Source organism: Chiloscyllium punctatum, chromosome 13 (genome assembly GCF_047496795.1).
Source record: "Chiloscyllium punctatum isolate Juve2018m chromosome 13, sChiPun1.3, whole genome shotgun sequence".
NCBI lineage: Eukaryota > Metazoa > Chordata > Chondrichthyes > Orectolobiformes > Hemiscylliidae > Chiloscyllium > Chiloscyllium punctatum.
In genome coordinates, this window is record NC_092751.1 from 27,727,360 (window position 1) to 27,842,900 (window position 115,541).

Below are 115,541 nucleotides of genomic sequence, written 5' to 3' on the forward strand. Positions count from 1 at the left end.
TTTATTGTCCTCAATCCATCAATCTAGATTTTATATTTCAGTCTTCAGTTTACCGATCTTAATGTGCGTCTAATCAACACTAGAGCAAAGTGTGTTTAAAATATTGAGTCAATTTTTTTGTTCAGAATACAACATTTATTAGGAATTCATTATCCTTATAATAATTGCTGAATAAGTTATTTGGCTTTCTAACGTGTATCATCAGATCCATATATTATTTTAATCCATATTTTAATTTAATCCATTGCAACAATGTTATTGTTTTCAGGTCAACTATCCCACAATGGAATCAATCATTTTGCATCCAACACGCTTCGAAAACTGACTTTTGCTCATTTGAATAATCACAGTAATCTCAGCCTTATGAATTCCGAGAACTGTAACTACTTTTCTCTGCAATACTTCCTTTTCATGTCTGCGCATTGCACAGTCATGCAGCAAAATTAGATTTCTCCTTCTAAGTGTACTGATAGATTTTAGAAAATCTAAGTGTTGCTAATATCTAAGTATTGTGCAATTCAGTAGGGGGTATAAATGTGTAATAATGGCTCAGTACATGAAGTAATGTGAAGATATTGCAATGTACAAACTCACAATGATTGTGAATATCAATTTTTATCTTAACCATGGAACCAGTTGAATTGATTTAATTATATTTCACTTCGATGCTCACGTTCATTGTACTTCTAATCACAATAAGAGCGAAATATTTCATGTGACAAAATTATTTAAAATTCATGTCACTTTTTTATGGACACAAAATACAATTAACACCCGTTTGTTCTTTCCTTGACCAATCACAGTGAAGTTTGAATTGTAGAATGCTAGACTGACACAGCACAGAAACAGACCATTCAGCCCAACTTAGCATTCCGGCCAGTTTTCCTAAACTAAACTAGTCCCATTTCCCTGTGTTTGCCCCATACCCGTTTGGAAGTTTTCTATCCAATAAACTGTCCAAAAGTCTTTTCGATGTTGTAATTGTACCAGCCACTGCCCTTCCTCTCACAACTCATCCCAAAAAGTGAAACACACTGTGTGGAAAAGTTTCCCCTCAGACCCCTTTTAAATCTTTCCCCCTCACCTTAAATATTATTTACACCGCAGAATCTTTAGAACTGCAAAATTATTAAAAGTTGAGAGGTATTTAGAAGCAGCGTAATAACATTCATACTTCAATCAGTGATGTGAAGCAAAGAAATTCAAGATGTTGTGATCATTATAATGAACAACAGTTACAAGTTGAGACAATGTTGGCTGAAAAGCAATTCAATCGACACTTAGATATTTTTCAATCAACTCTGAGGTGTTTTTACACATCGCTGTTGAAGGTGGGAATTGAATCCATGCCCCCTGGTCTACTAGTACAGATATTACCGGAGTCCTCCATAATATTCCCCTGCAGGAAGGGCAGGAGTATAATCACATACTTACTGTGTTTATTCACAGGGAAAACTACTCAGATATTTATTGTTCGAATTGGACAAGGATTGCATTAGACAGTTCCATAGTGTAGTGTACCGATATAAGGAATTAGTCATTTCTAATAATGAAGGAACGAAGTAACAATGATCTTAAATAAGCATAGATCTCATGATAATCAAGTAAGTCAATATGTTTGAAGCAGTTATTCATCTGCATAAATAAAAATTAACCTGCTTTGTAATGCACATGAATTGGAAATAAAGCATTAGTCATTCAATATGACTACTCAGCGAAAGACAACTTCCCTCATTTTCAAAAAATTGTGATTTCTAAGAATTCAAGATCTATTGTAAAAGCATAGAACAAACATTTGTCAATTCTGGTTTATTTACACAAGAATCTCGTAAAATTTAAATAATGTTTAACATGAAAAATACTGAGTTCTTATTGTAATAATCAGAAATAAAGAAATGTTAGAATTGAAGTGAAATACAATCGATACAAGAATGTAAACAAAACTGTGGATGGTGAAAATCACAAACAAAATCAGTAATTGCTGGAAAATAACTCAGCAGGTCTGGCAGCATCTGTGGAAAGAAGTAAGTGTTAATACTTTTGGGCCAGTTACCTTTCCTCAGACTGCATTTTTGCTCACAACCAATTCAATCCAGCTAAGCTTCCACACTTAAAATTATTCTTGCTGAGCTTAAGAGATTGTAGAGTGCAATATTGTTTGTACCAGTTGATGTACTGAGACATAGTTCCTCATCTACAGCTGGAGATATTGGATTTCAACAATGATTACCGATTAGATATTGTCAATAATTAGTTTTAAAATGGCTGATAACAAATTTATAAATGATGAGAAAACCCTTATTGCAATGTAATTCTGCAATATGTTGAGGAAAAGAAAGAAGTATTTATGTGAAAAATAATTCACCATCTCTTAATTGATAAGACTGATTAATGATCCTTCCATTAATATGAGAATTCAAATGAAAGAGAATGAGATAATTAGAATGATTGTTGGATGAGAAAACTTTGGTTGATTGCAGGTGTGTTGACCTGAAAAGAATGTTAATATTTCATTATGATACTGGCACTAAGAAATAATGGATTCAACAAAAGTGTTAATCTCATGATGGTGTGTGAATTGAAATAACAATTAAATAATAATTAATGTTAGAACTCAACACTTAAAATGATTCAATGTATTCAAAGCAGTTTGTCCTTGATATCCATAAAGATCAGTATACTGAGAATTAAAACATCGGGTTAATTTAAAACCAAAAATCACACCTTTGAAGATTATTCATCAGAATTGTTCTGTCATTGAAATAACCTCATTTCTTCAAGAATTCTGCATTTCCCTCATTTTATGCCTTTTTTCCACAGGTATCAGTACTGGAACCCTTCTGTTTGCGATACAAATATATAGAAGTGAAATGGATTAAAATCTAATTGGGGGAGTTAGTAAGTTTGCAGATGATATAGCGTTCAGTGTAGTTGAGGACAATGTTGAGCAGGAAAAAGATAAATTGCAGATATGGGCAGATAAATTAGAGGTGAAGTTTAATCCATACAAGTGTGAAGTGTTTCACTTTGGAAGCTCAAATGTTAAGGAAAAGCAGATAGTTAATGGCAGGACCCTAATAGCTTTATTATTCAAAGGGATCTTGGCGTTCAAGACCATGGTTCCCTGAAAGTGACCATGCAAGTAATTAGGTGGTTAGGAAGGCAAATGGCATGCTTGCCTTTATTGGTCAGGGAACTGGTTACAAGAGTCAGGAAGACATATTGTAACTTTATAAGACTTTGGTTAAGGCATACTTGAAGTATTGTATTCACTTCTGTTCGCCACATTACAGGAAGGGTATGGAGGCTTTGGAGAGGGTACAGAGGGCATTTACCAGGATGCTGCCTGGATTCGGAGAGGCGAGAAAAACTCAGATTCCTTTTTGTGGAATGGCGGAAACTGAGGGAATACTTGATGGATAGCTGTACAATCATGAGATACATCAATAGGGTTGACGGTCAGCGAGTTTTTCCCAGAGTTGAAACATCAAAAACTATGTGGCATGCGTTTAAGGTTAGGGGGAATGTTCAAGGGGCATGTAAGGGGCAATTTGTTTTTACACAGGTAGTGGTAGCTGTCTGGAATGAACTTCCAGGGTTGGTGCTGAAAGCGGATACATTAAGGCTCTTTAATGTTCATTTCGATAATTTGGAAGGATATGGACCAAGAGTAGGCAGAAGGGATGAGTTTCTTTTGCATTACGTTCAACACAACGTTATGGGCCAAATGACCAATTCCTGTGCTGCACAGATCTTTGAGAGAAAACTAACGTCGAACTCATACGACATTTAATCTTATTAATATTGAGGCACTGGTGTCAGAAATAGGAAGGAAATAAGTAGAGAACGAACTTGACTACAATCTAAAAATATAGTCAGTTAAATTTACAGAGTTTTTATGATATTCGTTCTGAATTATCAGATTAATAACTTTGATGGAGATGTTTCGAAAATGTTTGCAGTTACTGATGTGCTGACCCAAAATTACCCTTGTTAAATTGAAGACTGGACCAGAAACCTTTTAGAAAACTTGAAAATATTCAGTAAGGTGAGATGCACATCATAATTTAATCAATTATTTCTTACTGCCAATACTACAATAACAAAATCTTTCAGGTCTACATCAAAAAGCATTGATTTCCAGCCAATGCTCATTATAAATATCTGAATGCTACTCGTTTCAACAATCAAAGTAATAACAGCCTCATTGATTAAGAGATATCTAAGACATTTCAGTAATAATTACTGTTTAGTTCGACAAATTGCTCGTTGAAACAGCAATGTGAGATTTCTCATTAATATTCAGTTCACTGACAGCATATTAATAATTTAGTTATTTATAATATCTAATAATTGATCCAGTAATTAATTCCAGTAAGGGGTATAACAGTGGAATTATGGCTCCGTACATTAACTGATGGAAAGATATTGTTGTGTTCACTCTCCCAATTATTGTGAATATCGATGTGTATTTTGATTTGATTTGATTTGTTTATATTTTTCGTCAACGTGAAGACTTATTGTATTTCTGATCACAGTAATAGTTAAAAATTTTAAAACTAAAAAATCAAATTTGTGACTTTTTTGTCAACAAGAAAGAAGAATTTACATACGTATGTTCTTTTCTTTATCAGAGTAAATTTTGAATTGTTGGAAGTCATACATGTGTGTAAGGAAGGGGAGCTGCCTGCTGCAGAATAGTCACATTGAATGTTTTTTTTCGCAATTACATCCTGCTGCTAAGCATTCTAGCTATCTTTTCATTATAAGAAAAACTACTTTAAACACATTCCACAGTCATATTTTTCATGAATTAGCAATATGTGTATTTATCGTTCTTTCAATTGCCATGATTTTAATTTCTAAGTAAGAGCATATGTGCTTAGTACCATCATTATTGGGAATTACTATTTCATTCTCAGTCCATTACACACAGAAACAGTCTAATTAATTCCCAGCCAAATTATCGGAATGAATATTGATTAGTTTTCATATGAGTAATCACAATTGATTATAATCCCACCCTTCCTTGTTAGGAACATAACGAAAGATACTTGTGCAGCTCAAGTAGTTTCTCTCCTATGAGACGAGGACGTGTGGCTTCAGTTCCCTTCTCCAACAGAGATACGCCAGAGCAGCTTAGAATGGTGATTAGAAAATATCTAAGCAGAGTTTGAATTGATTTTCAATCCAGTTTTAGATCTGCTTCTGTCTGTTGTTCATTCCAATAATCTCTTAATCTGCAATTTATTATCTTCAGATCATTAATAACATTGTGCATTATATTATATTATATCTAAATTTTAGATTTGAGGACACTGCAGTTTTTTAATTTTTAAAGGATGTAAGTAATGAAATTCATTTTATTTAATCAAAATACATTCGGGTATTATTCATATGGTGGGCAACAGGATTTTACTTCCAGTCAGCTCATGGATGCTCATATTTTGTTTATTCTGTGAACTTCATGCTGCAGAAGAGTTTCAATAAACATTTAACACATCATTATTGTGCATTTCAACACCTCCCGTACACCAATCCTTATTCTCTAGTCCGAGCAGATGAAGAGATGAAGATCGCCTGATGAAGAGGCAGCACCTTGAAAGTTAGGGATTCCCAATAAACCTGTTGGACTGTAACATAGTGTCATGTGATTTTTAACTTTGCTCACCCCAGTCCAACTCCAGCATCTCTAAATCAATGTTTCAAAAAGGAATTCCCATAATTTTTAAAAAGAAAATATGACTTTAATTAAGAACTTTAAAACGCGATTGTTAAACCCTTCCGATATTAGTAAAATATCTCAATGTAAGTGAAATCAATGCTCACACGATAGGGCACATACAGCCATACAAATGTCTTCCTGGTCATCTATAGACAATAGACAATAGACAATAGACAATAGATGCAGGAGTAGGCCATTCTGCCCTTCGAGCCTGCACCGCCATTCAATATGATCATGGCTGATCATTCCTAATCAGTATCCTGTTCCAGCCTTATCTCCATACCCCTTGACTCCACTATCTTTAAGTGCTCTATCTAATTCTTTCTTAAATGAATCCAGAGACTGGGCCTCCACTGCCCTCTGGCCTCTAATTACTGCTCAGGAGAAAAACCGGAGTAAGTCTCTTATCGTTCCTGAGAACAAGAGTCACAATAAACATTTGGTGGCCAGTTCCATCCAATAAATGCATTTGATTTCTTACATTTTGGTTCAGTAATTGCACACAAATTATTTAGCTAAAACCAATAACCATGCTTTATTGCAAATGACTGAGGATGGTAACATCAACATACGTAGCAGCTGGTCAATCAGGGTTCCAGTTAAAGTATCGCAAAATAAAATAATTTTATTTCGGCTTAGTACAACTGTAGGTGAAAACCTGTTGATTTTGCGCATTAAAAACCTTTATCTGCTTATGCAGAGAAAATACTGAAATGTGGAACTGTAAATTTAATTTATTTTGAGTTTCTTTCCCGAAAATAATCATGTGAATTGCTTCTCAATTTCTTCCTAGTTCTGATACAAATGTCAAAATATTTACAATATTAACTCTTTATGAATAATTAAAGAGTTTTCTCTGCAAGAATGACATGAAGATGTTCAAGGTCCTCTAATTACTGTTGAGCAGAATACTCTTCATAAGGGTCTTATTGTCTTAAACAGATGCTTATTATGACCTTGATTTTATTTCTGACTGGGGTTTTGGTGACTGATGTGTTTTCAAACCATGTGCAATGCATAAGGATTTCTTTCAATTTGTGACAAGAAAAAAATGCTTTGAACATGTTGATTTCTAATTATTTTTTACTCCCGAGTTATTTATCGATATACAATAATCACAGAATTATGGAAACTCCCTGTATCTTATGTTCACTGCAATATGCACTTTCCCGATCTACTTATTTACTTCCTACGTCTGACATGAAAGACTAAACATTGGTCATGAACAAAAAGTTGTAAATTAAAGCTACATCTCAATAAGCAAACCAATGGATGGAAACATGTAATTCTTGTAATCCTGCATTTTTGAACCAAAAGCAATTCTGCTGAATAATCACTGAATGGCTCATTTTTGTGAATCCATAAAGCTAGCTACCATATTCTTTTTCTCAGTTTACCGATCTTAATGAATATCCAATCATCATCACAACAAAGTGCTTTTAAAATATTGAATCTTTTTTTTAGATTATAACGTAATTTTCCAGTCACTGCCATGACAATAATTGCACAATTATTGGAGTTATTCTTTGTAACACATATAGTGCGATTCGCATTTTAATTGCATCAATTGTTTCTTAGTACGAACACTACAATGCATAAATCAATTTATTTTTCAGGTGAACGATCCCATAATGGAACCAATGACTTCCCATTCGATGTCTCATTGTAAATATCTGATACTTGCTCATTTGAATGTTCACGGTAATCTCAGCTGAAGCGTTCAGAGAAATGCAATTATTTTCATCAGAATAATTCCTGGTTGTTTCTCCACATTGCGCAGTGAAATAATTAACTGAGATTTCTCAGTTTTCTTAAATGAAATGATATAATTTTGACAATTCAATTGCTGCTATTATCTAATCGTTGCTCAATATAGTTCACGGTATGACTACGAAATTATGGCTCATAAATTAAATAATGTAAAGATTTTGCAATGGGCATTGTGGATACCAATTTTTATTTTAACCGTGGAAACAGTTGAATTGATTTAATTATGTTTAACTCCAATGTTAACATTTACTGTATTTATAAACACAATACAAGTTAATCACTTTTCATGGAACAAAATCATTTAAAATTTTTGTAACTGTTTGAAGTACAACAGAAGGAACTAACATCTCTTTATTGTTTCATGAAATAGTCACAGGACATTTTGAACTTTGGGAAGTTGAACATTTCTGGAAAGAAGGGAAGTTGTCTTCAGATGAGCAACCGCATTGAGTGACCAATTAATTTATTTTCCTAATCATTTATGTTGCAATTGCATATTAATTTTCTTTTAATTCTGTGACAAACTGCATTGAACATATGGAACTTTTGGATTGATTGAGTTTCGTTCATCAGTGTACACTGATCAAATGATTAGTTTTTGTCTTATAATGAATAATCACGAGATTCATATTTAATTAAAGTCTTTATTGGTTTGTTACATCATTACTGTAAATTACTAATTCGCTTTGTCAGTTCATTACACACAGGAAATACGCAATTAATTCCCATTCAAATAATTACAAGAAACATCTGATTAATTTTCATTTGAGTTGCCGCCGTAAGCATGTGACTATACATCTCCCCTTCCGGGATGGTAACATTATGACGGGTCCTTGTGGAGCTCTGACAGTGTCTCTACGTCAAGATCAGGAGGAATGATTTCAATTTCCACATTCAGCGGAGATGTGTCAGCGCAGCTCGGAAATTTCATTAGAACATATCTGACTGTAGATTGAACTGCTTTTCAAAACAACATGAGATATTCTTCAATCTGTTCTTCATTTCAATCAACACCATATTTCCTATTTATTTTCTTCAGTTCACTAATAAAATGATGCATCTAATTCTGCTGGTTCTACATTCCTTGGAAAAATAGTTGACGATGTTGCAACCTTAAAGATGGAAGAGTCTAAGACATGGTAATCATGATTTGTTTTACTGTTTAAAGGAACCTAGTTCAAACATTTCAAGCACATAAATCTTTATTCTCCGGTAGTATAAAGAGGAAAATATTAACAGTCGAAATTCCTCTTCAGCAAAATACCAAATGCAACTTCATGTTATTCATTGGACAGCTGATCACCTACATTTGTAACTAAATATTGCAATTCATCTAAATACCGGTATGTGCTTTGATCAAATTTATTTTCTAATTATTACTTATTCATGAATTGTCAGAAATTTATTTTTATTTTCCATTCACCTATTCATATTGAATGTAAGATTGATATGCTGTGAAACTATTGGCGTGTTTTCATTTGAACATTTAATTTCTCTCTCTCTCTCTCTCTCTCTCACACACACACACACACACACTTATCTCACTTCATGCATGATGGCTTCAATGTACCTTGCTAAACTTAAAAGATTTTGTTGACTTTAAGTAGTATCTTTAGCACTCATATCAATTTAATCCAAAATCATAGAATCATAGATTCATAGAATCTATGACTCTATGATTCTATGACAGTGTTGAAACAGGCCATTTGGCCCAACAGTCCACACTGACCATCCAAAGAGTAACCCAAACAGACACTCCCTTACTCTATTACTCGACATTTCCCCTGACTAATGCACCTAACCTCGGTAAAAAACAATGACTGCAGATCCTGGAAACCAGAGTTTAGATTAGAGCGGTGCTGGAAAAGCCCAGCAATTCAGGCAGCATCTGAGGAGCAGGAAAATAAATGTTTCGGGCAAAAAGCCCTTCATCAGGGAAACAGGCTGTATTCCTAATGAAGGGCTTTTGCCCGAAATGTCGATTTCACTGCTCCTTGGATGCTGCTTGAACTGCTGTGCTTTTCCAGCACCACTCTAACAAGATCTAATGCACCTAACCTGAAACATCCATGAACATTACTGGCAATTTAGCATGACCAACTCACCTTAGCTGCACACTGTATAATATCACAATGTTATTGAAAGCAATGCTCACACAAAGCACGACACATGAAGCCACACAATGGTCTTCATTACCATCTAATTACTGTTCAGGAAATAGTCTGAGTAATTGTCTTATTGTTCCTGAGATTAATCACCACAGTAAGCATCTTGTCATTATTCCAGCCAATAAATACAATGGGTGTCCTTTGAAATTTCTGTTCAGTAATTATCCATGATACTTGTTGCTCAAAGCAGTGTTTATTCCTCATTACGAGTGGCCAATGATTCTAACAGCCATTGGTCTTGATCTTATTTTTACTGAGTGCAATAACCACAGTAAACATTCTTGCCAATAAATACAAGAGCTATCACCTTATTTTTCAATTCAGTAATTACACATGATACTTGTTGCTGAAAGTGGTGTTTATTCTTTATGAAAATTGGCCGAGGACACTGACAGCAAGACATGTTGATAGACTTGATTTGTTCATGTTTTCAAACAGGTTTTCAGGCCATGTATTTCAAAAAGAAGTAATTTGACTTCATTCAAATTTGAATGTAAATATTTTCAGATATTTTCCATTCAAAATGTTTATTTGCTTATTCAGATAACATTTGAATCTTGCCTCTGCAAATTGTGCTTTCCATTCATGGAAGTACTCATTAATTGGTCCTCGTTTCATCTTAGATCTGATGGAAATTTGAAATACTGATTACAGTGAAAATTGTGTGAATTATACATGAGAAAATCTAAAAGAAAATCACGAAAGGCGCGATAGAGTTCTTGAACAGCCTGTATATTTGAATAAAGAAAATATTCCTTCCAAAAAACAAAGTTAAAAATCGCACAACACCAGGCTATAGTCCAACATGTTTATTTGGAAGCACTGGCTTTCGGAGCGCTGCTCCTTCAAACAGCTGATGAACGCTGGTTCTTCTGAAAGCTAGTTCTTCAAAATAAACATATTGGTTAATAAACTGCTGGTGTTTGATTTTTAACTTTGTACAGCCCAGTCCAACACTGGCGCCTCCAAATCATTCCAAAAATAAAACCCTTAAGTCTGTGGTTGAACAATTCAACAATCCTGCAACTCGATGATAATTCTCAGTTTATCTATCTTAATAAAAATCGAATCAATGTCAGTGTAAATTCCCGGAAAACAACAAATCGTTTTGTTTGTTAAAACACAAACTTTAATTGAAAATTCATTGTTATCACAATATATGAATTATATTTTAACTCTCCAGTGATGTGAAGTGATCCTTGGACAGAAATTGGACGTTGTAAATTCACCTACAGGCAGAGAAATCGGGACAAATACAAAATCAATCAACCTCAATCAAACAGCAGTTAAAATCAATCAGCTCCAGAGTGAATCAGATTTTCTTACACCTTGGCTTCCAACCAGTGCCTGAGCATTTCATTATACACCTCGCTTGGAAATGTCAATAATGAAGGGTTTTCACACCAACACATTGGATTCTTTGAATCCAGCTCATGACCACATGTGGATGTTTGTCAAAAAATTATTAATCATTTTACAAATCATGGAAAATATCTCAAAGCTCTTGAAATAAATTACTCACTGCACGTAAAGCCACACGATGGGATTCAAGGCCACCTAATTACTATTCAGTGCAAAATCTTTTGTCAGTATTGTATTGTTCTCAAGATGAATAACCACAACAAACATCACGCTTTCACACCATCCCAAATATATGCAAGAGATTCCTTCTTATCATATACACACATCATTCCCACACCATTAAATAGACTTCACTTACGACTAAGGATGCTGATAGTAACATGTTTTGAGAGAAAAGAATTCCTAAATATAGGCGAGTTTTCTGATAGGTTCCCCCAATCATCGTGCTAAAAATGTAAATGCGGCTCAATACATTGCAACAGATCCCCATTAAACCTTTTTATGTATTCACTCAGAGACAATGTTTAAAAATTTCCTCTATAAATGTTGTTGACTGTTTTTTGCTATGATACCCATGTTCCTTGTCGATTTATTTTCTTTGTAATGTCGACACAAATGTCTGAATATTGATGACATGAAAAGTTGCATAGATTATATATTGTATTTCTACAGAAGAAAAGCTGAGACAGCAATTACAGATTGCAGTTATATCTGAGAATATTGAATGATCAATAATCAATGCATATCGAAAATATTTTCCAAAACATCATGCCAGCATTCTAACTCTCAGTTCACTGATACTAATTATTATGTAATCGATATCACAGCAAACCCGTTTGGGAATATTGAATCACTTAATGTGTCAGTGTTCTAAAATAGATTACCAATTCATTGTTAGTCCAACAATCACACAGTAATTCAAGTTAGGTTTTGTAACAAATATCGTGAGATTCACATTTCAATTTAATCATTATTTTGTAGTGCCAATTTTACAAAGAAAAAATTATCTTTTATTCCAGGTCAACACAACCACAAACCAAGCAATGATTCCTCATCCAACACTGACAGGAAATATCTGATACCTTCTCATTTGAATGTTCACAGAAATCATTGGATTCATATTCGCCTTACAAATGAAGATACGTCTGATTGTTTTAGACTCCAATAATTAATGTTCAATTCTACATGTGACGGATTGTAATATGACATTTATAATCATTTTAAATTTACCGTGACTAGTTTTAACACTAAATGTTACTTATATCTAATATGTAATCATTGATCAAATCCAGTATAGTCGGCTTTAAGTGTGGAATTAAGTCTCAGTGACGTAAACCTATTGCATGGTACTGTTTCCTAATGGTAGCGAATGATAATTTTTATTTTAGTGCTGAAATCCTTGTAGATTTGCTGCCGTAGGGAAGCCCCGAGCAGCCTGCCTTGGAATTAAAACACAAAATGGTGGAGGGGAGATAAATGAGACGAACAATCTGTTTCAGTCTTAAGTTAAAAAAGAACATTTTGTACAATCCTACTCCAAGTCCATAAGTATGCCATTCCAGACAGTGATATACCAGATAGTGATAAGAGAATGCAGGCATACAGAAAAATGACTAACCCTGACTTTCATTAATGAAAGAATAATTTTCCCAGTGAATGAATAAACACCAGCTGCAGGATAGAGCCCAGCTAACTTCCACAGCGGCTATCAGGGAAATAGACAGGGTTTGATTGCCAGAAATAGTTACTTTTTTTGGAGAATAAATAGATAACTTTCAGTGTGGAAACAGGCCCTTCGGCCCAACAAGCCCACACCGCCCCGCTGAAGCACAACCCACCCATACCTCTGCATCTACCCCTTAGGTAACACTATGGGCAATTTAGTATGGCCAATTCACCTGGCCTGCACATCTTTGGAATGTGGGAGGAAACCAGAGCACCCGGAGGAGACCCACGCAGACACGGGGAGAATGTGCAAACTCCACACAGTCAGTCGCCTGAGGCGGGATATTGAACGCGGGTCTCTGGCGTTGTGATGCAGCAGTGCTAAATACTGTGCCACCATGCCGCCCACTAACATTGCTCAGAACATTTAAAAAGTTTCTAATTACATATTCTTGAGAATCGCAAATAAGGCAGAGTGAGAGGCCCAAAGGACTGCAACAATTAATTTTGTAATCTGAGGAAATAAAATGCACAGAGAGATCCCAAGGCCTGGAGATTATACCACCTGTAAAACACCATGAAGCAATAGGAAGCTCGGGCTATCCATAGCGATGTTCATCCAAGATTAGTTGTTCTACAGGATCGGGTGTCTGTATAATGAGGGAAGGACTGTAACTACATTGCATGTGGACATTGTAATACAGAAGGTGTGTAAAAATACTGTTTTTTACTGTACACGTTACAGTGTGTCATCGATCTCCCTTCCTAGATTTGCCTCGGGGGATGATCCCTGCATTAACTGATTGCAGCATGAGTAAACATCTTCCACTTGCCTGAGTTCGGCCTATCTCCTCAGTCTTCATTCCTTGTCAGGGGAAATCACTCCTACAGCTATGGTGACATTTTAATTCAATATGAACACTTATTATCTGTGGAACTATTCCTTGCAGAGCGATATCATTTTCATGTTATTTTTTTTTATTTTTTGTGTGCAAGAAAATAATGGAGGAATATCCATTTGTTATTTAGTTCAACTTAAGCTAAATTTTAAATTATTGAAAGGACTACACATGGGGGTGGCGGGGGGGAGGGGGGAAGAACGATTCTTCAGCAAAAATGTCACATTAAGTGACAATGTCCGTTTTTCAAATCATGTGACCTCCAAAATGATATTTATTTTAGTTTCATTTTGAGATAGTTTTATTTTCTTCCAACAGTAGGTGGCAATGATCAATAATCACAGAATTATTAGTTTTTTGCGAAAAAATGACTTCCTGTACCAAATGTCATTAACTCGATGTTTAGTTCATAATAATACTCACTTTCCTATCCTCATTATTTTTTTCCTAGTTCTGACATTTATCTAAACATTTATCACGATAAACGTTACATTAATAAAATAGACATGAACCGACCAAAAAAAAGTTGAACGATGTTCAATTGTTGCTGAGATTTTTTAATTATTAAAGCCAAGCTTTATATCTTAATTTTCAGTTTATTAATCTTAATGAATATACAATCGACATCAGAGCAAAGTGCATTCAAAATATTAAGTCAATTTATTTATCAGGATTTTAGAAACAATGATCAATTACAATAATTACGCAATACTTTAACTTCGGCTTTATAACAAGAACAATGTGCTTTTAATACCTTCCATATTTCTTAGTGTGAGTGCTACAATAGTAAAACCTGTTTGATCAGGTCAATATACCCACAAAAGACCAATTATTGCCATTGCAACATCATTTGTAAATATCTGACTTTTGCTCAGTTGAAAGATCACAGTCTTCTCAGCCATTGGAATTCAGAGAACACCAGTTATTTTACACTGCAATATTTCTCTTCGTTTCTTAACATTACTCAGTGGAATAGTAAGAGGAGATACCTCATTATTCTTAAATTCATTAATAAAATATTTCAAATCGATTTGTTGCCAAAACCTAATAATTGTTCAATTCGGTAAGGGGTGGACATGTGGAACTATATTTCCATACAATAACTAATGCAAGGACATTGCAACGTATAATCACTCAATAATTCTGAATATTGCTTTTCAGTTTAAACTTGGAAACACTTTTGAATTGATTTGATTGGAAATCACTTTAATGTTAACATTTATTGTGTTTTTAATCAGAAGAAAAATTGAATATTTTTCATGTGCAAAATAATTCAAATCCCCATGAATTTTTTGAAGCATACAAAAAAGGGTTGGCATCTATCTTATTTCATTAAACAATCACAGGAAATAGTGACTTCTTAGAAATCGTACATTTTCAGAAAGAATGAAAGTTGTCTTCAGCTGAATAGGTACATTGACTGACCGATTCATCATTTTGTTCCAATTTACGTGTCGAACAAAAACATTTTAATCTGCATTTCAGAAAATGAGAAACTTCTGACCATATAGTATAATTAAATTCATTTTTTATATATAATGCACACTAATCACACCATCCTGTCAAGCTGTCGCTCCCCAAGTGATCATAAAAATCATGTTTAATTAAGACATTTGTTAACTCCCATCATTATTGTAAATTGCTACTGAATTTTAAGTAGATTACACACAGTGTCCAACCATTTAATTCCAATCCAATTATCACAATAAACATCTGATTAGTTTTCAGCCTGCCCAGCCTGGTTGGGAATGTTATGAAGGAATCTTGTGCAACTCTGGTCGTGTCTCTGTTACCAGACCAGAGGGTACAATTTCAATTCCCACCTTGCACAGAGCTGTGCCAGAGCAGCTCTGAATGTTGATAAGAAAATATCTAAGAATCGAATGAATTGCCTTTCAATTCAACATTAGATATGTTTTCATTTGTTGTTCATTCCAATGATCACAATATCTGCTATATATTTTCTTCAGTCCACGAATAACAGAATGTATCTAATTCCACTCAATCAATATTCTTTGCAAAATATTTGATAATGTTGCACTCACAAAGATGAAATATGCAAAGTACAGATATTCCTTGATTTTCTTTTGATCTGAAGAGCTGAGTTCAGACTGCATATAGAACTTGATGCTTCAAAGGTGTAAATACGAGAAAAAAATCAAGTTCTTCTTCAGTTAAATAAACAAATGCCACTTCCTACAATATATATCAATTTTTAGTTATTGATCTGTTTGAGTTGTCTTAAATTTGTTTTTAGTTTTCCACTCATCTATTTATATTGAATGTAAGATTGAAATGTTGTGAAAATATCCGAGTGCATCCATTTGAAATTGAATTTTGCATATTTCTCTCTAATCCAGTTTATTGCACGATGACTTAACTGTGTTTTGTTCAGCAAACCTAGTGAATACTAAAAATTGTCTAATCTTAAATTAGATCTTTCACACCCAGTTATCAGCCTGTTCCTAATTCATGTAAATATCTAAATTTATTGAAATCAATGTTCACACAAAACAGTGCACATAAAGCGACACAAAGATATTCATCATCAGCTGATTACTATTCAGTGGAATAACCTGAGTAAGTGTCTTATTGTTCCTGGGACAAATGACAACAGTAATCATTTATTTACTATTCTATGCAGTTAATGCAATTGATGTGTTATATTTCAGTTCAGTCGTTAATGTTGATTTATATTGTTTAAACCAATGATTCTACTTTATCACAGGTATTGAGGATACTACAATAACGTTGGGAAGCAAATTTTTGTCAATCTAACAATCTTTAAGCTCCTGTTTTGTTGTGTGTTTACAAGAGACAATTCAAATTATAACCATTTTATTACAAATTGAACAAATACTGCATTTTAAATTCGTGAAGTTCCTACATTTTTGAAAAAGGGTTAGTCTTCACTGTATATGTCATATTAAAAAAACTGCTATTTCAAATCATGCGTGCTACAAAATAATTATTGTTTTCATTTCATTGTAAGAAAAGAACTGCTTTGACCATGTTGATTTTTTTGGCACTTCTATTCCAACATTATTCATCACTGTCCAAAAATGACAATATTATTAAAATCGCATATACGCCACATGTCATTGACTACATTGTTCAGTTTCAAGCTCACTTTCATGACTTACGAATTCTCTTCCTAATTCTGACACAAATCTTTCAACATTGATCATAATATTGATCATATAAATTGATGTATCATATCTCTACAAGGAATCCGGTTTATGGAAATTCACAATTCTTGTATTACGTACATTTTTTACTTAAAAAAAGAAGAATTTTACTCAATAATCACTGAATGGCTCATTTTTCTTCAATCCATAAAGCTAGGTACAATGTTTTATGCCTCGGTTTACTGATCTTAATAAATATCCAATCAACATCCCAGCAAAGTGCTTTTGAAATATTGTATCATTTTAATTCTTCAAAATACAGCATTCATTATCAAGTCATTGCCATTACAGTAATGGCACAATTATTTATAAATAAGTCTTTTGAACAAGTATAATGAGATTCACATTTAGATTTAATCCATTATTTCTGAGTACTAATAGTACAGTATGAAAATGCCTTTATTTCTCAGGTCACCTACCCCACAAAGAAACCAATGACTTCCCATCCAACGTCATTGCAAATATCTGATGTTTGCTCATTTGAATGATCATGGTAATCTCAGTCTTAAAATTCAGGGAAATGTAATTACTTTTAACTGAATTAATTCCAGTTCATTTCCAGACATTGCTCAATCACTTGCAAAAAGAGATTATTCCTTATTCTTTAATGCATTGACAGACTTTGATAATTAAATTGTTGCTGATTTAGAATAAAAATAATAATTATTCAATCTAGTAGGTTGCGCAAATGTGGATTTACGGCACAGTACATGAACCACTGCAAAGATATTGCAGTGCACAATCTCTCAATCATTGTAAATATCAATTTTTATTTTGCCTGTTGAAACATCGTTGAATTCAATTAATTATATTTGACTTCAATGCTCACCTTTATTATGCTTGTAATCATAATAGAGCTTACGGATGTTTCATGCAACAAAATCAAAGGAAAATGAATTAGCATCTCTATTCTTTCATTCAACAATGGCAATAAATTTTGATTTTTTAAAATTTTGAACATTTTGGAAAGAAGGGATGTTGTCTTCAGTTGAATTCTTGCATTGACTCAACTAATTCACAGTGTCCGCTACTTATTCTGTTTGGGTTCCTATGAAAAGAAGTTAACTAGTTCTTCTGGTTGTAAATTCCTGGAAAATTTTTGACAATGTTGTGGTTTTAAAGGTGACAAGGCTTAGTGATCGTAAGTCATCAGTTATTTTGTGAGAAAGAGCTTGATTCAAACATTTCGAACACACACACACACACACACACATTGTTATGCTGCTGTGTAACAAGGGGACAACAAGTCGCTTTCTTCGGCATTAAGTAAATATATGCCACTTCCAATTATACATTAGTCAGCTCATTACCTACATTTGTCATTAAAAATTGCAATTCATCGAAACATTGTTATGACCTTTGATCAAATTAAACTTTTAATTATTGTTTATTCGTGAATTGCCGGGATTTTGTTTTTTTATTGATTTCCATACACCTATTCGTATTGAATGCAAGATTGACATGCTTTGACAATGCCGGAGAGTGTTCATTTGAAACTTGTTTTTTTCTTATCTTTCACTGATTTTACTTATTGCATAAGATTACATGGTACCTCAGTGGTTAGCAATGCTGCCTCACAGTGCCAGGGACATTGGTTTGATTCTCTCCTCGGGTGACTGTGGGGACTTTGCACGTTCTCCCCAAATCGATGTGACTTTGCTGTCGTGTCCTCCCACAATCCAAACATGTGCAGGTTACGTGAGCTGGCCATGCTAAATCGCACATGGTGTTCAGGGATATGTGTATTAGTCAGCAGTAAATGTGAAGAAATATGATCGGAAAGAATGTTTGGGTGGGTTACTCTTTGGAGTATCATTTTATTCAAACAAATGGCCTGTTATAGCATTGAGGTAGCAGGGGTGCTTTCGTGGCGTCGCGAGTATTACGGTGCAGGCCGAGATATAAGACATGTTGGAACGGAAACGGAGGAATCTAAAAACAGGCTAGAATGACATCGCATCCATTTGGATTTCTTTAAATCACTGACGAGCAGGAAAATGTAAACGGCGAGGGCGAGTGGGGAGGTGAGGAAGTTGCAGCTCTGGTGAAAGTCCAAAGGTCCCTCTGAGAGTGTAATTTCGTTCATTGCTGTGGCTGTTTGAATGAGCCACCAACCTGCGAACTGCTCCAAAACATGATTCATGACCTCTGGTGCCAATTCTCGCACGTTGAATAACGACAGACACCTTCCAATTGAGGTCTTTCAGAGACGACTTTGGGATACATTTGACGGACAGATTAGTTCAGGAATCCGTGGTGCGCTGTGACACCAGCGCATCGGCTTCTTCCCTGTCTTTGAACCGGGCCGCCTGCGCAAGGAATGCAAATGCGGTAATGCTTTTCGTGGAAGGATCAGAAGGGGGTAACTAAACTCTCAAACAGAATGGCATATGATCAGAACCAGGTAGGAGAAAAACTTTACAATGCTTTGCACTGTTAGTAAATGGAACTGCATTGCATTTCACGACGAGAGCAGATTTGTTTAAGCAAACTCGAAGGCAGGTTTGCAGATGGGAAAGCAAGCAAGTCAGCTCCGTTCTTGTCCATGTAAAAGGTTGCAGTTGACGAACAAAGCTGTTTCTGCCCAGTTTCGAACTGGGGACCTTTCGCGTGCGAGGCCAATGTGATGACCACTACACTACAGAAACAGGCCTCTGTCCTCCCGGCTGGGGCTCAGTGGCATTCAGCACTGAAACCTGAAGCCATTCTACCTTTCACCTTTCTGTTTCCATGAGCTCGTTGTTGAATGGGGACTTGTTTAAATTTGGCTATGTGCTGAGCATGGACGTGATACACCGAAGTATCTGTTTCCACGTGGTGTACCCCAATAACGTTGTGTTGCTCACACCTGCTTTAAAGAATTCCGTTTTTGCGGAGCTTACCGTCGCAGTCTGTGGCAAAATCATTTAGTCTGTTCGACTGCTCACGGGAAAGGTAGTATTGTGAAACACTGCAGAAACGAACGACATCCTTACTTTTGCTCCGACTGACCATACTCCGTGAAAGTTTCCCAGATTCTCAGTTGAGGATTTTTGCAGCTGGAAGTTACATCAGAAACCCTGTTAATTCGAAATGTATTGAGCGAATCGCAAAACAGAAAGCATTTAACACGGAACACAAACAAACCTGGAAAACCAAATGCATTTTCAGGCACAGCGAGCATGAATGCTAAATGTGAGACAGTCCGGGGGCATGAGCCATAAAGTAATCACACAACTAACAACGGGCAATTCCAAACTACTCTTTCAAACATACCGGAGCCTGAGTTCACAACCACTTCCCAGACAATGCTGCAAAGCGACAAAGAAAGAACATAATAAGAATGGGCCATAAATAGTGAATTTCACCAATCGCAGTCTCGATTAGATTACCTTTCCCTTCCGATGTCTCCAGGACGGAAATGAAGAAAGTGGGAGAAATTCAATAACATATGACATCGAAATGGATTGGAACGATTTTCTCATTGGCCAGAAAACCGAATGACGGTGAGTCGAGTCACCGTAGGACTCTGTTTCGCAACAGCGATGAAATAACAGTCTCCATTCGGTTCCAGTAAAAGCTCAACTTGCCTGGAACTGAAAGCAACAGTAGAGGCGAACACGATCACGACAGAACAGGCACTTTGGAAAATTCGGCACTTTCCCACACCGCAGTCAATTCCCCGGGAAGCAAAACCATTTTTCTTCTGTTTTAAACAGAAATGCAGCAGGGATCGAAACAGCATTTTAACAACCTGTTGCCGAAGGAGCTGTTCAGAAGAAATGGCAGCGGTGGGATTCGAACCCACGCCTCTGTCGAGACTGGAGCCTTAATCCAGCGCCTTAGACCGCTCGGCCACACTACCAACACGCCCACCTCGCCATTTTCTTGCACTTCTAATTGTGCTCCTGCATAACAACAGATGCAAACTCACGTGAAAAGGGTTCGATGATCCCTCACCGACTCGCACAGCAGCTCGGATGTGCCCGTCTACAATATCAATTTCTCAGTAGATAATGACAGCCCATCAATACAGCCAAAAATCACTGGTAAGCTGAGTCTATCTTCTCAGACTGGATTCAGCTACAAATGTGAGTGCGTGAGAATATATGATCGGTTATGATTGGGTCAAATTACCATCAGCTGCTGGACATTACTGCAATTCGGATTCTTGCTTTGCTAAATGATTTCACCCATTGCTCGAAACAGGACAACTTTCACGTTTACACGGAACATGAAACACACCGGACTACAGGGAAAATGCACAAAGCTGAGCAGGCCGTGTCCCAAATCATACCGTGCAGCATAGTTTCAGTCACTGTGTCTGTCTTGCAGAATAAGGTTCCCAAAGAAAGTTCCACCCTAAAACCGGAGGTCGCATTCCAATCCGAGAACGACAGATTGCATCGTGAGGAAGGTCTGACCTCGGGGCCGGTTCGAGATGCCACTTTCCTTGCCTTTTACCTTCACCGTTCAATTTGCTGCAGAGATGTTCACACCTGGACATGAGCCTCATGGATACCAACTGAGTCGGAAACCTGTGTGGGAATCGATGAGAAGCGTCTCAATAGAGTTTAACAAATTCCATGGTGCTTTTTAGAAATGCAGTTTCTTTTCACCTCAGTCTAAAAGGCAGTTTCTCAACATAGTAACAGAAGTCAAAAGGTAATTACCTCACTCCACCCCCACTCCGGAAGAGGTACTAACTGCCCTTGATTGCTTTTTGTTCACGATGTGAAGAGCTCTCACGCCTGATTCACCTTCACGTGTCTGGTTGCTGAGTGAATCACAAAGAAGGAGTTTCACCAGAGCTGCAACTGCCACACTTCCCCAGTCGCCCTCCCGTTTACATTTTCCTGCTCGTCAGTGATTTCAAGAAAACCAAATGGATGCGATGTCATTGTGTAGTCTCTCTGTCGATTCCTCCGTTTCAGTTCCAACGTGGCTTAGATCTCGGGGCGCACCTTAATACGAGCGACGCTATGAAAGCACAGGTCCAGAGGTTCCTCTGAGAGTGTAATTTCTTTCATTGCTGTTGCTGATTGAATGAGCCACCAACCTGCGAACTGCTCCAAAACATGATTCAGGATCTCTGGTGCCAATTCTCGCACGTTGAATAACGACAGACACCTTCCAAATGAGGTCTTTCAGAGACGACTTTGGGATACATTTGACAGACAGATTAGTTCAGGAATCCGTGGTGCATTGTGACACCAGCGCATCGGCTTCTTCCCTATCTTTGAACCGGGCTGCCTGCGCAAGGAATGCAAATGCGGTAATGCTTTTCGTGGAAGGATCAGAAGGGGGTAACTACACTCTCAAACAGAATGGCATATGATCAGAACCAGGTAGGAGAAAAACTTTACAATGCTTTGCACTGTTAGTAAATGGAACTGCATTGCATTTCCCGACGAGAGCAGATTTGTTTCAGCAAACTCGAAGGCAGGTTTGCAGATGGGAAAGCAAGCAAGTCAGCTCCGTTCTTGTCCATGTAAAAGACTGCAGTTGAAGAACAAAGCTGTTTCTGCCCAGTTTCGACCTGGGGAACTTTAGCGTGTGAGGCTAACGTGATGACCACTACACTACAGAAACTGGCCTCTGACGGCCCTGCTGGCGCTCAGTGGCATCCAGCACTGAAACCTGAAGCCATTCTCCCTGTCACCTTTCTGTTTCCATGAGCTCGTTGTTTAATGGGGACTTGTTTAAATTTGGCTATGTGCTGAGCATGGACGTGATACACCGAAGTATCTGTTTCCACGTGGTGTACCCCAATAACGTTGTGTTGCTCACACCTGCTTTAAAGAATTACGTTTTTGCGGAGCTTACCGTCGCAGTCTGTGGCAAAATCATTTCGTCTGTTCGACTGCTCACGGGAAAGGTAGTATTGTGAAACACTGCAGAAACGAACGACATCCTTACTTTTGCTCCGACTGACCATACTCCGTGAAAGTTTCCCAGATTCTCAGTTGAGGATTTTTGCAGCTGGAAGTTACCTCAGAAACCCTGTTAATTCGTAATGTATTGAGCGAATCGCAAAACAGAAAGCATTTAACACGGAACACAAACAAAACTGGAAAACCAAATGCATTTTCAGACACAGCGAGCACGTATGCTAAATGTGAGACAGTCCGGGGGCATGAGCCATAAAGTAATTCCAAACTAATCTTTCAAGCATACTGGAGCCTGAGTGCACCACCACTTCCCAGACAATGCTGCAAAGCGACAAAGAAAGAACATGACAAGAATGGGCCATAAAAAGTGAATTTCACCAATCGCAGTCTCGATTAGATTACCTTTCCCTTCCGATGTCTCCAGGACGGAAATGAAGAAAGTGGGAGAAATTCAAGAACATATGACATCGAAATAGATTGGAACGATTTTCTCATTGGCCAGAAAACCGAATGACGGCGAGTCGAGTCACCGTAGGACTCTGTTTCGCAACAGCGATGAAATAACAGTCTCCATTCGGTTCCAGTAAAAGCTCAACTTGCCTGGAACTGAAAGCAACAGTAGAGCTGCTGGCGATTTTCCCCGCGGGAGGCGAACACGATCACGACAGAACAGGCACTTTGGAAAATTCGGCACTTTCCCACACCGCAGTCAATCCCCCGGGAAGCAAAACCATTTTTCTTCTGTTTTAAACAGAAATGCAGCAGGGATCGAAACAGCATTTTAACACGCTGTTGCCGATGGAGCTGTTCAGAAGAAATGGCAGCGGTGGGATTCGAACCCACGCCTCTGTCGAGACTGGAGCCTTAATCCAGCGCCTTAGACCGCTCGGCCACACTACCAACACGCCCACCTCGCCATTTTCTTGCACTTCCAATTGTGCTCCTGCATAACAACAGATGCAAACTCACGTGAAAAGGGTTCTATGATCCCTCTCCGACTCGCACAGCAGCTCGGATGTGCCCGTCGACAATATCAATTTCTCAGCAGATAATGACAGCCCATCAATCCAGACAAAAATCACTGGTAAGCTGAGTCTATCGTCTCAGACTGGATTCAGCTACAAATGTATCTGTGAGTGCGTGAGAATATATGATCGGTTATGATTGGGTCAAATTACCATCAGCTGCTGGACATTACTGCAATTCGGATTCTTGCTTTGCTAAATGATTTCACCCATTGCTCGAAACAGGACAACTTTCACGTTTACACGGAACATGAAACACACCGGACTACAGGGAAAATGCACAAAGCTGAGCAGGCCGTGTCCCAAATCATACCGTGCAGCATAGTTTCAGTCACTGTGTCTGTCTTGCAGAATAAGGTTCCCAAAGAAAGTTCCACCTTAAAACCGGAGGTCGCATTCCAATCCGAGAACGACAGATTGCATCGTGAGGAAGGTCTGACCTCGGGGCCGGTTCGAGATGCCACTTTCTTTGCCTTTTACCTTCACCGTTCAATTTGCTGCAGAGATGTTCACACCTGGACATGAGCCTCATGGATACCAACTGAGTCGGAAACCTGTGTGGGAATCGATGAGAAGCGTCTCAATAGAGTTTAACAAATTCCATGGTGCTTTTTAGAAATGCAGTTTATTTTCACCTCAATCTAAAAGGCAGTTTCTCAACATAGTAACAGAAGTCAAAAGGTAATTACCTCACTCCACCCCCACTCCGGAAGAGGTGCTAACTGCCCTTGATTGCTTTTTGTTCACGATGTGAAGAGCTCTCACCCCTGATTCACCTTCACGTGTCTGGTTGCTGAGTGAATCACAAAGAAGGAGTTTCACCAGAGCTGCAACTGCCACACTTCCCCAGTCGCCCTCCCGTTTACATTTTCTTGCTCGTCAGTGATTTCAAGAAAACCAAATGGATGCGATGTCATTGTGTAGTCTCTCTGTCGATTCCTCCGTTTCAGTTCCAACGTGGCTTAGATCTCGGGGCGCACCTTAATACGAGCGACGCTATGAAAGCACAGGTCCAGAGGTTCCTCTGAGAGTGTAATTTCTTTCATTGCTGTTGCTGATTGAATGAGCCACCAACCTGCGAACTGCTCCAAAACATGATTCAGGATCTCTGGTGCCAATTCTCGCACGTTGAATAACGACAGACACCTTCCAAATGAGGTCTTTCAGAGACGACTTTGGGATACATTTGACAGACATATTAGTTCAGGAATCCGTGGTGCATTGTGACACCAGCGCATCGGCTTCTTCCCTATCTTTGAACCGGGCTGCCTGCGCAAGGAATGCAAATGCGGTAATGCTTTTCGTGTAAGGATCAGAAGGGGGTAACTACACTCTCAAACAGAATGGCATATGATCAGAACCAGGTAGGAGAAAAACTTTACAATGCTTTGCACTGTTAGTAAATGGAACTGCATTGCATTTCACGACGAGAGCAGATTTGTTCAAGCAAACTCGAAGGCAGGTTTGCAGATGGGAAAGCAAGCAAGTCAGCTCCGTTCTTGTCCATGTAAAAGACTGCAGTTGAAGAATAAAGCTGCTTCTGCCAAGTTTCGAACTGGGGACCTTTCGCGCGTGCGGCGAACGTGATGACCACTACACTACAGAAACTGGCCTCTGACGGCCCTGCTGGCGCTCAGTGGCATCCAGCACTGAAACCTGAAGCCATTCTCCCTGTCACCTTTCTGTTTCCATGAGCTCGTTGTTTAATGGGGACTTGTTTAAATTTGGCTATGTGCTGAGCATGGACGTGATACACCGAAGTATCTGTTTCCACGTGGTGTACCCCAATAACGTTGTGTTGCTCACACCTGCTTTAAAGAATTACGTTTTTGCGGAGCTTACCGTCGCAGTCTGTGGCAAAATCATTAGTCTGTTCGACTGCTCACGGGAAAGGTCGTATTGTGAAACACTGCAGAAACGAACGACATCCTTACTTTTGCTCCGACTGACCATACTCCGTGAAAGTTTCCCAGATTCTCAGTTGAGGATTTTTGCAGCTGGAAGTTACCTCAGAAACCCTGTTAATTCGTAATGTATTGAGCGAATCGCAAAACAGAAAGCATTTAACACGGAACACAAACAAAACTGGAAAACCAAATGCATTTTCAGACACAGCGAGCACGTATGCTAAATGTGAGACAGTCCGGGGGCATGAGCCATAAAGTAATTCCAAACTAATCTTTCAAGCATACTGGAGCCTGAGTGCACCACCACTTCCCAGACAATGCTGCAAAGCGACAAAGAAAGAACATGACAAGAATGGGCCATAAAAAGTGAATTTCACCAATCGCAGTCTCGATTAGATTACCTTTCCCTTCCGATGTCTCCAGGACGGAAATGAAGAAAGTGGGAGAAATTCAAGAACATATGACATCGAAATAGATTGGAACGATTTTCTCATTGGCCAGAAAACCGAATGACGGCGAGTCGAGTCACCGTAGGACTCTGTTTCGCAACAGCGATGAAATAACAGTCTCCATTCGGTTCCAGTAAAAGCTCAACTTGCCTGGAACTGAAAGCAACAGTAGAGCTGCTGGCGATTTTCCCCGCGGGAGGCGAACACGATCACGACAGAACAGGCACTTTGGAAAATTCGGCACTTTCCCACACCGCAGTCAATCCCCCGGGAAGCAAAACCATTTTTCTTCTGTTTTAAACAGAAATGCAGCAGGGATCGAAACAGCATTTTAACACGCTGTTGCCGATGGAGCTGTTCAGAAGAAATGGCAGCGGTGGGATTCGAACCCACGCCTCTGTCGAGACTGGAGCCTTAATCCAGCGCCTTAGACCGCTCGGCCACACTACCAACACGCCCACCTCGCCATTTTCTTGCACTTCCAATTGTGCTCCTGCATAACAACAGATGCAAACTCACGTGAAAAGGGTTCTATGATCCCTCTCCGACTCGCACAGCAGCTCGGATGTGCCCGTCGACAATATCAATTTCTCAGCAGATAATGACAGCCCATCAATCCAGACAAAAATCACTGGTAAGCTGAGTCTATCGTCTCAGACTGGATTCAGCTACAAATGTATCTGTGAGTGCGTGAGAATATATGATCGGTTATGATTGGGTCAAATTACCATCAGCTGCTGGACATTACTGCAATTCGGATTCTTGCTTTGCTAAATGATTTCACCCATTGCTCGAAACAGGACAACTTTCACGTTTACACGGAACATGAAACACACCGGACTACAGGGAAAATGCACAAAGCTGAGCAGGCCGTGTCCCAAATCATACCGTGCAGCATAGTTTCAGTCACTGTGTCTGTCTTGCAGAATAAGGTTCCCAAAGAAAGTTCCACCTTAAAACCGGAGGTCGCATTCCAATCCGAGAACGACAGATTGCATCGTGAGGAAGGTCTGACCTCGGGGCCGGTTCGAGATGCCACTTTCTTTGCCTTTTACCTTCACCGTTCAATTTGCTGCAGAGATGTTCACACCTGGACATGAGCCTCATGGATACCAACTGAGTCGGAAACCTGTGTGGGAATCGATGAGAAGCGTCTCAATAGAGTTTAACAAATTCCATGGTGCTTTTTAGAAATGCAGTTTCTTTTCACCTCAATCTAAAAGGCAGTTTCTCAACATAGTAACAGAAGTCAAAAGGTAATTACCTCACTCCACCCCCACTCCGGAAGAGGTGCTAACTGCCCTTGATTGCTTTTTGTTCACGATGTGAAGAGCTCTCACCCCTGATTCACCTTCACGTGTCTGGTTGCTGAGTGAATCACAAAGAAGGAGTTTCACCAGAGCTGCAACTGCCACACTTCCCCAGTCGCCCTCCCGTTTACATTTTCTTGCTCGTCAGTGATTTCAAGAAAACCAAATGGATGCGATGTCATTGTGTAGTCTCTCTGTCGATTCCTCCGTTTCAGTTCCAACGTGGCTTAGATCTCGGGGCGCACCTTAATACGAGCGACGCTATGAAAGCACAGGTCCAGAGGTTCCTCTGAGAGTGTAATTTCTTTCATTGCTGTTGCTGATTGAATGAGCCACCAACCTGCGAACTGCTCCAAAACATGATTCAGGATCTCTGGTGCCAATTCTCGCACGTTGAATAACGACAGACACCTTCCAAATGAGGTCTTTCAGAGACGACTTTGGGATACATTTGACAGACATATTAGTTCAGGAATCCGTGGTGCATTGTGACACCAGCGCATCGGCTTCTTCCCTATCTTTGAACCGGGCTGCCTGCGCAAGGAATGCAAATGCGGTAATGCTTTTCGTGTAAGGATCAGAAGGGGGTAACTACACTCTCAAACAGAATGGCATATGATCAGAACCAGGTAGGAGAAAAACTTTACAATGCTTTGCACTGTTAGTAAATGGAACTGCATTGCATTTCACGACGAGAGCAGATTTGTTCAAGCAAACTCGAAGGCAGGTTTGCAGATGGGAAAGCAAGCAAGTCAGCTCCGTTCTTGTCCATGTAAAAGACTGCAGTTGAAGAATAAAGCTGCTTCTGCCAAGTTTCGAACTGGGGACCTTTCGCGCGTGCGGCGAACGTGATGACCACTACACTACAGAAACTGGCCTCTGACGGCCCTGCTGGCGCTCAGTGGCATCCAGCACTGAAACCTGAAGCCATTCTCCCTGTCACCTTTCTGTTTCCATGAGCTCGTTGTTTAATGGGGACTTGTTTAAATTTGGCTATGTGCTGAGCATGGACGTGATACACCGAAGTATCTGTTTCCACGTGGTGTACCCCAATAACGTTGTGTTGCTCACACCTGCTTTAAAGAATTACGTTTTTGCGGAGCTTACCGTCGCAGTCTGTGGCAAAATCATTAGTCTGTTCGACTGCTCACGGGAAAGGTCGTATTGTGAAACACTGCAGAAACGAACGACATCCTTACTTTTGCTCCGACTGACCATACTCCGTGAAAGTTTCCCAGATTCTCAGTTGAGGATTTTTGCAGCTGGAAGTTACCTCAGAAACCCTGTTAATTCGTAATGTATTGAGCGAATCGCAAAACAGAAAGCATTTAACACGGAACACAAACAAAACTGGAAAACCAAATGCATTTTCAGACACAGCGAGCACGTATGCTAAATGTGAGACAGTCCGGGGGCATGAGCCATAAAGTAATTCCAAACTAATCTTTCAAGCATACTGGAGCCTGAGTGCACCACCACTTCCCAGACAATGCTGCAAAGCGACAAAGAAAGAACATGACAAGAATGGGCCATAAAAAGTGAATTTCACCAATCGCAGTCTCGATTAGATTACCTTTCCCTTCCGATGTCTCCAGGACGGAAATGAAGAAAGTGGGAGAAATTCAAGAACATATGACATCGAAATAGATTGGAACGATTTTCTCATTGGCCAGAAAACCGAATGACGGCGAGTCGAGTCACCGTAGGACTCTGTTTCGCAACAGCGATGAAATAACAGTCTCCATTCGGTTCCAGTAAAAGCTCAACTTGCCTGGAACTGAAAGCAACAGTAGAGCTGCTGGCGATTTTCCCCGCGGGAGGCGAACACGATCACGACAGAACAGGCACTTTGGAAAATTCGGCACTTTCCCACACCGCAGTCAATCCCCCGGGAAGCAAAACCATTTTTCTTCTGTTTTAAACAGAAATGCAGCAGGGATCGAAACAGCATTTTAACACGCTGTTGCCGATGGAGCTGTTCAGAAGAAATGGCAGCGGTGGGATTCGAACCCACGCCTCTGTCGAGACTGGAGCCTTAATCCAGCGCCTTAGACCGCTCGGCCACACTACCAACACGCCCACCTCGCCATTTTCTTGCACTTCCAATTGTGCTCCTGCATAACAACAGATGCAAACTCACGTGAAAAGGGTTCTATGATCCCTCTCCGACTCGCACAGCAGCTCGGATGTGCCCGTCGACAATATCAATTTCTCAGCAGATAATGACAGCCCATCAATCCAGACAAAAATCACTGGTAAGCTGAGTCTATCGTCTCAGACTGGATTCAGCTACAAATGTATCTGTGAGTGCGTGAGAATATATGATCGGTTATGATTGGGTCAAATTACCATCAGCTGCTGGACATTACTGCAATTCGGATTCTTGCTTTGCTAAATGATTTCACCCATTGCTCGAAACAGGACAACTTTCACGTTTACACGGAACATGAAACACACCGGACTACAGGGAAAATGCACAAAGCTGAGCAGGCCGTGTCCCAAATCATACCGTGCAGCATAGTTTCAGTCACTGTGTCTGTCTTGCAGAATAAGGTTCCCAAAGAAAGTTCCACCCTAAAACCGGAGGTCGCATTCCAATCCGAGAACGACAGATTGCATCGTGAGGAAGGTCTGACCTCGGGGCCGGTTCGAGATGCCACTTTCCTTGCCTTTTACCTTCACCGTTCAATTTGCTGCAGAGATGTTCACACCTGGACATGAGCCTCATGGATACCAACTGAGTCGGAAACCTGTGTGGGAATCGATGAGAAGCGTCTCAATAGAGTTTAACAAATTCCATGGTGCTTTTTAGAAATGCAGTTTCTTTTCACCTCAGTCTAAAAGGCAGTTTCTCAACATAGTAACAGAAGTCAAAAGGTAATTACCTCACTCCACCCCCACTCCGGAAGAGGTACTAACTGCCCTTGATTGCTTTTTGTTCACGATGTGAAGAGCTCTCACGCCTGATTCACCTTCACGTGTCTGGTTGCTGAGTGAATCACAAAGAAGGAGTTTCACCAGAGCTGCAACTGCCACACTTCCCCAGTCGCCCTCCCGTTTACATTTTCCTGCTCGTCAGTGATTTCAAGAAAACCAAATGGATGCGATGTCATTGTGTAGTCTCTCTGTCGATTCCTCCGTTTCAGTTCCAACGTGGCTTAGATCTCGGGGCGCACCTTAATACGAGCGACGCTATGAAAGCACAGGTCCAGAGGTTCCTCTGAGAGTGTAATTTCTTTCATTGCTGTTGCTGATTGAATGAGCCACCAACCTGCGAACTGCTCCAAAACATGATTCAGGATCTCTGGTGCCAATTCTCGCACGTTGAATAACGACAGACACCTTCCAAATGAGGTCTTTCAGAGACGACTTTGGGATACATTTGACAGACAGATTAGTTCAGGAATCCGTGGTGCATTGTGACACCAGCGCATCGGCTTCTTCCCTATCTTTGAACCGGGCTGCCTGCGCAAGGAATGCAAATGCGGTAATGCTTTTCGTGGAAGGATCAGAAGGGGGTAACTACACTCTCAAACAGAATGGCATATGATCAGAACCAGGTAGGAGAAAAACTTTACAATGCTTTGCACTGTTAGTAAATGGAACTGCATTGCATTTCCCGACGAGAGCAGATTTGTTTCAGCAAACTCGAAGGCAGGTTTGCAGATGGGAAAGCAAGCAAGTCAGCTCCGTTCTTGTCCATGTAAAAGACTGCAGTTGAAGAACAAAGCTGTTTCTGCCCAGTTTCGACCTGGGGAACTTTAGCGTGTGAGGCTAACGTGATGACCACTACACTACAGAAACTGGCCTCTGACGGCCCTGCTGGCGCTCAGTGGCATCCAGCACTGAAACCTGAAGCCATTCTCCCTGTCACCTTTCTGTTTCCATGAGCTCGTTGTTTAATGGGGACTTGTTTAAATTTGGCTATGTGCTGAGCATGGACGTGATACACCGAAGTATCTGTTTCCACGTGGTGTACCCCAATAACGTTGTGTTGCTCACACCTGCTTTAAAGAATTACGTTTTTGCGGAGCTTACCGTCGCAGTCTGTGGCAAAATCATTTCGTCTGTTCGACTGCTCACGGGAAAGGTAGTATTGTGAAACACTGCAGAAACGAACGACATCCTTACTTTTGCTCCGACTGACCATACTCCGTGAAAGTTTCCCAGATTCTCAGTTGAGGATTTTTGCAGCTGGAAGTTACCTCAGAAACCCTGTTAATTCGTAATGTATTGAGCGAATCGCAAAACAGAAAGCATTTAACACGGAACACAAACAAAACTGGAAAACCAAATGCATTTTCAGACACAGCGAGCACGTATGCTAAATGTGAGACAGTCCGGGGGCATGAGCCATAAAGTAATTCCAAACTAATCTTTCAAGCATACTGGAGCCTGAGTGCACCACCACTTCCCAGACAATGCTGCAAAGCGACAAAGAAAGAACATGACAAGAATGGGCCATAAAAAGTGAATTTCACCAATCGCAGTCTCGATTAGATTACCTTTCCCTTCCGATGTCTCCAGGACGGAAATGAAGAAAGTGGGAGAAATTCAAGAACATATGACATCGAAATAGATTGGAACGATTTTCTCATTGGCCAGAAAACCGAATGACGGCGAGTCGAGTCACCGTAGGACTCTGTTTCGCAACAGCGATGAAATAACAGTCTCCATTCGGTTCCAGTAAAAGCTCAACTTGCCTGGAACTGAAAGCAACAGTAGAGCTGCTGGCGATTTTCCCCGCGGGAGGCGAACACGATCACGACAGAACAGGCACTTTGGAAAATTCGGCACTTTCCCACACCGCAGTCAATCCCCCGGGAAGCAAAACCATTTTTCTTCTGTTTTAAACAGAAATGCAGCAGGGATCGAAACAGCATTTTAACACGCTGTTGCCGATGGAGCTGTTCAGAAGAAATGGCAGCGGTGGGATTCGAACCCACGCCTCTGTCGAGACTGGAGCCTTAATCCAGCGCCTTAGACCGCTCGGCCACACTACCAACACGCCCACCTCGCCATTTTCTTGCACTTCCAATTGTGCTCCTGCATAACAACAGATGCAAACTCACGTGAAAAGGGTTCTATGATCCCTCTCCGACTCGCACAGCAGCTCGGATGTGCCCGTCGACAATATCAATTTCTCAGCAGATAATGACAGCCCATCAATCCAGACAAAAATCACTGGTAAGCTGAGTCTATCGTCTCAGACTGGATTCAGCTACAAATGTATCTGTGAGTGCGTGAGAATATATGATCGGTTATGATTGGGTCAAATTACCATCAGCTGCTGGACATTACTGCAATTCGGATTCTTGCTTTGCTAAATGATTTCACCCATTGCTCGAAACAGGACAACTTTCACGTTTACACGGAACATGAAACACACCGGACTACAGGGAAAATGCACAAAGCTGAGCAGGCCGTGTCCCAAATCATACCGTGCAGCATAGTTTCAGTCACTGTGTCTGTCTTGCAGAATAAGGTTCCCAAAGAAAGTTCCACCTTAAAACCGGAGGTCGCATTCCAATCCGAGAACGACAGATTGCATCGTGAGGAAGGTCTGACCTCGGGGCCGGTTCGAGATGCCACTTTCTTTGCCTTTTACCTTCACCGTTCAATTTGCTGCAGAGATGTTCACACCTGGACATGAGCCTCATGGATACCAACTGAGTCGGAAACCTGTGTGGGAATCGATGAGAAGCGTCTCAATAGAGTTTAACAAATTCCATGGTGCTTTTTAGAAATGCAGTTTATTTTCACCTCAATCTAAAAGGCAGTTTCTCAACATAGTAACAGAAGTCAAAAGGTAATTACCTCACTCCACCCCCACTCCGGAAGAGGTGCTAACTGCCCTTGATTGCTTTTTGTTCACGATGTGAAGAGCTCTCACCCCTGATTCACCTTCACGTGTCTGGTTGCTGAGTGAATCACAAAGAAGGAGTTTCACCAGAGCTGCAACTGCCACACTTCCCCAGTCGCCCTCCCGTTTACATTTTCTTGCTCGTCAGTGATTTCAAGAAAACCAAATGGATGCGATGTCATTGTGTAGTCTCTCTGTCGATTCCTCCGTTTCAGTTCCAACGTGGCTTAGATCTCGGGGCGCACCTTAATACGAGCGACGCTATGAAAGCACAGGTCCAGAGGTTCCTCTGAGAGTGTAATTTCTTTCATTGCTGTTGCTGATTGAATGAGCCACCAACCTGCGAACTGCTCCAAAACATGATTCAGGATCTCTGGTGCCAATTCTCGCACGTTGAATAACGACAGACACCTTCCAAATGAGGTCTTTCAGAGACGACTTTGGGATACATTTGACAGACATATTAGTTCAGGAATCCGTGGTGCATTGTGACACCAGCGCATCGGCTTCTTCCCTATCTTTGAACCGGGCTGCCTGCGCAAGGAATGCAAATGCGGTAATGCTTTTCGTGTAAGGATCAGAAGGGGGTAACTACACTCTCAAACAGAATGGCATATGATCAGAACCAGGTAGGAGAAAAACTTTACAATGCTTTGCACTGTTAGTAAATGGAACTGCATTGCATTTCACGACGAGAGCAGATTTGTTCAAGCAAACTCGAAGGCAGGTTTGCAGATGGGAAAGCAAGCAAGTCAGCTCCGTTCTTGTCCATGTAAAAGACTGCAGTTGAAGAATAAAGCTGCTTCTGCCAAGTTTCGAACTGGGGACCTTTCGCGCGTGCGGCGAACGTGATGACCACTACACTACAGAAACTGGCCTCTGACGGCCCTGCTGGCGCTCAGTGGCATCCAGCACTGAAACCTGAAGCCATTCTCCCTGTCACCTTTCTGTTTCCATGAGCTCGTTGTTTAATGGGGACTTGTTTAAATTTGGCTATGTGCTGAGCATGGACGTGATACACCGAAGTATCTGTTTCCACGTGGTGTACCCCAATAACGTTGTGTTGCTCACACCTGCTTTAAAGAATTACGTTTTTGCGGAGCTTACCGTCGCAGTCTGTGGCAAAATCATTAGTCTGTTCGACTGCTCACGGGAAAGGTCGTATTGTGAAACACTGCAGAAACGAACGACATCCTTACTTTTGCTCCGACTGACCATACTCCGTGAAAGTTTCCCAGATTCTCAGTTGAGGATTTTTGCAGCTGGAAGTTACCTCAGAAACCCTGTTAATTCGTAATGTATTGAGCGAATCGCAAAACAGAAAGCATTTAACACGGAACACAAACAAAACTGGAAAACCAAATGCATTTTCAGACACAGCGAGCACGTATGCTAAATGTGAGACAGTCCGGGGGCATGAGCCATAAAGTAATTCCAAACTAATCTTTCAAGCATACTGGAGCCTGAGTGCACCACCACTTCCCAGACAATGCTGCAAAGCGACAAAGAAAGAACATGACAAGAATGGGCCATAAAAAGTGAATTTCACCAATCGCAGTCTCGATTAGATTACCTTTCCCTTCCGATGTCTCCAGGACGGAAATGAAGAAAGTGGGAGAAATTCAAGAACATATGACATCGAAATAGATTGGAACGATTTTCTCATTGGCCAGAAAACCGAATGACGGCGAGTCGAGTCACCGTAGGACTCTGTTTCGCAACAGCGATGAAATAACAGTCTCCATTCGGTTCCAGTAAAAGCTCAACTTGCCTGGAACTGAAAGCAACAGTAGAGCTGCTGGCGATTTTCCCCGCGGGAGGCGAACACGATCACGACAGAACAGGCACTTTGGAAAATTCGGCACTTTCCCACACCGCAGTCAATCCCCCGGGAAGCAAAACCATTTTTCTTCTGTTTTAAACAGAAATGCAGCAGGGATCGAAACAGCATTTTAACACGCTGTTGCCGATGGAGCTGTTCAGAAGAAATGGCAGCGGTGGGATTCGAACCCACGCCTCTGTCGAGACTGGAGCCTTAATCCAGCGCCTTAGACCGCTCGGCCACACTACCAACACGCCCACCTCGCCATTTTCTTGCACTTCCAATTGTGCTCCTGCATAACAACAGATGCAAACTCACGTGAAAAGGGTTCTATGATCCCTCTCCGACTCGCACAGCAGCTCGGATGTGCCCGTCGACAATATCAATTTCTCAGCAGATAATGACAGCCCATCAATCCAGACAAAAATCACTGGTAAGCTGAGTCTATCGTCTCAGACTGGATTCAGCTACAAATGTATCTGTGAGTGCGTGAGAATATATGATCGGTTATGATTGGGTCAAATTACCATCAGCTGCTGGACATTACTGCAATTCGGATTCTTGCTTTGCTAAATGATTTCACCCATTGCTCGAAACAGGACAACTTTCACGTTTACACGGAACATGAAACACACCGGACTACAGGGAAAATGCACAAAGCTGAGCAGGCCGTGTCCCAAATCATACCGTGCAGCATAGTTTCAGTCACTGTGTCTGTCTTGCAGAATAAGGTTCCCAAAGAAAGTTCCACCTTAAAACCGGAGGTCGCATTCCAATCCGAGAACGACAGATTGCATCGTGAGGAAGGTCTGACCTCGGGGCCGGTTCGAGATGCCACTTTCTTTGCCTTTTACCTTCACCGTTCAATTTGCTGCAGAGATGTTCACACCTGGACATGAGCCTCATGGATACCAACTGAGTCGGAAACCTGTGTGGGAATCGATGAGAAGCGTCTCAATAGAGTTTAACAAATTCCATGGTGCTTTTTAGAAATGCAGTTTCTTTTCACCTCAATCTAAAAGGCAGTTTCTCAACATAGTAACAGAAGTCAAAAGGTAATTACCTCACTCCACCCCCACTCCGGAAGAGGTGCTAACTGCCCTTGATTGCTTTTTGTTCACGATGTGAAGAGCTCTCACCCCTGATTCACCTTCACGTGTCTGGTTGCTGAGTGAATCACAAAGAAGGAGTTTCACCAGAGCTGCAACTGCCACACTTCCCCAGTCGCCCTCCCGTTTACATTTTCTTGCTCGTCAGTGATTTCAAGAAAACCAAATGGATGCGATGTCATTGTGTAGTCTCTCTGTCGATTCCTCCGTTTCAGTTCCAACGTGGCTTAGATCTCGGGGCGCACCTTAATACGAGCGACGCTATGAAAGCACAGGTCCAGAGGTTCCTCTGAGAGTGTAATTTCTTTCATTGCTGTTGCTGATTGAATGAGCCACCAACCTGCGAACTGCTCCAAAACATGATTCAGGATCTCTGGTGCCAATTCTCGCACGTTGAATAACGACAGACACCTTCCAAATGAGGTCTTTCAGAGACGACTTTGGGATACATTTGACAGACATATTAGTTCAGGAATCCGTGGTGCATTGTGACACCAGCGCATCGGCTTCTTCCCTATCTTTGAACCGGGCTGCCTGCGCAAGGAATGCAAATGCGGTAATGCTTTTCGTGTAAGGATCAGAAGGGGGTAACTACACTCTCAAACAGAATGGCATATGATCAGAACCAGGTAGGAGAAAAACTTTACAATGCTTTGCACTGTTAGTAAATGGAACTGCATTGCATTTCACGACGAGAGCAGATTTGTTCAAGCAAACTCGAAGGCAGGTTTGCAGATGGGAAAGCAAGCAAGTCAGCTCCGTTCTTGTCCATGTAAAAGACTGCAGTTGAAGAATAAAGCTGCTTCTGCCAAGTTTCGAACTGGGGACCTTTCGCGCGTGCGGCGAACGTGATGACCACTACACTACAGAAACTGGCCTCTGACGGCCCTGCTGGCGCTCAGTGGCATCCAGCACTGAAACCTGAAGCCATTCTCCCTGTCACCTTTCTGTTTCCATGAGCTCGTTGTTTAATGGGGACTTGTTTAAATTTGGCTATGTGCTGAGCATGGACGTGATACACCGAAGTATCTGTTTCCACGTGGTGTACCCCAATAACGTTGTGTTGCTCACACCTGCTTTAAAGAATTACGTTTTTGCGGAGCTTACCGTCGCAGTCTGTGGCAAAATCATTAGTCTGTTCGACTGCTCACGGGAAAGGTCGTATTGTGAAACACTGCAGAAACGAACGACATCCTTACTTTTGCTCCGACTGACCATACTCCGTGAAAGTTTCCCAGATTCTCAGTTGAGGATTTTTGCAGCTGGAAGTTACCTCAGAAACCCTGTTAATTCGTAATGTATTGAGCGAATCGCAAAACAGAAAGCATTTAACACGGAACACAAACAAAACTGGAAAACCAAATGCATTTTCAGACACAGCGAGCACGTATGCTAAATGTGAGACAGTCCGGGGGCATGAGCCATAAAGTAATTCCAAACTAATCTTTCAAGCATACTGGAGCCTGAGTGCACCACCACTTCCCAGACAATGCTGCAAAGCGACAAAGAAAGAACATGACAAGAATGGGCCATAAAAAGTGAATTTCACCAATCGCAGTCTCGATTAGATTACCTTTCCCTTCCGATGTCTCCAGGACGGAAATGAAGAAAGTGGGAGAAATTCAAGAACATATGACATCGAAATAGATTGGAACGATTTTCTCATTGGCCAGAAAACCGAATGACGGCGAGTCGAGTCACCGTAGGACTCTGTTTCGCAACAGCGATGAAATAACAGTCTCCATTCGGTTCCAGTAAAAGCTCAACTTGCCTGGAACTGAAAGCAACAGTAGAGCTGCTGGCGATTTTCCCCGCGGGAGGCGAACACGATCACGACAGAACAGGCACTTTGGAAAATTCGGCACTTTCCCACACCGCAGTCAATCCCCCGGGAAGCAAAACCATTTTTCTTCTGTTTTAAACAGAAATGCAGCAGGGATCGAAACAGCATTTTAACACGCTGTTGCCGATGGAGCTGTTCAGAAGAAATGGCAGCGGTGGGATTCGAACCCACGCCTCTGTCGAGGCTGGAGCCTTAATCCAGCGCCTTAGACCGCTCGGCCACACTACCAACACGCCCACCTCGCCATTTTCTTGCACTTCCAATTGTGCTCCTGCATAACAACAGATGCAAACTCACGTGAAAAGGGTTCTATGATCCCTCTCCGACTCGCACAGCAGCTCGGATGTGCCCGTCGACAATATCAATTTCTCAGCAGATAATGACAGCCCATCAATCCAGACAAAAATCACTGGTAAGCTGAGTCTATCGTCTCAGACTGGATTCAGCTACAAATGTATCTGTGAGTGCGTGAGAATATATGATCGGTTATGATTGGGTCAAATTACCATCAGCTGCTGGACATTACTGCAATTCGGATTCTTGCTTTGCTAAATGATTTCACCCATTGCTCGAAACAGGACAACTTTCACGTTTACACGGAACATGAAACACACCGGACTACAGGGAAAATGCACAAAGCTGAGCAGGCCGTGTCCCAAATCATACCGTGCAGCATAGTTTCAGTCACTGTGTCTGTCTTGCAGAATAAGGTTCCCAAAGAAAGTTCCACCTTAAAACCGGAGGTCGCATTCCAATCCGAGAACGACAGATTGCATCGTGAGGAAGGTCTGACCTCGGGGCCGGTTCGAGATGCCACTTTCTTTGCCTTTTACCTTCACCGTGAAATTTGCTGCAGAGATGTTCACACCTGGACATGAGCCTCATGGATACCAACTGAGTCGGAAACCTGTGTGGGAATCGATGAGAAGCGTCTCAATAGAGTTTAACAAATTCCATGGTGCTTTTTAGAAATGCAGTTTATTTTCACCTCAATCTAAAAGGCAGTTTCTCAACATAGTAACAGAAGTCAAAAGGTAATTACCTCACTCCACCCCCACTCCGGAAGAGGTGCTAACTGCCCTTGATTGCTTTTTGTTCACGATGTGAAGAGCTCTCACCCCTGATTCACCTTCACGTGTCTGGTTGCTGAGTGAATCACAAAGAAGGAGTTTCACCAGAGCTGCAACTGCCACACTTCCCCAGTCGCCCTCCCGTTTACATTTTCTTGCTCGTCAGTGATTTCAAGAAAACCAAATGGATGCGATGTCATTGTGTAGTCTCTCTGTCGATTCCTCCGTTTCAGTTCCAACGTGGCTTAGATCTCGGGGCGCACCTTAATACGAGCGACGCTATGAAAGCACAGGTCCAGAGGTTCCTCTGAGAGTGTAATTTCTTTCATTGCTGTTGCTGATTGAATGAGCCACCAACCTGCGAACTGCTCCAAAACATGATTCAGGATCTCTGGTGCCAATTCTCGCACGTTGAATAACGACAGACACCTTCCAAATGAGGTCTTTCAGAGACGACTTTGGGATACATTTGACAGACATATTAGTTCAGGAATCCGTGGTGCATTGTGACACCAGCGCATCGGCTTCTTCCCTATCTTTGAACCGGGCTGCCTGCGCAAGGAATGCAAATGCGGTAATGCTTTTCGTGTAAGGATCAGAAGGGGGTAACTACACTCTCAAACAGAATGGCATATGATCAGAACCAGGTAGGAGAAAAACTTTACAATGCTTTGCACTGTTAGTAAATGGAACTGCATTGCATTTCACGACGAGAGCAGATTTGTTCAAGCAAACTCGAAGGCAGGTTTGCAGATGGGAAAGCAAGCAAGTCAGCTCCGTTCTTGTCCATGTAAAAGACTGCAGTTGAAGAATAAAGCTGCTTCTGCCAAGTTTCGAACTGGGGACCTTTCGCGCGTGCGGCGAACGTGATGACCACTACACTACAGAAACTGGCCTCTGACGGCCCTGCTGGCGCTCAGTGGCATCCAGCACTGAAACCTGAAGCCATTCTCCCTGTCACCTTTCTGTTTCCATGAGCTCGTTGTTTAATGGGGACTTGTTTAAATTTGGCTATGTGCTGAGCATGGACGTGATACACCGAAGTATCTGTTTCCACGTGGTGTACCCCAATAACGTTGTGTTGCTCACACCTGCTTTAAAGAATTACGTTTTTGCGGAGCTTACCGTCGCAGTCTGTGGCAAAATCATTAGTCTGTTCGACTGCTCACGGGAAAGGTAGTATTGTGAAACACTGCAGAAACGAACGACATCCTTACTTTTGCTCCGACTGACCATACTCCGTGAAAGTTTCCCAGATTCTCAGTTGAGGATTTTTGCAGCTGGAAGTTACCTCAGAAACCCTGTTAATTCGTAATGTATTGAGCGAATCGCAAAACAGAAAGCATTTAACACGGAACACAAACAAAACTGGAAAACCAAATGCATTTTCAGACACAGCGAGCACGTATGCTAAATGTGAGACAGTCCGGGGGCATGAGCCATAAAGTAATTCCAAACTAATCTTTCAAGCATACTGGAGCCTGAGTGCACCACCACTTCCCAGACAATGCTGCAAAGCGACAAAGAAAGAACATGACAAGAATGGGCCATAAAAAGTGAATTTCACCAATCGCAGTCTCGATTAGATTACCTTTCCCTTCCGATGTCTCCAGGACGGAAATGAAGAAAGTGGGAGAAATTCAAGAACATATGACATCGAAATAGATTGGAACGATTTTCTCATTGGCCAGAAAACCGAATGACGGCGAGTCGAGTCACCGTAGGACTCTGTTTCGCAACAGCGATGAAATAACAGTCTCCATTCGGTTCCAGTAAAAGCTCAACTTGCCTGGAACTGAAAGCAACAGTAGAGCTGCTGGCGATTTTCCCCGCGGGAGGCGAACACGATCACGACAGAACAGGCACTTTGGAAAATTCGGCACTTTCCCACACCGCAGTCAATCCCCCGGGAAGCAAAACCATTTTTCTTCTGTTTTAAACAGAAATGCAGCAGGGATCGAAACAGCATTTTAACACGCTGTTGCCGATGGAGCTGTTCAGAAGAAATGGCAGCGGTGGGATTCGAACCCACGCCTCTGTCGAGACTGGAGCCTTAATCCAGCGCCTTAGACCGCTCGGCCACACTACCAACACGCCCACCTCGCCATTTTCTTGCACTTCCAATTGTGCTCCTGCATAACAACAGATGCAAACTCACGTGAAAAGGGTTCTATGATCCCTCTCCGACTCGCACAGCAGCTCGGATGTGCCCGTCGACAATATCAATTTCTCAGCAGATAATGACAGCCCATCAATCCAGACAAAAATCACTGGTAAGCTGAGTCTATCGTCTCAGACTGGATTCAGCTACAAATGTATCTGTGAGTGCGTGAGAATATATGATCGGTTATGATTGGGTCAAATTACCATCAGCTGCTGGACATTACTGCAATTCGGATTCTTGCTTTGCTAAATGATTTCACCCATTGCTCGAAACAGGACAACTTTCACGTTTACACGGAACATGAAACACACCGGACTACAGGGAAAATGCACAAAGCTGAGCAGGCCGTGTCCCAAATCATACCGTGCAGCATAGTTTCAGTCACTGTGTCTGTCTTGCAGAATAAGGTTCCCAAAGAAAGTTCCACCTTAAAACCGGAGGTCGCATTCCAATCCGAGAACGACAGATTGCATCGTGAGGAAGGTCTGACCTCGGGGCCGGTTCGAGATGCCACTTTCTTTGCCTTTTACCTTCACCGTGAAATTTGCTGCAGAGATGTTCACACCTGGACATGAGCCTCATGGATACCAACTGAGTCGGAAACCTGTGTGGGAATCGATGAGAAGCGTCTCAATAGAGTTTAACAAATTCCATGGTGCTTTTTAGAAATGCAGTTTCTTTTCACCTCAATCTAAAAGGCAGTTTCTCAACATAGTAACAGAAGTCAAAAGGTAATTACCTCACTCCACCCCCACTCCGGAAGAGGTGCTAACTGCCCTTGATTGCTTTTTGTTCACGATGTGAAGAGCTCTCACCCCTGATTCACCTTCACGTGTCTGGTTGCTGAGTGAATCACAAAGAAGGAGTTTCACCAGAGCTGCAACTGCCACACTTCCCCAGTCGCCCTCCCGTTTACATTTTCTTGCTCGTCAGTGATTTCAAGAAAACCAAATGGATGCGATGTCATTGTGTAGTCTCTCTGTCGATTCCTCCGTTTCAGTTCCAACGTGGCTTAGATCTCGGGGCGCACCTTAATACGAGCGACGCTATGAAAGCACAGGTCCAGAGGTTCCTCTGAGAGTGTAATTTCTTTCATTGCTGTTGCTGATTGAATGAGCCACCAACCTGCGAACTGCTCCAAAACATGATTCAGGATCTCTGGTGCCAATTCTCGCACGTTGAATAACGACAGACACCTTCCAAATGAGGTCTTTCAGAGACGACTTTGGGATACATTTGACAGACATATTAGTTCAGGAATCCGTGGTGCATTGTGACACCAGCGCATCGGCTTCTTCCCTATCTTTGAACCGGGCTGCCTGCGCAAGGAATGCAAATGCGGTAATGCTTTTCGTGTAAGGATCAGAAGGGGGTAACTACACTCTCAAACAGAATGGCATATGATCAGAACCAGGTAGGAGAAAAACTTTACAATGCTTTGCACTGTTAGTAAATGGAACTGCATTGCATTTCACGACGAGAGCAGATTTGTTCAAGCAAACTCGAAGGCAGGTTTGCAGATGGGAAAGCAAGCAAGTCAGCTCCGTTCTTGTCCATGTAAAAGACTGCAGTTGAAGAATAAAGCTGCTTCTGCCAAGTTTCGAACTGGGGACCTTTCGCGCGTGCGGCGAACGTGATGACCACTACACTACAGAAACTGGCCTCTGACGGCCCTGCTGGCGCTCAGTGGCATCCAGCACTGAAACCTGAAGCCATTCTCCCTGTCACCTTTCTGTTTCCATGAGCTCGTTGTTTAATGGGGACTTGTTTAAATTTGGCTATGTGCTGAGCATGGACGTGATACACCGAAGTATCTGTTTCCACGTGGTGTACCCCAATAACGTTGTGTTGCTCACACCTGCTTTAAAGAATTACGTTTTTGCGGAGCTTACCGTCGCAGTCTGTGGCAAAATCATTAGTCTGTTCGACTGCTCACGGGAAAGGTAGTATTGTGAAACACTGCAGAAACGAACGACATCCTTACTTTTGCTCCGACTGACCATACTCCGTGAAAGTTTCCCAGATTCTCAGTTGAGGATTTTTGCAGCTGGAAGTTACCTCAGAAACCCTGTTAATTCGTAATGTATTGAGCGAATCGCAAAACAGAAAGCATTTAACACGGAACACAAACAAAACTGGAAAACCAAATGCATTTTCAGACACAGCGAGCACGAATGCTAAATGTGAGCATGTCCGGGGGCATGAGCCATAAAGTAATCACCCAACTGACAACGGGGCAATTCCAAACTAATCTTTCAAGCATACTGGAGCCTGAGTGCACCACCACTTCCCAGACAATGCTGCAAAGCGACAAAGAAAGAACATGACAAGAATGGGCCATAAAAAGTGAATTTCACCAATCGCAGTCTCGATTAGATTACCTTTCCCTTCCGATGTCTCCAGGACGGAAATGAAGAAAGTGGGAGAAATTCAAGAACATATGACATCGAAATAGATTGGAACGATTTTCTCATTGGCCAGAAAACCGAATGACGGCGAGTCGAGTCACCGTAGGACTCTGTTTCGCAACAGCGATGAAATAACAGTCTCCATTCGGTTCCAGTAAAAGCTCAACTTGCCTGGAACTGAAAGCAACAGTAGAGGCGAACACGATCACGACAGAACAGGCACTTTGGAAAATTCGGCACTTTCCCACACCGCAGTCAATTCCCCGGGAAGCAAAACCATTTTTCTTCTGTTTTAAACAGAAATGCAGCAGGGATCGAAACAGCATTTTAACAACCTGTTGCCGAAGGAGCTGTTCAGAAGAAATGGCAGCGGTGGGATTCGAACCCACGCCTCTGTCGAGACTGGAGCCTTAATCCAGCGCCTTAGACCGCTCGGCCACACTACCAACACGCCCACCTCGCCATTTTCTTGCACTTCTAATTGTGCTCCTGCATAACAACAGATGCAAACTCACGTGAAAAGGGTTCGATGATCCCTCACCGACTCGCACAGCAGCTCGGATGTGCCCGTCTACAATATCAATTTCTCAGCAGATAATGACAGCCCATCAATACAGCCAAAAATCACTGGTAAGCTGAGTCTATCTTCTCAGACTGGATTCAGCTACAAATGTGAGTGCGTGAGAATATATGATCGGTTATGATTGGGTCAAATTACCATCAGCTGCTTGTCATTACTGCAATTCGGATTCTTGCTTTGCTAAATGATTTCACCCATTGCTCGAAACAGGACAACTTTCACGTTTACACGGAACATGAAACACACCGGACTACAGGGAAAATGCACAAAGCTGAGCAGGCCGTGTCCCAAATCATACCGTGCAGCATAGTTTCAGTCACTGTGTCTGTCTTGCAGAATAAGGTTCCCAAAGAAAGTTCCACCCTAAAACCGGAGGTCGCATTCCAATCCGAGAACGACAGATTGCATCGTGAGGAAGGTCTGACCTCGGGGCCGGTTCGAGATGCCACTTTCCTTGCCTTTTACCTTCACCGTTCAATTTGCTGCAGAGATGTTCACACCTGGACATGAGCCTCATGGATACCAACTGAGTCGGAAACCTGTGTGGGAATCGATGAGAAGCGTCTCAATAGAGTTTAACAAATTCCATGGTGCTTTTTAGAAATGCAGTTTCTTTTCACCTCAGTCTAAAAGGCAGTTTCTCAACATAGTAACAGAAGTCAAAAGGTAATTACCTCACTCCACCCCCACTCCGGAAGAGGTACTAACTGCCCTTGATTGCTTTTTGTTCACGATGTGAAGAGCTCTCACGCCTGATTCACCTTCACGTGTCTGGTTGCTGAGTGAATCACAAAGAAGGAGTTTCACCAGAGCTGCAACTGCCACACTTCCCCAGTCGCCCTCCCGTTTACATTTTCCTGCTCGTCAGTGATTTCAAGAAAACCAAATGGATGCGATGTCATTGTGTAGTCTCTCTGTCGATTCCTCCGTTTCAGTTCCAACGTGGCTTAGATCTCGGGGCGCACCTTAATACGAGCGACGCTATGAAAGCACAGGTCCAGAGGTTCCTCTGAGAGTGTAATTTCTTTCATTGCTGTTGCTGATTGAATGAGCCACCAACCTGCGAACTGCTCCAAAACATGATTCAGGATCTCTGGTGCCAATTCTCGCACGTTGAATAACGACAGACACCTTCCAAATGAGGTCTTTCAGAGACGACTTTGGGATACATTTGACAGACAGATTAGTTCAGGAATCCGTGGTGCATTGTGACACCAGCGCATCGGCTTCTTCCCTATCTTTGAACCGGGCTGCCTGCGCAAGGAATGCAAATGCGGTAATGCTTTTCGTGGAAGGATCAGAGGGGGTAACTACACTCTCAAACAGAATGGCATATGATCAGAACCAGGTAGGAGAAAAACTTTACAATGCTTTGCACTGTTAGTAAATGGAACTGCATTGCATTTCCCGACGAGAGCAGATTTGTTTCAGCAAACTCGAAGGCAGGTTTGCAGATGGGAAAGCAAGCAAGTCAGCTCCGTTCTTGTCCATGTAAAAGACTGCAGTTGAAGAACAAAGCTGTTTCTGCCAAGTTTCGACCTGGGGAACTTTCGCGTGTGAGGCTAACGTGATGACCACTACACTACAGAAACTGGCCTCTGACGGCCCTGCTGGCGCTCAGTGGCATCCAGCACTGAAACCTGAAGCCATTCTCCCTGTCACCTTTCTGTTTCCATGAGCTCGTTGTTTAATGGGGACTTGTTTAAATTTGGCTATGTGCTGAGCATGGACGTGATACACCGAAGTATCTGTTTCCACGTGGTGTACCCCAATAACGTTGTGTTGCTCACACCTGCTTTAAAGAATTACGTTTTTGCGGAGCTTACCGTCGCAGTCTGTGGCAAAATCATTTCGTCTGTTCGACTGCTCACGGGAAAGGTAGTATTGTGAAACACTGCAGAAACGAACGACATCCTTACTTTTGCTCCGACTGACCATACTCCGTGAAAGTTTCCCAGATTCTCAGTTGAGGATTTTTGCAGCTGGAAGTTACCTCAGAAACCCTGTTAATTCGTAATGTATTGAGCGAATCGCAAAACAGAAAGCATTTAACACGGAACACAAACAAAACTGGAAAACCAAATGCATTTTCAGACACAGCGAGCACGAATGCTAAATGTGAGACAGTCCGGGGGCATGAGCCATAAAGTAATCACCCAACTGACAACGGGGCAATTCCAAACTAATCTTTCAAGCATACTGGAGCCTGAGTGCACCACCACTTCCCAGACAATGCTGCAAAGCGACAAAGAAAGAACATGACAAGAATGGGCCATAAAAAGTGAATTTCACCAATCGCAGTCTCGATTAGATTACCTTTCCCTTCCGATGTCTCCAGGACGGAAATGAAGAAAGTGGGAGAAATTCAAGAACATATGACATCGAAATAGATTGGAACGATTTTCTCATTGGCCAGAAAACCGAATGACGGCGAGTCGAGTCACCGTAGGACTCTGTTTCGCAACAGCGATGAAATAACAGTCTCCATTCGGTTCCAGTAAAAGCTCAACTTGCCTGGAACTGAAAGCAACAGTAGAGCTGCTGGCGATTTTCCCCGCGGGAGGCGAACACGATCACGACAGAACAGGCACTTTGGAAAATTTGGCACTTTCCCACACCGCAGTCAATCCCCCGGGAAGCAAAACCATTTTTCTTCTGTTTTAAACAGAAATGCAGCAGTGATCGAAACAGCATTTTAACAAGCTGTTGCCGATGGAGCTGTTCAGAAGAAATGGCAGCGGTGGGATTCGAACCCACGCCCCGGTCGAGACCGGAGCCTTAATCCTGCGCCTTAGACCGCTCGGGCACACTACCAACACGCCCACCTCGCCATTTTCTTGCACTTCCAATTGTGCTCCTGCATAACAACAGATGCAAACTCACGTGAAAAGGGTTCTATGATCCCTCTCCGACTCGCACAGCAGCTCGGATGTGCCCGTCTACAATATCAATTTCTCAGCAGATAATGACAGCCCATCAATACAGACAAAAATCACTGGTAAGCTGAGTCTATCGTCTCAGACTGGATTCAGCTACAAATGTATCTGTGAGTGCGTGAGAATATATGATCGGTTATGATTGGGTCAAATTACCATCAGCTGCTGGACATTACTGCAATTCGGATTCTTGCTTTGCTAAATGATTTCACCCATTGCTCGAAACAGGACAACTTTCACGTTTACACGGAACATGAAACACACCGGACTACAGGGAAAATGCACAAAGCTGAGCAGGCCGTGTCCCAAATCATACCGTGCAGCATAGTTTCAGTCACTGTGTCTGTCTTGCAGAATAAGGTTCCCAAAGAAAGTTCCACCTTAAAACCGGAGGTCGCATTCCAATCCGAGAACGACAGATTGCATCGTGAGGAAGGTCTGACCTCGGGGCCGGTTCGAGATGCCACTTTCTTTGCCTTTTACCTTCACCGTGAAATTTGCTGCAGAGATGTTCACACCTGGACATGAGCCTCATGGATACCAACTGAGTCGGAAACCTGTGTGGGAATCGATGAGAAGCGTCTCAATAGAGTTTAACAAATTCCATGGTGCTTTTTAGAAATGCAGTTTCTTTTCACCTCAATCTAAAAGGCAGTTTCTCAACATAGTAACAGAAGTCAAAAGGTAATTACCTCACTCCACCCCCACTCCGGAAGAGGTGCTAACTGCCCTTGATTGCTTTTTGTTCACGATGTGAAGAGCTCTCACCCCTGATTCACCTTCACGTGTCTGGTTGCTGAGTGAATCACAAAGAAGGAGTTTCACCAGAGCTGCAACTGCCACACTTCCCCAGTCGCCCTCCCGTTTACATTTTCTTGCTCGTCAGTGATTTCAAGAAAACCAAATGGATGCGATGTCATTGTGTACTCTCTCTGTCGATTCCTCCGTTTCAGTTCCAACGTGGCTTAGATCTCGGGGCGCACCTCAATACGAGCGACGCTATGAAAGCACAGGTCCAGAGGTTCCTCTGAGAGTGTAATTTCTTTCATTGCTGTTGCTGATTGAATGAGCCACCAACCTGCGAACTGCTCCAAAACATGATTCAGGATCTCTGGTGCCAATTCTCGCACGTTGAATAACGACAGACACCTTCCAAATGAGGTCTTTCAGAGACGACTTTGGGATACATTTGACAGACATATTAGTTCAGGAATCCGTGGTGCATTGTGACACCAGCGCATCGGCTTCTTCCCTATCTTTGAACCGGGCTGCCTGCGCAATGAATGCAAATGCGGTAATGCTTTTCGTGTAAGGATCAGAAGGGGGTAACTACACTCTCAAACAGAATGGCATATGATCAGAACCAGGTAGGAGAAAAACTTTACAATGCTTTGCACTGTTAGTAAATGGAACTGCATTGCATTTCACGACGAGAGCAGATTTGTTCAAGCAAACTCGAAGGCAGGTTTGCAGATGGGAAAGCAAGCAAGTCAGCTCCGTTCTTGTCCATGTAAAAGACTGCAGTTGAAGAATAAAGCTGCTTCTGCCAAGTTTCGAACTGGGGACCTTTCGCGCATGCGGCGAACGTGATGACCACTACACTACAGAAACTGGCCTCTGACGGCCCTGCTGGCGCTCAGTGGCATCCAGCACTGAAACCTGAAGCCATTCTCCCTGTCACCTTTCTGTTTCCATGAGCTCGTTGTTTAATGGGGACTTGTTTAAATTTGGCTATGTGCTGAGCATGGACGTGATACACCGAAGTATCTGTTTCCACGTGGTGTACCCCAATAACGTTGTGTTGCTCACACCTGCTTTAAAGAATTACGTTTTTGCGGAGCTTACCGTCGCAGTCTGTGGCAAAATCATTAGTCTGTTCGACTGCTCACGGGAAAGGTAGTATTGTGAAACACTGCAGAAACGAACGACATCCTTACTTTTGCTCCGACTGACCATACTCCGTGAAAGTTTCCCAGATTCTCAGTTGAGGATTTTTGCAGCTGGAAGTTACCTCAGAAACCCTGTTAATTCGTAATGTATTGAGCGAATCGCAAAACAGAAAGCATTTAACACGGAACACAAACAAAACTGGAAAACCAAATGCATTTTCAGACACAGCGAGCACGTATGCTAAATGTGAGACAGTCCGGGGGCATGAGCCATAAAGTAATTCCAAACTAATCTTTCAAACATACTGGAGCCTGAGTGCACCACCACTTCCCAGACAATGCTGCAAAGCGACAAAGAAAGAACATGACAAGAATGGGCCATAAAAAGTGAATTTCACCAATCGCAGTCTCGATTAGATTACCTTTCCCTTCCGATGTCTCCAGGACGGAAATGAAGAAAGTGGGAGAAATTCAAGAACATATGACATCGAAATAGATTGGAACGATTTTCTCATTGGCCAGAAAACCGAATGACGGCGAGTCGAGTCACCGTAGGACTCTGTTTCGCAACAGCGATGAAATAACAGTCTCCATTCGGTTCCAGTAAAAGCTCAACTTGCCTGGAACTGAAAGCAACAGTAGAGCTGCTGGCGATTTTCCCCGCGGGAGGCGAACACGATCACGACAGAACAGGCACTTTGGAAAATTCGGCACTTTCCCACACCGCAGTCAATCCCCCGGGAAGCAAAACCATTTTTCTTCTGTTTTAAACAGAAATGCAGCAGGGATCGAAACAGCATTTTAACACGCTGTTGCCGATGGAGCTGTTCAGAAGAAATGGCAGCGGTGGGATTCGAACCCACGCCTCTGTCGAGACTGGAGCCTTAATCCAGCGCCTTAGACCGCTCGGCCACACTACCAACACGCCCACCTCGCCATTTTCTTGCACTTCCAATTGTGCTCCTGCATAACAACAGATGCAAACTCACGTGAAAAGGGTTCTATGATCCCTCTCCGACTCGCACAGCAGCTCGGATGTGCCCGTCGACAATATCAATTTCTCAGCAGATAATGACAGCCCATCAATCCAGACAAAAATCACTGGTAAGCTGAGTCTATCGTCTCAGACTGGATTCAGCTACAAATGTATCTGTGAGTGCGTGAGAATATATGATCGGTTATGATTGGGTCAAATTACCATCAGCTGCTGGACATTACTGCAATTCGGATTCTTGCTTTGCTAAATGATTTCACCCATTGCTCGAAACAGGACAACTTTCACGTTTACACGGAACATGAAACACACCGGACTACAGGGAAAATGCACAAAGCTGAGCAGGCCGTGTCCCAAATCATACCGTGCAGCATAGTTTCAGTCACTGTGTCTGTCTTGCAGAATAAGGTTCCCAAAGAAAGTTCCACCTTAAAACCGGAGGTCGCATTCCAATCCGAGAACGACAGATTGCATCGTGAGGAAGGTCTGACCTCGGGGCCGGTTCGAGATGCCACTTTCTTTGCCTTTTACCTTCACCGTTCAATTTGCTGCAGAGATGTTCACACCTGGACATGAGCCTCATGGATACCAACTGAGTCGGAAACCTGTGTGGGAATCGATGAGAAGCGTCTCAATAGAGTTTAACAAATTCCATGGTGCTTTTTAGAAATGCAGTTTCTTTTCACCTCAATCTAAAAGGCAGTTTCTCAACATAGTAACAGAAGTCAAAAGGTAATTACCTCACTCCACCCCCACTCCGGAAGAGGTGCTAACTGCCCTTGATTGCTTTTTGTTCACGATGTGAAGAGCTCTCACCCCTGATTCACCTTCACGTGTCTGGTTGCTGAGTGAATCACAAAGAAGGAGTTTCACCAGAGCTGCAACTGCCACACTTCCCCAGTCGCCCTCCCGTTTACATTTTCTTGCTCGTCAGTGATTTCAAGAAAACCAAATGGATGCGATGTCATTGTGTAGTCTCTCTGTCGATTCCTCCGTTTCAGTTCCAACGTGGCTTAGATCTCGGGGCGCACCTTAATACGAGCGACGCTATGAAAGCACAGGTCCAGAGGTTCCTCTGAGAGTGTAATTTCTTTCATTGCTGTTGCTGATTGAATGAGCCACCAACCTGCGAACTGCTCCAAAACATGATTCAGGATCTCTGGTGCCAATTCTCGCACGTTGAATAACGACAGACACCTTCCAAATGAGGTCTTTCAGAGACGACTTTGGGATACATTTGACAGACATATTAGTTCAGGAATCCGTGGTGCATTGTGACACCAGCGCATCGGCTTCTTCCCTATCTTTGAACCGGGCTGCCTGCGCAAGGAATGCAAATGCGGTAATGCTTTTCGTGTAAGGATCAGAAGGGGGTAACTACACTCTCAAACAGAATGGCATATGATCAGAACCAGGTAGGAGAAAAACTTTACAATGCTTTGCACTGTTAGTAAATGGAACTGCATTGCATTTCACGACGAGAGCAGATTTGTTCAAGCAAACTCGAAGGCAGGTTTGCAGATGGGAAAGCAAGCAAGTCAGCTCCGTTCTTGTCCATGTAAAAGACTGCAGTTGAAGAATAAAGCTGCTTCTGCCAAGTTTCGAACTGGGGACCTTTCGCGCGTGCGGCGAACGTGATGACCACTACACTACAGAAACTGGCCTCTGACGGCCCTGCTGGCGCTCAGTGGCATCCAGCACTGAAACCTGAAGCCATTCTCCCTGTCACCTTTCTGTTTCCATGAGCTCGTTGTTTAATGGGGACTTGTTTAAATTTGGCTATGTGCTGAGCATGGACGTGATACACCGAAGTATCTGTTTCCACGTGGTGTACCCCAATAACGTTGTGTTGCTCACACCTGCTTTAAAGAATTACGTTTTTGCGGAGCTTACCGTCGCAGTCTGTGGCAAAATCATTAGTCTGTTCGACTGCTCACGGGAAAGGTAGTATTGTGAAACACTGCAGAAACGAACGACATCCTTACTTTTGCTCCGACTGACCATACTCCGTGAAAGTTTCCCAGATTCTCAGTTGAGGATTTTTGCAGCTGGAAGTTACCTCAGAAACCCTGTTAATTCGTAATGTATTGAGCGAATCGCAAAACAGAAAGCATTTAACACGGAACACAAACAAAACTGGAAAACCAAATGCATTTTCAGACACAGCGAGCACGAATGCTAAATGTGAGACAGTCCGGGGGCATGAGCCATAAAGTAATCACCCAACTGACAACGGGGCAATTCCAAACTAATCTTTCAAGCATACTGGAGCCTGAGTGCACCACCACTTCCCAGACAATGCTGCAAAGCGACAAAGAAAGAACATGACAAGAATGGGCCATAAAAAGTGAATTTCACCAATCGCAGTCTCGATTAGATTACCTTTCCCTTCCGATGTCTCCAGGACGGAAATGAAGAAAGTGGGAGAAATTCAAGAACATATGACATCGAAATAGATTGGAACGATTTTCTCATTGGCCAGAAAACCGAATGACGGCGAGTCGAGTCACCGTAGGACTCTGTTTCGCAACAGCGATGAAATAACAGTCTCCATTCGGTTCCAGTAAAAGCTCAACTTGCCTGGAACTGAAAGCAACAGTAGAGCTGCTGGCGATTTTCCCCGCGGGAGGCGAACACGATCACGACAGAACAGGCACTTTGGAAAATTTGGCACTTTCCCACACCGCAGTCAATCCCCCGGGAAGCAAAACCATTTTTCTTCTGTTTTAAACAGAAATGCAGCAGTGATCGAAACAGCATTTTAACAAGCTGTTGCCGATGGAGCTGTTCAGAAGAAATGGCAGCGGTGGGATTCGAACCCACGCCCCGGTCGAGACCGGAGCCTTAATCCTGCGCCTTAGACCGCTCGGGCACACTACCAACACGCCCACCTCGCCATTTTCTTGCACTTCCAATTGTGCTCCTGCATAACAACAGATGCAAACTCACGTGAAAAGGGTTCTATGATCCCTCTCCGACTCGCACAGCAGCTCGGATGTGCCCGTCTACAATATCAATTTCTCAGCAGATAATGACAGCCCATCAATACAGACAAAAATCACTGGTAAGCTGAGTCTATCGTCTCAGACTGGATTCAGCTACAAATGTATCTGTGAGTGCGTGAGAATATATGATCGGTTATGATTGGGTCAAATTACCATCAGCTGCTGGACATTACTGCAATTCGGATTCTTGCTTTGCTAAATGATTTCACCCATTGCTCGAAACAGGACAACTTTCACGTTTACACGGAACATGAAACACACCGGACTACAGGGAAAATGCACAAAGCTGAGCAGGCCGTGTCCCAAATCATACCGTGCAGCATAGTTTCAGTCACTGTGTCTGTCTTGCAGAATAAGGTTCCCAAAGAAAGTTCCACCTTAAAACCGGAGGTCGCATTCCAATCCGAGAACGACAGATTGCATCGTGAGGAAGGTCTGACCTCGGGGCCGGTTCGAGATGCCACTTTCTTTGCCTTTTACCTTCACCGTGAAATTTGCTGCAGAGATGTTCACACCTGGACATGAGCCTCATGGATACCAACTGAGTCGGAAACCTGTGTGGGAATCGATGAGAAGCGTCTCAATAGAGTTTAACAAATTCCATGGTGCTTTTTAGAAATGCAGTTTCTTTTCACCTCAATCTAAAAGGCAGTTTCTCAACATAGTAACAGAAGTCAAAAGGTAATTACCTCACTCCACCCCCACTCCGGAAGAGGTGCTAACTGCCCTTGATTGCTTTTTGTTCACGATGTGAAGAGCTCTCACCCCTGATTCACCTTCACGTGTCTGGTTGCTGAGTGAATCACAAAGAAGGAGTTTCACCAGAGCTGCAACTGCCACACTTCCCCAGTCGCCCTCCCGTTTACATTTTCTTGCTCGTCAGTGATTTCAAGAAAACCAAATGGATGCGATGTCATTGTGTACTCTCTCTGTCGATTCCTCCGTTTCAGTTCCAACGTGGCTTAGATCTCGGGGCGCACCTTAATACGAGCGACGCTATGAAAGCACAGGTCCAGAGGTTCCTCTGAGAGTGTAATTTCTTTCATTGCTGTTGCTGATTGAATGAGCCACCAACCTGCGAACTGCTCCAAAACATGATTCAGGATCTCTGGTGCCAATTCTCGCACGTTGAATAACGACAGACACCTTCCAAATGAGGTCTTTCAGAGACGACTTTGGGATACATTTGACAGACATATTAGTTCAGGAATCCGTGGTGCATTGTGACACCAGCGCATCGGCTTCTTCCCTATCTTTGAACCGGGCTGCCTGCGCAATGAATGCAAATGCGGTAATGCTTTTCGTGTAAGGATCAGAAGGGGGTAACTACACTCTCAAACAGAATGGCATATGATCAGAACCAGGTAGGAGAAAAACTTTACAATGCTTTGCACTGTTAGTAAATGGAACTGCATTGCATTTCACGACGAGAGCAGATTTGTTCAAGCAAACTCGAAGGCAGGTTTGCAGATGGGAAAGCAAGCAAGTCAGCTCCGTTCTTGTCCATGTAAAAGACTGCAGTTGAAGAATAAAGCTGCTTCTGCCAAGTTTCGAACTGGGGACCTTTCGCGCATGCGGCGAACGTGATGACCACTACACTACAGAAACTGGCCTCTGACGGCCCTGCTGGCGCTCAGTGGCATCCAGCACTGAAACCTGAAGCCATTCTCCCTGTCACCTTTCTGTTTCCATGAGCTCGTTGTTTAATGGGGACTTGTTTAAATTTGGCTATGTGCTGAGCATGGACGTGATACACCGAAGTATCTGTTTCCACGTGGTGTACCCCAATAACGTTGTGTTGCTCACACCTGCTTTAAAGAATTACGTTTTTGCGGAGCTTACCGTCGCAGTCTGTGGCAAAATCATTAGTCTGTTCGACTGCTCACGGGAAAGGTAGTATTGTGAAACACTGCAGAAACGAACGACATCCTTACTTTTGCTCCGACTGACCATACTCCGTGAAAGTTTCCCAGATTCTCAGTTGAGGATTTTTGCAGCTGGAAGTTACCTCAGAAACCCTGTTAATTCGTAATGTATTGAGCGAATCGCAAAACAGAAAGCATTTAACACGGAACACAAACAAAACTGGAAAACCAAATGCATTTTCAGACACAGCGAGCACGAATGCTAAATGTGAGACAGTCCGGGGGCATGAGCCATAAAGTAATCACCCAACTGACAACGGGGCAATTCCAAACTAATCTTTCAAGCATACTGGAGCCTGAGTGCACCACCACTTCCCAGACAATGCTGCAAAGCGACAAAGAAAGAACATGACAAGAATGGGCCATAAAAAGTGAATTTCACCAATCGCAGTCTCGATTAGATTACCTTTCCCTTCCGATGTCTCCAGGACGGAAATGAAGAAAGTGGGAGAAATTCAAGAACATATGACATCGAAATAGATTGGAACGATTTTCTCATTGGCCAGAAAACCGAATGACGGCGAGTCGAGTCACCGTAGGACTCTGTTTCGCAACAGCGATGAAATAACAGTCTCCATTCGGTTCCAGTAAAAGCTCAACTTGCCTGGAACTGAAAGCAACAGTAGAGCTGCTGGCGATTTTCCCCGCGGGAGGCGAACACGATCACGACAGAACAGGCACTTTGGAAAATTTGGCACTTTCCCACACCGCAGTCAATCCCCCGGGAAGCAAAACCATTTTTCTTCTGTTTTAAACAGAAATGCAGCAGTGATCGAAACAGCATTTTAACACGCTGTTGCCGATGGAGCTGTTCAGAAGAAATGGCAGCGGTGGGATTCGAACCCACGCCTCTGTCGAGACCGCAGCCTTAATCCAGCGCCTTAGACCGCTCGGGCACACTACCAACACGCCCACCTCGCCATTTTCTTGCACTTCCAATTGTGCTCCTGCATAACAACAGATGCAAACTCACGTGAAAAGGGTTCTATGATCCCTCTCCGACTCGCACAGCAGCTCGGATGTGCCCGTCTACAATATCAATTTCTCAGCAGATAATGACAGCCCATCAATACAGACAAAAATCACTGGTAAGCTGAGTCTATCGTCTCAGACTGGATTCAGCTACAAATGTATCTGTGAGTGCGTGAGAATATATGATCGGTTATGATTGGGTCAAATTACCATCAGCTGCTGGACATTACTGCAATTCGGATTCTTGCTTTGCTAAATGATTTCACCCATTGCTCGAAACAGGACAACTTTCACGTTTACACGGAACATGAAACACACCGGACTACAGGGAAAATGCACAAAGCTGAGCAGGCCGTGTCCCAAATCATACCGTGCAGCATAGTTTCAGTCACTGTGTCTGTCTTGCAGAATAAGGTTCCCAAAGAAAGTTCCACCCTAAAACCGGAGGTCGCATTCCAATCCGAGAACGACAGATTGCATCGTGAGGAAGGTCTGACCTCGGGGCCGGTTCGAGATGCCACTTTCCTTGCCTTTTACCTTCACCGTTCAATTTGCTGCAGAGATGTTCACACCTGGACATGAGCCTCATGGATACCAACTGAGTCGGAAACCTGTGTGGGAATCGATGAGAAGCGTCTCAATAGAGTTTAACAAATTCCATGGTGCGCTTTAGAAATGCAGTTTCTTTTCACCTCAGTCTAAAAGGCAGTTTCTCAACATAGTAACAGAAGTCAAAAGGTAATTACCTCACTCCACCCCCACTCCGGAAGAGGTACTAACTGCCCTTGATTGCTTTTTGTTCACGATGTGAAGAGCTCTCACGCCTGATTCACCTTCACGTGTCTGGTTGCTGAGTGAATCACAAAGAAGGAGTTTCACCAGAGCTGCAACTGCCACACTTCCCCAGTCGCCCTCCCGTTTACATTTTCTTGCTCGTCAGTGATTTCAAGAAAACCAAATGGATGCGATGTCATTGTGTAGTCTCTCTGTCGATTCCTCCGTTTCAGTTCCAACGTGGCTTAGATCTCGGGGCGCACCTTAATACGAGCGACGCTATGAAAGCACAGGTCCAGAGGTTCCTCTGAGAGTGTAATTTCTTTCATTGCTGTTGCTGATTGAATGAGCCACCAACCTGCGAACTGCTCCAAAACATGATTCAGGATCTCTGGTGCCAATTCTCGCACGTTGAATAACGACAGACACCTTCCAAATGAGGTCTTTCAGAGACGACTTTGGGATACATTTGACAGACATATTAGTTCAGGAATCCGTGGTGCATTGTGACACCAGCGCATCGGCTTCTTCCCTATCTTTGAACCGGGCTGCCTGCGCAAGGAATGCAAATGCGGTAATGCTTTTCGTGTAAGGATCAGAAGGGGGTAACTACACTCTCAAACAGAATGGCATATGATCAGAACCAGGTAGGAGAAAAACTTTACAATGCTTTGCACTGTTAGTAAATGGAACTGCATTGCATTTCACGACGAGAGCAGATTTGTTCAAGCAAACTCGAAGGCAGGTTTGCAGATGGGAAAGCAATCAAGTCAGCTCCGTTCTTGTCCATGTAAAAGACTGCAGTTGAAGAACAAAGCCGTTTCCGCCCAGTTTCGAACTGGGGACCTTTCGCGTGTGAGGCGAAAGTGATGACCACTACACTACAGAAACTGGCCTCTGACGGCCCTGCTGGCGCTCAGTGGCATCCAGCACTGAAACCTGAAGCCATTCTCCCTGTCACCTTTCTGTTTCCATGAGCTCGTTGTTTAATGGGGACTTGTTTAAATTTGGCTATGTGCTGAGCATGGACGTGATACACCGAAGTATCTGTTTCCACGTGGTGTACCCCAATAACGTTGTGTTGCTCACACCTGCTTTAAAGAATTACGTTTTTGCGGAGCTTACCGTCGCAGTCTGTGGCAAAATCATTTAGTCTGTTCGACTGCTCACGGGAAAGGTAGTATTGTGAAACACTGCAGAAACGAACGACATCCTTACTTTTGCTCCGACTGACCATACTCCGTGAAAGATCCCAGATTCTCAGTTGAGGATTTTTGCAGCTGGAAGTTATCTCAGAAACCCTGTTAATTCGTAATGTATTGAGCGAATCGCAAAACAGAAAGCATTTAACACGGAACACAAACAAAACTGGAAAACCAAATGCATTTTCAGACACAGCGAGCACGAATGCTAAATGTGAGCATGTCCGGGGGCATGAGCCATAAAGTAATCACCCAACTGACAACGGGGCAATTCCAAACTAATCTTTCAAACATACTGGAGCCTGAGTGCACCACCACTTCCCAGACAATGCTGCAAAGCGACAAAGAAAGAACATGACAAGAATGGGCCATAAAAAGTGAATTTCACCAATCGCAGTCTCGATTAGATTACCTTTCCCTTCCGATGTCTCCAGGACGGAAATGAAGAAAGTGGGAGAAATTCAAGAACATATGACATCGAAATAGATTGGAACGATTTTCTCATTGGCCAGAAAACCGAATGACGGCGAGTCGAGTCACCGTAGGACTCTGTTTCGCAACAGCGATGAAATAACAGTCTCCATTCGGTTCCAGTAAAAGCTCAACTTGCCTGGAACTGAAAGCAACAGTAGAGCTGCTGGCGATTTTCCCCGCGGGAGGCGAACACGATCACGACAGAACAGGCACTTTGGAAAATTTGGCACTTTCCCACACCGCAGTCAATCCCCCGGGAAGCAAAACCATTTTTCTTCTGTTTTAAACAGAAATGCAGCAGGGATCGAAACAGCATTTTAACACGCTGTTGCCGATGGAGCTGTTCAGAAGAAATGGCAGCGGTGGGATTCGAACCCACGCCTCTGTCGAGACTGGAGCCTTAATCCAGCGGCTTAGACCGCTCGGCCACACTACCAACACGCCCATCTCGCCATTTTCTTGCACTTCCAATTGTGCTCCTGCATAACAACAGATGCAAACTCACGTGAAAAGGGTTCTATGATCCCTCTCCGACTCGCACAGCAGCTCGGATGTGCCCGTCGACAATATCAATTTCTCAGCAGATAATGACAGCCCATCAATCCAGACAAAAATCACTGGTAAGCTGAGTCTATCGTCTCAGACTGGATTCAGCTACAAATGTATCTGTGAGTGCGTGAGAATATATGATCGGTTATGATTGGGTCAAATTACCATCAGCTGCTGGACATTACTGCAATTCGGATTCTTGCTTTGCTAAATGATTTCACCCATTGCTCGAAACAGGACAACTTTCACGTTTACACGGAACATGAAACACACCGGACTACAGGGAAAATGCACAAAGCTGAGCAGGCCGTGTCCCAAATCATACCGTGCAGCATAGTTTCAGTCACTGTGTCTGTCTTGCAGAATAAGGTTCCCAAAGAAAGTTCCACCTTAAAACCGGAGGTCGCATTCCAATCCGAGAACGACAGATTGCATCGTGAGGAAGGTCTGACCTCGGGGCCGGTTCGAGATGCCACTTTCTTTGCCTTTTACCTTCACCGTTCAATTTGCTGCAGAGATGTTCACACCTGGACATGAGCCTCATGGATACCAACTGAGTCGGAAACCTGTGTGGGAATCGATGAGAAGCGTCTCAATAGAGTTTAACAAATTCCATGGTGCTTTTTAGAAATGCAGTTTCTTTTCACCTCAATCTAAAAGGCAGTTTCTCAACATAGTAACAGAAGTCAAAAGGTAATTACCTCACCCCACCCCCACTCCGGAAGAGGTGCTAACTGCCCTTGATTGCTTTTTGTTCACGATGTGAAGAGCTCTCACCCCTGATTCACCTTCACGTGTCTGGTTGCTGAGTGAATCACAAAGAAGGAGTTTCACCAGAGCTGCAACTGCCACACTTCCCCAGTCGCCCTCCCGTTTACATTTTCTTGCTCGTCAGTGATTTCAAGAAAACCAAATGGATGCGATGTCATTGTGTAGTCTCTCTGTCGATTCCTCCGTTTCAGTTCCAACGTGGCTTAGATCTCGGGGCGCACCTTAATACGAGCGACGCTATGAAAGCACAGGTCCAGAGGTTCCTCTGAGAGTGTAATTTCTTTCATTGCTGTTGCTGATTGAATGAGCCACCAACCTGCGAACTGCTCCAAAACATGATTCAGGATCTCTGGTGCCAATTCTCGCACGTTGAATAACGACAGACACCTTCCAAATGAGGTCTTTCAGAGACGACTTTGGGATACATTTGACAGACATATTAGTTCAGGAATCCGTGGTGCATTGTGACACCAGCGCATCGGCTTCTTCCCTATCTTTGAACCGGGCTGCCTGCGCAAGGAATGCAAATGCGGTAATGCTTTTCGTGTAAGGATCAGAAGGGGGTAACTACACTCTCAAACAGAATGGCATATGATCAGAACCAGGTAGGAGAAAAACTTTACAATGCTTTGCACTGTTAGTAAATGGAACTGCATTGCATTTCACGACGAGAGCAGATTTGTTCAAGCAAACTCGAAGGCAGGTTTGCAGATGGGAAAGCAAGCAAGTCAGCTCCGTTCTTGTCCATGTAAAAGACTGCAGTTGAAGAATAAAGCTGCTTCTGCCAAGTTTCGAACTGGGGACCTTTCGCGCATGCGGCGAACGTGATGACCACTACACTACAGAAACTGGCCTCTGACGGCCCTGCTGGCGCTCAGTGGCATCCAGCACTGAAACCTGAAGCCATTCTCCCTGTCACCTTTCTGTTTCCATGAGCTCGTTGTTTAATGGGGACTTGTTTAAATTTGGCTATGTGCTGAGCATGGACGTGATACACCGAAGTATCTGTTTCCACGTGGTGTACCCCAATAACGTTGTGTTGCTCACACCTGCTTTAAAGAATTACGTTTTTGCGGAGCTTACCGTCGCAGTCTGTGGCAAAATCATTAGTCTGTTCGACTGCTCACGGGGAAGGTAGTATTGTGAAACACTGCAGAAACGAACGACATCCTTACTTTTGCTCCGACTGACCATACTCCGTGAAAGTTTCCCAGATTCTCAGTTGAGGATTTTTGCAGCTGGAAGTTATCTCAGAAACCCTGTTAATTCGTAATGTATTGAGCGAATCGCAAAACAGAAAGCATTTAACACGGAACACAAACAAAACTGGAAAACCAAATGCATTTTCAGACACAGCGAGCACGAATGCTAAATGTGAGACAGTCCGGGGGCATGAGCCATAAAGTAATCACCCAACTGACAACGGGGCAATTCCAAACTAATCTTTCAAGCATACTGGAGCCTGAGTGCACCACCACTTCCCAGACAATGCTGCAAAGCGACAAAGAAAGAACATGACAAGAATGGGCCATAAAAAGTGAATTTCACCAATCGCAGTCTCGATTAGATTACCTTTCCCTTCCGATGTCTCCAGGACGGAAATGAAGAAAGTGGGAGAAATTCAAGAACATATGACATCGAAATAGATTGGAACGATTTTCTCATTGGCCAGAAAACCGAATGACGGCGAGTCGAGTCACCGTAGGACTCTGTTTCGCAACAGCGATGAAATAACAGTCTCCATTCGGTTCCAGTAAAAGCTCAACTTGCCTGGAACTGAAAGCAACAGTAGAGCTGCTGGCGATTTTCCCCGCGGGAGGCGAACACGATCACGACAGAACAGGCACTTTGGAAAATTTGGCACTTTCCCACACCGCAGTCAATCCCCCGGGAAGCAAAACCATTTTTCTTCTGTTTTAAACAGAAATGCAGCAGTGATCGAAACAGCATTTTAACAAGCTGTTGCCGATGGAGCTGTTCAGAAGAAATGGCAGCGGTGGGATTCGAACCCACGCCTCTGTCGAGACTGGAGCCTTAATCCAGCGGCTTAGACCGCTCGGCCACACTACCAACACGCCCATCTCGCCATTTTCTTGCACTTCCAATTGTGCTCCTGCATAACAACAGATGCAAACTCACGTGAAAAGGGTTCTATGATCCCTCTCCGACTCGCACAGCAGCTCGGATGTGCCCGTCTACAATATCAATTTCTCAGCAGATAATGACAGCCCATCAATCCAGACAAAAATCACTGGTAAGCTGAGTCTATCGTCTCAGACTGGATTCAGCTACAAATGTATCTGTGAGTGCGTGAGAATATATGATCGGTTATGATTGGGTCAAATTACCATCAGCTGCTGGACATTACTGCAATTCGGATTCTTGCTTTGCTAAATGATTTCACCCATTGCTCGAAACAGGACAACTTTCACGTTTACACGGAACATGAAACACACCGGACTACAGGGAAAATGCACAAAGCTGAGCAGGCCGTGTCCCAAATCATACCGTGCAGCATAGTTTCAGTCACTGTGTCTGTCTTGCAGAATAAGGTTCCCAAAGAAAGTTCCACCTTAAAACCGGAGGTCGCATTCCAATCCGAGAACGACAGATTGCATCGTGAGGAAGGTCTGACCTCGGGGCCGGTTCGAGATGCCACTTTCTTTGCCTTTTACCTTCACCGTTCAATTTGCTGCAGAGATGTTCACACCTGGACATGAGCCTCATGGATACCAACTGAGTCGGAAACCTGTGTGGGAATCGATGAGAAGCGTCTCAATAGAGTTTAACAAATTCCATGGTGCTTTTTAGAAATGCAGTTTCTTTTCACCTCAATCTAAAAGGCAGTTTCTCAACATAGTAACAGAAGTCAAAAGGTAATTACCTCACCCCACCCCCACTCCGGAAGAGGTGCTAACTGCCCTTGATTGCTTTTTGTTCACGATGTGAAGAGCTCTCACCCCTGATTCACCTTCACGTGTCTGGTTGCTGAGTGAATCACAAAGAAGGAGTTTCACCAGAGCTGCAACTGCCACACTTCCCCAGTCGCCCTCCCGTTTACATTTTCTTGCTCGTCAGTGATTTCAAGAAAACCAAATGGATGCGATGTCATTGTGTAGTCTCTCTGTCGATTCCTCCGTTTCAGTTCCAACGTGGCTTAGATCTCGGGGCGCACCTTAATACGAGCGACGCTATGAAAGCACAGGTCCAGAGGTTCCTCTGAGAGTGTAATTTCTTTCATTGCTGTTGCTGATTGAATGAGCCACCAACCTGCGAACTGCTCCAAAACATGATTCAGGATCTCTGGTGCCAATTCTCGCACGTTGAATAACGACAGACACCTTCCAAATGAGGTCTTTCAGAGACGACTTTGGGATACATTTGACAGACATATTAGTTCAGGAATCCGTGGTGCATTGTGACACCAGCGCATCGGCTTCTTCCCTATCTTTGAACCGGGCTGCCTGCGCAAGGAATGCAAATGCGGTAATGCTTTTCGTGTAAGGATCAGAAGGGGGTAACTACACTCTCAAACAGAATGGCATATGATCAGAACCAGGTAGGAGAAAAACTTTACAATGCTTTGCACTGTTAGTAAATGGAACTGCATTGCATTTCACGACGAGAGCAGATTTGTTCAAGCAAACTCGAAGGCAGGTTTGCAGATGGGAAAGCAAGCAAGTCAGCTCCGTTCTTGTCCATGTAAAAGACTGCAGTTGAAGAATAAAGCTGCTTCTGCCAAGTTTCGAACTGGGGACCTTTCGCGCATGCGGCGAACGTGATGACCACTACACTACAGAAACTGGCCTCTGACGGCCCTGCTGGCGCTCAGTGGCATCCAGCACTGAAACCTGAAGCCATTCTCCCTGTCACCTTTCTGTTTCCATGAGCTCGTTGTTTAATGGGGACTTGTTTAAATTTGGCTATGTGCTGAGCATGGACGTGATACACCGAAGTATCTGTTTCCACGTGGTGTACCCCAATAACGTTGTGTTGCTCACACCTGCTTTAAAGAATTACGTTTTTGCGGAGCTTACCGTCGCAGTCTGTGGCAAAATCATTAGTCTGTTCGACTGCTCACGGGAAAGGTAGTATTGTGAAACACTGCAGAAACGAACGACATCCTTACTTTTGCTCCGACTGACCATACTCCGTGAAAGTTTCCCAGATTCTCAGTTGAGGATTTTTGCAGCTGGAAGTTATCTCAGAAACCCTGTTAATTCGTAATGTATTGAGCGAATCGCAAAACAGAAAGCATTTAACACGGAACACAAACAAAACTGGAAAACCAAATGCATTTTCAGACACAGCGAGCACGAATGCTAAATGTGAGACAGTCCGGGGGCATGAGCCATAAAGTAATCACCCAACTGACAACGGGGCAATTCCAAACTAATCTTTCAAGCATACTGGAGCCTGAGTGCACCACCACTTCCCAGACAATGCTGCAAAGCGACAAAGAAAGAACATGACAAGAATGGGCCATAAAAAGTGAATTTCACCAATCGCAGTCTCGATTAGATTACCTTTCCCTTCCGATGTCTCCAGGACGGAAATGAAGAAAGTGGGAGAAATTCAAGAACATATGACATCGAAATAGATTGGAACGATTTTCTCATTGGCCAGAAAACCGAATGACGGCGAGTCGAGTCACCGTAGGACTCTGTTTCGCAACAGCGATGAAATAACAGTCTCCATTCGGTTCCAGTAAAAGCTCAACTTGCCTGGAACTGAAAGCAACAGTAGAGCTGCTGGCGATTTTCCCCGCGGGAGGCGAACACGATCACGACAGAACAGGCACTTTGGAAAATTTGGCACTTTCCCACACCGCAGTCAATCCCCCGGGAAGCAAAACCATTTTTCTTCTGTTTTAAACAGAAATGCAGCAGTGATCGAAACAGCATTTTAACAAGCTGTTGCCGATGGAGCTGTTCAGAAGAAATGGCAGCGGTGGGATTCGAACCCACGCCCCGGTCGAGACCGGAGCCTTAATCCTGCGCCTTAGACCGCTCGGGCACACTACCAACACGCCCACCTCGCCATTTTCTTGCACTTCCAATTGTGCTCCTGCATAACAACAGATGCAAACTCACGTGAAAAGGGTTCTATGATCCCTCTCCGACTCGCACAGCAGCTCGGATGTGCCCGTCTACAATATCAATTTCTCAGCAGATAATGACAGCCCATCAATACAGACAAAAATCACTGGTAAGCTGAGTCTATCGTCTCAGACTGGATTCAGCTACAAATGTATCTGTGAGTGCGTGAGAATATATGATCGGTTATGATTGGGTCAAATTACCATCAGCTGCTGGACATTACTGCAATTCGGATTCTTGCTTTGCTAAATGATTTCACCCATTGCTCGAAACAGGACAACTTTCACGTTTACACGGAACATGAAACACACCGGACTACAGGGAAAATGCACAAAGCTGAGCAGGCCGTGTCCCAAATCATACCGTGCAGCATAGTTTCAGTCACTGTGTCTGTCTTGCAGAATAAGGTTCCCAAAGAAAGTTCCACCTTAAAACCGGAGGTCGCATTCCAATCCGAGAACGACAGATTGCATCGTGAGGAAGGTCTGACCTCGGGGCCGGTTCGAGATGCCACTTTCTTTGCCTTTTACCTTCACCGTTCAATTTGCTGCAGAGATGTTCACACCTGGACATGAGCCTCATGGATACCAACTGAGTCGGAAACCTGTGTGGGAATCGATGAGAAGCGTCTCAATAGAGTTTAACAAATTCCATGGTGCTTTTTAGAAATGCAGTTTCTTTTCACCTCAATCTAAAAGGCAGTTTCTCAACATAGTAACAGAAGTCAAAAGGTAATTACCTCACTCCACCCCCACTCCGGAAGAGGTGCTAACTGCCCTTGATTGCTTTTTGTTCACGATGTGAAGAGCTCTCACCCCTGATTCACCTTCACGTGTCTGGTTGCTGAGTGAATCACAAAGAAGGAGTTTCACCAGAGCTGCAACTGCCACACTTCCCCAGTCGCCCTCCCGTTTACATTTTCTTGCTCGTCAGTGATTTCAAGAAAACCAAATGGATGCGATGTCATTGTGTAGTCTCTCTGTCGATTCCTCCGTTTCAGTTCCAACGTGGCTTAGATCTCGGGGCGCACCTTAATACGAGCGACGCTATGAAAGCACAGGTCCAGAGGTTCCTCTGAGAGTGTAATTTCTTTCATTGCTGTTGCTGATTGAATGAGCCACCAACCTGCGAACTGCTCCAAAACATGATTCAGGATCTCTGGTGCCAATTCTCGCACGTTGAATAACGACAGACACCTTCCAAATGAGGTCTTTCAGAGACGACTTTGGGATACATTTGACAGACATATTAGTTCAGGAATCCGTGGTGCATTGTGACACCAGCGCATCGGCTTCTTCCCTATCTTTGAACCGGGCTGCCTGCGCAAGGAATGCAAATGCGGTAATGCTTTTCGTGTAAGGATCAGAAGGGGGTAACTACACTCTCAAACAGAATGGCATATGATCAGAACCAGGTAGGAGAAAAACTTTACAATGCTTTGCACTGTTAGTAAATGGAACTGCATTGCATTTCACGACGAGAGCAGATTTGTTCAAGCAAACTCGAAGGCAGGTTTGCAGATGGGAAAGCAAGCAAGTCAGCTCCGTTCTTGTCCATGTAAAAGACTGCAGTTGAAGAATAAAGCTGCTTCTGCCAAGTTTCGAACTGGGGACCTTTCGCGCGTGCGGCGAACGTGATGACCACTACACTACAGAAACTGGCCTCTGACGGCCCTGCTGGCGCTCAGTGGCATCCAGCACTGAAACCTGAAGCCATTCTCCCTGTCACCTTTCTGTTTCCATGAGCTCGTTGTTTAATGGGGACTTGTTTAAATTTGGCTATGTGCTGAGCATGGACGTGATACACCGAAGTATCTGTTTCCACGTGGTGTACCCCAATAACGTTGTGTTGCTCACACCTGCTTTAAAGAATTACGTTTTTGCGGAGCTTACCGTCGCAGTCTGTGGCAAAATCATTAGTCTGTTCGACTGCTCACGGGAAAGGTAGTATTGTGAAACACTGCAGAAACGAACGACATCCTTACTTTTGCTCCGACTGACCATACTCCGTGAAAGTTTCCCAGATTCTCAGTTGAGGATTTTTGCAGCTGGAAGTTACCTCAGAAACCCTGTTAATTCGTAATGTATTGAGCGAATCGCAAAACAGAAAGCATTTAACACGGAACACAAACAAAACTGGAAAACCAAATGCATTTTCAGACACAGCGAGCACGAATGCTAAATGTGAGACAGTCCGGGGGCATGAGCCATAAAGTAATCACCCAACTGACAACGGGGCAATTCCAAACTAATCTTTCAAGCATACTGGAGCCTGAGTGCACCACCACTTCCCAGACAATGCTGCAAAGCGACAAAGAAAGAACATGACAAGAATGGGCCATAAAAAGTGAATTTCACCAATCGCAGTCTCGATTAGATTACCTTTCCCTTCCGATGTCTCCAGGACGGAAATGAAGAAAGTGGGAGAAATTCAAGAACATATGACATCGAAATAGATTGGAACGATTTTCTCATTGGCCAGAAAACCGAATGACGGCGAGTCGAGTCACCGTAGGACTCTGTTTCGCAACAGCGATGAAATAACAGTCTCCATTCGGTTCCAGTAAAAGCTCAACTTGCCTGGAACTGAAAGCAACAGTAGAGCTGCTGGCGATTTTCCCCGCGGGAGGCGAACACGATCACGACAGAACAGGCACTTTGGAAAATTTGGCACTTTCCCACACCGCAGTCAATCCCCCGGGAAGCAAAACCATTTTTCTTCTGTTTTAAACAGAAATGCAGCAGTGATCGAAACAGCATTTTAACAAGCTGTTGCCGATGGAGCTGTTCAGAAGAAATGGCAGCGGTGGGATTCGAACCCACGCCCCGGTCGAGACCGGAGCCTCAATCCTGCGCCTTAGACCGCTCGGGCACACTACCAACACGCCCACCTCGCCATTTTCTTGCACTTCCAATTGTGCTCCTGCATAACAACAGATGCAAACTCACGTGAAAAGGGTTCTATGATCCCTCTCCGACTCGCACAGCAGCTCGGATGTGCCCGTCGACAATATCAATTTCTCAGCAGATAATGACAGCCCATCAATACAGACAAAAATCACTGGTAAGCTGAGTCTATCGTCTCAGACTGGATTCAGCTACAAATGTATCTGTGAGTGCGTGAGAATATATGATCGGTTATGATTGGGTCAAATTACCATCAGCTGCTGGACATTACTGCAATTCGGATTCTTGCTTTGCTAAATGATTTCACCCATTGCTCGAAACAGGACAACTTTCACGTTTACACGGAACATGAAACACACCGGACTACAGGGAAAATGCACAAAGCTGAGCAGGCCGTGTCCCAAATCATACCGTGCAGCATAGTTTCAGTCACTGTGTCTGTCTTGCAGAATAAGGTTCCCAAAGAAAGTTCCACCTTAAAACCGGAGGTCGCATTCCAATCCGAGAACGACAGATTGCATCGTGAGGAAGGTCTGACCTCGGGGCCGGTTCGAGATGCCACTTTCTTTGCCTTTTACCTTCACCGTGAAATTTGCTGCAGAGATGTTCACACCTGGACATGAGCCTCATGGATACCAACTGAGTCGGAAACCTGTGTGGGAATCGATGAGAAGCGTCTCAATAGAGTTTAACAAATTCCATGGTGCTTTTTAGAAATGCAGTTTCTTTTCACCTCAATCTAAAAGGCAGTTTCTCAACATAGTAACAGAAGTCAAAAGGTAATTACCTCACTCCACCCCCACTCCGGAAGAGGTGCTAACTGCCCTTGATTGCTTTTTGTTCACGATGTGAAGAGCTCTCACCCCTGATTCACCTTCACGTGTCTGGTTGCTGAGTGAATCACAAAGAAGGAGTTTCACCAGAGCTGCAACTGCCACACTTCCCCAGTCGCCCTCCCGTTTACATTTTCTTGCTCGTCAGTGATTTCAAGAAAACCAAATGGATGCGATGTCATTGTGTACTCTCTCTGTCGATTCCTCCGTTTCAGTTCCAACGTGGCTTAGATCTCGGGGCGCACCTTAATACGAGCGACGCTATGAAAGCACAGGTCCAGAGGTTCCTCTGAGAGTGTAATTTCTTTCATTGCTGTTGCTGATTGAATGAGCCACCAACCTGCGAACTGCTCCAAAACATGATTCAGGATCTCTGGTGCCAATTCTCGCACGTTGAATAACGACAGACACCTTCCAAATGAGGTCTTTCAGAGACGACTTTGGGATACATTTGACAGACATATTAGTTCAGGAATCCGTGGTGCATTGTGACACCAGCGCATCGGCTTCTTCCCTATCTTTGAACCGGGCTGCCTGCGCAATGAATGCAAATGCGGTAATGCTTTTCGTGTAAGGATCAGAAGGGGGTAACTACACTCTCAAACAGAATGGCATATGATCAGAACCAGGTAGGAGAAAAACTTTACAATGCTTTGCACTGTTAGTAAATGGAACTGCATTGCATTTCACGACGAGAGCAGATTTGTTCAAGCAAACTCGAAGGCAGGTTTGCAGATGGGAAAGCAAGCAAGTCAGCTCCGTTCTTGTCCATGTAAAAGACTGCAGTTGAAGAATAAAGCTGCTTCTGCCAAGTTTCGAACTGGGGACCTTTCGCGCATGCGGCGAACGTGATGACCACTACACTACAGAAACTGGCCTCTGACGGCCCTGCTGGCGCTCAGTGGCATCCAGCACTGAAACCTGAAGCCATTCTCCCTGTCACCTTTCTGTTTCCATGAGCTCGTTGTTTAATGGGGACTTGTTTAAATTTGGCTATGTGCTGAGCATGGACGTGATACACCGAAGTATCTGTTTCCACGTGGTGTACCCCAATAACGTTGTGTTGCTCACACCTGCTTTAAAGAATTACGTTTTTGCGGAGCTTACCGTCGCAGTCTGTGGCAAAATCATTAGTCTGTTCGACTGCTCACGGGAAAGGTAGTATTGTGAAACACTGCAGAAACGAACGACATCCTTACTTTTGCTCCGACTGACCATACTCCGTGAAAGTTTCCCAGATTCTCAGTTGAGGATTTTTGCAGCTGGAAGTTACCTCAGAAACCCTGTTAATTCGTAATGTATTGAGCGAATCGCAAAACAGAAAGCATTTAACACGGAACACAAACAAAACTGGAAAACCAAATGCATTTTCAGACACAGCGAGCACGAATGCTAAATGTGAGACAGTCCGGGGGCATGAGCCATAAAGTAATCACCCAACTGACAACGGGGCAATTCCAAACTAATCTTTCAAGCATACTGGAGCCTGAGTGCACCACCACTTCCCAGACAATGCTGCAAAGCGACAAAGAAAGAACATGACAAGAATGGGCCATAAAAAGTGAATTTCACCAATCGCAGTCTCGATTAGATTACCTTTCCCTTCCGATGTCTCCAGGACGGAAATGAAGAAAGTGGGAGAAATTCAAGAACATATGACATCGAAATAGATTGGAACGATTTTCTCATTGGCCAGAAAACCGAATGACGGCGAGTCGAGTCACCGTAGGACTCTGTTTCGCAACAGCGATGAAATAACAGTCTCCATTCGGTTCCAGTAAAAGCTCAACTTGCCTGGAACTGAAAGCAACAGTAGAGCTGCTGGCGATTTTCCCCGCGGGAGGCGAACACGATCACGACAGAACAGGCACTTTGGAAAATTTGGCACTTTCCCACACCGCAGTCAATCCCCCGGGAAGCAAAACCATTTTTCTTCTGTTTTAAACAGAAATGCAGCAGTGATCGAAACAGCATTTTAACACGCTGTTGCCGATGGAGCTGTTCAGAAGAAATGGCAGCGGTGGGATTCGAACCCACGCCTCTGTCGAGACCGCAGCCTTAATCCAGCGCCTTAGACCGCTCGGGCACACTACCAACACGCCCACCTCGCCATTTTCTTGCACTTCCAATTGTGCTCCTGCATAACAACAGATGCAAACTCACGTGAAAAGGGTTCTATGATCCCTCTCCGACTCGCACAGCAGCTCGGATGTGCCCGTCTACAATATCAATTTCTCAGCAGATAATGACAGCCCATCAATACAGACAAAAATCACTGGTAAGCTGAGTCTATCGTCTCAGACTGGATTCAGCTACAAATGTATCTGTGAGTGCGTGAGAATATATGATCGGTTATGATTGGGTCAAATTACCATCAGCTGCTGGACATTACTGCAATTCGGATTCTTGCTTTGCTAAATGATTTCACCCATTGCTCGAAACAGGACAACTTTCACGTTTACACGGAACATGAAACACACCGGACTACAGGGAAAATGCACAAAGCTGAGCAGGCCGTGTCCCAAATCATACCGTGCAGCATAGTTTCAGTCACTGTGTCTGTCTTGCAGAATAAGGTTCCCAAAGAAAGTTCCACCCTAAAACCGGAGGTCGCATTCCAATCCGAGAACGACAGATTGCATCGTGAGGAAGGTCTGACCTCGGGGCCGGTTCGAGATGCCACTTTCCTTGCCTTTTACCTTCACCGTTCAATTTGCTGCAGAGATGTTCACACCTGGACATGAGCCTCATGGATACCAACTGAGTCGGAAACCTGTGTGGGAATCGATGAGAAGCGTCTCAATAGAGTTTAACAAATTCCATGGTGCTTTTTAGAAATGCAGTTTCTTTTCACCTCAGTCTAAAAGGCAGTTTCTCAACATAGTAACAGAAGTCAAAAGGTAATTACCTCACTCCACCCCCACTCCGGAAGAGGTACTAACTGCCCTTGATTGCTTTTTGTTCACGATGTGAAGAGCTCTCACGCCTGATTCACCTTCACGTGTCTGGTTGCTGAGTGAATCACAAAGAAGGAGTTTCACCAGAGCTGCAACTGCCACACTTCCCCAGTCGCCCTCCCGTTTACATTTTCTTGCTCGTCAGTGATTTCAAGAAAACCAAATGGATGCGATGTCATTGTGTAGTCTCTCTGTCGATTCCTCCGTTTCAGTTCCAACGTGGCTTAGATCTCGGGGCGCACCTTAATACGAGCGACGCTATGAAAGCACAGGTCCAGAGGTTCCTCTGAGAGTGTAATTTCTTTCATTGCTGTTGCTGATTGAATGAGCCACCAACCTGCGAACTGCTCCAAAACATGATTCAGGATCTCTGGTGCCAATTCTCGCACGTTGAATAACGACAGACACCTTCCAAATGAGGTCTTTCAGAGACGACTTTGGGATACATTTGACAGACATATTAGTTCAGGAATCCGTGGTGCATTGTGACACCAGCGCATCGGCTTCTTCCCTATCTTTGAACCGGGCTGCCTGCGCAAGGAATGCAAATGCGGTAATGCTTTTCGTGTAAGGATCAGAAGGGGGTAACTACACTCTCAAACAGAATGGCATATGATCAGAACCAGGTAGGAGAAAAACTTTACAATGCTTTGCACTGTTAGTAAATGGAACTGCATTGCATTTCACGACGAGAGCAGATTTGTTCAAGCAAACTCGAAGGCAGGTTTGCAGATGGGAAAGCAATCAAGTCAGCTCCGTTCTTGTCCATGTAAAAGACTGCAGTTGAAGAACAAAGCCGTTTCCGCCCAGTTTCGAACTGGGGACCTTTCGCGTGTGAGGCGAAAGTGATGACCACTACACTACAGAAACTGGCCTCTGACGGCCCTGCTGGCGCTCAGTGGCATCCAGCACTGAAACCTGAAGCCATTCTCCCTGTCACCTTTCTGTTTCCATGAGCTCGTTGTTTAATGGGGACTTGTTTAAATTTGGCTATGTGCTGAGCATGGACGTGATACACCGAAGTATCTGTTTCCACGTGGTGTACCCCAATAACGTTGTGTTGCTCACACCTGCTTTAAAGAATTACGTTTTTGCGGAGCTTACCGTCGCAGTCTGTGGCAAAATCATTTAGTCTGTTCGACTGCTCACGGGAAAGGTAGTATTGTGAAACACTGCAGAAACGAACGACATCCTTACTTTTGCTCCGACTGACCATACTCCGTGAAAGATCCCAGATTCTCAGTTGAGGATTTTTGCAGCTGGAAGTTATCTCAGAAACCCTGTTAATTCGTAATGTATTGAGCGAATCGCAAAACAGAAAGCATTTAACACGGAACACAAACAAAACTGGAAAACCAAATGCATTTTCAGACACAGCGAGCACGAATGCTAAATGTGAGCATGTCCGGGGGCATGAGCCATAAAGTAATCACCCAACTGACAACGGGGCAATTCCAAACTAATCTTTCAAACATACTGGAGCCTGAGTGCACCACCACTTCCCAGACAATGCTGCAAAGCGACAAAGAAAGAACATGACAAGAATGGGCCATAAAAAGTGAATTTCACCAATCGCAGTCTCGATTAGATTACCTTTCCCTTCCGATGTCTCCAGGACGGAAATGAAGAAAGTGGGAGAAATTCAAGAACATATGACATCGAAATAGATTGGAACGATTTTCTCATTGGCCAGAAAACCGAATGACGGCGAGTCGAGTCACCGTAGGACTCTGTTTCGCAACAGCGATGAAATAACAGTCTCCATTCGGTTCCAGTAAAAGCTCAACTTGCCTGGAACTGAAAGCAACAGTAGAGCTGCTGGCGATTTTCCCAGCGGGAGGCGAACACGATCACGACAGAACAGGCACTTTGGAAAATTCGGCACTTTCCCACACCGCAGTCAATCCCCCGGGAAGCAAAACCATTTTTCTTCTGTTTTAAACAGAAATGCAGCAGGGATCGAAACAGCATTTTAACACGCTGTTGCCGATGGAGCTGTTCAGAAGAAATGGCAGCGGTGGGATTCGAACCCACGCCTCTGTCGAGACTGGAGCCTTAATCCAGCGGCTTAGACCGCTCGGCCACACTACCAACACGCCCATCTCGCCATTTTCTTGCACTTCCAATTGTGCTCCTGCATAACAACAGATGCAAACTCACGTGAAAAGGGTTCTATGATCCCTCTCCGACTCGCACAGCAGCTCGGATGTGCCCGTCGACAATATCAATTTCTCAGCAGATAATGACAGCCCATCAATCCAGACAAAAATCACTGGTAAGCTGAGTCTATCGTCTCAGACTGGATTCAGCTACAAATGTATCTGTGAGTGCGTGAGAATATATGATCGGTTATGATTGGGTCAAATTACCATCAGCTGCTGGACATTACTGCAATTCGGATTCTTGCTTTGCTAAATGATTTCACCCATTGCTCGAAACAGGACAACTTTCACGTTTACACGGAACATGAAACACACCGGACTACAGGGAAAATGCACAAAGCTGAGCAGGCCGTGTCCCAAATCATACCGTGCAGCATAGTTTCAGTCACTGTGTCTGTCTTGCAGAATAAGGTTCCCAAAGAAAGTTCCACCTTAAAACCGGAGGTCGCATTCCAATCCGAGAACGACAGATTGCATCGTGAGGAAGGTCTGACCTCGGGGCCGGTTCGAGATGCCACTTTCTTTGCCTTTTACCTTCACCGTGAAATTTGCTGCAGAGATGTTCACACCTGGACATGAGCCTCATGGATACCAACTGAGTCGGAAACCTGTGTGGGAATCGATGAGAAGCGTCTCAATAGAGTTTAACAAATTCCATGGTGCTTTTTAGAAATGCAGTTTCTTTTCACCTCAATCTAAAAGGCAGTTTCTCAACATAGTAACAGAAGTCAAAAGGTAATTACCTCACCCCACCCCCACTCCGGAAGAGGTGCTAACTGCCCTTGATTGCTTTTTGTTCACGATGTGAAGAGCTCTCACCCCTGATTCACCTTCACGTGTCTGGTTGCTGAGTGAATCACAAAGAAGGAGTTTCACCAGAGCTGCAACTGCCACACTTCCCCAGTCGCCCTCCCGTTTACATTTTCTTGCTCGTCAGTGATTTCAAGAAAACCAAATGGATGCGATGTCATTGTGTACTCTCTCTGTCGATTCCTCCGTTTCAGTTCCAACGTGGCTTAGATCTCGGGGCGCACCTTAATACGAGCGACGCTATGAAAGCACAGGTCCAGAGGTTCCTCTGAGAGTGTAATTTCTTTCATTGCTGTTGCTGATTGAATGAGCCACCAACCTGCGAACTGCTCCAAAACATGATTCAGGATCTCTGGTGCCAATTCTCGCACGTTGAATAACGACAGACACCTTCCAAATGAGGTCTTTCAGAGACGACTTTGGGATACATTTGACAGACATATTAGTTCAGGAATCCGTGGTGCATTGTGACACCAGCGCATCGGCTTCTTCCCTATCTTTGAACCGGGCTGCCTGCGCAAGGAATGCAAATGCGGTAATGCTTTTCGTGTAAGGATCAGAAGGGGGTAACTACACTCTCAAACAGAATGGCATATGATCAGAACCAGGTAGGAGAAAAACTTTACAATGCTTTGCACTGTTAGTAAATGGAACTGCATTGCATTTCACGACGAGAGCAGATTTGTTCAAGCAAACTCGAAGGCAGGTTTGCAGATGGGAAAGCAAGCAAGTCAGCTCCGTTCTTGTCCATGTAAAAGACTGCAGTTGAAGAATAAAGCTGCTTCTGCCCAGTTTCGAAATGGGGACCTTTCGCGCGTGCGGCGAACGTGATGACCACTACACTACAGAAACTGGCCTCTGACGGCCCTGCTGGCGCTCAGTGGCATCCAGCACTGAAACCTGAAGCCATTCTCCCTGTCACCTTTCTGTTTCCATGAGCTCGTTGTTTAATGGGGACTTGTTTAAATTTGGCTATGTGCTGAGCATGGACGTGATACACCGAAGTATCTGTTTCCACGTGGTGTACCCCAATAACGTTGTGTTGCTCACACCTGCTTTAAAGAATTACGTTTTTGCGGAGCTTACCGTCGCAGTCTGTGGCAAAATCATTAGTCTGTTCGACTGCTCACGGGAAAGGTAGTATTGTGAAACACTGCAGAAACGAACGACATCCTTACTTTTGCTCCGACTGACCATACTCCGTGAAAGTTTCCCAGATTCTCAGTTGAGGATTTTTGCAGCTGGAAGTTACCTCAGAAACCCTGTTAATTCGTAATGTATTGAGCGAATCGCAAAACAGAAAGCATTTAACACGGAACACAAACAAAACTGGAAAACCAAATGCATTTTCAGACACAGCGAGCACGAATGCTAAATGTGAGCATGTCCGGGGGCATGAGCCATAAAGTAATCACCCAACTGACAACGGGGCAATTCCAAACTAATCTTTCAAGCATACTGGAGCCTGAGTGCACCACCACTTCCCAGACAATGCTGCAAAGCGACAAAGAAAGAACATGACAAGAATGGGCCATAAAAAGTGAATTTCACCAATCGCAGTCTCGATTAGATTACCTTTCCCTTCCGATGTCTCCAGGACGGAAATGAAGAAAGTGGGAGAAATTCAAGAACATATGACATCGAAATAGATTGGAACGATTTTCTCATTGGCCAGAAAACCGAATGACGGCGAGTCGAGTCACCGTAGGACTCTGTTTCGCAACAGCGATGAAATAACAGTCTCCATTCGGTTCCAGTAAAAGCTCAACTTGCCTGGAACTGAAAGCAACAGTAGAGCTGCTGGCGATTTTCCCAGCGGGAGGCGAACACGATCACGACAGAACAGGCACTTTGGAAAATTCGGCACTTTCCCACACCGCAGTCAATCCCCCGGGAAGCAAAACCATTTTTCTTCTGTTTTAAACAGAAATGCAGCAGGGATCGAAACAGCATTTTAACACGCTGTTGCCGATGGAGCTGTTCAGAAGAAATGGCAGCGGTGGGATTCGAACCCACGCCTCTGTCGAGACTGGAGCCTTAATCCAGCGGCTTAGACCGCTCGGCCACACTACCAACACGCCCATCTCGCCATTTTCTTGCACTTCCAATTGTGCTCCTGCATAACAACAGATGCAAACTCACGTGAAAAGGGTTCTATGATCCCTCTCCGACTCGCACAGCAGCTCGGATGTGCCCGTCGACAATATCAATTTCTCAGCAGATAATGACAGCCCATCAATCCAGACAAAAATCACTGGTAAGCTGAGTCTATCGTCTCAGACTGGATTCAGCTACAAATGTATCTGTGAGTGCGTGAGAATATATGATCGGTTATGATTGGGTCAAATTACCATCAGCTGCTGGACATTACTGCAATTCGGATTCTTGCTTTGCTAAATGATTTCACCCATTGCTCGAAACAGGACAACTTTCACGTTTACACGGAACATGAAACACACCGGACTACAGGGAAAATGCACAAAGCTGAGCAGGCCGTGTCCCAAATCATACCGTGCAGCATAGTTTCAGTCACTGTGTCTGTCTTGCAGAATAAGGTTCCCAAAGAAAGTTCCACCTTAAAACCGGAGGTCGCATTCCAATCCGAGAACGACAGATTGCATCGTGAGGAAGGTCTGACCTCGGGGCCGGTTCGAGATGCCACTTTCTTTGCCTTTTACCTTCACCGTGAAATTTGCTGCAGAGATGTTCACACCTGGACATGAGCCTCATGGATACCAACTGAGTCGGAAACCTGTGTGGGAATCGATGAGAAGCGTCTCAATAGAGTTTAACAAATTCCATGGTGCTTTTTAGAAATGCAGTTTCTTTTCACCTCAATCTAAAAGGCAGTTTCTCAACATAGTAACAGAAGTCAAAAGGTAATTACCTCACCCCACCCCCACTCCGGAAGAGGTGCTAACTGCCCTTGATTGCTTTTTGTTCACGATGTGAAGAGCTCTCACCCCTGATTCACCTTCACGTGTCTGGTTGCTGAGTGAATCACAAAGAAGGAGTTTCACCAGAGCTGCAACTGCCACACTTCCCCAGTCGCCCTCCCGTTTACATTTTCTTGCTCGTCAGTGATTTCAAGAAAACCAAATGGATGCGATGTCATTGTGTAGTCTCTCTGTCGATTCCTCCGTTTCAGTTCCAACGTGGCTTAGATCTCGGGGCGCACCTTAATACGAGCGACGCTATGAAAGCACAGGTCCAGAGGTTCCTCTGAGAGTGTAATTTCTTTCATCGCTGTTGCTGATTGAATGAGCCACCAACCTGCGAACTGCTCCAAAACATGATTCAGGATCTCTGGTGCCAATTCTCGCACGTTGAATAACGACAGACACCTTCCAAATGAGGTCTTTCAGAGACGACTTTGGGATACATTTGACAGACATATTAGTTCAGGAATCCGTGGTGCATTGTGACACCAGCGCATCGGCTTCTTCCCTATCTTTGAACCGGGCTGCCTGCGCAAGGAATGCAAATGCGGTAATGCTTTTCGTGTAAGGATCAGAAGGGGGTAACTACACTCTCAAACAGAATGGCATATGATCAGAACCAGGTAGGAGAAAAACTTTACAATGCTTTGCACTGTTAGTAAATGGAACTGCATTGCATTTCACGACGAGAGCAGATTTGTTCAAGCAAACTCGAAGGCAGGTTTGCAGATGGGAAAGCAAGCAAGTCAGCTCCGTTCTTGTCCATGTAAAAGACTGCAGTTGAAGAATAAAGCTGCTTCTGCCCAGTTTCGAACTGGGGACTTTTCGCGCGTGCGGCGAACGTGATGACCACTACACTACAGAAACTGGCCTCTGACGGCCCTGCTGGCGCTCAGTGGCATCCAGCACTGAAACCTGAAGCCATTCTCCCTGTCACCTTTCTGTTTCCATGAGCTCGTTGTTTAATGGGGACTTGTTTAAATTTGGCTATGTGCTGAGCATGGACGTGATACACCGAAGTATCTGTTTCCACGTGGTGTACCCCAATAACGTTGTGTTGCTCACACCTGCTTTAAAGAATTACGTTTTTGCGGAGCTTACCGTCGCAGTCTGTGGCAAAATCATTAGTCTGTTCGACTGCTCACGGGAAAGGTAGTATTGTGAAACACTGCAGAAACGAACGACATCCTTACTTTTGCTCCGACTGACCATACTCCGTGAAAGTTTCCCAGATTCTCAGTTGAGGATTTTTGCAGCTGGAAGTTACCTCAGAAACCCTGTTAATTCGTAATGTATTGAGCGAATCGCAAAACAGAAAGCATTTAACACGGAACACAAACAAAACTGGAAAACCAAATGCATTTTCAGACACAGCGAGCACGAATGCTAAATGTGAGACAGTCCGGGGGCATGAGCCATAAAGTAATCACCCAACTGACAACGGGGCAATTCCAAACTAATCTTTCAAGCATACTGGAGCCTGAGTGCACCACCACTTCCCAGACAATGCTGCAAAGCGACAAAGAAAGAACATGACAAGAATGGGCCATAAAAAGTGAATTTCACCAATCGCAGTCTCGATTAGATTACCTTTCCCTTCCGATGTCTCCAGGACGGAAATGAAGAAAGTGGGAGAAATTCAAGAACATATGACATCGAAATAGATTGGAACGATTTTCTCATTGGCCAGAAAACCGAATGACGGCGAGTCGAGTCACCGTAGGACTCTGTTTCGCAACAGCGATGAAATAACAGTCTCCATTCGGTTCCAGTAAAAGCTCAACTTGCCTGGAACTGAAAGCAACAGTAGAGCTGCTGGCGATTTTCCCCGCGGGAGGCGAACACGATCACGACAGAACAGGCACTTTGGAAAATTTGGCACTTTCCCACACCGCAGTCAATCCCCCGGGAAGCAAAACCATTTTTCTTCTGTTTTAAACAGAAATGCAGCAGTGATCGAAACAGCATTTTAACAAGCTGTTGCCGATGGAGCTGTTCAGAAGAAATGGCAGCGGTGGGATTCGAACCCACGCCTCTGTCGAGACTGGAGCCTTAATCCTGCGCCTTAGACCGCTCGGCCACACTACCAACACGCCCATCTCGCCATTTTCTTGCACTTCCAATTGTGCTCCTGCATAACAACAGATGCAAACTCACGTGAAAAGGGTTCTATGATCCCTCTCCGACTCGCACAGCAGCTCGGATGTGCCCGTCTACAATATCAATTTCTCAGCAGATAATGACAGCCCATCAATACAGACAAAAATCACTGGTAAGCTGAGTCTATCGTCTCAGACTGGATTCAGCTACAAATGTATCTGTGAGTGCGTGAGAATATATGATCGGTTATGATTGGGTCAAATTACCATCAGCTGCTGGACATTACTGCAATTCGGATTCTTGCTTTGCTAAATGATTTCACCCATTGCTCGAAACAGGACAACTTTCACGTTTACACGGAACATGAAACACACCGGACTACAGGGAAAATGCACAAAGCTGAGCAGGCCGTGTCCCAAATCATACCGTGCAGCATAGTTTCAGTCACTGTGTCTGTCTTGCAGAATAAGGTTCCCAAAGAAAGTTCCACCTTAAAACCGGAGGTCGCATTCCAATCCGAGAACGACAGATTGCATCGTGAGGAAGGTCTGACCTCGGGGCCGGTTCGAGATGCCACTTTCTTTGCCTTTTACCTTCACCGTGAAATTTGCTGCAGAGATGTTCACACCTGGACATGAGCCTCATGGATACCAACTGAGTCGGAAACCTGTGTGGGAATCGATGAGAAGCGTCTCAATAGAGTTTAACAAATTCCATGGTGCTTTTTAGAAATGCAGTTTCTTTTCACCTCAGTCTAAAAGGCAGTTTCTCAACATAGCAACAGAAGTCAAAAGGTAATTACCTCACCCCACCCCCACTCCGGAAGAGGTGCTAACTGCCCTTGATTGCTTTTTGTTCACGATGTGAAGAGCTCTCACGCCTGATTCACCTTCACGTGTCTGGTTGCTGAGTGAATCACAAAGAAGGAGTTTCACCAGAGCTGCAACTGCCACACTTCCCCAGTCGCCCTCCCGTTTACATTTTCCTGCTCGTCAGTGATTTCAAGAAAACCAAATGGATGCGATGTCATTGTGTAGTCTCTCTGTCGATTCCTCCGTTTCAGTTCCAACGTGGCTTAGATCTCGGGGCGCACCTTAATACGAGCGACGCTATGAAAGCACAGGTCCAGAGGTTCCTCTGAGAGTGTAATTTCTTTCATTGCTGTTGCTGATTGAATGAGCCACCAACCTGCGAACTGCTCCAAAACATGATTCAGGATCTCTGGTGCCAATTCTCGCACGTTGAATAACGACAGACACCTTCCAAATGAGGTCTTTCAGAGACGACTTTGGGATACATTTGACAGACAGATTAGTTCAGGAATCCGTGGTGCATTGTGACACCAGCGCATCGGCTTCTTCCCTATCTTTGAACCGGGCTGCCTGCGCAAGGAATGCAAATGCGGTAATGCTTTTCGTGTAAGGATCAGAAGGGGGTAACTACACTCTCAAACAGAATGGCATATGATCAGAACCAGGTAGGAGAAAAACTTTACAATGCTTTGCACTGTTAGTAAATGGAACTGCATTGCATTTCACGACGAGAGCAGATTTGTTTAAGCAAACTCGAAGGCAGGTTTGCAGATGGGAAAGCAAGCAAGTCAGCTCCGTTCTTGTCCATGTAAAAGACTGCAGTTGAAGAATAAAGCTGTTTCTGCCAAGTTTCGAACTGGGGACTTTTCGCGCATGCGGTGAACGTGAAGACCACTACACTACAGAAACTGGCCTCTGACGGCCCTGCTGGCGCTCAGTGGCATCCAGCACTGAAACCTGAAGCCATTCTCCCTGTCACCTTTCTGTTTCCATGAGCTCGTTGTTTAATGGGGACTTGTTTAAATTTGGCTATGTGCTGAGCATGGACGTGATACACCGAAGTATCTGTTTCCACGTGGTGTACCCCAATAACGTTGTGTTGCTCACACCTGCTTTAAAGAATTACGTTTTTGCGGAGCTTACCGTCGCAGTCTGTGGCAAAATCATTTAGTCTGTTCGACTGCTCACGGGAAAGGTAGTATTGTGAAACACTGCAGAAACGAACGACATCCTTACTTTTGCTCCGACTGACCATACTCCGTGAAAGTTTCCCAGATTCTCAGTTGAGGATTTTTGCAGCTGGAAGTTACCTCAGAAACCCTGTTAATTCGTAATGTATTGAGCGAATCGCAAAACAGAAAGCATTTAACACGGAACACAAACAAAACTGGAAAACCAAATGCAGATTCAGACACAGCGAGCACGAATGCTAAATGTGAGACAGTCCGGGGGCATGAGCCATAAAGTAATCACCCAACTGACAACGGGGCAATTCCAAACTAATCTTTCAAACATACTGGAGCCTGAGTGCACCACCACTTCCCAGACAATGCTGCAAAGCGACAAAGAAAGAACATGACAAGAATGGGCCATAAAAAGTGAATTTCACCAATCGCAGTCTCGATTAGATTACCTTTCCCTTCCGATGTCTCCAGGACGGAAATGAAGAAAGTGGGAGAAATTCAATAACATATGACATCGAAATAGATTGGAACGATTTTCTCATTGGCCAGAAAACCGAATGACGGCGAGTCGAGTCACCGTAGGACTCTGTTTCGCAACAGCGATGAAATAACAGTCTCCATTCGGTTCCAGTAAAAGCTCAACTTGCCTGGAACTGAAAGCAACAGTAGAGCTGCTGGCGATTTTCCCCGCGGGAGGCGAACACGATCACGACAGAACAGGCACTTTGGAAAATTTGGCACTTTCCCACACCGCAGTCAATCCCCCGGGAAGCAAAACCATTTTTCTTCTGTTTTAAACAGAAATGCAGCAGTGATCGAAACAGCATTTTAACACGCTGTTGCCGATGGAGCTGTTCAGAAGAAATGGCAGCGGTGGGATTCGAACCCACGCCTCTGTCGAGACTGGAGCCTTAATCCAGCGCCATACACCGCTCGGCCACACTACCAACACGCCCACCTCGCCATTTTCTTGCACTTCCAATTGTGCTCCTGCATAACAACAGATGCAAACTCACGTGAAAAGGGTTCTATGATCCCTCTCCGACTCGCACAGCAGCTCGGATGTGCCCGTCTACAATATCAATTTCTCAGCAGATAATGACAGCCCATCAATACAGACAAAAATCACTGGTAAGCTGAGTCTATCGTCTCAGACTGGATTCAGCTACAAATGTATCTGTGAGTGCGTGAGAATATATGATCGGTTATGATTGGGTCAAATTACCATCAGCTGCTGGACATTACTGCAATTCGGATTCTTGCTTTGCTAAATGATTTCACCCATTGCTCGAAACAGGACAACTTTCACGTTTACACGGAACATGAAACACACCGGACTACAGGGAAAATGCACAAAGCTGAGCAGGCCGTGTCCCAAATCATACCGTGCAGCATAGTTTCAGTCACTGTGTCTGTCTTGCAGAATAAGGTTCCCAAAGAAAGTTCCACCTTAAAACCGGAGGTCGCATTCCAATCCGAGAACGACAGATTGCATCGTGAGGAAGGTCTGACCTCGGGGCCGGTTCGAGATGCCACTTTCTTTGCCTTTTACCTTCACCGTTCAATTTGCTGCAGAGATGTTCACACCTGGACATGAGCCTCATGGATACCAACTGAGTCGGAAACCTGTGTGGGAATCGATGAGAAGCGTCTCAATAGAGTTTAACAAATTCCATGGTGCTTTTTAGAAATGCAGTTTCTTTTCACCTCAATCTAAAAGGCAGTTTCTCAACATAGTAACAGAAGTCAAAAGGTAATTACCTCACCCCACCCCCACTCCGGAAGAGGTGCTAACTGCCCTTGATTGCTTTTTGTTCACGATGTGAAGAGCTCTCACCCCTGATTCACCTTCACGTGTCTGGTTGCTGAGTGAATCACAAAGAAGGAGTTTCACCAGAGCTGCAACTGCCACACTTCCCCAGTCGCCCTCCCGTTTACATTTTCTTGCTCGTCAGTGATTTCAAGAAAACCAAATGGATGCGATGTCATTGTGTACTCTCTCTGTCGATTCCTCCGTTTCAGTTCCAACGTGGCTTAGATCTCGGGGCGCACCTTAATACGAGCGACGCTATGAAAGCACAGGTCCAGAGGTTCCTCTGAGAGTGTAATTTCTTTCATTGCTGTTGCTGATTGAATGAGCCACCAACCTGCGAACTGCTCCAAAACATGATTCAGGATCTCTGGTGCCAATTCTCGCACGTTGAATAACGACAGACACCTTCCAAATGAGGTCTTTCAGAGACGACTTTGGGATACATTTGACAGACATATTAGTTCAGGAATCCGTGGTGCATTGTGACACCAGCGCATCGGCTTCTTCCCTATCTTTGAACCGGGCTGCCTGCGCAAGGAATGCAAATGCGGTAATGCTTTTCGTGTAAGGATCAGAAGGGGGTAACTACACTCTCAAACAGAATGGCATATGATCAGAACCAGGTAGGAGAAAAACTTTACAATGCTTTGCACTGTTAGTAAATGGAACTGCATTGCATTTCACGACGAGAGCAGATTTGTTCAAGCAAACTCGAAGGCAGGTTTGCAGATGGGAAAGCAAGCAAGTCAGCTCCGTTCTTGTCCATGTAAAAGACTGCAGTTGAAGAATAAAGCTGCTTCTGCCCAGTTTCGAACTGGGGACTTTTCGCGCGTGCGGCGAACGTGATGACCACTACACTACAGAAACTGGCCTCGGACGGCCCTGCTGGCGCTCAGTGGCATCCAGCACTGAAACCTGAAGCCATTCTCCCTGTCACCTTTCTGTTTCCATGAGCTCGTTGTTTAATGGGGACTTGTTTAAATTTGGCTATGTGCTGAGCATGGACGTGATACACCGAAGTATCTGTTTCCACGTGGTGTACCCCAATAACGTTGTGTTGCTCACACCTGCTTTAAAGAATTACGTTTTTGCGGAGCTTACCGTCGCAGTCTGTGGCAAAATCATTAGTCTGTTCGACTGCTCACGGGAAAGGTAGTATTGTGAAACACTGCAGAAACGAACGACATCCTTACTTTTGCTCCGACTGACCATACTCCGTGAAAGTTTCCCAGATTCTCAGTTGAGGATTTTTGCAGCTGGAAGTTACCTCAGAAACCCTGTTAATTCGTAATGTATTGAGCGAATCGCAAAACAGAAAGCATTTAACACGGAACACAAACAAAACTGGAAAACCAAATGCAGATTCAGACACAGCGAGCACGAATGCTAAATGTGAGACAGTCCGGGGGCATGAGCCATAAAGTAATCACCCAACTGACAACGGGGCAATTCCAAACTAATCTTTCAAACATACTGGAGCCTGAGTGCACCACCACTTCCCAGACAATGCTGCAAAGCGACAAAGAAAGAACATGACAAGAATTGGCCATAAAAAGTGAATTTCACCAATCGCAGTCTCGATTAGATTACCTTTCCCTTCCGATGTCTCCAGGACGGAAATGAAGAAAGTGGGAGAAATTCAATAACATATGACATCGAAATAGATTGGAACGATTTTCTCATTGGCCAGAAAACCGAATGACGGCGAGTCGAGTCACCGTAGGACTCTGTTTCGCAACAGCGATGAAATAACAGTCTCCATTCGGTTCCAGTAAAAGCTCAACTTGCCTGGAACTGAAAGCAACAGTAGAGCTGCTGGCGATTTTCCCCGCGGGAGGCGAACACGATCACGACAGAACAGGCACTTTGGAAAATTTGGCACTTTCCCACACCGCAGTCAATCCCCCGGGAAGCAAAACCATTTTTCTTCTGTTTTAAACAGAAATGCAGCAGTGATCGAAACAGCATTTTAACACGCTGTTGCCGATGGAGCTGTTCAGAAGAAATGGCAGCGGTGGGATTCGAAACCACGCCTCTGTCGAGACTGGAGCCTTAATCCAGCGCCATACACCGCTCGGCCACACTACCAACACGCCCACCTCGCCATTTTCTTGCACTTCCAATTGTGCTCCTGCATAACAACAGATGCAAACTCACGTGAAAAGGGTTCTATGATCCCTCTCCGACTCGCACAGCAGCTCGGATGTGCCCGTCTACAATATCAATTTCTCAGCAGATAATGACAGCCCATCAATACAGACAAAAATCACTGGTAAGCTGAGTCTATCGTCTCAGACTGGATTCAGCTACAAATGTATCTGTGAGTGCGTGAGAATATATGATCGGTTATGATTGGGTCAAATTACCATCAGCTGCTGGACATTACTGCAATTCGGATTCTTGCTTTGCTAAATGATTTCACCCATTGCTCGAAACAGGACAACTTTCACGTTTACACGGAACATGAAACACACCGGACTACAGGGAAAATGCACAAAGCTGAGCAGGCCGTGTCCCAAATCATACCGTGCAGCATAGTTTCAGTCACTGTGTCTGTCTTGCAGAATAAGGTTCCCAAAGAAAGTTCCACCTTAAAACCGGAGGTCGCATTCCAATCCGAGAACGACAGATTGCATCGTGAGGAAGGTCTGACCTCGGGGCCGGTTCGAGATGCCACTTTCCTTGCCTTTTACCTTCACCGTGAAATTTGCTGCAGAGATGTTCACACCTGGACATGAGCCTCATGGATACCAACTGAGTCGGAAACCTGTGTGGGAATCGATGAGAAGCGTCTCAATAGAGTTTAACAAATTCCATGGTGCGCTTTACAAAAGCAGTTTCTTTTCACCTCAATCTAAAAGGCAGTTTCTCAACATAGTAACAGAAGTCAAAAGGTAATTACCTCACCCCACCCCCACTCCGGAAGAGGTGCTAACTGCCCTTGATTGCTTTTTGTTCACGATGTGAAGAGCTCTCACGCCTGATTCACCTTCACGTGTCTGGTTGCTGAGTGAATCACAAAGAAGGAGTTTCACCAGAGCTGCAACTGCCACACTTCCCCAGTCGCCCTCCCGTTTACATTTTCCTGCTCGTCAGTGATTTCAAGAGAATAAAAATGGATGCGATGTCATTGTGTAGTCTCTCTGTCGATTCCTCCGTTTCAGTTCCAACGTGGCTTAGATCTCGGGGCGCACCTTAATACGAGCGATGCTATGAAAGCACAGGTCCAGAGGTTCCTCTGAGAGTGTAATTTCTTTCATTGCTGTTGCTGATTGAATGAGCCACCAACCTGCGAACTGCTCCAAAACATGATTCAGGATCTCTGGTGCCAATTCTCGCACGTTGAATAACGACAGACACCTTCCAAATAAGGTCTTTCAGAGACGACTTTGGGATACATTTGACAGACAGACTAGTTGAGGAATCCGTGGTGCGCTGTGACACCAGCGCATCAGCTTCTTCCCCATCTTTGAACCGGGCCGCCTGCGCAAGGAATGCAAATGCGGTAATGCTTTTCGTGTAAGGATCAGAAGGGGGTAACTACACTCTCAAACAGAATGGCATATGATCAGAACCAGGTAGGAGAAAAACTTTACAATGCTTTGCACTGTTAGTAAATGGAACTGCATTGCATTTCACGACGAGAGCAGATTTGTTCAAGCAAACTCGAAGGCAGGTTTGCAGATGGGAAAGCAAGCAAGTCAGCTCCGTTCTTGTCCATGTAAAAGACTGCAGTTGAAGAACAAAGCTGTTTCTGCCCACTTTCGAACTGGGGACCTTTCGCGTGTGAGGCGAACGTGATGACCACTACACTACAGAAACTGGCCTCTGACGGCCCTGCTGGCGCTCAGTGGCATCCAGCACTGAAACCTGAAGCCATTCTCCCTGTCACCTTTCTGTTTCCATGAGCTCGTTGTTTAATGGGGACTTGTTTAAATTTGGCTATGTGCTGAGCATGGACGTGATACACCGAAGTATCTGTTTCCACGTGGTGTACCCCAATAACGTTGTGTTGCTCACACCTGCTTTAAAGAATTACGTTTTTGCGGAGCTTACCGTCGCAGTCTGTGGCAAAATCATTTAGTCTGTTCGACTGCTCACGGGAAAGGTAGTATTGTGAAACACTGCAGAAACGAACGACATCCTTACTTTTGCTCCGACTGACCATACTCCGTGAAAGTTTCCCAGATTCTCAGTTGAGGATTTTTGCAGCTGGAAGTTACCTCAGAAACCCTGTTAAGTCGTAATGTATTGAGCGAATCGCAAAACAGAAAGCATTTAACACGGAACACAAACAAAACTGGAAAACCAAATGCATTTTCAGACACAGCGAGCACGAATGCTAAATGTGAGACAGTCCGGGGGCATGAGCCATAAAGTAATCACCCAACTGACAACGGGGCAATTCCAAACTAATCTTTCAAGCATACTGGAGCCTGAGTGCACCACCACTTCCCAGACAATGCTGCAAAGCGACAAAGAAAGAACATGACAAGAATGGGCCATAAAAAGTGAATTTCACCAATCGCAGTCTCGATTAGATTACCTTTCCCTTCCGATGTCTCCAGGACGGAAATGAAGAAAGTGGGAGAAATTCAAGAACATATGACATCGAAATAGATTGGAACGATTTTCTCATTGGCCAGAAAACCGAATGACGGCGAGTCGAGTCACCGTAGGACTCTGTTTCGCAACAGCGATGAAATAACAGTCTCCATTCGGTTCCAGTAAAAGCTCAACTTGCCTGGAACTGAAAGCAACAGTAGAGCTGCTGGCGATTTTCCCCGCGGGAGGCGAACACGATCACGACAGAACAGGCACTTTGGAAAATTTGGCACTTTCCCACACCGCAGTCAATCCCCCGGGAAGCAAAACCATTTTTCTTCTGTTTTAAACAGAAATGCAGCAGTGATCGAAACAGCATTTTAACAAGCTGTTGCCGATGGAGCTGTTCAGAAGAAATGGCAGCGGTGGGATTCGAACCCACGCCCCGGTCGAGACCGGAGCCTTAATCCTGCGCCTTAGACCGCTCGGGCACACTACCAACACGCCCATCTCGCCATTTTCTTGCACTTCCAATTGTGCTCCTGCATAACAACAGATGCAAACTCACGTGAAAAGGGTTCTATGATCCCTCTCCGACTCGCACAGCAGCTCGGATGTGCCCGTCTACAATATCAATTTCTCAGCAGATAATGACAGCCCATCAATACAGACAAAAATCACTGGTAAGCTGAGTCTATCGTCTCAGACTGGATTCAGCTACAAATGTATCTGTGAGTGCGTGAGAATATATGATCGGTTATGATTGGGTCAAATTACCATCAGCTGCTGGACATTACTGCAATTCGGATTCTTGCTTTGCTAAATGATTTCACCCATTGCTCGAAACAGGACAACTTTCACGTTTACACGGAACATGAAACACACCGGACTACAGGGAAAATGCACAAAGCTGAGCAGGCCGTGTCCCAAATCATACCGTGCAGCATAGTTTCAGTCACTGTGTCTGTCTTGCAGAATAAGGTTCCCAAAGAAAGTTCCACCTTAAAACCGGAGGTCGCATTCCAATCCGAGAACGACAGATTGCATCGTGAGGAAGGTCTGACCTCGGGGCCGGTTCGAGATGCCACTTTCCTTGCCTTTTACCTTCACCGTGAAATTTGCTGCAGAGATGTTCACACCTGGACATGAGCCTCATGGATACCAACTGAGTCGGAAACCTGTGTGGGAATCGATGAGAAGCGTCTCAATAGAGTTTAACAAATTCCATGGTGCGCTTTAGAAATGCAGTTTCTTTTCACCTCAGTCTAAAAGGCAGTTTCTCAACATAGCAACAGAAGTCAAAAGGTAATTACCTCACCCCACCCCCACTCCGGAAGAGGTGCTAACTGCCCTTGATTGCTTTTTGTTCACGATGTGAAGAGCTCTCACGCCTGATTCACCTTCACGTGTCTGGTTGCTGAGTGAATCACAAAGAAGGAGTTTCACCAGAGCTGCAACTGCCACACTTCCCCAGTCGCCCTCCCGTTTACATTTTCCTGCTCGTCAGTGATTTCAAGAAAACCAAATGGATGCGATGTCATTCTGTAGTCTCTCTGTCGATTCCTCCGTTTCAGTTCCAACGTGGCTTAGATCTCGGGGCGCACCTTAATACGAGCGACGCTATGAAAGCACAGGTCCAGAGGTTCCTCTGAGAGTGTAATTTCTTTCATTGCTGTTGCTGATTGAATGAGCCACCAACCTGCGAACTGCTCCAAAACATGATTCAGGATCTCTGGTGCCAATTCTCGCACGTTGAATAACGACAGACACCTTCCAAATGAGGTCTTTCAGAGACGACTTTGGGATACATTTGACAGACAGATTAGTTCAGGAATCCGTGGTGCATTGTGACACCAGCGCATCGGCTTCTTCCCTATCTTTGAACCGGGCTGCCTGCGCAAGGAATGCAAATGCGGTAATGCTTTTCGTGGAAGGATCAGAAGGGGGTAACTACACTCTCAAACAGAATGGCATATGATCAGAACCAGGTAGGAGAAAAACTTTACAATGCTTTGCACTGTCAGTAAATGGAACTGCATTGCATTTCACGACGAGAGCAGATTTGTTTAAGCAAACTCGAAGGCAGGTTTGCAGATGGGAAAGCAAGCAAGTCAGCTCCGTTCTTGTCCATGTAAAAGACTGCAGTTGAAGAACAAAGCTGTTTCTGCCCACTTTCGAACTGGGGACCTTTCGCGTGTGAGGCGAACGTGATGACCACTACACTACAGAAACTGGCCTCTGACGGCACTGCTGGCGCTCAGTGGCATCCAGCACTGAAACCTGAAGCCATTCTCCCTGTCACCTTTCTGTTTCCATGAGCTCGTTGTTTAATGGGGACTTGTTTAAATTTGGCTATGTGCTGAGCATGGACGTGATACACCGAAGTATCTGTTTCCACATGGTGTACCCCAATAACGTTGTGTTGCTCACACCTGCTTTAAAGAATTACGTTTTTGCGGAGCTTACCGTCGCAGTCTGTGGCAAAATCATTTAGTCTGTTCGACTGCTCACGGGAAAGGTAGTATTGTGAAACACTGCAGAAACGAACGACATCCTTACTTTTGCTCCGACTGACCATACTCCGTGAAAGTTTCCCAGATTCTCAGTTGAGGATTTTTGCAGCTGGAAGTTACCTCAGAAACCCTGTTAATTCGTAATGTATTGAGCGAATCGCAAAACAGAAAGCATTTAACACGGAACACAAACAAAACTGGAAAACCAAATGCATTTTCAGACACAGCGAGCACGAATGCTAAATGTGAGACAGTCCGGGGGCATGAGCCATAAAGTAATCACCCAACTGACAACGGGGCAATTCCAAACTAATCTTTCAAGCATACTGGAGCCTGAGTGCACCACCACTTCCCAGACAATGCTGCAAAGCGACAAAGAAAGAACATGACAAGAATGGGCCATAAAAAGTGAATTTCACCAATCGCAGTCTCGATTAGATTACCTTTCCCTTCCGATGTCTCCAGGACGGAAATGAAGAAAGTGGGAGAAATTCAAGAACATATGACATCGAAATAGATTGGAACGATTTTCTCATTGGCCAGAAAACCGAATGACGGCGAGTCGAGTCACCGTAGGACTCTGTTTCGCAACAGCGATGAAATAACAGTCTCCATTCGGTTCCAGTAAAAGCTCAACTTGCCTGGAACTGAAAGCAACAGTAGAGCTGCTGGCGATTTTCCCCGCGGGAGGCGAACACGATCACGACAGAACAGGCACTTTGGAAAATTTGGCACTTTCCCACACCGCAGTCAATCCCCCGGGAAGCAAAACCATTTTTCTTCTGTTTTAAACAGAAATGCAGCAGTGATCGAAACAGCATTTTAACAAGCTGTTGCCGATGGAGCTGTTCAGAAGAAATGGCAGCGGTGGGATTCGAACCCACGCCCCGGTCGAGACCGGAGCCTTAATCCTGCGCCTTAGACCGCTCGGGCACACTACCAACACGCCCACCTCGCCATTTTCTTGCACTTCCAATTGTGCTCCTGCATAACAACAGATGCAAACTCACGTGAAAAGGGTTCTATGATCCCTCTCCGACTCGCACAGCAGCTCGGATGTGCCCGTCTACAATATCAATTTCTCAGCAGATAATGACAGCCCATCAATACAGACAAAAATCACTGGTAAGCTGAGTCTATCGTCTCAGACTGGATTCAGCTACAAATGTATCTGTGAGTGCGTGAGAATATATGATCGGTTATGATTGGGTCAAATTACCATCAGCTGCTGGACATTACTGCAATTCGGATTCTTGCTTTGCTAAATGATTTCACCCATTGCTCGAAACAGGACAACTTTCACGTTTACACGGAACATGAAACACACCGGACTACAGGGAAAATGCACAAAGCTGAGCAGGCCGTGTCCCAAATCATACCGTGCAGCATAGTTTCAGTCACTGTGTCTGTCTTGCAGAATAAGGTTCCCAAAGAAAGTTCCACCTTAAAACCGGAGGTCGCATTCCAATCCGAGAACGACAGATTGCATCGTGAGGAAGGTCTGACCTCGGGGCCGGTTCGAGATGCCACTTTCCTTGCCTTTTACCTTCACCGTGAAATTTGCTGCAGAGATGTTCACACCTGGACATGAGCCTCATGGATACCAACTGAGTCGGAAACCTGTGTGGGAATCGATGAGAAGCGTCTCAATAGAGTTTAACAAATTCCATGGTGCGCTTTAGAAATGCAGTTTCTTTTCACCTCAGTCTAAAAGGCAGTTTCTCAACATAGCAACAGAAGTCAAAAGGTAATTACCTCACCCCACCCCCACTCCGGAAGAGGTGCTAACTGCCCTTGATTGCTTTTTGTTCACGATGTGAAGAGCTCTCACGCCTGATTCACCTTCACGTGTCTGGTTGCTGAGTGAATCACAAAGAAGGAGTTTCACCAGAGCTGCAACTGCCACACTTCCCCAGTCGCCCTCCCGTTTACATTTTCCTGCTCGTCAGTGATTTCAAGAAAACCAAATGGATGCGATGTCATTCTGTAGTCTCTCTGTCGATTCCTCCGTTTCAGTTCCAACGTGGCTTAGATCTCGGGGCGCACCTTAATACGAGCGACGCTATGAAAGCACAGGTCCGGAGGTTCCTCTGAGAGTGTAATTTCTTTCATTGCTGTTGCTGATTGAATGAGCCACCAACCTGCGAACTGCTCCAAAACATGATTCAGGATCTCTGGTGCCAATTCTCGCACGTTGAATAACGACAGACACCTTCCAAATGAGGTCTTTCAGAGACGACTTTGGGATACATTTGACAGACAGATTAGTTCAGGAATCCGTGGTGCATTGTGACACCAGCGCATCGGCTTCTTCCCTATCTTTGAACCGGGCTGCCTGCGCAAGGAATGCAAATGCGGTAATGCTTTTCGTGGAAGGATCAGAAGGGGGTAACTACACTCTCAAACAGAATGGCATATGATCAGAACCAGGTAGGAGAAAAACTTTACAATGCTTTGCACTGTCAGTAAATGGAACTGCATTGCATTTCACGACGACAGCAGATTTGTTTAAGCAAACTCGAAGGCAGGTTTGCAGATGGGAAAGCAAGCAAGTCAGCTCCGTTCTTGTCCATGTAAAAGACTGCAGTTGAAGAATAAAGCTGCTTCTGCCTAGTTTCGAACTGGGGACCTTTCGCGCGTGCGGCGAACGTGATGACCACTACACTACAGAAACTGGCCTCTGACGGCCCTGCTGGCGCTCAGTGGCATCCAGCACTGAAACCTGAAGCCATTCTCCCTGTCACCTTTCTGTTTCCATGAGCTCGTTGTTTAATGGGGACTTGTTTAAATTTGGCTATGTGCTGAGCATGGACGTGATACACCGAAGTATCTGTTTCCACGTGGTGTACCCCAATAACGTTGTGTTGCTCACACCTGCTTTAAAGAATTACGTTTTTGCGGAGCTTACCGTCGCAGTCTGTGGCAAAATCATTTAGTCTGTTCGACTGCTCACGGGAAAGGTAGTATTGTGAAACACTGCAGAAACGAACGACATCCTTACTTTTGCTCCGACTGACCATACTCCGTGAAAGTTTCCCAGATTCTCAGTTGAGGATTTTTGCAGCTGGAAGTTACCTCAGAAACCCTGTTAATTCGTAATGTATTGAGCGAATCGCAAATAAGAAAGCATTTAACACGGAACACAAACAAAACTGGAAAACCAAATGCAGATTCAGACACAGCGAGCACGAATGCTAAATGTGAGACAGTCCGGGGGCATGAGCCATAAAGTAATCACCCAACTGACAACGGGGCAATTCCAAACTAATCTTTCAAACATACTGGAGCCTGAGTGCACCACCACTTCCCAGACAATGCTGCAAAGCGACAAAGAAAGAACATGACAAGAATGGGCCATAAAAAGTGAATTTCACCAATCGCAGTCTCGATTAGATTACCTTTCCCTTCCGATGTCTCCAGGACGGAAATGAAGAAAGTGGGAGAAATTCAATAACATATGACATCGAAATAGATTGGAACGATTTTCTCATTGGCCAGAAAACCGAATGACGGCGAGTCGAGTCACCGTAGGACTCTGTTTCGCAACAGCGATGAAATAACAGTCTCCATTCGGTTCCAGTAAAAGCTCAACTTGCCTGGAACTGAAAGCAACAGTAGAGCTGCTGGCGATTTTCCCCGCGGGAGGCGAACACGATCACGACAGAACAGGCACTTTGGAAAATTTGGCACTTTCCCACACCGCAGTCAATCCCCCGGGAAGCAAAACCATTTTTCTTCTGTTTTAAACAGAAATGCAGCAGTGATCGAAACAGCATTTTAACAAGCTGTTGCCGATGGAGCTGTTCAGAAGAAATGGCAGCGGTGGGATTCGAACCCACGCCCCGGTCGAGACCGGAGCCTTAATCCTGCGCCTTAGACCGCTCGGGCACACTACCAACACGCCCACCTCGCCATTTTCTTGCACTTCCAATTGTGCTCCTGCATAACAACAGATGCAAACTCACGTGAAAAGGGTTCTATGATCCCTCTCCGACTCGCACAGCAGCTCGGATGTGCCCGTCTACAATATCAATTTCTCAGCAGATAATGACAGCCCATCAATACAGACAAAAATCACTGGTAAGCTGAGTCTATCGTCTCAGACTGGATTCAGCTACAAATGTATCTGTGAGTGCGTGAGAATATATGATCGGTTATGATTGGGTCAAATTACCATCAGCTGCTGGACATTACTGCAATTCGGATTCTTGCTTTGCTAAATGATTTCACCCATTGCTCGAAACAGGACAACTTTCACGTTTACACGGAACATGAAACACACCGGACTACAGGGAAAATGCACAAAGCTGAGCAGGCCGTGTCCCAAATCATACCGTGCAGCATAGTTTCAGTCACTGTGTCTGTCTTGCAGAATAAGGTTCCCAAAGAAAGTTCCACCTTAAAACCGGAGGTCGCATTCCAATCCGAGAACGACAGATTGCATCGTGAGGAAGGTCTGACCTCGGGGCCGGTTCGAGATGCCACTTTCCTTGCCTTTTACCTTCACCGTGAAATTTGCTGCAGAGATGTTCACACCTGGACATGAGCCTCATGGATACCAACTGAGTCGGAAACCTGTGTGGGAATCGATGAGAAGCGTCTCAATAGAGTTTAACAAATTCCATGGTGCGCTTTAGAAATGCAGTTTCTTTTCACCTCAGTCTAAAAGGCAGTTTCTCAACATAGCAACAGAAGTCAAAAGGTAATTACCTCACCCCACCCCCACTCCGGAAGAGGTGCTAACTGCCCTTGATTGCTTTTTGTTCACGATGTGAAGAGCTCTCACGCCTGATTCACCTTCACGTGTCTGGTTGCTGAGTGAATCACAAAGAAGGAGTTTCACCAGAGCTGCAACTGCCACACTTCCCCAGTCGCCCTCCCGTTTACATTTTCCTGCTCGTCAGTGATTTCAAGAAAACCAAATGGATGCGATGTCATTCTGTAGTCTCTCTGTCGATTCCTCCGTTTCAGTTCCAACGTGGCTTAGATCTCGGGGCGCACCTTAATACGAGCGACGCTATGAAAGCACAGGTCCGGAGGTTCCTCTGAGAGTGTAATTTCTTTCATTGCTGTTGCTGATTGAATGAGCCACCAACCTGCGAACTGCTCCAAAACATGATTCAGGATCTCTGGTGCCAATTCTCGCACGTTGAATAACGACAGACACCTTCCAAATGAGGTCTTTCAGAGACGACTTTGGGATACATTTGACAGACAGATTAGTTCAGGAATCCGTGGTGCATTGTGACACCAGCGCATCGGCTTCTTCCCTATCTTTGAACCGGGCTGCCTGCGCAAGGAATGCAAATGCGGTAATGCTTTTCGTGGAAGGATCAGAAGGGGGTAACTACACTCTCAAACAGAATGGCATATGATCAGAACCAGGTAGGAGAAAAACTTTACAATGCTTTGCACTGTCAGTAAATGGAACTGCATTGCATTTCACGACGACAGCAGATTTGTTTAAGCAAACTCGAAGGCAGGTTTGCAGATGGGAAAGCAAGCAAGTCAGCTCCGTTCTTGTCCATGTAAAAGACTGCAGTTGAAGAATAAAGCTGCTTCTGCCTAGTTTCGAACTGGGGACCTTTCGCGCGTGCGGCGAACGTGATGACCACTACACTACAGAAACTGGCCTCTGACGGCCCTGCTGGCGCTCAGTGGCATCCAGCACTGAAACCTGAAGCCATTCTCCCTGTCACCTTTCTGTTTCCATGAGCTCGTTGTTTAATGGGGACTTGTTTAAATTTGGCTATGTGCTGAGCATGGACGTGATACACCGAAGTATCTGTTTCCACGTGGTGTACCCCAATAACGTTGTGTTGCTCACACCTGCTTTAAAGAATTACGTTTTTGCGGAGCTTACCGTCGCAGTCTGTGGCAAAATCATTTAGTCTGTTCGACTGCTCACGGGAAAGGTAGTATTGTGAAACACTGCAGAAACGAACGACATCCTTACTTTTGCTCCGACTGACCATACTCCGTGAAAGTTTCCCAGATTCTCAGTTGAGGATTTTTGCAGCTGGAAGTTACCTCAGAAACCCTGTTAATTCGTAATGTATTGAGCGAATCGCAAATAAGAAAGCATTTAACACGGAACACAAACAAAACTGGAAAACCAAATGCAGATTCAGACACAGCGAGCACGAATGCTAAATGTGAGACAGTCCGGGGGCATGAGCCATAAAGTAATCACCCAACTGACAACGGGGCAATTCCAAACTAATCTTTCAAACATACTGGAGCCTGAGTGCACCACCACTTCCCAGACAATGCTGCAAAGCGACAAAGAAAGAACATGACAAGAATGGGCCATAAAAAGTGAATTTCACCAATCGCAGTCTCGATTAGATTACCTTTCCCTTCCGATGTCTCCAGGACGGAAATGAAGAAAGTGGGAGAAATTCAATAACATATGACATCGAAATAGATTGGAACGATTTTCTCATTGGCCAGAAAACCGAATGACGGCGAGTCGAGTCACCGTAGGACTCTGTTTCGCAACAGCGATGAAATAACAGTCTCCATTCGGTTCCAGTAAAAGCTCAACTTGCCTGGAACTGAAAGCAACAGTAGAGCTGCTGGCGATTTTCCCCGCGGGAGGCGAACACGATCACGACAGAACAGGCACTTTGGAAAATTTGGCACTTTCCCACACCGCAGTCAACCCCCCGGGAAGCAAAACCATTTTTCTTCTGTTTTAAACAGAAATGCAGCAGTGATCGAAACAGCATTTTAACACGCTGTTGCCGATGGAGCTGTTCAGAAGAAATGGCAGCGGTGGGATTCGAACCCACGCCTCTGTCGAGACTGGAGCCTTAATCCAGCGCCTTAGACCGCTCGGCCACACTACCAACACGCCCACCTCGCCATTTTCTTGCACTTCCAATTGTGCTCCTGCATAACAACAGATGCAAACTCACGTGAAAAGGGTTCTATGATCCCTCTCCGACTCGCACAGCAGCTCGGATGTGCCCGTCTACAATATCAATTTCTCAGCAGATAATGACAGCCCATCAATACAGACAAAAATCACTGGTAAGCTGAGTCTATCGTCTCAGACTGGATTCAGCTACAAATGTATCTGTGAGTGCGTGAGAATATATGATCGGTTATGATTGGGTCAAATTACCATCAGCTGCTGGACATTACTGCAATTCGGATTCTTGCTTTGCTAAATGATTTCACCCATTGCTCGAAACAGGACAACTTTCACGTTTACACGGAACATGAAACACACCGGACTACAGGGAAAATGCACAAAGCTGAGCAGGCCGTGTCCCAAATCATACCGTGCAGCATAGTTTCAGTCACTGTGTCTGTCTTGCAGAATAAGGTTCCCAAAGAAAGTTCCACCTTAAAACCGGAGGTCGCATTCCAATCCGAGAACGACAGATTGCATCGTGAGGAAGGTCTGACCTCGGGGCCGGTTCGAGATGCCACTTTCCTTGCCTTTTACCTTCACCGTGAAATTTGCTGCAGAGATGTTCACACCTGGACATGAGCCTCATGGATACCAACTGAGTCGGAAACCTGTGTGGGAATCGATGAGAAGCGTCTCAATAGAGTTTAACAAATTCCATGGTGCGCTTTAGAAATGCAGTTTCTTTTCACCTCAGTCTAAAAGGCAGTTTCTCAACATAGCAACAGAAGTCAAAAGGTAATTACCTCACCCCACCCCCACTCCGGAAGAGGTGCTAACTGCCCTTGATTGCTTTTTGTTCACGATGTGAAGAGCTCTCACGCCTGATTCACCTTCACGTGTCTGGTTGCTGAGTGAATCACAAAGAAGGAGTTTCACCAGAGCTGCAACTGCCACACTTCCCCAGTCGCCCTCCCGTTTACATTTTCCTGCTCGTCAGTGATTTCAAGAAAACCAAATGGATGCGATGTCATTCTGTAGTCTCTCTGTCGATTCCTCCGTTTCAGTTCCAACGTGGCTTAGATCTCGGGGCGCACCTTAATACGAGCGACGCTATGAAAGCACAGGTCCAGAGGTTCCTCTGAGAGTGTAATTTCTTTCATTGCTGTTGCTGATTGAATGAGCCACCAACCTGCGAACTGCTCCAAAACATGATTCAGGATCTCTGGTGCCAATTCTCGCACGTTGAATAACGACAGACACCTTCCAAATGAGGTCTTTCAGAGACGACTTTGGGATACATTTGACAGACAGATTAGTTCAGGAATCCGTGGTGCATTGTGACACCAGCGCATCGGCTTCTTCCCTATCTTTGAACCGGGCTGCCTGCGCAAGGAATGCAAATGCGGTAATGCTTTTCGTGTAAGGATCAGAAGGGGGTAACTACACTCTCAAACAGAATGGCATATGATCAGAACCAGGTAGGAGAAAAACTTTACAATGCTTTGCACTGTTAGTAAATGGAACTGCATTGCATTTCACGACGACAGCAGATTTGTTTAAGCAAACTCGAAGGCAGGTTTGCAGATGGGAAAGCAAGCAAGTCAGCTCCGTTCTTGTCCATGTAAAAGACTGCAGTTGAAGAATAAAGCTGCTTCTGCCTAGTTTCGAACTGGGGACCTTTCGCGCGTGCGGCGAACGTGATGACCACTACACTACAGAAACTGGCCTCTGACGGCACTGCTGGCGCTCAGTGGCATCCAGCACTGAAACCTGAAGCCATTCTCCCTGTCACCTTTCTGTTTCCATGAGCTCGTTGTTTAATGGGGACTTGTTTAAATTTGGCTATGTGCTGAGCATGGACGTGATACACCGAAGTATCTGTTTCCACGTGGTGTACCCCAATAACGTTGTGTTGCTCACACCTGCTTTAAAGAATTACGTTTTTGCGGAGCTTACCATCGCAGTCTGTGGCAAAATCATTTAGTCTGTTCGACTGCTCACGGGAAAGGTAGTATTGTGAAACACTGCAGAAACGAACGACATCCTTACTTTTGCTCCGACTGACCATACTCCGTGAAAGTTTCCCAGATTCTCAGTTGAGGATTTTTGCAGCTGGAAGTTACCTCAGAAACCCTGTTAAGTCGTAATGTATTGAGCGAATCGCAAAACAGAAAGCATTTAACACGGAACACAAACAAAACTGGAAAACCAAATGCATTTTCAGACACAGCGAGCACGAATGCTAAATGTGAGACAGTCCGGGGGCATGAGCCATAAAGTAATCACCCAACTGACAACGGGGCAATTCCAAACTAATCTTTCAAACATACTGGAGCCTGAGTGCACCACCACTTCCCAGACAATGCTGCAAAGCGACAAAGAAAGAACATGACAAGAATGGGCCATAAAAAGTGAATTTCACCAATCGCAGTCTCGATTAGATTACCTTTCCCTTCCGATGTCTCCAGGACGGAAATGAAGAAAGTGGGAGAAATTCAATAACATATGACATCGAAATAGATTGGAACGATTTTCTCATTGGCCAGAAAACCGAATGACGGCGAGTCGAGTCACCGTAGGACTCTGATTCGCAACAGCGATGAAATAACAGTCTCCATTCGGTTCCAGTAAAAGCTCAACTTGCCTGGAACTGAAAGCAACAGTAGAGCTGCTGGCGATTTTCCCCGCGGGAGGCGAACACGATCACGACAGAACAGGCACTTTGGAAAATTCGGCACTTTCCCACACCGCAGTCAATCCCCCGGGAAGCAAAACCATTTTTCTTCTGTTTTAAACAGAAATGCAGCAGGGATCGAAACAGCATTTTAACACGCTGTTGCCGATGGAGCTGTTCAGAAGAAATGGCAGCGGTGGGATTCGAACCCACGCTTCTGTCGAGACTGGAGCCTTAATCCAGCGCCTTAGACCGCTCGGCCACACTACCAACACGCCCACCTCGCCATTTTCTTGCACTTCCAATTGTGCTCCTGCATAACAACAGATGCAAACTCACGTGAAAAGGGTTCTATGATCCCTCTCCGACTCGCACAGCAGCTCGGATGTGCCCGTCTACAATATCAATTTCTCAGCAGATAATGACAGCCCATCAATACAGACAAAAATCACTGGTAAGCTGAGTCTATCGTCTCAGACTGGATTCAGCTACAAATGTATCTGTGAGTGCGTGAGAATATATGATCGGTTATGATTGGGTCAAATTACCATCAGCTGCTGGACATTACTGCAATTCGGATTCTTGCTTTGCTAAATGATTTCACCCATTGCTCGAAACAGGACAACTTTCACGTTTACACGGAACATGAAACACACCGGACTACAGGGAAAATGCACAAAGCTGAGCAGGCCGTGTCCCAAATCATACCGTGCAGCATAGTTTCAGTCACTGTGTCTGTCTTGCAGAATAAGGTTCCCAAAGAAAGTTCCACCTTAAAACCGGAGGTCGCATTCCAATCCGAGAACGACAGATTGCATCGTGAGGAAGGTCTGACCTCGGGGCCGGTTCGAGATGCCACTTTCTTTGCCTTTTAACTTCACCGTGAAATTTGCTGCAGAGATGTTCACACCTGGACATGAGCCTCATGGATACCAACTGAGTCGGAAACCTGTGTGGGAATCGATGAGAAGCGTCTCAATAGAGTTTAACAAATTCCATGGTGCTTTTTAGAAATGCAGTTTCTTTTCACCTCAATCTAAAAGGCAGTTTCTCAACATAGTAACAGAAGTCAAAAGGTAATTACCTCACCCCACCCCCACTCCGGAAGAGGTGCTAACTGCCCTTGATTGCTTTTTGTTCACGATGTGAAGAGCTCTCACCCCTGATTCACCTTCACGTGTCTGGTTGCTGAGTGAATCACAAAGAAGGAGTTTCACCAGAGCTGCAACTGCCACACTTCCCCAGTCGCCCTCCCGTTTACATTTTCTTGCTCGTCAGTGATTTCAAGAAAACCAAATGGATGCGATGTCATTGTGTACTCTCTCTGTCGATTCCTCCGTTTCAGTTCCAACGTGGCTTAGATCTCGGGGCGCACCTTAATACGAGCGACGCTATGAAAGCACAGGTCCAGAGGTTCCTCTGAGAGTGTAATTTCTTTCATTGCTGTTGCTGATTGAATGAGCCACCAACCTGCGAACTGCTCCAAAACATGATTCAGGATCTCTGGTGCCAATTCTCGCACGTTGAATAACGACAGACACCTTCCAAATGAGGTCTTTCAGAGACGACTTTGGGATACATTTGACAGACATATTAGTTCAGGAATCCGTGGTGCATTGTGACACCAGCGCATCGGCTTCTTCCCTATCTTTGAACCGGGCTGCCTGCGCAAGGAATGCAAATGCGGTAATGCTTTTCGTGTAAGGATCAGAAGGGGGTAACTACACTCTCAAACAGAATGGCATATGATCAGAACCAGGTAGGAGAAAAACTTTACAATGCTTTGCACTGTTAGTAAATGGAACTGCATTGCATTTCACGACGAGAGCAGATTTGTTCAAGCAAACTCGAAGGCAGGTTTGCAGATGGGAAAGCAAGCAAGTCAGCTCCGTTCTTGTCCATGTAAAAGACTGCAGTTGAAGAACAAAGCTGCTTCTGCCCAGTTTCGAACTGGGGACCTTTCGCGCGTGCGGCGAACGTGATGACCACTACACTACAGAAACTGGCCTCTGACGGCCCTGCTGGCGCTCAGTGGCATCCAGCACTGAAACCTGAAGCCATTCTCCCTGTCACCTTTCTGTTTCCATGAGCTCGTTGTTTAATGGGGACTTGTTTAAATTTGGCTATGTGCTGAGCATGGACGTGATACACCGAAGTATCTGTTTCCACGTGGTGTACCCCAATAACGTTGTGTTGCTCACACCTGCTTTAAAGAATTACGTTTTTGCGGAGCTTACCGTCGCAGTCTGTGGCAAAATCATTTAGTCTGTTCGACTGCTCACGGGAAAGGTAGTATTGTGAAACACTGCAGAAACGAACGACATCCTTACTTTTGCTCCGACTGACCATACTCAGTGAAAGTTTCCCAGATTCTCAGTTGAGGATTTTTGCAGCTGGAAGTTACCTCAGAAACCCTGTTAATTCGTAATGTATTGAGCGAATCGCAAAACAGAAAGCATTTAACACGGAACACAAACAAAACTGGAAAACCAAATGCATTTTCAGACACAGCGAGCACGAATGCTAAATGTGAGACAGTCCGGGGGCATGAGCCATAAAGTAATCACCCAACTGACAACGGGGCAATTCCAAACTAATCTTTCAAACATACTGGAGCCTGAGTGCACCACCACTTCCCAGACAATGCTGCAAAGCGACAAAGAAAGAACATGACAAGAATGGGCCATAAAAAGTGAATTTCACCAATCGCAGTCTCGATTAGATTACCTTTCCCTTCCGATGTCTCCAGGACGGAAATGAAGAAAGTGGGAGAAATTCAAGAACATATGACATCGAAATAGATTGGAACGATTTTCTCATTGGCCAGAAAACCGAATGACGGCGAGTCGAGTCACCGTAGGACTCTGTTTCGCAACAGCGATGAAATAACAGTCTCCATTCGGTTCCAGTAAAAGCTCAACTTGCCTGGAACTGAAAGCAACAGTAGAGCTGCTGGCGATTTTCCCAGCGGGAGGCGAACACGATCACGACAGAACAGGCACTTTGGAAAATTCGGCACTTTCCCACACCGCAGTCAATCCCCCGGGAAGCAAAACCATTTTTCTTCTGTTTTAAACAGAAATGCAGCAGGGATCGAAACAGCATTTTAACACGCTGTTGCCGATGGAGCTGTTCAGAAGAAATGGCAGCGGTGGGATTCGAACCCACGCCTCTGTCGAGACTGGAGCCTTAATCCAGCGCCTTAGACCGCTCGGCCACACTACCAACACGCCCACCTCGCCATTTTCTTGCACTTCCAATTGTGCTCCTGCATAACAACAGATGCAAACTCACGTGAAAAGGGTTCTATGATCCCTCTCCGACTCGCACAGCAGCTCGGATGTGCCCGTCTACAATATCAATTTCTCAGCAGATAATGACAGCCCATCAATACAGACAAAAATCACTGGTAAGCTGAGTCTATCGTCTCAGACTGGATTCAGCTACAAATGTATCTGTGAGTGCGTGAGAATATATGATCGGTTATGATTGGGTCAAATTACCATCAGCTGCTGGACATTACTGCAATTCGGATTCTTGCTTTGCTAAATGATTTCACCCATTGCTCGAAACAGGACAACTTTCACGTTTACACGGAACATGAAACACACCGGACTACAGGGAAAATGCACAAAGCTGAGCAGGCCGTGTCCCAAATCATACCGTGCAGCATAGTTTCAGTCACTGTGTCTGTCTTGCAGAATAAGGTTCCCAAAGAAAGTTCCACCTTAAAACCGGAGGTCGCATTCCAATCCGAGAACGACAGATTGCATCGTGAGGAAGGTCTGACCTCGGGGCCGGTTCGAGATGCCACTTTCCTTGCCTTTTACCTTCACCGTGAAATTTGCTGCAGAGATGTTCACACCTGGACATGAGCCTCATGGATACCAACTGAGTCGGAAACCTGTGTGGGAATCGATGAGAAGCGTCTCAATAGAGTTTAACAAATTCCATGGTGCGCTTTAGAAATGCAGTTTCTTTTCACCTCAATCTAAAAGGCAGTTTCTCAACATAGTAACAGAAGTCAAAAGGTAATTACCTCACCCCACCCCCACTCCGGAAGAGGTGCTAACTGCCCTTGATTGCTTTTTGTTCACGATGTGAAGAGCTCTCACGCCTGATTCACCTTCACGTGTCTGGTTGCTGAGTGAATCACAAAGAAGGAGTTTCACCAGAGCTGCAACTGCCACACTTCCCCAGTCGCCCTCCCGTTTACATTTTCCTGCTCGTCAGTGATTTCAAGAGAATAAAAATGGATGCGATGTCATTGTGTAGTCTCTCTGTCGATTCCTCCGTTTCAGTTCCAACGTGGCTTAGATCTCGGGGCGCACCTTAATACGAGCGATGCTATGAAAGCACAGGTCCAGAGGTTCCTCTGAGAGTGTAATTTCTTTCATTGCTGTTGCTGATTGAATGAGCCACCAACCTGCGAACTGCTCCAAAACATGATTCAGGATCTCTGGTGCCAATTCTCGCACGTTGAATAACGACAGACACCTTCCAAATAAGGTCTTTCAGAGACGACTTTGGGATACATTTGACAGACAGACTAGTTGAGGAATCCGTGGTGCGCTGTGACACCAGCGCATCAGCTTCTTCCCTATCTTTGAACCGGGCCGCCAGCGCAAGGAATGCAAATGCGGTAATGCTTTTCGTGGAAGGATCAGAAGGGGGTAACTACACTCTCAAACAGAATGGCATATGATCAGAACCAGGTAGGAGAAAAACTTTACAATGCTTTGCACTGTTAGTAAATGGAACTGCATTGCATTTCACGACGAGAGCAGATTTGTTCAAGCAAACTCGAAGGCAGGTTTGCAGATGGGAAAGCAAGCAAGTCAGCTCCGTTCTTGTCCATGTAAAAGACTGCAGTTGAAGAACAAAGCTGTTTCTGCCCACTTTCGAACTGGGGACCTTTCGCGCGTGAGGCGAACGTGATGACCACTACACTACAGAAACTGGCCTCTGACGGCCCTGCTGGCGCTCAGTGGCATCCAGCACTGAAACCTGAAGCCATTCTCCCTGTCACCTTTCTGTTTCCATGAGCTCGTTGTTTAATGGGGACTTGTTTAAATTTGGCTATGTGCTGAGCATGGACGTGATACACCGAAGTATCTGTTTCCACGTGGTGTACCCCAATAACGTTGTGTTGCTCACACCTGCTTTAAAGAATTACGTTTTTGCGGAGCTTACCGTCGCAGTCTGTGGCAAAATCATTTAGTCTGTTCGACTGCTCACGGGAAAGGTAGTATTGTGAAACACTGCAGAAACGAACGACATCCTTACTTTTGCTCCGACTGACCATACTCCGTGAAAGTTTCCCAGATTCTCAGTTGAGGATTTTTGCAGCTGGAAGTTACCTCAGAAACCCTGTTAAGTCGTAATGTATTGAGCGAATCGCAAAACAGAAAGCATTTAACACGGAACACAAACAAAACTGGAAAACCAAATGCATTTTCAGACACAGCGAGCACGAATGCTAAATGTGAGACAGTCCGGGGGCATGAGCCATAAAGTAATCACCCAACTGACAACGGGGCAATTCCAAACTAATCTTTCAAACATACTGGAGCCTGAGTGCACCACCACTTCCCAGACAATGCTGCAAAGCGACAAAGAAAGAACATGACAAGAATGGGCCATAAAAAGTGAATTTCACCAATCGCAGTCTCGATTAGATTACCTTTCCCTTCCGATGTCTCCAGGACGGAAATGAAGAAAGTGGGAGAAATTCAAGAACATATGACATCGAAATAGATTGGAACGATTTTCTCATTGGCCAGAAAACCGAATGACGGCGAGTCGAGTCACCGTAGGACTCTGTTTCGCAACAGCGATGAAATAACAGTCTCCATTCGGTTCCAGTAAAAGCTCAACTTGCCTGGAACTGAAAGCAACAGTAGAGCTGCTGGCGATTTTCCCCGCGGGAGGCGAACACGATCACGACAGAACAGGCACTTTGGAAAATTTGGCACTTTCCCACACCGCAGTCAATCCCCCGGGAAGCAAAACCATTTTTCTTCTGTTTTAAACAGAAATGCAGCAGTGATCGAAACAGCATTTTAACAAGCTGTTGCCGATTGAGCTGTTCAGAAGAAATGGCAGCGGTGGGATTCGAACCCACGCCCCGGTCGAGACCGGAGCCTTAATCCTGCGCCTTAGACCGCTCGGGCACACTACCAACACGCCCACCTCGCCATTTTCTTGCACTTCCAATTGTGCTCCTGCATAACAACAGATGCAAACTCACGTGAAAAGGGTTCTATGATCCCTCTCCGACTCGCACAGCAGCTCGGATGTGCCCGTCTACAATATCAATTTCTCAGCAGATAATGACAGCCCATCAATACAGACAAAAATCACTGGTAAGCTGAGTCTATCGTCTCAGACTGGATTCAGCTACAAATGTATCTGTGAGTGCGTGAGAATATATGATCGGTTATGATTGGGTCAAATTACCATCAGCTGCTGGACATTACTGCAATTCGGATTCTTGCTTTGCTAAATGATTTCACCCATTGCTCGAAACAGGACAACTTTCACGTTTACACGGAACATGAAACACACCGGACTACAGGGAAAATGCACAAAGCTGAGCAGGCCGTGTCCCAAATCATACCGTGCAGCATAGTTTCAGTCACTGTGTCTGTCTTGCAGAATAAGGTTCCCAAAGAAAGTTCCACCTTAAAACCGGAGGTCGCATTCCAATCCGAGAACGACAGATTGCATCGTGAGGAAGGTCTGACCTCGGGGCCGGTTCGAGATGCCACTTTCCTTGCCTTTTACCTTCACCGTGAAATTTGCTGCAGAGATGTTCACACCTGGACATGAGCCTCATGGATACCAACTGAGTCGGAAACCTGTGTGGGAATCGATGAGAAGCGTCTCAATAGAGTTTAACAAATTCCATGGTGCGCTTTAGAAATGCAGTTTCTTTTCACCTCAATCTAAAAGGCAGTTTCTCAACATAGTAACAGAAGTCAAAAGGTAATTACCTCACCCCACCCCCACTCCGGAAGAGGTGCTAACTGCCCTTGATTGCTTTTTGTTCACGATGTGAAGAGCTCTCACGCCTGATTCACCTTCACGTGTCTGGTTGCTGAGTGAATCACAAAGAAGGAGTTTCACCAGAGCTGCAACTGCCACACTTCCCCAGTCGCCCTCCCGTTTACATTTTCCTGCTCGTCAGTGATTTCAAGAGAATAAAAATGGATGCGATGTCATTGTGTAGTCTCTCTGTCGATTCCTCCGTTTCAGTTCCAACGTGGCTTAGATCTCGGGGCGCACCTTAATACGAGCGATGCTATGAAAGCACAGGTCCAGAGGTTCCTCTGAGAGTGTAATTTCTTTCATTGCTGTTGCTGATTGAATGAGCCACCAACCTGCGAACTGCTCCAAAACATGATTCAGGATCTCTGGTGCCAATTCTCGCACGTTGAATAACGACAGACACCTTCCAAATAAGGTCTTTCAGAGACGACTTTGGGATACATTTGACAGACAGACTAGTTGAGGAATCCGTGGTGCGCTGTGACACCAGCGCATCAGCTTCTTCCCTATCTTTGAACCGGGCCGCCTGCGCAAGGAATGCAAATGCGGTAATGCTTTTCGTGGAAGGATCAGAAGGGGGTAACTACACTCTCAAACAGAATGGCATATGATCAGAACCAGGTAGGAGAAAAACTTTACAATGCTTTGCACTGTTAGTAAATGGAACTGCATTGCATTTCACGACGAGAGCAGATTTGTTCAAGCAAACTCGAAGGCAGGTTTGCAGATGGGAAAGCAAGCAAGTCAGCTCCGTTCTTGTCCATGTAAAAGACTGCAGTTGAAGAACAAAGCTGTTTCTGCCCACTTTCGAACTGGGGACCTTTCGCGCGTGAGGCGAACGTGATGACCACTACACTACAGAAACTGGCCTCTGACGGCCCTGCTGGCGCTCAGTGGCATCCAGCACTGAAACCTGAAGCCATTCTCCCTGTCACCTTTCTGTTTCCATGAGCTCGTTGTTTAATGGGGACTTGTTTAAATTTGGCTATGTGCTGAGCATGGACGTGATACACCGAAGTATCTGTTTCCACGTGGTGTACCCCAATAACGTTGTGTTGCTCACACCTGCTTTAAAGAATTACGTTTTTGCGGAGCTTACCGTCGCAGTCTGTGGCAAAATCATTTAGTCTGTTCGACTGCTCACGGGAAAGGTAGTATTGTGAAACACTGCAGAAACGAACGACATCCTTACTTTTGCTCCGACTGACCATACTCCGTGAAAGTTTCCCAGATTCTCAGTTGAGGATTTTTGCAGCTGGAAGTTACCTCAGAAACCCTGTTAATTCGTAATGTATTGAGCGAATCGCAAAACAGAAAGCATTTAACACGGAACACAAACAAAACTGGAAAACCAAATGCATTTTCAGACACAGCGAGCACGAATGCTAAATGTGAGACAGTCCGGGGGCATGAGCCATAAAGTAATCACCCAACTGACAACGGGGCAATTCCAAACTAATCTTTCAAACATACTGGAGCCTGAGTGCACCACCACTTCCCAGACAATGCTGCAAAGCGACAAAGAAAGAACATGACAAGAATGGGCCATAAAAAGTGAATTTCACCAATCGCAGTCTCGATTAGATTACCTTTCCCTTCCGATGTCTCCAGGACGGAAATGAAGAAAGTGGGAGAAATTCAAGAACATATGACATCGAAATAGATTGGAACGATTTTCTCATTGGCCAGAAAACCGAATGACGGCGAGTCGAGTCACCGTAGGACTCTGTTTCGCAACAGCGATGAAATAACAGTCTCCATTCGGTTCCAGTAAAAGCTCAACTTGCCTGGAACTGAAAGCAACAGTAGAGCTGCTGGCGATTTTCCCCGCGGGAGGCGAACACGATCACGACAGAACAGGCACTTTGGAAAATTTGGCACTTTCCCACACCGCAGTCAATCCCCCGGGAAGCAAAACCATTTTTCTTCTGTTTTAAACAGAAATGCAGCAGTGATCGAAACAGCATTTTAACAAGCTGTTGCCGATGGAGCTGTTCAGAAGAAATGGCAGCGGTGGGATTCGAACCCACGCCCCGGTCGAGACCGGAGCCTTAATCCTGCGCCTTAGACCGCTCGGCCACACTACCAACACGCCCACCTCGCCATTTTCTTGCACTTCCAATTGTGCTCCTGCATAACAACAGATGCAAACTCACGTGAAAAGGGTTCTATGATCCCTCTCCGACTCGCACAGCAGCTCGGATGTGCCCGTCTACAATATCAATTTCTCAGCAGATAATGACAGCCCATCAATACAGACAAAAATCACTGGTAAGCTGAGTCTATCGTCTCAGACTGGATTCAGCTACAAATGTATCTGTGAGTGCGTGAGAATATATGATCGGTTATGATTGGGTCAAATTACCATCAGCTGCTGGACATTACTGCAATTCGGATTCTTGCTTTGCTAAATGATTTCACCCATTGCTCGAAACAGGACAACTTTCACGTTTACACGGAACATGAAACACACCGGACTACAGGGAAAATGCACAAAGCTGAGCAGGCCGTGTCCCAAATCATACCGTGCAGCATAGTTTCAGTCACTGTGTCTGTCTTGCAGAATAAGGTTCCCAAAGAAAGTTCCACCTTAAAACCGGAGGTCGCATTCCAATCCGAGAACGACAGATTGCATCGTGAGGAAGGTCTGACTTCGGGGCCGGTTCGAGATGCCACTTTCCTTGCCTTTTACCTTCACCGTGAAATTTGCTGCAGAGATGTTCACACCTGGACATGAGCCTCATGGATACCAACTGAGTCGGAAACCTGTGTGGGAATCGATGAGAAGCGTCTCAATAGAGTTTAACAAATTCCATGGTGCGCTTTAGAAATGCAGTTTCTTTTCACCTCAATCTAAAAGGCAGTTTCTCAACATAGTAACAGAAGTCAAAAGGTAATTACCTCACCCCACCCCCACTCCGGAAGAGGTGCTAACTGCCCTTGATTGCTTTTTGTTCACGATGTGAAGAGCTCTCACGCCTGATTCACCTTCACGTGTCTGGTTGCTGAGTGAATCACAAAGAAGGAGTTTCACCAGAGCTGCAACTGCCACACTTCCCCAGTCGCCCTCCCGTTTACATTTTCCTGCTCGTCAGTGATTTCAAGAGAATAAAAATGGATGCGATGTCATTGTGTAGTCTCTCTGTCGATTCCTCCGTTTCAGTTCCAACGTGGCTTAGATCTCGGGGCGCACCTTAATACGAGCGATGCTATGAAAGCACAGGTCCAGAGGTTCCTCTGAGAGTGTAATTTCTTTCATTGCTGTTGCTGATTGAATGAGCCACCAACCTGCGAACTGCTCCAAAACATGATTCAGGATCTCTGGTGCCAATTCTCGCACGTTGAATAACGACAGACACCTTCCAAATAAGGTCTTTCAGAGACGACTTTGGGATACATTTGACAGACAGACTAGTTGAGGAATCCGTGGTGCGCTGTGACACCAGCGCATCAGCTTCTTCCCTATCTTTGAACCGGGCCGCCTGCGCAAGGAATGCAAATGCGGTAATGCTTTTCGTGGAAGGATCAGAAGGGGGTAACTACACTCTCAAACAGAATGGCATATGATCAGAACCAGGTAGGAGAAAAACTTTACAATGCTTTGCACTGTTAGTAAATGGAACTGCATTGCATTTCACGACGAGAGCAGATTTGTTCAAGCAAACTCGAAGGCAGGTTTGCAGATGGGAAAGCAAGCAAGTCAGCTCCGTTCTTGTCCATGTAAAAGACTGCAGTTGAAGAACAAAGCTGTTTCTGCCCACTTTCGAACTGGGGACCTTTCGCGCGTGAGGCGAACGTGATGACCACTACACTACAGAAACTGGCCTCTGACGGCCCTGCTGGCGCTCAGTGGCATCCAGCACTGAAACCTGAAGCCATTCTCCCTGTCACCTTTCTGTTTCCATGAGCTCGTTGTTTAATGGGGACTTGTTTAAATTTGGCTATGTGCTGAGCATGGACGTGATACACCGAAGTATCTGTTTCCACGTGGTGTACCCCAATAACGTTGTGTTGCTCACACCTGCTTTAAAGAATTACGTTTTTGCGGAGCTTACCGTCGCAGTCTGTGGCAAAATCATTTAGTCTGTTCGACTGCTCACGGGAAAGGTAGTATTGTGAAACACTGCAGAAACGAACGACATCCTTACTTTTGCTCCGACTGACCATACTCCGTGAAAGTTTCCCAGATTCTCAGTTGAGGATTTTTGCAGCTGGAAGTTACCTCAGAAACCCTGTTAATTCGTAATGTATTGAGCGAATCGCAAAACAGAAAGCATTTAACACGGAACACAAACAAAACTGGAAAACCAAATGCATTTTCAGACACAGCGAGCACGAATGCTAAATGTGAGACAGTCCGGGGGCATGAGCCATAAAGTAATCACCCAACTGACAACGGGGCAATTCCAAACTAATCTTTCAAGCATACTGGAGCCTGAGTGCACCACCACTTCCCAGACAATGCTGCAAAGCGACAAAGAAAGAACATGACAAGAATGGGCCATAAAAAGTGAATTTCACCAATCGCAGTCTCGATTAGATTACCTTTCCCTTCCGATGTCTCCAGGACGGAAATGAAGAAAGTGGGAGAAATTCAAGAACATATGACATCGAAATAGATTGGAACGATTTTCTCATTGGCCAGAAAACCGAATGACGGCGAGTCGAGTCACCGTAGGACTCTGTTTCGCAACAGCGATGAAATAACAGTCTCCATTCGGTTCCAGTAAAAGCTCAACTTGCCTGGAACTGAAAGCAACAGTAGAGCTGCTGGCGATTTTCCCCGCGGGAGGCGAACACGATCACGACAGAACAGGCACTTTGGAAAATTTGGCACTTTCCCACACCGCAGTCAATCCCCCGGGAAGCAAAACCATTTTTCTTCTGTTTTAAACAGAAATGCAGCAGTGATCGAAACAGCATTTTAACAAGCTGTTGCCGATGGAGCTGTTCAGAAGAAATGGCAGCGGTGGGATTCGAACCCACGCCCCGGTCGAGACCGGAGCCTTAATCCAGCGCCTTAGACCGCTCGGGCACACTACCAACACGCCCACCTCGCCATTTTCTTGCACTTCCAATTGTGCTCCTGCATAACAACAGATGCAAACTCACGTGAAAAGGGTTCTATGATCCCTCTCCGACTCGCACAGCAGCTCGGATGTGCCCGTCTACAATATCAATTTCTCAGCAGATAATGACAGCCCATCAATACAGACAAAAATCACTGGTAAGCTGAGTCTATCGTCTCAGACTGGATTCAGCTACAAATGTATCTGTGAGTGCGTGAGAATATATGATCGGTTATGATTGGGTCAAATTACCATCAGCTGCTGGACATTACTGCAATTCGGATTCTTGCTTTGCTAAATGATTTCACCCATTGCTCGAAACAGGACAACTTTCACGTTTACACGGAACATGAAACACACCGGACTTCAGGGAAAATGCACAAAGCTGAGCAGGCCGTGTCCCAAATCATACCGTGCAGCATAGTTTCAGTCACTGTGTCTGTCTTGCAGAATAAGGTTCCCAAAGAAAGTTCCACCTTAAAACCGGAGGTCGCATTCCAATCCGAGAACGACAGATTGCATCGTGAGGAAGGTCTGACCTCGGGGCCGGTTCGAGATGCCACTTTCCTTGCCTTTTACCTTCACCGTGAAATTTGCTGCAGAGATGTTCACACCTGGACATGAGCCTCATGGATACCAACTGAGTCGGAAACCTGTGTGGGAATCGATGAGAAGCGTCTCAATAGAGTTTAACAAATTCCATGGTGCGCTTTAGAAATGCAGTTTCTTTTCACCTCAGTCTAAAAGGCAGTTTCTCAACATAGCAACAGAAGTCAAAAGGTAATTACCTCACCCCACCCCCACTCCGGAAGAGGTGCTAACTGCCCTTGATTGCTTTTTGTTCACGATGTGAAGAGCTCTCACGCCTGATTCACCTTCACGTGTCTGGTTGCTGAGTGAATCACAAAGAAGGAGTTTCACCAGAGCTGCAACTGCCACACTTCCCCAGTCGCCCTCCCGTTTACATTTTCCTGCTCGTCAGTGATTTCAAGAAAACCAAATGGATGCGATGTCATTCTGTAGTCTCTCTGTCGATTCCTCCGTTTCAGTTCCAACGTGGCTTAGATCTCGGGGCGCACCTTAATACGAGCGACGCTATGAAAGCACTGGTCCAGAGGTTCCTCTGAGAGTGTAATTTCTTTCATTGCTGTTGCTGATTGAATGAGCCACCAACCTGCGAACTGCTCCAAAACATGATTCAGGATCTCTGGTGCCAATTCTCGCACGTTGAATAACGACAGACACCTTCCAAATGAGGTCTTTCAGAGACGACTTTGGGATACATTTGACAGACAGATTAGTTCAGGAATCCGTGGTGCATTGTGACACCAGCGCATCGGCTTCTTCCCTATCTTTGAACCGGGCTGCCTGCGCAAGGAATGCAAATGCGGTAATGCTTTTCGTGGAAGGATCAGAAGGGGGTAACTACACTCTCAAACAGAATGGCATATGATCAGAACCAGGTAGGAGAAAAACTTTACAATGCTTTGCACTGTCAGTAAATGGAACTGCATTGCATTTCACGACGAGAGCAGATTTGTTTAAGCAAACTCGAAGGCAGGTTTGCAGATGGGAAAGCAAGCAAGTCAGCTCCGTTCTTGTCCATGTAAAAGACTGCAGTTGAAGAACAAAGCTGTTTCTGCCCACTTTCGAACTGGGGACCTTTCGCGTGTGAGGCGAACGTGATGACCACTACACTACAGAAACTGGCCTCTGACGGCCCTGCTGGCGCTCAGTGGCATCCAGCACTGAAACCTGAAGCCATTCTCCCTGTCACCTTTCTGTTTCCATGAGCTCGTTGTTTAATGGGGACTTGTTTAAATTTGGCTATGTGCTGAGCATGGACGTGATACACCGAAGTATCTGTTTCCACGTGGTGTACCCCAATAACGTTGTGTTGCTCACACCTGCTTTAAAGAATTACGTTTTTGCGGAGCTTACCGTCGCAGTCTGTGGCAAAATCATTTAGTCTGTTCGACTGCTCACGGGAAAGGTAGTATTGTGAAACACTGCAGAAACGAACGACATCCTTACTTTTGCTCCGACTGACCATACTCCGTGAAAGTTTCCCAGATTCTCAGTTGAGGATTTTTGCAGCTGGAAGTTACCTCAGAAACCCTGTTAATTCGTAATGTATTGAGCGAATCGCAAAACAGAAAGCATTTAACACGGAACACAAACAAAACTGGAAAACCAAATGCATTTTCAGACACAGCGAGCACGAATGCTAAATGTGAGACAGTCCGGGGGCATGAGCCATAAAGTAATCACCCAACTGACAACGGGGCAATTCCAAACTAATCTTTCAAGCATACTGGAGCCTGAGTGCACCACCACTTCCCAGACAATGCTGCAAAGCGACAAAGAAAGAACATGACAAGAATGGGCCATAAAAAGTGAATTTCACCAATCGCAGTCTCGATTAGATTACCTTTCCCTTCCGATGTCTCCAGGACGGAAATGAAGAAAGTGGGAGAAATTCAAGAACATATGACATCGAAATAGATTGGAACGATTTTCTCATTGGCCAGAAAACCGAATGACGGCGAGTCGAGTCACCGTAGGACTCTGTTTCGCAACAGCGATGAAATAACAGTCTCCATTCGGTTCCAGTAAAAGCTCAACTTGCCTGGAACTGAAAGCAACAGTAGAGCTGCTGGCGATTTTCCCCGCGGGAGGCGAACACGATCACGACAGAACAGGCACTTTGGAAAATTTGGCACTTTCCCACACCGCAGTCAATCCCCCGGGAAGCAAAACCATTTTTCTTCTGTTTTAAACAGAAATGCAGCAGTGATCGAAACAGCATTTTAACAAGCTGTTGCCGATGGAGCTGTTCAGAAGAAATGGCAGCGGTGGGATTCGAACCCACGCCCCGGTCGAGACCGGAGCCTTAATCCTGCGCCTTAGACCGCTCGGGCACACTACCAACACGCCCACCTCGCCATTTTCTTGCACTTCCAATTGTGCTCCTGCATAACAACAGATGCAAACTCACGTGAAAAGGGTTCTATGATCCCTCTCCGACTCGCACAGCAGCTCGGATGTGCCCGTCTACAATATCAATTTCTCAGCAGATAATGACAGCCCATCAATACAGACAAAAATCACTGGTAAGCTGAGTCTATCGTCTCAGACTGGATTCAGCTACAAATGTATCTGTGAGTGCGTGAGAATATATGATCGGTTATGATTGGGTCAAATTACCATCAGCTGCTGGACATTACTGCAATTCGGATTCTTGCTTTGCTAAATGATTTCACCCATTGCTCGAAACAGGACAACTTTCACGTTTACACGGAACATGAAACACACCGGACTACAGGGAAAATGCACAAAGCTGAGCAGGCCGTGTCCCAAATCATACCGTGCAGCATAGTTTCAGTCACTGTGTCTGTCTTGCAGAATAAGGTTCCCAAAGAAAGTTCCACCTTAAAACCGGAGGTCGCATTCCAATCCGAGAACGACAGATTGCATCGTGAGGAAGGTCTGACCTCGGGGCCGGTTCGAGATGCCACTTTCCTT

General features: G+C 44.7%; 23 non-coding genes across 23 annotated transcripts; all 23 read right to left on the reverse strand.

The window, feature by feature from the left end:
- Positions 1 to 19,352: 19,352 nt before the first annotated feature.
- trnaa-cgc (transfer RNA alanine (anticodon CGC)) lies at positions 19,353 to 19,425 on the reverse strand. The gene has a single exon. It is a non-coding gene; the product is annotated as a tRNA-Ala (tRNA).
- A 1,114-nt stretch (positions 19,426 to 20,539) lies between these two features.
- Positions 20,540 to 20,621, reverse strand: trnal-aag (transfer RNA leucine (anticodon AAG)). Its single transcript has one exon. It is a non-coding gene; the product is annotated as a tRNA-Leu (tRNA).
- A 2,844-nt stretch (positions 20,622 to 23,465) lies between these two features.
- On the reverse strand, positions 23,466 to 23,547 carry trnal-aag (transfer RNA leucine (anticodon AAG)). The gene has a single exon. It is a non-coding gene; the product is annotated as a tRNA-Leu (tRNA).
- A 2,849-nt stretch (positions 23,548 to 26,396) lies between these two features.
- Positions 26,397 to 26,478, reverse strand: trnal-aag (transfer RNA leucine (anticodon AAG)). Its single transcript has one exon. It is a non-coding gene; the product is annotated as a tRNA-Leu (tRNA).
- A 2,849-nt stretch (positions 26,479 to 29,327) lies between these two features.
- On the reverse strand, positions 29,328 to 29,409 carry trnal-aag (transfer RNA leucine (anticodon AAG)). Its single transcript has one exon. It is a non-coding gene; the product is annotated as a tRNA-Leu (tRNA).
- Positions 29,410 to 32,259: 2,850 nt separating this feature from the next.
- Positions 32,260 to 32,341, reverse strand: trnal-aag (transfer RNA leucine (anticodon AAG)). Its single transcript has one exon. It is a non-coding gene; the product is annotated as a tRNA-Leu (tRNA).
- A 2,849-nt stretch (positions 32,342 to 35,190) lies between these two features.
- trnal-aag (transfer RNA leucine (anticodon AAG)) lies at positions 35,191 to 35,272 on the reverse strand. Its single transcript has one exon. It is a non-coding gene; the product is annotated as a tRNA-Leu (tRNA).
- A 2,849-nt stretch (positions 35,273 to 38,121) lies between these two features.
- On the reverse strand, positions 38,122 to 38,203 carry trnal-aag (transfer RNA leucine (anticodon AAG)). The gene has a single exon. It is a non-coding gene; the product is annotated as a tRNA-Leu (tRNA).
- A 2,849-nt stretch (positions 38,204 to 41,052) lies between these two features.
- Positions 41,053 to 41,134, reverse strand: trnal-aag (transfer RNA leucine (anticodon AAG)). Its single transcript has one exon. It is a non-coding gene; the product is annotated as a tRNA-Leu (tRNA).
- Positions 41,135 to 43,981: 2,847 nt separating this feature from the next.
- trnal-aag (transfer RNA leucine (anticodon AAG)) lies at positions 43,982 to 44,063 on the reverse strand. Its single transcript has one exon. It is a non-coding gene; the product is annotated as a tRNA-Leu (tRNA).
- A 5,797-nt stretch (positions 44,064 to 49,860) lies between these two features.
- Positions 49,861 to 49,942, reverse strand: trnal-aag (transfer RNA leucine (anticodon AAG)). The gene has a single exon. It is a non-coding gene; the product is annotated as a tRNA-Leu (tRNA).
- A 7,568-nt stretch (positions 49,943 to 57,510) lies between these two features.
- Positions 57,511 to 57,583, reverse strand: trnav-cac (transfer RNA valine (anticodon CAC)). The gene has a single exon. It is a non-coding gene; the product is annotated as a tRNA-Val (tRNA).
- Positions 57,584 to 72,280: 14,697 nt separating this feature from the next.
- On the reverse strand, positions 72,281 to 72,353 carry trnav-cac (transfer RNA valine (anticodon CAC)). Its single transcript has one exon. It is a non-coding gene; the product is annotated as a tRNA-Val (tRNA).
- Positions 72,354 to 82,355: 10,002 nt separating this feature from the next.
- trnal-aag (transfer RNA leucine (anticodon AAG)) lies at positions 82,356 to 82,437 on the reverse strand. The gene has a single exon. It is a non-coding gene; the product is annotated as a tRNA-Leu (tRNA).
- A 4,615-nt stretch (positions 82,438 to 87,052) lies between these two features.
- Positions 87,053 to 87,125, reverse strand: trnav-cac (transfer RNA valine (anticodon CAC)). The gene has a single exon. It is a non-coding gene; the product is annotated as a tRNA-Val (tRNA).
- Positions 87,126 to 90,007: 2,882 nt separating this feature from the next.
- trnav-cac (transfer RNA valine (anticodon CAC)) lies at positions 90,008 to 90,080 on the reverse strand. The gene has a single exon. It is a non-coding gene; the product is annotated as a tRNA-Val (tRNA).
- A 7,050-nt stretch (positions 90,081 to 97,130) lies between these two features.
- Positions 97,131 to 97,212, reverse strand: trnal-aag (transfer RNA leucine (anticodon AAG)). The gene has a single exon. It is a non-coding gene; the product is annotated as a tRNA-Leu (tRNA).
- A 2,873-nt stretch (positions 97,213 to 100,085) lies between these two features.
- Positions 100,086 to 100,167, reverse strand: trnal-aag (transfer RNA leucine (anticodon AAG)). Its single transcript has one exon. It is a non-coding gene; the product is annotated as a tRNA-Leu (tRNA).
- Positions 100,168 to 103,040: 2,873 nt separating this feature from the next.
- Positions 103,041 to 103,122, reverse strand: trnal-aag (transfer RNA leucine (anticodon AAG)). The gene has a single exon. It is a non-coding gene; the product is annotated as a tRNA-Leu (tRNA).
- Positions 103,123 to 104,783: 1,661 nt separating this feature from the next.
- trnav-cac (transfer RNA valine (anticodon CAC)) lies at positions 104,784 to 104,856 on the reverse strand. Its single transcript has one exon. It is a non-coding gene; the product is annotated as a tRNA-Val (tRNA).
- Positions 104,857 to 107,739: 2,883 nt separating this feature from the next.
- trnav-cac (transfer RNA valine (anticodon CAC)) lies at positions 107,740 to 107,812 on the reverse strand. The gene has a single exon. It is a non-coding gene; the product is annotated as a tRNA-Val (tRNA).
- Positions 107,813 to 110,695: 2,883 nt separating this feature from the next.
- trnav-cac (transfer RNA valine (anticodon CAC)) lies at positions 110,696 to 110,768 on the reverse strand. The gene has a single exon. It is a non-coding gene; the product is annotated as a tRNA-Val (tRNA).
- A 2,882-nt stretch (positions 110,769 to 113,650) lies between these two features.
- trnav-cac (transfer RNA valine (anticodon CAC)) lies at positions 113,651 to 113,723 on the reverse strand. The gene has a single exon. It is a non-coding gene; the product is annotated as a tRNA-Val (tRNA).
- Between the last annotated feature and the right edge of the window lie 1,818 nt (positions 113,724 to 115,541).